The sequence below is a fragment of the Mustela nivalis genome (genome assembly GCF_964662115.1).
Source record: "Mustela nivalis genome assembly, chromosome: 7".
In the NCBI taxonomy this organism is placed as follows: Eukaryota; Metazoa; Chordata; class Mammalia; order Carnivora; family Mustelidae; genus Mustela; species Mustela nivalis.
In genome coordinates this window covers 86386051-86530229 of record NC_139026.1, presented here as the reverse complement: position 1 = coordinate 86530229, position 144179 = coordinate 86386051, and the positions used below count along the sequence as shown (strand labels likewise).

The 144179-nt window shown below is 38.2% G+C and overlaps 4 protein-coding genes across 6 annotated transcripts; 2 read left to right on the top strand and 2 right to left on the bottom strand.

Moving 5' to 3' along the window:
* Positions 1–11764: 11764 nt before the first annotated feature.
* LOC309869667 (olfactory receptor 8S1-like) lies at positions 11765–15368 on the bottom strand. Its single transcript, XM_082741102.1, has 3 exons — positions 15136–15368; positions 14417–14460; positions 11765–13396 (listed from the first exon to the last, which is right to left on the bottom strand). The coding sequence occupies exon 3, from the start codon at positions 13378–13380 to the stop codon at positions 12448–12450; it is 933 nt and encodes a 310-aa protein (XP_082597228.1). The 5' UTR covers positions 13381–13396; positions 14417–14460; positions 15136–15368; the 3' UTR covers positions 11765–12447.
* Positions 15369–17021: 1653 nt separating this feature from the next.
* On the top strand, positions 17022–17506 carry LOC309869670 (ubiquinol-cytochrome c reductase complex assembly factor 2). Its single transcript, XM_082741104.1, has one exon. It carries the CDS (start codon positions 17048–17050, stop codon positions 17456–17458), a length of 411 nt encoding a protein of 136 aa, XP_082597230.1. The 5' UTR covers positions 17022–17047; the 3' UTR covers positions 17459–17506.
* A 31178-nt stretch (positions 17507–48684) lies between these two features.
* Positions 48685–93936, bottom strand: LOC309870371 (uncharacterized protein C12orf54). Of its 3 annotated transcripts, none has more exons than XM_082742497.1 (9): positions 93854–93936; positions 93158–93270; positions 87281–87311; positions 86756–86794; positions 70288–70320; positions 68031–68055; positions 66349–66397; positions 49994–50164; positions 48685–48895 (listed from the first exon to the last, which is right to left on the bottom strand). In XM_082742497.1, the coding sequence occupies exons 2-8, from the start codon at positions 93211–93213 to the stop codon at positions 50071–50073; spliced, it is 327 nt and encodes a 108-aa protein (XP_082598623.1). In that variant the 5' UTR covers positions 93214–93270; positions 93854–93936; the 3' UTR covers positions 48685–48895; positions 49994–50070. The 3 variants fall into 3 exon arrangements, with proteins under 3 accessions (XP_082598623.1, XP_082598625.1, XP_082598624.1); XM_082742499.1 differs by having other exon boundaries at positions 49994–50161; XM_082742498.1 differs by having other exon boundaries at positions 93742–93930.
* A 20253-nt stretch (positions 93937–114189) lies between these two features.
* On the top strand, positions 114190–115107 carry LOC309869657 (olfactory receptor 8S1-like; the record flags this gene model as incomplete). Its single annotated transcript, XM_082741092.1, has 1 exon — positions 114190–115107. The coding sequence occupies one exon, from the start codon at positions 114190–114192 to the stop codon at positions 115105–115107; it is 918 nt and encodes a 305-aa protein (XP_082597218.1).
* Between the last annotated feature and the right edge of the window lie 29072 nt (positions 115108–144179).

The window sequence follows — 144179 nt, the reverse complement described above, 5'->3', positions numbered from 1 at the left end:
CATAAAAGAGAACCTGAGCTGCCGAAGAGTTAAATATCACCTAACAGTATGACAAAATAAATAGAAATAAATAAGTTTGAGTAAATAAAGTTAAATAAGAAACTATTGAAATAGATAACATTTTGGAGATTTGGAATAAAGTAAAAATTCTCCCTGGCATAGTGAAATTGACCTAGAGATCAATACAAGAAAGAGAAATAGAAAAGTTTCCAAATATATTTCTAAATGTGCACAGGTTAAAAGAGACACTGCAAAAGAAATTCGAAAATATTCTGAATTGAAAGAAAATGAAAACAATTTATCAAAATTTGTGAGATGTAGCTACAACAGTGATAAAAGGGACAAGAAATATTTTAATGTATCTATTAGGAAAAAAAAAGATTGGAATTCAATTTTCTAAGCTTGCACCTCAAGAAGCTTGGAAAAAGCCAGCAAATTATACACAGAGAAAGTGGAAAGAGGAAAATAATCAAGAGTGGTAAACATAAAATAGAAAGCAGATATACAATGGAGAAAATAAGCAAAGCCAAAGTTGATTTCTTGAGATTAATATAAATGATAAACTTGCAGCCCTGACTCCTCCCAAATTAGTGATACCTGAAATGAAAAGGAAGAATTACTACAATCTTATAGGCATTAAAAAGTTGTCAGAAGGATATTATGCACAAATTTACCAAATGCTCTTGAAAATATCAGTAGCAAACACTTACATTAAATATACAAATTCCTTGAGAAACACAACCTAACAATTCTAACATAAGAGGAAATATAAGATTTGATTACTCCAATATCCATTAAATGAATTAAACATGTAATTACAAAATTTTACATAAAGCAAACTCCAGCCTACATGGCTTAATTGGTGAAGAAATGTTACCAATTTTACACACAAATTCATTTAGAGAATAAAGATAGTGGGAGGAATTCTCAACTTGATTCGTGAAGTCAGTAATAACTCTGATACTAAAATCTGACAAGAACTTGAAAATAGTCCAAATAATTATCATGAACATGGGTGAAAAAAATCACAAACAAAATATGGCCAAACAATTTATTTTCTTTATTTTAAAAAGGATTTTATTTATTTGACAGAGAGAGAGAGCACAAGTAGGCTGAGGAGGAGATGCAGGGAAAGGCATAAGCAGACTCCCTACTGAGCAGGGAGCCTGACATGGGGTTCCATTCCAGGATTCCAGGATCATGATCTGAGCTGAAGGCAGATGCTTAACCGACTGAGCCACCCAGGTGCCCAAGTCAAAAAATTTATTTAAAAAAAAATGTCATAATGAAAAGGGTTTCATTTTGGCAATGTGAAATTCATCGCTATTATAACAATAACAGCAAGAACAACCACAAAAACACAAAACAGAAAATAACAAGTGTTGGTGAGGATGTGGAGAAACTGAAATCCTTGCTTGTTGCTGATATGAATCTAAAATTGTGTAGCCACTGGGAAGACAGTATGATGGTTCCTCAAAAAATTAAACACAGAATTATCATGTGGTCCAGCAATTCCACCTGAGTGTATACCCAAAAGGATTAAAAACAAAGACTCAACCAATATTTGTACACAACTATTCAAAGCAGCATTATTATTCACAATAGACCAAAAGTTGGCAACAACACAAACCCAACCAAAACAAATAGATGAATGGAAACCAAAACATGAAATGAAAAATTATTCAGATAAAAGTTTGTTCAGACTTAAAAAGGAAGGGAATGCTGATATATGCTACAACATGGACAAACTTTGATGATATTATGTTAGGTAAACCAAACCAGACACAATTATTATGTGATTTCACTTACATAAGGTACCTAGAGTAATCAAATTCATAGAAACAGAAAGTAGAATGGTGATTTCTAGGGACTAGGGGAAGGAGAAATGAGAGTTAGTGTTTAGTAAGTACTGAGTTTCAGTTTGGGAAGATGAAAATGTTCTGAAGATGGATGATACTCTCAATATTGTAGCCTCAACTGGTGAAATTCCAGATTGCAAATGGAACAAATCATTCTCAAAGAACATTCTTGGCAATTATGAAATTTTGGACAGTGAAAATCTGGCTGAAGGTGAGAGGGCTGACAGAGAGCTGAGTTCACCAGGACAGTTGCTATGGTCCAAAGATAGCTGACAGACTCAGAGAAAACCATCCTTACAACATAAAAATAACCTCAGTTAGAGCAAGACTCCAAACTAGACCTTATCAAAACTCACCCACAATATTCCAGTCTTTGCAGAAGACCTTATTTTGGAAATGTCATTTTTTCTAGAGCTTTATTCCTTTCCTAAATACTATAAATAATAAAGGTACTTCTATGGAAAGTTAAAAAATCATACTTGCAAATACTGATAAAAAATTAAAATAGCTAAAAATAAATTTCCATAAGATAACAAAAACTGTATCTATTCATTACAAACCAACTTTATCAAATAAGTATTACTCTAGAGATGGAAGAGATGACTGCATTGGGAAATAAATTAACACATATAATGTTAATTGGCTTAAACAGAAAATTTACATAATAACACATAAATAAAAATATTCAATAAAATTTCAAAACCATTTCTGACACTATGTCTATGTATAAAAAACTAGAGGGTTACTTTCTCCATAGGACTTCCAAAGACCTTTCTCAACCACCATGATGTGCTTTATGTTCCAGTTATAAGCCACCAAAATACAGGTGAGATAGCTTTGTCTCAGAGAAATCAAAACTTCTTCTGAGGAGAGGTGTTCCACACCTCTTTGATTACATAGTCCAAAACAAGCTGCATGACCTGCTCAAGAACAGAAACCAAGATAACAGAAACTAGGTGCTGCAGGCCACCAATCTGTACATTTTCTATAAACAATGCTGACAAACTGACCCAGGGTTTCCCCTAGTATGTTTTGAACTTAGCACAGATGGGATTAAGGAGGGTGATAAACACAGGATAATGTATGGAAGTGTTGAACTACTATACTGTACACCTGAAACTACTGTAACATGCTATGTTAACTAACTAGAATTAAAATAAAAACGTAAAAAAGGAAACATAAGCTGAAAAAATAACTTAGCCCAGAAATACACCAATCACACATTAATATATTCCTTTCAGCTTTGGCTAAGGGTCAGCACTTTTGCCCCATCCCTGGAAAAAAGACAGGGTTGTAACATTCTAGCCAGAATTAACTTTGGACTTATGCACTGTGTATTATTAAAATATTTGAAAATTCTCTTATACTTGAGGTAATTTACATTTGTGGTTGGTAGGTGGTATGAGTCATTACTGACAGCTCACCATTTATGAACACCCTCTCTAAATGTTGATGATTTCTATATCATAAGTCCTGCCTTCCCAAATTGTAATATAAAAACTACATTATCTAACCTCCTTTGAAATGAGGGTGGAAGATTCCATCAACACTTTGACTCAGAAATGAAGATGATGGAAAATGACTGGCTACAAGGCATTACTTTTCTAGCAGAGATAGTGTGTCAGAAATACTTGATCCCCCAAAGAGTCAGTCCTTTGGATAATTTCACTCCTTGAGTGGGGAGAGAATGTGTGTGACTTTTGGAAGATGATGAAGGTAAGGGATGCTATTTCCTTGATTAGATAATGTTATAAAGTGAAGTAAAGGGTTTTTGCAGAGGTAATTAAGGTCCAAAATCACTTGATTTTGAATTAATCAAAAGGAGGATTATCTTGGGAGAGTCTGACTTCATCAGCCATTAAAAAAGGACTTGTTCGAGGTAAAAAAAAAAAAAAAAAAGGACTTGATACTTTTGTGCAGAGAGATGCTCTCTCACTAGCATTTAGGAAGTAAAATGCCGTGTCTAGAGGGCCTTTACATGGCCATGCAGCGTGGAAATGCAGGTGATTCAAGAGTTGAGGGCAGCCAAAAGGAGCTGAGGGTGGCTACCAGTGACTAAGAATCCAGGGCCCTCCATTGTAAAGTTGCAAGGAGATGAGTTCTCCCCAAAACTTGAGTGTACTTGCAAGAGGACTCTTATCTAGTAGAACCTATAGATGGAAAGGCAGTATGGTCAACAGCACAAGTGTAATGGAGGACTGACTCAGTTGTGACCTCACTCTTGACCCACAGAAACTGAGATTGTATAATTGTGATATGATAAATGTATATTGTGTTAAGCAGATAAATTTGTGGTAGTATGTCTTACTGCAAGAGAAAACTAAATATGTGTTGGCAGGAGAGGCAAAATTCTGGAGATGGTAGTGCGGATGGCATCTTTAAAAAATTTTTAAAAATTATTTTGGGGAGCTTGGGTGGTTCAGTCAGTTGGGCATCTGGTTTTGGCTCAGGTCATGATCCTGGGGTCCTGGGATTGAGCCCCGCATTGGGCTCTCTGCTCAGTGGGAAACCTGCTTCTCCCTCTCCCACTCTCTGCTTGTGTTCCCTGCTTGTGTTCCCTCTCTTGCTATGTTTCTCTGTCAAATAAATAAAAAAAATCTTTAAAATTTTAAAAATTAGTTAACTATTTATATTTAAGTTCAATTAGCTTAATAGTAGGTCATTATTTTCAGATGTAGAGCTCAGCAATTCATCAGTTGCATGAAGTAGCCAGTACTCATCACTTCATGTGCCCCTCTTTTTTTTCTTTTTTATTAATTCAATTTTATTAAACAATAATACACTGAGATTTCAGGAGACAAGGTGGCAGGGAAGTAGGAGGAGGTGCCCTTTCAACCTGTACCCTAAAGTGAGCTGATTACCTTCCAAAGAACTCCGATCACTCATGAAATCAGCACGAGATCAGAATTATACACGTCTGGATCTCTACTGGAGCAGAAGACACCAGTGGGCAGGTAAAGCGGAGTGGGAAAGTCGGACTGATATTGGAAAATAAACAAAAGGGGGAGGGAGCCACCATAGATGAACCATTGGAAAGTAATATCCCAATATGAGAGTGCCCTGCTTCTGGGGATCATCATTAACTCGGGAGTCTGGTAGAAAGCACTCAAAAAGAGCAAAGGATCACCTGGGAGCGGGAGAGTCATGGGAATTGGGCTTTAGGGACTGGGGGCTTAAGTCCCCAGACCCAGGGCAGCCACCCTTGGCACAGAGCCAGAGAGAGTGCTGCGGAGAAACCAAGTCTTGGTCCCCAAGCCACCAGCACGCCTGAGAGCCTGTGGGGCATGGAAGCCTAACCAGCCAACAGAAGCACAACCTTTTTGCAGTCCCCACATGAGTGCCCTGCCATGCTATCAGAGTCCAAGTTGCACCCCGCATCCTCCCCTGAGAGAGGTGCACACAGGCACCAGCCTGGTGCTCTCAACTTGGAAAGACCAGGCACTCTCAGCCCCCTGCCAGGGCCAGCCGGGGGAGGGGGGAGGATCTCAGTGTGGGATCACCACTTGGAACTTCTCTGGCAGTCTGGAGCTGCCCATACAGCCGCCTCTGCCATGGTTTTGGTACAAGCAAAAAATACTGCGTCCCCAGGGACCGCGACTGGGAACCTGCTTCGCCAGCAGCCAAGGGGGGATTTATTTGGGCTTTGCAGCCAGACTGAGGCTTCTCTCTGAGAGGGAGGTCAGGGTGCAGTTTACTTTCCTCTAAACCTACAAAAACCATCAAAAGCGGTCAAGGTGAGAGAGAAGAACAAAAGTGAACAAACATAAAAACCTCCAGAGAACAAAAGCCTGAAAAAATCAGTTTCCCCAGAGCCCACCCCCTTGAGGGGGGCGGGAGGACTTAACTCAGAGAACATCATTGACTGAAAACCCACATGGCAGGCCCCTCCCCCAGAAAACCAACCAGGAAAGGAAAAAAAAAAAAAACCCACAAAAATCAAGAGAACAACCACCACTACTTCATAGGACAACTTTTAATTCGTTCCTACTATTCTGGCTCACTTTTTTTATATGGATAATTTTTTAATCTATTTACCATCACAGTGAGCTGTCCAGTACATCAAATTCCATAATAACCTTCTGACCTGAACTTTTTGATACATAAACCTGTGTTTTCCTTTAGCATTTCTATTTTTTAAATTTTAGTTTAGTTTAGTCTAGTTTATTCCTTTTTTAAATTTTTATTTTCTAATATTCATATAGAGTTAAACTTTGAGGTAATCCCCTTCCCCCACAATGCTACCCCTATAGGTAAACCAATTTTTAATCCCACTTTATCTTAGGGTAGTTGAGTCCTTTAACAATGATATCAAGATACATCCAGGAAGAATCAAAACCACCTTCCTCGCCCACACTGAGAATTTATAACCACACTCCCATCTTTTTCTTCCACCAGTGTTTGTGTTTTTGTGTTTGTCCTGATAGTATATAAATCTTACACTTGGGGTTCTTTTTGACGAGGTTCTTCCTTTATTTGCATATATATATAATTTTTTTCTCTTGGCATATACTTTTATCAGTCTTTCTGTTTGTCTGTTTTTGTTTGTATAGTTCATAAATCTTACCTTGGGGCCCATTCGGGCTGAACCTTCTCTTTTATCTTCCCTTTCTTTCCTGTCTCTCTCTCTTTTTTCTTTTTTCTCTCATTTGGGTGGGGAACCCTGATTGCTCAGAAGCGTTCCAGGGTGCACCTTGACTGCACCACGGTCGATATATCCAGCTACATCTGTTCAGCCATCTCTCACCAAAATGACTAGGAAGAGGAATGCCCAACAGAAGAAAAATACAGAGGATGGGCCTTCTGCAACAGAGCTAACGGCTATCAACATAGACAATATGTCGGAAAGAGAATTCAGGCTAACAATTATCCAGGCAATAGCTAGGTTGGAGAAAGCCATGAATGACCAAACAGAATTGATTAGGGCTGAACTGAAAGCGACCAGAGATCATGTTTTCAATGTTAGGGAAGAGCTGAAAGCTACCAGGGATGAGCTTCACAATGCTCTCAGTGAGTTCCAATCTAATCTAAATTCTCTCAAAGCTAAGGTAACTGAGACAGAAGATAGAATTAGTGATCCGGAGGACAAACAGATAGAAAGGATCAGGAGGAAACCTGAAACAAACAGCTTAGAAGCCACGAAAACAGAATCAGGGAAATAAATGATGCCATGAAACGTTCCAACATCAGAATTATTGGAATCCCTGAAGGGGAGGAGAAAGAAAGAAGTCTAGAAGATATAGTGGAACAAGTTCTTCATGAAAATCTTCCCAATCTCACGAATGGAACCAGCGTTCATGTACTATAGGCCGAACAGTCTCCACCCAAGATTATAGATTCCAGAAAAACATTAAGGTACCTGATAGTCAAATTGAGGAAACATAATTGTAGATATAATCTCTTGAAAGCTGCTAGAACAAAGAGGCTCCTTACTTACAGAGGAAGGCCCAGCAGAATAACATCAGACCTGTCCACAGAGACCTGGCAAGCCAGAAAGGGCTGGCAAGATATATTCAGGGCACGAAATGAGAAGAACATGCAGCCAAGAATACTTTATCCAGCAAGACTGACATTCAAAATGGACGGAGAGATAAAGAGTTTCCAAGACCGGCAAGGCTTAAAAGACTATGCAACCACCAAGCTGACACTGCAAGAAATATTAAGAGGGGTTCTATAAAAGAGGAAAAAATCCCTAGAATATCATTGAGCAGAAATATATAGACAATCTACAGAAAGAAAAACTTCAAAGGTAACACGATGTAAATAAAAACGTATCTATCAATAATCACTCTCAATGTGAATGGCCTAAATGCGCCCATAAAATGGCACAGGGTTGCAGATTGGATAAAACGACAGGACCTATCCATATGTTGTCTACAAGAGACCCATTTTGAACCTAAAGATATGCCCAGACTGAAGGTGAAGGGATGGAGAAGCATCTTTCATGTCAATGGGCCTCAAAAGAAGGCCAGGGTAGTGATTCTTATATCAGACAAATTAGATTTTAAACTAAAGACTGTAGTCAGAGATGCAGAAGGAAACTACATCATTCGTAAAGGGACTATCCACCAAGATGATCTAACAATTGCAAATATCTATGCCCCCAGCCAATTACATAAGAAAACTGTTAATCAAGAAAAAGAGTCATATTGATATGAATACACTAATCGTAGGAGAGCTTAACATGCCTCTCTCAGAAATAGACAGATCATTGAAGCAGAAAATCAATAAAGAAACAAGAGCATTGAATGACACATTGGACCAGATAGACCTCATAGATATATACAGAACATTCCACCCTAAAACAACAGAATACTCATTCTTCTCAAGTGCACATGGAACCTTCTCCAGAATAGACCACATACTGGGTCACAAATCAGGACTCAGATTATTCCCTGAGATTATTCCCTGCATATTCTCAGATCACAATGCTTTGAAACTGGAGCTCAATCTCAAGGAAAAGTTTGGAAGGAACTCAAACACCTGGAAGCTAAAGACCACCTTGCTTAAGAATGCTTGGATCAACCAGGAGATCAAAGAAGAACTGAAACAATTCATGGAAACCAATGAGAATGAAGACACTTCGGTCCAAAACCTATGGCATACAGCAAAGGCGGTCCAAAGGGGGAAATACATAGCCATCCAAGCCTCCCTCAAAAAAATTGAAAAATCCAGAGCACACCAGCTGTCTCTATGCCTTAAAGAACTGGAGAATCAACAACAAATCAAACCAATTCCACACATAAGAAGGGAAATCATCAAGATTAGAGCTGAGATCAATGAGGTAGAAACGAGAGATACAGTACACGTATCAATGAAACTAGAAGCTGGTTTTTTGAAAGAATCAATAAGATCGATAAACCATTGGCCATGCTAATCCAAAAGAAAAGAGAGAAAGCCCAAATTCATAAAATTATGAATGAAAAGGGAGAGATCACAACTAACACCAAGGAAGTAGAAACAATCATTAGAAGTTATTACCAACAGTTGTATGCCAATAAGCTAAGCAACCTAGATGAAATGGATGCATTCCTGGAAACTATAAACTCCCAAAAGTGAACCACGAAGAAATTGACAACCTCAATAGACTGGTATCTCGTAACGAGATTGAAGCAGTGATCAAAAACCTCCCAAAAAACAAGAGCCGGGGATTTGACAGATTCCCTGGGGAATTCTACCAAACGTTCAAAGAAGAAATAACACCTGTTCTCCTGAAGCTGTTTCAAAAAATTGAAGCAGAAGGAAAATTTCCAGACTCTTTCTATGAAGCCAGTATTACCTGGACCCTACCAAAAAGGAGAATTCAGACCAATTTCACTGATGAATATGGATGCTAAGGTTCTCAACATGATCCTAGCAAAGAGGATCCAACAGCACATTAAAAAGATTATCCACCATGACCAGGTGGGATTCGTCCCTGGGCTACAAGGATGGTTCAACATTCGCAAATCAATCAATGTGGTACAACAAATTAATAAGAGAAGAGAGAAGAACCACATGGTCCTCTCAATTGATGCAGAAAAAGCATTTGACAAAATCCAGCATCTGTTCCTGATTAAAACGCTTCAGGGGTTCCAGGTGGTGGGTATTATAGAGGGCACATTGCATGGAGCACTGGGTGTGGTAAAAAAATAATGATACTGTTATGCTGAAAATAAATGAATGAAAAAAATAAAATGCTTCAAGGTTAGGGACAGAGGGAACACTCCTGAACTTCAAAAAATTTATCTATTTAGAGACCCACAGCAAATATCATCCTCAATGGGAAAAAGCTTGCAGCCTTCCTGTTGAGATCAGGAATGCGACAAGGATGCCCACTCTCACCACTCTTGTTCAGCATAGTATTAGAAGTCCTAGCAACAGCAATCAGACAACAAAGAGAAATAAAAGGTATCCAAATTGTCAATGAAGAAGTCAAACTCTCTCTCTTCACAGATAACATGATTCTTTATATGGAAAACCCAAAAGACTCCACCCCCAAATTACTAGAACTCATGCAGCAATTCAGCAACGTGGCAGGATACAAAGTCAATGTACAGAAATCAGTGGCTTTCTTATACACTAGCAATGAAGATACAGAAAGGGAAATTAGAGAATCGATTCCATTTACTATAGCACCAAGAACCATAAGATACCTGGGAATAAACCTAACCAAAGAGGCAAAGGATCTGTACTCAAGGAACTACAGAGCACTCATGAAAGAAATTGAAGAAGACACAAAAAGATGGAAGACCATTCCATGCTCTTGGATCGGAATAATAAACATTGTTAAAATGTCTATACTGCCTAGAGCAATCTATACTTTTAATGCCATTCCGATAAAAATTCCACCGGTATTCAAAGAGCTGGAGCAAATAATCCAAAAATTTGTATGGAATCAGAAGAGACCCTGAATCGCTAAGGAAATGTTGAAAAACAAAAACAAAAAAAAAACTGGGGGCATCACGTTACCTGATTTCAAGCTTTACTACAAACCTGTGATCACCAAGAAAGCATGGTACTGGCATATAAATAGACACATAGATCAGTGGAACAGAGAGAGAACCCAGATATGGACCCTCAGCTCTATGGGCAAATAATCTTCAACAAAACAGGAAAAAATATACAATGGAAAAAAGACAGTCTCTTCAATCAATGGTGCTGGGAAAACTGGGCAGCTATATGTAGAAGAATGAAAATCGACCATTCTCTTACACCGTACACAAAGATAAACTCAAAATGGATAAAAGACCTCAACGTGAGAAAGGAATCCATCAGAATCCTAGAGGAGAACATAGGCAGTAACCTCTTCGATATCAGCCACAGCAACTTCTTTCAAGATATATCACCAAAGGCAAAGGAAACAAAAGCCAAAATAAACTTCTAGGAATTCATCAAGATCAAAAGCTTCTGCACAGCAAAGAAAGAGTTAACAAAACAAAGAGCCAACTCACGGAATGGGAGCAGATATTTGCAAATGACAGTAGAAACAAAAGGTTGATATCCAGGATCTATAAAGAACCCCTCAAACTCAACACACACAAAATAGACAATCATATCAAAAAATGGGCAGAAGACATGAACAGACACTTCTCCAATGAAGAAATACAAATGGCTATCAGACACATAAAAAAATGTTCATTATCACTAGCCATCAGGGAGATTCAAATTAAAACCACATTGAGATACTACCTTACACCAGTTAGAATGGCCAGAATTAGCAAGACAGGAAACAACATGTGTTGGAGGGGATGTGGGGAGAAGGGAACCCTCCTACACTGTTGATGGGAATGCAAGTTGGTGTAGCCTCTTTGGAGAACAGTGTGGAGATTCCTCAAGAAATTAAAAATAGAACTTCCCTATGACCCTGCCATTGCACTCCTGGGTATTTACCCCAAAGATACAGATGTCATGAAAAGAAGGGCTATCTGTACCCCAATGTTTATAGCAGAAATGGCCATGGTCACCAAACTGTGGAAAGAACCAAGATGCCCTTCAATGGACGAATGGATAAGGAAGATGTGGTCCATATACACTATGGAGTATTATGCCTCCATCAGAAAGGATGAATACCCAACTTTTGTAGCAACATGGATGGGACTGGAAGAGATTATGCTGAGTGAAGTAAGTCAAGCAGAGAGGGTCAATTATCATATGGTTTCACTTATTTGTGGAGCATAACAAATAGCATGGAGGCCATGGAAAGTTAGAGAGGAGAAGGGAGTTGGGGGAAATAGGAAGGGGAGGTGAACCATGAGAGACTATGGACTCTGAAAAACAATCTGAAGGGTTTGAAGTGGTGGGGGGGTGGGAGGTTGGGGGAACCAGGTGGTGGGTACTATAGAGGGCATGGATTGCATCGAGCACTGGGTGTGTTGAAAAAATAAAGAATACTGTTATGCTGAAAATAAATAAAAAATAATATTTGCTTTCTTTGTTAATTTATATGTATTTTATTTTGTTTTTAGTTATTGTTATGATCAGAACATGTATTCACACATATATCCAAGAAATTATACATATATGAATGAGCATATGTAAGGATTCCATAGAAAGATTACAGAAAGAAACAACAGGCTTTCGGAAGCTTGTTGAATCTGTACTGACCCAATATATGAACTCACTTTCTTCAGCATCTTCAGTTCCTTTTGCCTATATCCAAGGACCACTCAGTTGAAGTTTGTTATTCTCCTTCCACTTAGCTGAAGTCTGTTACTACCTTTAAACACCCACTCAGAATCTTCACTTAAGAGTAAAGTATGGCTTTCATTGTCTTTTCCTAAACTAAATTACTAATAATAACTGAACATATACATATTTTACTAATAAGAAGATCAAAGTAAATATTTAGGGAGTACATGAGAATGATGAATCAACACTTTAATGACCACATTTTCTGAATTGAGACACTTATTTAACCCATGTTTCCTTCTATTTAGACCAAAGTAGCAACTTTCTAATACCTCTATGTTCTTTCTTTTGCACTGCTTGCTTATCTCATAACATCTGACATAATATAGACCTAGAAAGTTTTTATTAAAGTCAACTTACACACTGTGTGGCTAGTATCATATTATCCTGATTTTCTATTATCCTCTAGCTTCTCTTTTTTTCACCTGGAACATGGCAAATAAGTTCCCAGTGTCCTCACAGCTGCCTTCACCTCCTTGTTCTTGAGGCTGTAGATGAGAGGATTCAGCATGGGGGTAATCACACTATATTGCACAGAGAAGATCAGCTCTAGGGGGGATCCTGAGGTTGGCATGAGATAGCGGAGAAACCCTGAGCAATAAAAGAAGATCACTGTCGTAAGGTGAGAGGAGCAGGTAGAGAAGGCCTTCTTTCTACCTGAGGTGGAGCTGATTCTCAGGATGGTAGAGACAATGCAGGCATAGGATAAGATGATTGGAAATAAGGTCCCAAACCCATGAAGTAGGGTGGAGCAGAACAGCACTATGAGGTTGGTGGAGATATCAGAGCAAGACAGGGGAAAGAGGGAGGGTACCTCACAGCTGTAGTGGCTGATGATATGGCTCTCACAGAAGTCCATGTTGGTAGCTAGGAGGATGTTGATAAGTGCGTTACTAAGCCCCAAGCCCCATGAGCCCAACACAAGTTGCACACAAAGCTCTTTCCTCATCATCTGTCCATAGAGCAGAGGGTGGCAGATGGCAGCGTAGCGGTCATAGGCCATCACTGAGAGAAGAAAGCCCTCAGTCCCTGCAGTGATAAACACAAAGAAACTTTGAGCCAGGCAACTCCTTACTGAGATGGTTTTTATCTCTGATAGGAGGTCTCTCAGCATCCTGGGCACAGTAACAGAAGATAAGCAAAGATCTAGGAAAGAGAGGTGACTGAGGAAAAAATACATGGGTGTGTGGAGGTGAGAGTCAGCTCTGATCACCAGCAGCATCATCAGGTTCCCCAAGATGGTCAGGAGGTAAATGTTCAGGAACAGCACAAAGAGAAGAGTCTGGACCTGGGGGTTTGTAGACAGCCCAAGAAGGAGGAATTCAGTGATGGTACTGTGGTTCCCCAAGGCCATTTATGAAGGCTGTTTCCTAAAAATTACATGAAAAATCATGGCAGTGAAGTTTCTTCCATCCTCCAGTCAGGTTTTACCTGGCATTGATTCACTCTTATTATCACTATTAATCAGCAAATAAATATTTGACTTCTACACTAGGCCACTAGTTTTATGTCACTCACTTTAAAGGTAATGGGGAAAAGGCATGGTCTCTTTTGTTAAAGGTCCCACTTCAGTGAGATATGTATGTAAAGACAGGCAATTAGAAACCATGGGGATGGTGCAATGGCAGTTCTAAAGATCAGTTTTGGAAGATTCAGTAATGAGTTAATACTGAGGTATATGGACCAAGATTTTAAGAAAATGAAACTTCCTCTAAGGAGACGTGTAAATTGAGAGAAAATTATGCTCAAAGGTCAAGAATTAAGGAAACTCAATAGTTCTTCATAGCTCTACCCTAGAGTATGAGTGAGCAGCATAGGTAGTCACAGTTAAGCATCAGCCCAGTTCATCCCACCTCTGCTGCTAATTAACTGTGAGACTTTGTACAAATGACTTAGTTGTTCTGGACCTCAGTTTTCCTGTCTGTAAAGTGAGGTCATAACAGTACCAATCTTATGCAGTTTTTGCAAGTATAAATATGATATATGTAAAGTATTTGGAAAAATATCTACACAGAAAGCTCATCTATTTTTTTTTTTTTTTTTTTTTTTACCAGTGTCATTACCATGGGCTAAAACTGTAGGCTGAAGTCAGATAGTAAATCACTCTTAGATGATGTGGCACTATCAGGAATTAAGTTTTTGCTGCAACAATCACTGAACTTGTTGTTTCCTAAAGGCCTAAAGGAGGTGTAAGAGATCACTAAGGTAGCTTAACATTGACATTTTGAAATCATTTTGGTATGGTTCCCTTCCAAAGCTTAATTATTTTACAATCTCAAGGGCAATTTCACTCAGAAGGGGAGGGTATTGTGACTGTTTTCAAAAAGAAGAGCTGCGGTACATGAGACAGGAAGTATTAGGGACTCTGGATGTATGGTACTTGAACTTACATTATTTTCTGGGATAGTTGCATATCTCAGTTGGGCAGAGAATGCTGGAAAAAGAAGGAAACAAAGTATGTGAATGAAAATCATGCCAGCGCCCAAAAGAAGAGCTAGGAAAGGAGACCCTCTGCAGAACAACACACTCTGAACAATTCTCCTAGACAGGATAGGACAGGGAGAGTGTAAGAGAAGAAGATTGGGAACTTATCTTCTCAGTTCTGTGACAGCTTGTGCTTGACAGGGCTCCAATGTTGTTGAAATCATCAGTTGCTTCTGACTCCTGCCTCAAAGGAAGTAGATCTCACCTTTCTTTGCTCAGTCTCGAAGGGCTGCTTATAACATTCAGTCCTATATATACTACAGTTGTGTGCCTCTCTAATCTTGATTCTTAAATACTTTCTCAGTGTCTAAGTTCCACGTCCCATTCTCATGCCCAGATATTGTTCCACTTTTTTCTAAGACTCTGTATCTGGTTTTTAACATCACGGAGTATAGTTAAACAATGTTATCTATGGCCTAGGGCCTAGAGCCTATCTTTTAAGCAACTTTCAGGTTTCTCCATGGTGTCCCAGCCTGATTCCTGGTTTTGGATAACTGTGGCTGATAATGTAAGGTCTAGCCCAGAATTATTTACCCATAAGGGTGACTCCTGAGTCCTTACTTATCAATTGCTTCATCCACGATCCCAGAAGCAAAGCCCGTCCTAGAACCTAAATTCTGATTACCTATAAATTCTTGTCTGATGCCCAAGAAGGCTATAGGAGTGTGATTTTAAATCCAGTTTCAAAGAAGATAAATGCAGCAGAAAATGTAGTTGCTACACCCTCAAACATGGTTAAATTCATAAAATCTTATTGATAACTAGATGTATTACTAGATCCTGAACTAAAAATATCAGATAGTCATAGGACAATTGCTTCTTTCAAATGATCTCAAATGCCTTCATCCTGGTGCCTCTTCACCTGTATTTCTACGTGTTCCTTTATAACATGTCTCAGCCACTCAGTCAATTATCTGGTCTAATTAATCCTCAGAACAGCTATGTTTTGACACCCTGAGCGATAAATTCCTGGCTGAGAAGCTCAGGGGAATGACAACTCTGGTATTCCCAGTACTCACAATGTGAAGTCAGTTTTGTAGTTGAAAACTTTATCATCTGTATTCAAGAATGTAAGCAAGTTTATTTGCAAATAACATATCTGATAAAGATTTAGTATCCAAAATATATAAAGAACTTATCAAAGTCAACACCCAAAAAACAAATAATCAAGAAATGGACAGAAGACATGAATAGACATTTTTCCAAAGAAGACATACAGGTAACTTACAGAAAAGATGCTCAACATCACTTATAATTAGGGAAATACAAATTCAAACCATGATGAGATACAACTCCGTCAGAATGGCTAACATTAACGACATAAGAAACAACAGGTGTTGGCAAGGATTTGGAGAAAGGGGAACCCTCTTGCATTGTTGGTGGGAATGCAAACTGGTGTAACTACTTTGGTGAGGTTCTTCAAAACTTAAAAATAGAACTACTCTATAATTCAGCAATTACACTACTAGGTTTTTGTTTTTGTTTTTTTTTCTCAAAGGATACAAAAGTATAGATTCAAAGAGGTACATGAACCCTGGTATTTAGCAGCATTATCAACAATACCTAGCCTTTGGAGAGAGCACAAATGTCCATTGACTGATGAATGGATAAAGATGATGTTGGGGCACTTGTGTGATTCTGTTGGTTAAGCATCTGACTCTTGGTCCTGGCTCAGGTCTTCATCTTATGGTCATGGCTTTGAGCCCTGCATTGGGTCCATGCCCAGAGTGGAGCCTACTTCCAAAAAAAAGAAGATCTTTTTTTAGCCATCAAAAAAGAAATTATTATATATTATTGAAAGTATTACACTAAGTGAAATAAGTCAGTGAGAGAAAGATAAATATATGATTTCACTTATATGTGGAATTTAAGATAGAAAACATATGAACATATGGGAAGGGGGAAAAGAAAAAATGGAGATACTAATACAAACCATAAGAAACTCTTAAGGACAGAGAGCAAAGTGAGGGTTGATGGAGGGAGGTGAGTGGGGGGATGGGATGGTTGGGTGATGGATATTAAAGAGGGCACCTGCTGTGATGAGCACTGGGTATTGTTTTTAAGTGATGAATCACTGAATTGTACTCCAGGAGCCAATATTGCACCATATGTTCACCAAGTAAAATTTAAATAAAAAAAGAAAAAATAGTTCCTCGAGTTCAGATCGTTTACCTCTTTGGTTAGGTTTATTCCCAGGTATCTTATGGTTCTTGGTGCTATAGTAAATGGAATCGATTCTCTAATTTCCCTTTCTGTATTTTCATTGTTAGTGTATAAGAAAGCCACTGATTTCTGTACATTGACTTCGTATCCTGCCACGTTGCTGAATTGCTGTATGAGTTCTAGTAGTTTGGGGGTGGAGTCTTTTGGGTTTTCCATATAAAGAATCATGTTATCTGTGAAGAGAGAGAGTTTGACTTCTTCATTGACAATTTGGATACCTTTTATTTCTCTTTGTTGTCTGATTGCTGTTGCTAGGACTTCTAATACTATGCTGAACAAGAGTGGTGAGAGTGGGGGGACAAACGGGGCCCAAAATGGCGGCCAGCCGCTACCGGCGTTTCCTTAAGCTCTGTGAGGAATGGCCAGTGGACGAGACCAAACGGGGCCGGGACTTGGGCGCTTACCTGCGGCAGCGGGTAGCACAGGCCTTTCGGGAGGGAGAGAACACCCAGATTGCAGAGCCTGAGGCCTGTGATCAGATGTATGAGAGCCTAGCACGACTTCATTCAAACTATTACAAACACAAGTACCCTCGGCCCAGAGACACAAGCTTCAGTGGCCTCTCTGTGGAAGAGTACAAGCTGATCCTGTCCACAGACACCTTGGAAGAGTTTAAGGAAATGAATAAAGGCATGTGGAAGAAACTGCAGGAGAAGTTTGCCCCCAGGAATCCCGAGGAGAAGCAGAAGGCCTGGGCTCGGCCCTTATCTCGCCCGCGCACCTAAGTGTGGAGTCTTGTACATTGTCATCATAAATAAAACTGCCCTAATTTCCCCATCAAAAAAAAAAAAAAAAAAAAAGAGTGGTCAGAGTGGGCATCCTTGTCGCGTTCCTGATCTCAACAGGAAGGCTGCAAGCTTTTTCCCATTGAGGATGATATTTGCTGTGGGTCTTTAAATAGATAAATTTTTTGAAATTCAGGAATGTTCCCTCTATCCCTATCCTTTGAAGTGTTTTAATCAGGAATGGATGCTGGATTTTGTCAAATGCTTTTTCTGCATCAATTGAGAGGACCACGTGGTTCTTCTCTCTTCTCTTATTAATTTGTTGTATCACATTGATTGATTTGCGAATGTTGAACCATCCTGGTAGCCCAGGGATAAATCCCACCTGGCCATGGTAGATAATCCTTTTAATGTGCTGTTGGATCCTGTTTGCTAGTATCTTGTTGAGAATCCATATTCATCAGTGAAATTGGTCTGAAATTCTCCTTTTTGGTAGGGTCTTTGCCTGATTTGGGGATCAAGGTAATGCTGGCTTCATAGAAAGAGTCTGGAAATTTTCCTTCTGCTTCAATTTTTTGAAACAGCTTCAGGAGAACAGGTGTTATTTCTTCTTTGAACGTTTGGTAGAATTCCCCAGGGAATCTGTCAAATCCCCGGCTCTTGTTTTTTGGGAGGTTTTTGATCACTGCTTCAATCTCGTTACGAGATACCAGTCTATTGAGGTTGTCAATTTCTTCGTGGTTCACTTTTGGGAGTTTATAGTTTCCAGGAATGCATCCATTTCATCTAGGTTGCTTAGCTTATTGGCATACAACTGTTGGTAATAACTTCTAATGATTGTTTCTACTTCCTTGGTGTTAGTTGTGATCTCTCCCTTTTCATTCATAATTTTATGAATTTGGGCTTTCTCTCTTTTCTTTTGGATTAGCATGGCCAATGGTTTATCGATCTTATTGATTCTTTCAAAAAACCAGCTTCTAGTTTCATTGATACGTGTACTGTATCTCTCGTTTCTACCTCATTGATCTCAGCTCTAATCTTTTTTTTTTTTTTTTTTTTTTTTAAAGATTTTTATTTATTTATTTGTCAGACAGAGATTACAAATAGGCAGAGAGGCAGGCAGAGAGAGAGGAGGAAGCAGGCTCCCTGCTGAGCAGAGACCCCGATGTGGGGCTCGATCCCAGGACTCTGAGATCATGACCTGAGCCGAAGGCAGAGGCTTTAACCCACTGAGCCACCCAGGCGCCCCTCTCAGCTCTAATCTTGATGATTTCCCTTCTTATGTGTGGAATTGGTTTGATTTGTTGTTGATTCTCCAGTTCTTTAAGGCATAGAGACAGCTGGTGTGCTCTGGATTTTTCAATTTTTTTGAGGGAGGCTTGGATGGCTATGTATTTCCCCCTTTGGACCGCCTTTGCTGTATGCCATAGGTTTTGGACCGAAGTGTCTTCATTCTCATTGGTTTCCATGAATTGTTTCAGTTCTTCTTTGATCTCCTGGTTGATCCAAGCATTCTTAAGCAAGGTGGTCTTTAGCTTCCAGGTGTTTGAGTTCCTTCCAAACTTTTCCTTGAGATTGAGCTCCAGTTTCAAAGCATTGTGATCTGAGAATATGCAGGGAATAATCTCAGGGAATAATCTGAGTCCTGATTTGTGACCCAGTATGTGGTCTATTCTGGAGAAGGTTCCATGTGCACTTGAGAAGAATGAGTATTCTGTTGTTTTAGGGTGGAATGTTCTGTATATATCTATGAGGTCTATCTGGTCCAATGTGTCATTCAATGCTCTTGTTTCTTTATTGATTTTCTGCTTCAATGATCTGTCTATTTCTGAGAGAGGCATGTTAAGCTCTCCTACGATTAGTGTATTCATATCAATATGACTCTTTTTCTTGATTAACAGTTTTCTTATGTAATTGGCTGGGGGCATAGATATTTGCAATTGTTAGATCATCTTGGTGGATAGTCCCTTTACGAATGATGTAGTTTCCTTCTGCATCTCTGACTACAGTCTTTAGTTTAAAATCTAATTTGTCTGATATAAGAATCACTACCCTGGCCTTCTTTTGAGGCCCATTGACATGAAAGATGCTTCTCCATCCCTTCACCTTCAGTCTGGGCATATCTTTAGGTTCAAAATGGGTCTCTTGTAGACAACATATGGATAGGTCCTGTCGTTTTATCCAATCTGCAACCCTGTGCCATTTTATGGGCGCATTTAGGCCATTCACATTGAGAGTGATTATTGATAGATACGTTTTTATTTACATCGTGTTACCTTTGAAGTTTTTCTTTCTGTAGATTGTCTATATATTTCTGCTCAATGATATTCTAGGGATTTTTTCCTCTTTTATAGAACCCCTCTTAATATTTCTTGCAGTGTCAGCTTGGTGGTTGCATAGTCTTTTAAGCCTTGCCGGTCTTGGAAACTCTTTATCTCTCCGTCCATTTTGAATGTCAGTCTTGCTGGATAAAGTATTCTTGGCTGCATGTTCTTCTCATTTCGTGCCCTGAATATATCTTGCCAGCCCTTTCTGGCTTGCCAGGTCTCTGTGGACAGGTCTGATGTTATTCTGCTGGGCCTTCCTCTGTAAGTAAGGAGCCTCTTTGTTCTAGCAGCTTTCAAGAGATTATATCTACAATTATGTTTCCTCAATTTGACTATCAGGTACCTTAATGTTTTTCTGGAATCTATAATCTTGGGTGGAGACTGTTCGGCCTATAGTACATGAACGCTGGTTCCATTCGTGAGATTGGGAAGATTTTCATGAAGAACTTGTTCCACTATATCTTCTAGACTTCTTTCTTTCTCCTCCCCTTCAGGGATTCCAATAATTCTGATGTTGGAACGTTTCATGGCATCATTTATTTCCCTGATTCTGTTTTCGTGGCTTCTAAGCTGTTTGTTTCAGGTTTCCTCCTGATCCTTTCTATCTGTTTGTCCTCCGGATCACTAATTCTATCTTCTGTCTCAGTTACCTTAGCTTTGAGAGAATTTAGATTAGATTGGAACTCACTGAGAGCATTGTGAAGCTCATCCCTGGTAGCTTTCAGCTCTTCCCTAACATTGAAAACATGATCTCTGGTCGCTTTCAGTTCAGCCCTAATCAATTCTGTTTGGTCATTCATGGCTTTCTCCAACCTAGCTATTGCCTGGATAATTGTTAGCCTGAATTCTCTTTCCGACATATTGTCTATGTTGATAGCCGTTAGCTCTGTTGCAGAAGGCCCATCCTCTGTATTTTTCTTCTGTTGGGCATTCCTCTTCCTAGTCATTTTGGTGAGAGATGGCTGAACAGATGTAGCTGGATATATCGACCGTGGTGCAGTCAAGGTGCACCCTGGAACGCTTCTGAGCAATCAGGGTTCCCCACCCAAATGAGAGAAAAAAGAAAAAAGAGAGAGAGACAGGAAAGAAAGGGAAGATAAAAGAGAAGGTTCAGCCCGAATGGGCCCCAAGGTAAGATTTATGAACTATACAAACAAAAACAGACAAACAGAAAGACTGATAAAAGTATATGCCAAGAGAAAAAAATTATATATATATGCAAATAAAGGAAGAACCTCGTCAAAAAGAACCCCAAGTGTAAGATTTATATACTATCAGGACAAACACAAAAACACAAACACTGGTGGAAGAAAAAGATGGGAGTGTGGTTATAAATTCTCAGTGTGGGCGAGGAAGGTGGTTTTGATTCTTCCTGGATGTATCTTGATATCATTGTTAAAGGACTCAACTACCCTAAGATAAAGTGGGATTAAAAATTGGTTTACCTATAGGGGTAGCATTGTGGGGGAAGGGGATTACCTCAAAGTTTAACTCTATATGAATATTAGAAAATAAAAATTTAAAAAAGGAATAAACTAGACTAAACTAAACTAAAATTTAAAAAATAGAAATGCTAAAGGAAAACACAGGTTTATGTATCAAAAAGTTCAGGTCAGAAGGTTATTATGGAATTTGATGTACTGGACAGCTCACTGTGATGGTAAATAGATTAAAAAATTATCCATATAAAAAAAGTGAGCCAGAATAGTGGGAACGAATTAAAAGTTGTCCTATGAAGTAGTGGTGGTTGTTCTCTTGATTTTTGTGGTTTTTTTTTTTTTTCCTTTCCTGGTTGGTTTTCTGGGGGAGGGGCCTGCCATGTGGGTTTTCAGTCAATGATGTTCTCTGAGTTAAGTCCTCCCGCCCCCCTCAAGGGGGTGGGCTCTGGGGAAACTGATTTTTTCAGGCTTTTGTTCTCTGGAGGTTTTTATGTTTGTTCACTTTTGTTCTTCTCTCTCACCTTGACCGCTTTTGATGGTTTTTGTAGGTTTAGAGGAAAGTAAACTGCACCCTGACCTCCCTCTCAGAGAGAAGCCTCAGTCTGGCTGCAAAGCCCAAATAAATCCCCCCTTGGCTGCTGGCGAAGCAGGTTCCCAGTCGCGGTCCCTGGGGACGCAGTATTTTTTGCTTGTACCAAAACCATGGCAGAGGCGGCTGTATGGGCAGCTCCAGACTGCCAGAGAAGTTCCAAGTGGTGATCCCACACTGAGATCCTCCCCCCTCCCCCGGCTGGCCCTGGCAGGGGGCTGAGAGTGCCTGGTCTTTCCAGGTTGAGAGCACCAGGAGGGCGTGGGGCGCGACTTGGACTCTGATAACATGGCAGGGCACTCATTGGGGACTGCAAATTGGTTCTGCTTCTGTTGGCTGGTGAGGCTCCCAGCCCCTCACGGGAGCCAGGCCCCGCTCGCTCTCAGGCGTGCTGCTGGCACGGGGACCAAGACCTGGTTTCTCCGTAGCACTGTCTCTGACTCTGCGCCAGGGGTGGCTGTCCTGGGTCTGGGGACTTAAGCCCCTGTCCCTAATACCCCGATTCCCACGATTTTCTCCCAGTGATCCTTTGTTATTTTTGAGTGCTTTCTACCAGACTCCCGAGTTAATGCTGGTCCCCAGATGCAGGGCACTCTCGTATTGGGATATTACTTTCCAATGGGTTTCCTATGGTGGCTCCCTCTTCCTTTTGTTTATCTTCTGATATCAGTCTGACTTTCCCACTCTGCTTTACCTGCTCACTGGTCTCTTCTGCTCCAGTAGAGATCCAGACGTGCATAATTCTGATCTCAGGATGATATCATGGGTGATCGGAGTTCTTTAGACGGTAATCAGCCCACTTTAGGGTACAGGTTGAAAGGGCGCCTCCTCCTACTTCCCCGCATCTTGGCCTCTGAACCTCAGCCATTATTAAGAAAGAGTATGGGTATTGATCAAAGACCAGGGCACCCAGGCAGCTAGGACAAAAGGACAGAGGAACGAATTAGTTTAGGACAATGGTTCTCAAAATTTGTTGAAATCAGAATCACTCAGAAATCTTTAAAAAGGCCCAATACCCAGGCTGAACCCCAAACCAATTAAATCAGATCTGAAGTAGGGCTTGGGCTTGATCATTGTTAAAGCTCTCCAAAGGATACCAGTGTGCAGGAGCCTCGGTAACCAGTGGTTTGGGGCCCTGGTGAGAGATTAGAAACCCATGATGAATCAGTTCCAGCTCTTTCCTGAGATCCAGGGGCATTTCTATCCCTTGATTCTGTAAATTATCTGTGTATCTTTGTAATAAATTCCTTCCTTTTGGCTGAAATTAATACTTGCAATCAATAGCCTTTTTTAAGAAAGAAAAAATAAAGAGTGAATGTGTCTTCTAATTCTCTCTATAATATTCCTATATGGCTTATGAAAAACATTGCACAGCTGACTGTTGACTACTGAATTTTTTTTTAAAGATTTTATTTATTTATTTGACAGACAGAGATCACATGTAGGCAGAGAAGCAGGCAGAGAGAGAGGAATGCAGGCTCCCTGCTGAACAGAGAGCCCAATGCGGGGCTCAATCCCAGGACCCCAGGATCATAACCCGAGCCAAAGGCAGAGGCTTTAACCCACTGAGCCACCCAGGTGCCCCTTTGACTACTGAATTTTAAAAGAACTTCCATCAATAGCCTTTGCTATGCCAGACATGAGGAAAACATTTCTTTTTTTTTTAACTTATTTTTTATTGTGTTATGTTAGTCACCATACAGCACATCATTAGTTTTTGATGTAGTATTCCATGACTCATTTTTTGTGTATAACACCCAGTGCTCCATACAATCCATGCTCTCCTTAATTCCCATCACCAGGATCACCCATCTCCCCAGCTCCTTCCTTTGTAAAACTCTCAGTTTGTTTCCCAGTGTCCATAGTCTGTTATGGCTCATCTCCCACTCTGATTTCTTCCCCTTCATTTTCCCCTTCCTTCTCCTAATGTCCTCCATGCTATTCCTTATGTTCCACAAATAAGTGAAACAATATAATTGACTTTCTCTGCTTATTTCATTTAGAATAATCTTCTCTAGTACCATCCATGTTGATGCAAAAGTTGGGTATTCATCCTTTCTGAGGGCTAATATTCTATTGTGTATATGGACCACATCTTCTTTATCCACTTGTCTGTTGAAGGGCATCTTGGCTCTTTCCACATTTTGGCTATTGTGGACATTGCTGCTATGAACACTGTGGTGCATATAGCATTTCTTTTCACTCTGTATCTTTGGGGTAAATACTCAATAGTACAATTGCTGGGTCATAGGGTAGCTCTATTTTTTTTTTTTTAAGATTTTACTTATTTATTTGACAGACAGAGACCACAAGCAAGCAGAGAGGCAGGCAGAGAGAGAGGAGGAAGCAGGCTCCCTGCTGAGCAGAAAGCCCGATGTGGGGCTCTATCCCAGGACGCTGGGATCATGACCAGAGCCGAAGGCAGAGGCTTTAACCCACTGAGCCACCCAGGCGCCCCAGGGTAGCTGTTTTTAATTTTTTGAGGAACCTCCACACTGTTTTCCAAAGTGGCTGCATAAATTTGCATTCCCTCTAACAGTGTAAAAGGATTACCCTTTCCCCACATCCTCCCCAACATTTGTTGTTTCTTGACTTGTCTATTTTTGCCATTCTAACTGGTATAAGGTGGTATCTTAATGTGATTTTAAATTTTATTTATTTATTTATTTTTATTTCTTTTCAGAGTAATAGAATTCATTGTTTTTGCACCACACCCAGTGCTCCAGGAAAACATTTCAAGAATTAAGCAGGTTAAAGGTGACTGGTTTGCTAAAGGTGACTTGGCTTTTGTATTCCATTTTGGAAAGCAGGTCAAGTTCAGTTCATCTTCATGTAAGATGGACTCCATCATGTAATTATTGCCCTCCTGTATGGGTACCTAAATTCTCTGGCTTACTGGCACAACATGATAGGATGAGGTTTAGATATGACCACTTTCAAAATCACTTGATTCATTACATTGGTATTTCCTCTTTGGAAGAGGAAGTCAAGAGCATTTTTATGGTTGATTAAGGGCTAAGGCCAATCAGTCAAATATTGAGGAATATCCCAAGTTGAGACCTCTAGGGACATTTCACAAATAGTAAAGAACAAATTATTATCCCTTCTGGGTCCCACTAATGAGAAAAGAACACAAGGTCTTGTGGAGCAATACAGATTCTGGTAGACACACATACTGAATTTGGGTATCCTCTCTACTCTAATATAGAGTGACTAGGAAAAAAACCACTTAATTCAGATGAGCTGGAACAAAGGACATCTTTGAGGATATGCAAAGGGTAAGAGTACAAACTGCACCTCTGGGACTTCATAAACTTAAAGAACCAATGGTTTTATATGTGTATACTACTAAAACTCAGCCTGGAGTTATTAGCAAAAGTCCAGTTCTGACACCAAATGGCAGCTACTTGTATTCTGATTTAGAAACCTATGTTATGACTAAGTACAAACCATTTGAGACACAATTACTAGTACACCTTGGAAACAGACTATATGGCTGAAGGACAATTACCAAGATATATATTTTGATATACGTGATGTCAAAAAATATATTCAAAGAAAGGAAGAGCTGTACAGCAAAGTTGTTTAGTAAAATGTAAATGTTATACTTAGGAATATGGTGAAATGGAGTAAGTGCATCATATTCATGAGAAGGTAGTCTCTCTCAACCTCTAGGATCAATGATAGAACACTTTCTCCTGTTAGTGAGTAGTAGGAATTTTAGGACTCTCTTCTCACTAAAGTGTAATAGGCTGCTTGCTCCACTAGTGGGAGCTTCTGTACTGAAAAAGGACACTTCATAGGGAAGTCTGCAGCTATTTGCCCAGCAGACAGTAAACCCCTACTTGAAAAGGCAAAGACACAGACTTTTTAAACGATATTTAGTCCCCTAATCCATGAGCACAGAATGTCTTTCCATTTCTTTGTGTAGTCTTCAATTTCTTTCATCAGTGTTTTATAGTTTTCAGAGTATAGGTCTTTTACCTCTTCGGTTAAGTCTGTTCCTGGGTACTTCATTGTTTTTGGTGCACTTGTAAATGGAATTGTTTTCTTAATTTGTTAATTTCTCTTTCTGCTGCTACATTATTATCATATGAGAAAGCAACAGATTTCTGTATGTCGATATTGTATCTTGTGAATTTATTGAATTCATTTATCAATTCTATTTCTTGGTGGGGTCTGGGGTTTTCTATATATAGTATCATGTCATCTGCAAATAGCACAAGTTTTACTTCTTCTTTACCAGTTTGGATGCCTTTTATTTCTTTTTGTTGTCTGATTGCTGTGGCTAGACCTTCAGAGTTATGCTGAATATATGAATACAAGTGGTGAGAGTGGACATCCCCTACAATCCAATAACTGCACTACCGGGTATTTACCCCCCAAATACAAATACACTAATTCAAATAGATACAGGCACCCTTATATTTATTGCAGCATTATTTATAATAGCCAAACCGTGGAAGCAGCCCAAGTGTCCATTGACAGATTAATGGACAAAGAAGATGTGATATATATATCACATATATAAATACACACATGTATATATATGCATATATATGTGTAAATGTATATATACTGGAGATTTTATATATATGTATATGAGAATATTATTTAACCACAAAGATTTCAAAGAATGACATCTTGCCATTTGCAACAACATGGATGGAGCTAGAGAGTATAAAGTTAAGCAAACTAAGTCAGTCAGAGAAAGACAACATATGATTTTACTCATATGTGGAATTTAAGAAACAAAACAAATGAGCAAAGGAAAAAAGAGACAAACCAAGAATCAAACTTTTTTTGAAAGATTTATTTATTTATTTGAGAGAGAGAGAGAACAAACATAGGGGGGGATGAGGGGCAGAGGGAGAGGGAGAGAATCTCCAGAAGACACCCTCTGGATGAGGAGCCTGATGTGGGGCTTGGTCCCAGGACCCTGAGATCATGACTTGAGCTGAAGTCAAGAGTTGGGTGCTTAACTGACAGAGCCACTAAGATATCCCAAGGATCAGACTCTTAACTCTAGAGAAGAAACTGATGGTTACCAGGAGGGAGGTGGGTGAGGAGATGGTTGAAATAGGTGAAGGGGATTAAGAGTAAACTTATCATGATGAGCACTGAGCAATGCACAGAACTGTTGAATCACTATATTGCACACCTGAAACTAATATAATGCTGTATGTTAACTATACTGGGATTAAATTAAAAAAAAAAAAAAGGCACAGCTAATTTTATTTATTTATTTATTTATCACAAATTCTTAGTCCAGAGCCAAAGGCCCAGGTATAGTTGATAAATGTTTTAATGAATGAATAACTAAAGACTACTGTATGTGAAGAACACAACTGTGGAAGTCCTGTGGAATTTTATTATTTTTTTTAAAAAGGTTCATTTATTTACTTTAGAGAGAGAGCAAGAGTGAGTGGGGGTGGGGAGGGGCAGAGGGAGAGAGAGAAACCCAAGGAGACTCCCCACTGAGCATGGAGCCCCAACAGGGCTCAATCTTATGACCCTGAGATCACAACCTGAATCCAAACTAACTTGGACACTTAACTGACGGCCCCACCCAGGTGTGCTGGTCTGTGGAATTTTAGAAAAAAAATTAAAGTAGATCATATGGATGCTCACTAAAAGAATCCAATTACTGTCTCAGAGGAGAATCAGAATGCCAAGATGATGCCTTGGTCCACTGTCTTTAGGTAGCCACTTGGATACATGAAATGAGCAGGCATGGTAGTGTCTAAGCCATACAACAATGAATTTACAAAAACATATCCCACTGTCATCCATTAGTCATTAATGTGGAAGTTACAAATGTAACTTCCTGAATGTTAACAGGAGAAAAACTACCTGAAATTGGCTTTGGGAAAATTCCCAAGAACAAAGATTGGCCCAAAGCTGACAGGTGACTGACACAGGGCCACTGCTAATGCCTCTGAAGGATTCAAAAGGATTTTAACAGAAATGACACTTACACTTGCTCTTTCAGAGAAACAGCTGCTGAAACACCATCAAGGTCCTTAGAAATAGGCATTTTATGTAAATTTGGAGTCATAACCAATATCTCATCATTGGATTAAGGAACACATTTCAAAACACTTTACAAAAATGGGTCAAAGAACCCTTAAAACCTATGGGGCAGTGACCTAATTGAACAATTAGAATAGGAAATATAAATGTTAAAGACATTAAAGACACAGTAAGATCATGAAGGGCTTCCTAGCTCAATTGGGTCAATGTATGCCTCACAAGAAAATGAAGAGTGGTAAATGTGGAACCTCCTCTTTTCTTTTTAATATTTTATTTTTTTATTTGACAGAGAGTGAGCAAGAGAGAGCAGGAGCAAGGGGAAAGGCAGAGGCAGAAGAAGAAGCAGACTCCTTGCAGAGCAGAAAGCATGACTGGTCCTCAATCCTGGGACTCAAGAATCATGACCTGAGCTGAAGGCAGATGCTTAATTGACTGAGCCACTGAGGTGTCCCAATGTGGAACCCTTTTGAAGAGATTTCTGGACATTGGAGGTTTTTGTTGAGGTAGTGCTTCTTATTATCAGCTCTGGTATCCAAGGCCTGGAATTACATTCCCATGTTTGAGCTAAAGGAAATGCAGTTTCTCAAAATACTGTTTCTACTCTTTTGAATTAGACTGTATTTATTTCTAAGGCAACTCTGGGTTGAATATTGACCTTGCCTTATGCAGCCAAACTAGAACTGATTATACGTGCCACCCTATGCTAATCTCATGATGATTTACCTCCCTAACATCTCTTTGTGGGAATGGACAAAGGAGAGGTGCTGGCAAGGTTCCTACTGGCATTTTATAAGCTTTCTTTTTTATCATTTATAAGACACAACATTTCCCATCCTTTTATTGTCAACCTTTCTGTATTTGGTATTCTAGGTAAAATTATTTTAAGTAGCATTTAGTTAATAAACTCTTAGTCAAAGAATTTAGTCTATTTAAATTTAACATAACTGCTGATGTAGTTGGATTTAACTTTCCACATCTGTCACATCATTTAATTTCCCACAAATGTCACATCTGCTCTATATTCCTTTTTCTCTCCTTTCTTGCCTCTTTTTGAATTAACCTTTTTTTTTTAAATCACTTCATTCTTTCATTTCTATTAGGAGGCAATCTTTTACTCTTATTTTAGCTATTATCCTGGATATTACCACATGTATCCTATAAATTAGTACTTTTACCACTTCCTGGGAGATGTAAGGATTTTAGCATAGTTTTTTTAAAAATTTATTTTCAGCATAACAGTATCATTTTTTCACCACACCCAGTGCTCCATGCAATCCGTGCCCTCTATAATACCCACCACCTGGTTTTTAACACTTTTCCCCCTTCTCCAACTTTTTGTGCTGTTATTGACCTGTATTTTGATTATATATACGTGTGTATATACATGTATATCCTCAAGACATTATTGTTACTATACAGATCAATAATCACTAAACTTACATGATGGATATTAAGGAGGGCGCATGATGTGATGAGCACTGTGTGTTATATGCAACTAATGAATCATTGACCACTACATCAAAAACTAATGATGTACTCTATGTTGGCTAATTGAACTTAATAATAAAAAAGGTAAAAATAAAAAAAAAAACTTACATGTTCAAACTTTCCATTGCTCTTAATTCGTCCCTCTATTTCAATGTTACCATTTAGGAATACATTCCATCTATGTAAGGAAATCCTTTCAGTATTTCTGTTGTAAAAGTATACTGGTGTTAAATATACTTAACACCATTAAATATACTTAACACCACATAAATATACTTAGCTGTTTATCTGAAAATATTTCCCTTTCAATTTTTTTTTTTTTTGAAAAGGCAGACTTTTAGTAACTTTTTATTACCGGGTTAAGTCATGAAGTTACAAAGTAATTAGAAATTTCTGAAAGAGTATTATTGTTTTTTTTTTTTTAAAGCCTCATTCATAACATACCTAATGTCTAGTATTTCATTGGTATACCACTGTTCAAAAGGTCCTGGCCAAAAAAAGTCTCAAGCAAAACACTCAATCCAGTGTTTTAAGCAGCACATTGTTAATTAAGCTTGTGTGAACTTGAGGCCTCTAAAAGAAAAGGAACATGGAATCAGGTAGGGCCGGACACATTGGCAATGCTTAAGCTGTCAGCGAGACTGCAGACAGCAAGATCAAATAGTTTTTTTCTGGGATACTCTATTTGAATTATTATTCAATTACTCAGCATAATACATTTTTAAAGAAATAAAATTAAAATGATAAGGAGGTTACTGCTTTATTTGGACTACATGTCATAATTATATTTAGCAAATTCAGATGGTCACAATAAAAATAACCTACACCATCTGTAGTTATGAAGATAATGATTATCCATCTGGCTTTTTATCTTTGCTGGACAATAATACAGAACTGATGAGCTATGAATAATACTATTTTATGTCATAAAATATGAGATTTTTTTCATTTATGTTTAAAAGCACTTACTGCTTGATTCAAGGTTAGGCTTGTTAAATGATTAAAGGCAATTTTATTATAGCAACATGTACTTCTATCATTTAAAAAAAATAAAATGCATATAAGAAACAGCTTTTGTTTTTGTTTTCAGCCTGTGAAATTGAGTTATTTTGCTGATGTGAAAAAATAGTAACTAATTTTAGAACACTACCTTCTGAAAATGCCAGACACCCATTTCTTAAATGCATCAGATTTATAGTATGTTTCATCTCAGATTTGGCGAGAGCAAAATTATGCAAATGACTGACTGCTCAGCTGAAACAAAAGGCAATTAACATGTTGGGAACAGCCAATGGAGCAAGGGAGCACAGAGCTAGAAGAAAAGACTTTTTATTTAAAGGCAAAATATCCCCAAGTGGCCCTCCGGTACATGCAATTTCTACTCTCACACTCACCGATGTTTATGTGATCTCCCCCTTAATTTCTTTCTTCTTAAAGGGCTGATTGGACAGACTTATTGAGAATGATGTCCATTAAAGAAAAATCTTTCTGTGGTTAAATTTAACTTGTGTTAAGTTTGCGGAAGTTACAGGTAAAGGGGATAGTGAAGAAGTCAGCTATGATCCATTTATTTAAAGGTCAATCCAGCTTCAGTGTACACTTCGAAGACCTTCTCAGTGATGCTTACATAGGCAGCTGTTCTCAGGTTCAAAATCTAGGCTATACTTTGTGGCTATGTGTGTGATTTGCCTGGCAGAAAACTCCAAATGTAAGCTAAGCCAGAAAGCACATTGTCTTTCTTGGATATTCTGTTTTGGAACCCTGCTGTGGATACAATGGGAAAAGTTCAATGGTTTTCTCTAAATTTTCTTTCTAAACTATCTTGTACAGACATGAGAACATGGAAGTTAGAATCACTTTCATACTTGAAGGTCAAACAGCCATAGGTGACATGATTTATATTCTTTAGCCACTCAAAGTAAGATATTGTCACTCCTTCAGAATTCAAGTATAGAACAGGAATAGCCATAATGCTCCTCTTCAGAAAAACCTTATCAGCTTCTGGAGTTGTTGGTTCATTGGCAGTTTCAGCAATGATCTTGGCTTTGACTCTGAGTGCACAGGATTTGGTCACCTGCTTTTCATTGGCAATAGGGATGAGTATGCTAGTTTGCTTGTAAGATGCTTCTTTCCTGGGGCTTTGCCTTGGAGAAATTCAGGACTGATCCATTTTGCAATCTGAGTTCCATATGCTCCCAACAGATTCAGCAATACCAACACATTTAGCAAAATTACAATACAAATATAGACCACAAGATTGCCAAATCCATAAAAAACAAATATTTTTAAATAACAAATTTTAAAAAACAAAATTTTCTCCAAACCCTGGTGTCATTCCTAAAATGCTCATGAAAGAGACTTCATTAAGAAGTTTCAATCCCAGGCAAAACACTATAGCCAGTAGCAGAGAGATGTGGGTAGATGCAACCCAGACTGATGGATTTACCAGGATGGCAGGGATGTACATTATTTTACATGCTCTGTGGTGCTGGCATATGTGTCAGCAATCTAGGACATCGCTTGCTTGCAATGTGCCCATGTCTAGGGAAGTCACATCAATGCCAAGACCAAAAAACAAAACAAAACAAAACAAAAACAAAAAACCAAACAACTCTTTTTCATGAGTTCCTTGGTGAAACCCCTTTGATCTTTTCCAATTCATTACTAGTAATGTAATTGTTACTTGTTATTAACTATTATTAACTATTAACTATAGTTAATATAATAATAGTTATATATATATAGTTATATATATAATAGTTAATATAACTATTAACTATTATTAACTATTATTAATAACATTACTTGTTATTAACACCAGCATTAGCCACCCCCACCCCTAAATGGCACATCAGGCACAGCACATTTAGATGTCACAAGGGAAGCCAAAACTTTTACTTACTTTACATTCACATCTTTGCTGTAACAGGAGCGTGCAGTGCTGGCTGTGCTGGGCCCCATAATCCTGGGTGACCTCCCTGGCGCTGTTGTCCTGTAGGATGGGGACTATTAGGCTCAGCAAGCGGTTGCAGGGCTTGAGGATATGCAGGATGCCACGGACCCGGTTCTGCTGCTGCTCCTCGATCTCGCCGGATGATCTGGACTTGTGCCACCAGCTTGCCCTCCAGAATGCTGGCCTTGTAGTTGAAGAAGCTTTCTACCACTTTGAAGAAGTAGCAGGGGCTGTCCCTCCAGCCTGTTGCCGCCATTTCAGCAGCAGTGGCATTTCGTCCAGGTGGCGCCCACTCTTGGAGGCCCTGAGGAGGGCTGCCTTTTAAACTTCAAGACTTCCCAACAGTCTTCTCCCCTCGCGCCACCCGCCGCCCCACTAGCAACAGTTGGGGGCGCCGCGCATGGCTGCCTAGGACCGCCTGGCAGGACCGGCATCCCCTGCGCGCATGCGCACGGACCTCGCTTCTGCGGGAGCAGCAGGGCATATGATGCTAGGCGGGGGTGGAGCGCTCCGCTCTCTCGGCTTTTGAGGTACGTTCGCTTTCTACCGTACATTTTGAGGGCTAGAACTCTCGTCTGTATTTATTTACTTTTATCGTTTCCAGAATATCTTCCCATTGCCTTAAGGTTTCCGTCACGTCTGTTGGGAAGTTTTCAATCTACTGGTTGTTCTTTCAAAGGCAGTGTTGTGCCTTCTTTCCCAGGCTGAAAAATGGAGGCCCTTGACCCAAGGCCCTTTCTTGTCTCATCCTTGGGTGGTTCCTGAATGATGAGGGTGTCTGTATGCTAAAGGAATTCAGCCGGCACCAGCACGCCGAAAGGGAGGTGGAGGTGGACCTGAGGCTCTGTGGGGAGGGAATTCGAGGCCCCAGATGTTTGGAGCCTGAATTACAGAGTGTGCTGGCTGCGGGGGCTTGAATCAGCCAGACGGCAGGGTCCTCACCCTGTCGAAAGTGAAAGGTGGGAAGGAAGCTGAACACGAACCCTCAAAGCACAAGTCCAGGGCAGGACCACAGTTGCCTGTGCTTAAGGGTGGTGCTGTTAAAAGGTATTTGTCTTTTGTCTCTGTCTGTTTTTACATTTTTCTCTTTGTCTTTGGTTTTCAGTAGTTTATTATGAAGTGGTGAGCTGTGGTTTCTTTTGTATTTATTCTGCTGGAGGTTCATAGTTATTAAGCAACTTTTCATCTTCAAACCCACCATTATGCTTTGTGATGCAAAGGTTTTGGGAGGTATATTTGGCAACCAACTTCTTTTAGGTTCTGGCACTGAAGGGAAACTACTTGCTGTTTCTGTTAGCACCCCAGCAATAGCTGGGATTCCACTTTCCAGTTTTCTCTCAGCACTCACAAAACTAGTTCCCCTATTCCCTCTTAGACATGGCATCAGCAAGAAAGTTCCCCTTCTGGGATCCACAAAGTCCCTTCTCTGAACTCCTGAGATAGCAACGCAGATGCACATTGTGCCTTTTCAGGGATCCGAGTCCCCACTCTTAGAGAATCTCCTGCAGGCTTCTAGTGGCTGGCCGTCCAAATTCATCTCCTTGTACCCCTAGCCCTAAGGATGGTAGCTACTTCTTGTAATTACTACTTCTGTGTCACCATAATGTCCTCTTTCTGCTTTTCGAAATTTAAAAAAAAAAAATTTTATTTAAATTCAATTTAGTTAACATAGTGTGGTATTAGTTTCAGAGGTGATTCATCAGTTGCATTCAACTCCCAGGGCTCCTTATATCAAGTGCCCTCTGTAATGACCATCACCCAGTTACCTAATAATCTACCCACCTCCCCTCCAGAAACCCTGTTTGATCCCTATAGTTATGAGTTTATTATGGTTTACCTCCTTCTCTGTTTTTATCTCATTTTATTTTTCATTCCCTTCCCCTATGTTCATCTGTTTTGTTTCTTAAATTACATAAATGAATGAAATCGTTTGGTGTCTTTCTCTGACTGACTTATTTCTGTTAGCATCATATCCTTGGGTTCCATCCATGTGGTTGCAAATGGCAAGATTTCATTCTTTTTGGTGCTCAGTAATATTCTATTGTATATATGTATACCATGTCTTCTTTATCCATTCATCTGTTGATGGACACCTGGGCTCTTTCCATATTGACTGTTGTGGACATTGGGGTGCATGTGTCCCTTTGAATCACTATGTTTGCATCTTTTGGATAAATACCTAGTACTGTAATTACTGGGTCAAAGGGTAGTTCTAGTTTTAAGTTTTTGAAAAGCCTCCATACTATTTTCCAGAGTAACTGCACCACTTTGCATTCCCACCAACATTGTAAGAGGGCTTCCCTTTCTTCACATCTTTGCCAACATCTGCTGTTTCCTGCATTGTTAATTTTAGCCATTCTGACTGGTGTGAGATGGTATCTCATTGTGGTTTTGATTTGTATTTCCCTGATGCTGAGTGATGTGGAGCATTTTTTCATATATGTCTTTATTTATTTATTTATTTTTTAAAAAATGATTTTATTTATTTATCAGAGAGAGAACGGGGAAGAGAGCAAGCACAGGCAGACAGAGTGGCAGGCAGAGGCAGAGGGAGAAGCAGGCTCCCCGCCGAGCAAGGAGCCCGATGTGGGACTCGATCCCAGGACGCTGGGATCATGACCTGAGCCGAAGGCAGCTGCCCAACCAACTGAGCCACCCAGGCGTCCCTCATATATGTCTTTATTGGAAAAATGTCTCTTCATGTCTTCTGCCCATTTCTCAACTAGATTTTTTTTTAAATTTTGGGAGTGTTGAGTTTGATAAATTCTTTATAGATCTTGGTTGCTAGCCTTCTATCTGAGAAGACATTTGCAAATATCTTCTCCCATTCTTTCAGTTGTCTTTTAGTTTTGTTGACTGTTTCCTGTGCAAAAGCTTTTTATCTTGATGAAGTCCCAATAGTTCATTTTTGCTTTTGTTTTCCTTGCCTTTTGAAACGTGACTTGCAAGAAGTTGCTGTGGCTGAGGTCAAAGAAATTGCTGCCTGTGTTCTCCTCTAGGATTCTGATGGATTCCTGTTTCACATTTAGGTCTTTCATCATCCATTTTGAGTTTATTTTGTTGTATGGTGTAAGAAAGTGGTCCAGTTTCATTATTCTGCACAGGGCTGTCCAATTTTCCCAACACCATTTGCTGAAGAGACTGTTTTCCATTGGATATTCTTTTCTGCTTTGTTGATGATTAATTGACCATACAGTTATGGGTTCATTTCTAGGTTTTCCTTTCTGTTCCGTTGAACTATGTATCTATTTTTGTACCAGTAACATGCTGCCTTGATTACAGCTTTGTAATACAGCTTGATGTCTGGAATTATGATGCCTCTAGCTTTGGTTTTCTTTTTCAACATTACATTGGCTATTCAGGGTCTTTTTTGACCTGAATACAAATTTTGGGATTGCTTTTTGAATTTTTCAATTTGTGTTTAACTATGTTTTCATAAATTATACTGCTCTGTCCCATTCTGTCCTTTCTTTCTGTGACTCTAAACGTATGTTAGATCTTACCATTTCCCACAATATTTTAATGATTTTATGCTGTATTTCCCATTTTTTGTTCTTGTATTTTTGTGAGAACATTTTCTATTGACCCCATTCTAGTTTATTAATTCTTCTGTACCTAATGTATTTAATTTTGGTTATTTTTCAATTTTGATTCTATTTTATAGACTCCAGTCTATAAAATATAATAGAATCAATTTTGATTCTATTTTATAGAATCCAGTTCTCTAGAGAAATTCTTCATTTTGCCATCTATTTACTTGAACACATTAATCAAAGTCATTTTGAAATGTATGTCTAAAGAGATCACAAGTATTGCCAAGGATGTGGGGAAAAGGAAATCCTTGTTCACTGTTGGTGGAAATGTAAATAAGTACATCCATTATAGAAAACAGTATGGGGAGTCAATAAAAAATTAAAAATAGACTTGACATACCCAGCAGTCCCACTTCTGGGTGTGTATTAAAAGGAATAAAATCATTACCTTGAAGAGATATGTGTACCCACATGTTCATTGCAGCCTTATTCACATAACTAATACATGGAAACAATCTAAATGTCTATCAACAAATGCGTGGATATATATATACACACAATGGAATAGTATTTAGCCATAAAAAGAAGGAAATCCTGCCATTTGTGACAACATGGATGACCCCTGAGGGTATTATGCTAAGTGGAACCAGACAGAAAACAAATACTCTATGATCTCACTTATGTGTAGAATCTAGAAAAGCCAAACTCATAGAAACAGAGAGTAGATTAGTGGTTGCCAGAGGCTAGGGGTTGGGGAAAATGAAGAGATCTTGGTCAAAGTGTACAAATTTCTAATTATAAGTGAATAGTTCTGGGGAGCCAATGTACAGTATGCTAACTATATTTAGTAACAGTGTATTATATACATTAAATTTGCTAAGACAGTAGACCATTAATGTTCTTATCACATATACAAAATGGTAACTATTTGAGGTGATGTATATGTTAACTAGTCTTCTTGTGATAATTATTTCACAAGATATACATATATCCAAATCATCTTGTACACGTAAACTCACAATTATCACAGTTATTACATAGTTCAATTATATCTTAATAAAGCTAGAGAAAGGCAAATGTTTGTTGAATAAATGCATGAATGAATTGATGTGAGAAAAAGTCAAAATAAAATGCATATTTAATAACTTCAATATGTAGATAACCCATGACTATGTTTCTGTGGTCTTTTTTGGGTCAGTTGACATTTTTGTTATTTTATTTATTAATCTGTTTATTTATTTACTTATGTTAGTCACTGTAAAATGCATCATTAGTTTGCATTGTTCCTAGATTCATTGTTTATGTACAACACCCAGAGCTCCATGCAATACGTGCACTCCTTAATATCCACCACCAGGCTTACCTGTTCCTCCACTCCCCTCCCCTCTGCAACACTCACTTTATTTCTTGGAGTCCACAGTCTCTCATGGTTTGTCTCCCCCTCTGATTTCCCCCAAATTGACATTTTTAGATATAATTGAGATTTTGGCTGGTGTTATCTCATTCTAGAAAAGAATGACTTTTGCTTTGTGTAGGCAGAGGCAAATCATCATTTTTTTTTTAAAAAATTTTTTCAATTTATTTATTTTCAGAAAAACAGTATTCAATATTTTTTCACCACACCCAGTGCTTCATGCAATCTGTGCCCTCTATAATACCCACCACCTGGTACCCCAACCTCTCACACCCCGCCACTTCAAACCCCTCAGATTGTTTTTCAGAGTTCATAGTCTCTCATGATTCACCTCCCCTTCCAATTTACCCCGACTCCCTTCTCCTCTCTAACACCCCTTGTCCTCCATGATATTTGTAATGCTCCACAAATAAGTGAAACCATATGATAATTGACTCTCTCTGCTTGACTTATTTCACTCAGCATAATCTCTTCCAGTCCCATCCATGTTGCCACAAAAGTTGGGTATTCATCCTTTCTGATGGAGGCATAATACTCCATAGTGTATATGGACCACATCTTCCTTATCCATTCATCCGTTGAAGGGCGTCTTGGTTCTTTCCATAGTTTGGCGACCGTGGCCATTGCTGCTATAAACATTGGGGTACAGATGGCCCTTCTTTTCACTACATCTGTATCTTTGGGGTAAATACCCAGGAGTGCAATTGCAGGGTCAGAATCCTAGAGGAGAACATAGGAAGCAATCTCTTCGATATCAGCCACAGCAACTTCTTTCAAGATATCTCTCCAAAGGCAAAGGAAACAAAAGCGAAAATAAACTTTTGGGACTTCATCAAAATCAAAAGCTTCTGCACAGCAAAGGAAACAGTCAAAAAAACAAAGAGGCAACCCACGGAATGGGAGAAGATATTTGCAAATGACAGTACAGACAAAAGGTGGATATCCAGGATCTATAATGAACTCCTCAAACTCAACACACACGAAACAGGCAAACATATCAAAAAATGGGAAGAAGATATGAACAAATACTTCTCCAATCAAGATATACAAATGGCTATCAGACACATGAAAAAATGTTCATCATCATTAGCCCTCAGGGAGATTGAGATTAAAACCACATTGAGATACCACCTTACACCAGTTAGAATGGCCAAAATTAACAAAACAGGAAACAACATGTGTTGGAGGGAGAAAGGGGAACCCTCTTCCACTGTTGGTGGGAATGCAATTTGGTGCAGCCTCTTTGGAGAACAGGGTGGAGATTCCTCAAGAAATTAAAAATAGAACTTCCCTATGACCCTGCAATTGCAGAGGCAAATCATCTTAATGTAATCTAGGATTGAACTGTTTCAAACTTGTGTTTCTTTTGTTGTGATGGTCTATTTCTTGTTCAGTATTATTTGTAGAGTGTAGGGCTTCCATACCTCTAACTAGAGAAGTTATTACTAGTTACCTTTTTTTGACAGACCCTGAGCTCCAATTTTGAACTACAGATCTGGTTGGCTTCTTAGTCTCATAGGAACTACTTTTTGCTCATCTAATATTCTTGTCATGTGCTACTTAGGAAATGGCAAATATCTCATGGAAAAAATTGATGCAGAATGTTAGTCTCACCTTAAAAGCATTTTGCTTCTTCTGGGGATCTTGGCCCAACAAGTTCTGGCTGCCTTGGTAGTCCTGAATTTCAAGTTTTGTGCCAAATAGACAAAGGCTTTGAGGATAACATAGAATAATACAGAATACCAAACTCTTTTCAGTGCACTTTTCTTCCCTCTGAGGTCTTGGTCTCTGACTGTTGACAACCTTGTTAGACATTCCAGCACTTTGAAACAGATGTTTTAGCATTATCTTTTTCTAGTTCTCAAAAGAAATGTTGATTAGGTACAAGCCAATCCTACATGATCAGAAGTGAGATGTCCATATTCTTTATGACTAAGAAAAAGTGATATTTCTAGAATTATGGCCTAACTTTGAGAACAAAGCTTGTAATTTCCAAAATACCTTAGTGTGGGCTGTCTTAAATATTTATCTATCATTTGGCTTTTTTTTTTTTTTAAGATTTTATTTATCTTTTTGACAGAGAGAGGGAAAGACAGTAGAGAGGAACACAAGCAGGTAGAGCGGAAGAGGGAAAAACAGGCTTACTGCTGAGAAGGGAACCTGATGTGAAGCTGGATCCCAGGACTCTGGGATCATGACCCAAGCCAAAGGCAGACACTTAACAACTGAGCCACCCAGGCATCCCTCATTTGGCTCTTGAAAATCTTTCTCTGGATGTTCTACCTTCATCTCAATGATATTTAGGCATTGTTATTTTATTTTTTAATTTTATTTCTTTTTAAAAATTTATTTATTTTCAGCATAACAGTATTCATTACTTTTTCACCACACCCAGTGCTCCATGCAATCCGTGCCATCTCTAATACCCACCACCTGGTACCCCAACCTCTCACACCCCGCCACTTCAAACCCCTCAGATTGTTTTTCAGAGTTCATAGTCTCTCATGATTCACCTCCCTTTCCAATTTACCCCGACTCCCTTCTCCTCTCTAACACCCCTTGTCCTCCATGATATTTGTAATGCTCCACAAATAAGTGAAACCATATGATAATTGACTCTCTCTGCTTGACTTATTTCACTCAGCATAATCTCTTCCAGTCCCGTCCACGTTGCTACAAAAGTTGGGTATTCATCCTCTGTAATGGAGGCATAGTACTCCATAGTGTATATGGACCACATCTTCCTTATCCATTCGTCCGTTGAAGGGCATCTTGGCTCTTTCCACAGTTTGGCGACTGTGGCCATTGCTACTATAAACATTGGGGTACAAATGGCCCTTCTTTTTACGACATCTGTATCTTTGGGGTAAATACCCAGGAGTGCAATGGCAGGGTCATAGGGAAGTTCTATTTTTAATTTCTTGAGGAATCTCCACACTGTTCTCCAAAGAGGCTGCATCAACTTGCATTCCCACCAACAGTGGAAAAGGGTTCCCCTTTCTCCACATCCCCTCCAACACATGTTGTTTCCTGTCTTGTTAATTTTGGCCATTCTAACTGGTGTAAGGTGGTATCTCAATGTGGTTTTAATTTGAATCTCCCTGATGGCTAGTGATGATGAACATTTTTTCATGTGTCTGATAGACATTTGCATGTCTTCATTGGAGAAGTGTCTGTTCATATCTTCTTCCCATTTTTTGATATGATTGTCTGTTTTGTGTGTCTTGAGTTTGAGGAGTTCATTATAGATCCTGGATATCCACCTTTTGTCTGTACTGTCATTTGCAAATATCTTCTCCGATTCCATGGGTTGCCTCTTTGTTTTGTTGACTGTTTCCTTTGATGTGCAGAAGCTTTTGATTTTGATGAAGTCCCAAAAGTTTATTTTCACTTTTGTTTCCTTTGCCTTTGAAGACATCTTGAAAGAAGTTGCCGTGGCTGATATCGAAGAGATTACTGCCTATGTTCTCCTCTAGGATTCTGATGGATTCCTGTCTCACACTGAGGTGTTTTATCCATTTCGAGTTTATCTTTGTGTATGGTGTAAGAGAAAGGTTGAATTTCATTTTTCTGCATGTGGCTGTCCAATTTTCCAAACACCATTTATTGAAGAGACTGTCTTTTTTCCATTGGACATTCCTTCCTGCTTTGTCAAAAATTAGTTGACCATAGAGTTGAGGGTCTATTTCTGGGCTCTCTATTCTGTTCCATTGATCTGTATGTCTGTTTTTGTGTCAGTACCATGCTGTCTTGATGATGACAGCTTTGTAGTAGAGCTTGAAGTCCGGAATTGTGATGCCACCAACGTTGGCTTTCTTTTTCAATATTCCTTTGGCTATTCAAGGTCTTTTCTGGTTCCATATACATTTTAGGATTATTTGTTCTATTTCTTTGAAAAAAAAAATGGCTGGGATTTTGATAGGGATTGCATTAAATGTGTAGATTGCTTTAGGTAGCATAGACATTTTCACAATATTTATTCTTCCAATCCAGGAGCGTGGAACATTTTTCCATTTCTTTGTGTCTTCCTCAATTTCTTTCATTAGTACTTTATAGTTTTCTTGAGTATAAATTTTTTGCCTCTTTGGTTTGGTTAATTCCTAGGTATCTTATGGTTTTGGATGCAATTGTAAATGGGATTGACTCCTTAATTTCTCTTTCTTCTGTCTTGTTGTTGGTGTAGAGAAATGCAACTGATTTCTGTGCATTGATTTTATATCCTGACACTTTACTGAATTCCTGTACAAGTTCTAGCAGTTTTGGAGTGGAGTCTTTTGGGTTTTCCACATATAGTATCATATCATCTGTGAAGAGTGATAGTTTGACTTCTTCTTTGCCAATTTGGATGCCTTTAATTTCTTTGTGTTGTCTGATTGCTGAGGCTAGAATTTCTAGTACTATGTTTAATAGCATTGGTGATAATGGACATCCCTGCCATGTTCCTGACCTTAGTGGAAAAGCTCTTAGTTTTTTCCATTGAGAATATATTTGTGGTGGGTTTTTCATAGATGGCTTTGATAATATTGAGGTATGTGCCTTCTATCCCTACACTTTGAAGAGTTTTGATCAATAAGGGATGCTGTACTTTGTCAAATGCTTTTTCAGCATCTATTGAGAGTATCATATGGTTCTTGTTCTTTCTTTTATTAATGTGTTGTTTCACATTGATTGATTTATGGATGTTGAACCATCCTTGCAGCCCTGGAATAAATCCAACTTGGTCGTGGTGAATAACCCTTTTAAACCACTGTTGAGGAGGAGGAGTCAAGATGGCGGAGAAGTAGCAAGCTGAGACTGCTTCAGCTAGCCGGAGATCAGCTAGATAGCTTATCTAAAGATTGCAAACACCTGAAAATCCATCGGCAGATCGAAGAGAAGAAGAACAGCAATTCTGGAAACAGAAAAACAACCACTTTCTGAAAGGTAGGACCGGCGGAGAAGTGAATCCAAAGCGACGGGAAGATAGACCCCAGGGGGAGGGGCCGGCTCCCGGCAAGCGGCGGAGCAACCGCGCACAAAATCAGGACTTTTAAAAGTCTGTTCCGCTGAGGGACATCGCTCCAGAGGCTAAACCGGGGCGAAGCCCACGCGGGGTCAGCGTGGCCTCAGGTCCCGCAGGGTCACAGAAGGATCGGGGGTGTCTGAGTGTCGCAGAGCTTGCGGGTATTGGAACGGGAAAGCCGGCTACAGAGACAGAGCCGACAGTAAGCCCGTAGCTCGGTGTTACCTTGAACCAATCGCAGGCTCGGTGAGCTCGGAGCGCGGCCGGAGGTCAGGCAGACGGGAGTGACTGGGCGCTGTTCTCTGAGGGCGCACTGAGGAGTGGGGCCCCGGGCTCTCGGCTCCTCCAGGCTGGAGACCAGGAGGCCGCCATTTGTATTCCCGTCCTCCGGAACTCTATGGAAAGCGCTCAGGGAACAAAAGCTCCTGAAAGCAAACCCGAGCGGATTACTCACCCCGGCCCCCGGGTAAGGGAGGTGTAATTCCGCCTGGGGCAAAGACACTTGAGAATCACTACAACAGGCCCCTCCCCCAGAAGATCAACAAGAAATCCACCCGAGACCAAGTTCACCTACCAAGGAGTGCGGTTTCAATACCAAGGAGAGCAGCAGAATTCCAGAGGAGGAGAAAGCCAAGCACGGAACTCATGGCTTTTTTCCTGTGATTTTTTTTAGTCTTGCAGTTAATTTAATTTTTTCTTTTTCATTTTTTTTTTTTTTTTCTTCTCGCCTTCGGGTAAAACTTTTTTTTTTTAACTGTTACCTTTTTCTTTTTTAACGATTTTTTACTAGTTTATCTAATATATATATTTTTTCTTTTTTACATTTTTTCTCAGGTGTTTTCTTTTTAAACCACTGTTGAGTCCTATTGGCTAGTATTTTGGTGAGGATTTTCGCATCTGTGTTCATCAAGGATATTGGTCTGTAGTTCTCTTTTTTGATGGGATCCATGTCTGGTTTGGGGATAAAGGTTATGCTGCCTCATAAAATGAGTTTGGAAATTTTCCTTCCATTTATGTTTTTTGGAACAGTTTCAGGAGAATAGGAATTAATTCCTCTTTAAACGTTTGGTAGAATTCCCCTGGAAAGCTTTCTGGCCCCGGGCTTTGTTTGTTTGGAGATTTTGAATGACTGTTTCAATCTCCTTACTGGTTATGGGTGGTTCAGGTTTTCTATTTCTTCCTGGTTCAGTTGTGGTGGTTTATATGTCTCTAGGAATCCATCCATTTCTTCCAGATTGTCAAATTTTTTTTCATAGAGTTGCTCATAGTATATTTTTGTAATTGTTTGTATTTCTTTGCTTTTAGATGTGATCTCTCCTCTTTCATTCATGATTTTATTTATTTGGGTCCTTTCTCTTTTCTTTTTGATAAGTCTGGCCAGGGGTTTATCAATCTCAATAATTCTTTTAAAGAACCAGCTCCTAGTTTCGTTGATTTGTTCTATTGCTTTTTTGGTTTCTATTTCATTGATTTCTGCTCTGATCTTTATGATTTCTCTTCTCTTGCTGGGTTTAGGCTTTCTTTCTTGTTCTTTCTCCAGATCCTTTAGGTGTAGGGTTAGGTTGTGTACCTGAGACCTTTCTTGTTTCTTGAGAAAGTCTTGTACCGCTATATATTTTCCTCTCAGGACTGCCTTTGCTGTGTCCCACAGATTTTGAGCCATTGTGTTTTCATTATCATTTGTTTCCATGGGTTTTTTCAATTCTTCTTTAATTTCCTGGTTGACCCATTTATTCTTAAGGAGGATGCTGTTTAGTCTCCATGTATTTGGGTTCTTTCCAAATTTCCTCTTGTGATTGAGCTCTAGCTTCAGAACATTGTGGTCTGAAAATATGCAGGGAATGATCCCAATCTTTTGATACTGGTTGAGACCTGATTTAGGACCTAGGATGTGATCTATTCTGGAGTATGTTCCATGCACACCAGAGAAGAATGTGTATTTCTTTCACTTTGGGATGAAATGTTCTAAATATATCTGTGATGTCCATCTGGTTCAGTGTGTCATTTAAGGCCGTTATTTCCTTGTTGATCTTTTGCTTGGATGATCTGTCCATTTCAGGGAGCGGAGTGTTAAAGTCCCCAACTATTATTGTATTACTGTCGATGTGTTTCTTTGATTTTGTTATTGTTTTATATACTTGGCTGCTCCCACAATAGGGGCATAGACATTTAAAATTGTTAGATCTTCTTGTTGGACAGACCCTTTGAGTATGATATAGTGTCCTTCCTCATCTCTTATTACAGTCTTTGCTTAAAATCTAATTGATCTGCTATAAGGATTACCACCCCTGCTTTCTTCTCATGTCCCTTAGCATGGTAAATTGTTTTCCAACCCCTCTCTTTAAATCTGGAGGTGTCTTTGAGTCTAAAATGAGTTTCTTGTAGGCAACATATTGATAGGTTTTGTTTTTTTAATCCATTCTGATACCCTGTGTCTTTTGATTGGGGCATTTAGCCCATTAACATTCAGGGTAACTATTGAGAGATATGAATTTAGTGCCATTGTATTGCCTGTAAGGTGACTGTTACTGTACCTTGTCTCTGTTCCTTTCTGATCTACTACTTTTAGGGTCTCTCTTTGCTTAGAGGACCCCTTTCAATATTTCCTGTAGAGCTGGTTTGGTGTTTGCAAATTTTTTCAGTTTTTGTTTGTCCCGGAAGCTTTTTATCTCTCCTATTTTCAATGATAGCCTAGCTGGATATAGAATTCTTGGCTGCATGTTTTTCTTGTTTAGTGCTCTGAATATATCATGCCAGTTCTTTCTGGCCTGCCAGGTCTCTGTGGATACATCTGCTGCCAATCTAATATTTTTACCATTGTATGTTACAGACTTCTTTTCCTGGGCTGCTTTCAGGATTTTCTTTGTCACTAAGACTTGTAAATTTTACTGTTAGGTGACGGGGTGTGGTCCTATTCTTGTTGCTTTTGAGGAGGGTTCTCTGAACCTCCTGGATTTTGATGCTTGTTCCCTTTGCCATATTAGGGAAACTCTCTCCAGTAATTCTCTCCAATATACCTTCTGCTCCCCTCTCTTTCTTCTTCTGGAATCCCAATTATTCTAGTGTTGTTTTGTCTTATGGTGTCACTTATCTCTCAAATTCTCCCCTCGTGGTCCAGTAGCTGTTTGTCCCTCTTTTGCCCAGCTTCTTTATTCTCTGTCATTTGGTCTTCTATATCACTAATTCTTTCTTCTGCCTCATTTATCCTAGCATTAAGAGCCTTCATTTTTGATTGCACCTTATTAATAGCTTTTTTGATTTCAACTTTGTTAGATTTTAGTTCTTTTATTTCTCCAGAAAGGGCTTTTATATCTCCTGAGAAGGTTTCTCTAATATCTTTCATGCCTTTTTCGATCCCGGCTAGAACCTTGAGAATCTTCATTCTGAACTCTAGATCTGACATATTACCAATGTCTGTATTGATTAGGTCCCTAGCCTTCGATACTGTCTCTTTTTCTCTTTTTTTTGTGGTGAATTTTTCTGCCTTGTCATTTTGTCCAGATAAGAGTATATGAAGGAGCCAGTAAAATACCAAAAGAGTGGCAAAGACCCCAGGAAAATATGCCTTAACCAAATCAGAAGAGACCCCAAATCTTGGGGGGGCAAGATAGGGGATAAGAGAGGTTAATAAAAAAAAAAAACAATTAAAAAAGAAAACAAATAAAGAAAAAATATAAAAAAGAAAAAATATATATATATACTAATAGACTAGTTTAAAAACGTTACAAAAGAAAAGGGTAAAAGTTAAAAAAAAATTTAGCAGAAGAAGAAAAAAAAAGATTGAAAAAAAATTAACTGCAAGACTAAAAAGACTAAGAAATCATGGGGAGAAAGCCATGAGTTTTGTGCTTTGCTTTCTCCTCCTCTGGAATTCTGCTGCTTTCCTTGGTATTGAACCTGCCCTCCTTGGTAGGTGAACTTGGTCCTGGCTGGATTTCTTGTTCATCTTCTGGGGGAGTGGCCTGTTGTAGTGATTCTCAAGTGTCTTTGCTCCAGGTGGAATTGCACTGCCCTTACCAGAGGCCGGGCTGAGTAATCCACTCGGGTTTGCTTTCAGGAGCTTTTGTTCCCTGAATGCTTTCCATAGAGTTCCAGAGGACAGGAATGAAAATGGCAGCCTCCCAGTCTCCGCCCAGAGGAGCCGAGCGCTCGGGGCTCCACTCCTCAGTGTGCCCTCAGAGAATAGCGCCCAATTACTCCCGTCTCCCTGGCCTCCGGCCGCACTCCAAGCTCACCGAGCCTGTGACCCATTCAAGGTAACCCCGAGCTGAGAGCTCACTCCTGGACTCTGTCTCTGTAGCTGGCTTCCTTGTTCTAATACCTGTAAGCTCTGTGACACTCATACACCCCCTATCCTTCTGTGACCCTGTGGGACCAGGGGCCATGCTGACCCCGCGTGGGTTTCACCCTCCTTTAGCCTCTGGAGTGATGTCCCTCAGCGGAAGAGACTTTTAAAAGTCCTGATTTTGTGCTTCATTGCTCCACCACTTGCTGGGAGCCGGCCCCTCCCTCCGCGGTCTATCTTCCCGTCTCTTTGGATTCACTTCTCCGCCAGTCCTTTCAGAAAGTGGTTGATTTTCTGTTTCTAGAATTGCTGTTCTTCTTCTCTTCGATCTCCCGTTGGATTTGTAGGTGTTTGCAATCTTTAGATAAGCTATCTAGCTGATCTCCTGCTACCTGATGTAGTGTCAGCCTGCTACTTCTCCACCATCTTGACTCCTCCCTTACTGTTGATTTTTAAAGAGTTCTTTGTTTTGGTTTATCTGATGAATATTTGTATTTTCTTCCAATCCACTTGTCTTATTTTCTTGACTTTGAGAAGTAAAACTTTGAAGGTAACTCAATCAATACCTTTTTTATTTTTTGGAACTCTTGCCAATTCTAGATGTATTTTGCTATCTGTCAACCGCTATACATTTCTTACTGGAATTTTATATTTAACTGTTTTTGGAACTGGCAAAACCACTGAAATTAAAAAAAAAAGATTTATTTATTTAAAATAAAGCAAGAATTGGGGAAGGGTACAGAGGGAGAGGGAGAGAAATTCTCAAGCAGACTCCTCACAGAGCACAGAGGCTGATATGGTCCTCAATCTCAGGACCCTGAGATCATGACTTCAGCTGAAATCAAGAGTTGATGTTTAACTGATTGAGTCACCCAGGTGCCTCCACTGAAAGTGTTTTTAATACTGTTGGATTAACATGAAAATGGAAAGCATCCTTGTGTAGTTTTGTTTTCAGTACAACCCCAAAATTATGTGGTCATTTTATCATGTAGAAAAAACTGCATTACTTTTGTAAAGTCTTTTTTTTTTAAGATTTTATTTATTTATTTGACAGAGAGAGAGAGAGATGTCACAAGTAGGCAGAGAGGCAGGCGGAGAGAGGGGGAAGAAGGCTCCCTGCCGAGCAGAGAACCCGATGTGGGACTCTATTCCAAGACTCTGAGATCATGACCCCAGCTGAAGGCAGAGACTTTTTTTTTTTAAAGGTTTTTTCTTTTTCCTTTTTTTTTTTTTCTTTTAGATAGAGATCTCAAGTAGGCAGAGAGGCAGGCAGAGAAAGAGGGGAGACATGCTCCTTGCCGAGCAGAGAGTCCGATGTGGGGCTCGATCCCAGGACTCCGAGATCATGACCTGAGCTGAAGGCAGAGGCTTAACCCACTGAGCCACCCAGGTGCCCCTGAAGGCAGAGACTTTAACCCACTGAGCCACCCAGGTGCCCACTTTTGTAAAGTCTTAATTAAAAAATCAAAATTTGTGGGGTACTTGGCTGGCTGGCTTGGTAGAGCATGCAACTCATGATCTTGGGGTTCTAACTTCAAGCCCCATGTTGGGTGTAGATCTTACTTTAAAAAAATCAAATTTTAACAAATACCAAGTCAACATCAAACAAGGTAATGGATTTTTGAAAAACATATTTTGTTGCTATAATGAATTCTCATTATTATTTTATTGGTGTTATGATTAATTTTCACTCCTGGGGTTAAATTCTGTGTTGTATAGTTTTTAGTATGTTATGTTCAGTTGATTATATTTTGTCTAGAAAAGAAAGAATTAAAAGCTCTACTTTCCCTGTCATGTAATATATACATTTTTATGTTCAAAGGTCACCATCTTTGATAGAATCCTAAATATTTCTTCCTTGTAGGAAATATTTTTGGATGAGGTGGCTATTTCACAGTCTGCAGAATAGCTGTATGTTGGACTTGTAGACTGAGAACATTTAGATCACAGGATAATAAAAATGAAAGAAGCCTTCAGTATTTTCCAGTTACACCTCATTATTTACAGGGAAGGAGACTGAGGCCCACAATGCAGAGTAACTTAGACAAAATCAGAATGGGTTTGTGACTTTATAACCATATCTTTTCCTAATCTGTTGTTTTATGAACCAAACTTGAACATCCAATCACTATATTCCACTACCCAGTGAGAATCAGTAAAGTAAATGTCTTTTATATCACATTTATTTTTATCAGTTGTTTGTTTGCTGGTTTCTTAGCTTGGCAGTTGTGATGTGCTTGTGTATCATTCGATTTCCAAGTTCCCAGGTGCAGTTACAGATCCTGGCATCTCTGCCATGAATATCACTTTTTCTTCTGGGCAGTGGTGATGTCTGCCTAATAACTTCTCCTTTACAGGCAACCAAAGTTGTGCCCTAGATGTCATAGTCACATGAATGAAAATGAAAGAAATTTGGTTCAGTAGGCAGGTGGCACTGCCATCATGACCCTATCCCCGGATATCCAACATTGAGTAAGGGAGGAGATATGCTGGTTGTATACCTTCTTTCTATGTAGTGTTCACTCTGGTATCCTACATTGCTTCCTATGTTGTACTGAGAGAAAGGAAGCTCCCTGCCTTAAATTCTGAACCAAATTAAATTTTGAATGATGACAGAGGTTTTGTAAGTATATCTATTCTTTAAGAAAGCTGTAACTTTTTGCCAAAATATTGGAACATTTTGTGAATTTTGCTAATATATGGGGAATAAATATGGGATAAAGTATTTGAAAGGGGGCTGGTCAAGAAAGTACACAGTTACTGTACTTAGACACATGCAGATGAGCCTGCTTTTCTTCATCACCCAGCACTCAGACTGTCTTGAAAGGAATTCCCAGTAAGTCCTAGGTCAGGCCAAATAGAGAGTGTGGCTAACTTAGTATATGCCACAGGTGAGCATCTGAGACAGACTTCTTTATATGATATTAGGTGTCAGATGAAACTAGAGAGTAGGGAACTTTGTCATATTCAAATGTCACTCAAGCAGTGCCTTTGAGCCCTCAATGGCAGCACACTCAAGTACTTTATTAATGAAAATCTTGACAATAGAGTCTATTATGGACCTACTGTGGTTTAACTCTTGAGTCTGAATTAAGCCCCCAAAGTAATTAAAGTGTCCAGAGCACTTTCTAGAAGGGAATAATGGGCCTGACATTTCTTAGTATGGTTTTAAAATTTCCTACATTTCCATCTCTTTATCCTATACTTGTCTCTCCATGTTTTTCCCTATATAGGAACCATCCACACCTGATAAATTCTGACTCTTTGTATTGATCAAAGAGAATAAGAAACTGTGGCTTGATCCTGCCCTCAGCCTTCCACTCTCTTACTCCTTGTCCAATGTATTAGAGCACACCTGCTCAGTTTAGTGCTGCTCTGCCATGTTAGAGTGAGGACTCATTAGGCCTGGTTTTCTGTCTGTAGAGGAATGGGAAGAATGGAGTTAATGGGAAAGGCCATATTGGTAAAATACCTGGCAGAAGCAGAAGAGGCCTTCCTTTCTTGATTGTAGGGCTAGGGTCCAGGGTAGCAAGCTGATTGATCAGAGAACTATCTTCTTAAGTTGTGGGGGTGGATCCTCGATGGCTGTTCTCCAGTGCTTCTCAAATTTAGGGCCATCCCAGAATCTGGAGGTCCAACACTTCTGTACCAAATAAGAGAAGGTTGTGAATATATGACGAAGAAAGATCCCATCCTCCCCACCCTCTCTTCCCTGGCCTCCACTGTCCTTAAGGATTTATTATCACATTCCACCAAGAATAGGCATCTCTAGCTTTGGAACTTGAAAATCTCTGGTGATTATGTGGCCCACAGGAAATAGCCTTTTCTGGGTCTTAGGAAAGGGAGTGACATAGTTTATCAGAGCTTGTGTCTTCAACAGGAAAGTCAGGACAATTACTCATGCTTGCCTCAGAGGAATATTAAAATTAAGTAAAATGTTAGTTCGAATATGTGTTTTTAAAGATTTATTTATTTGAGAGAGAGCGAGAGGGTGAGAAAGAGAGAGGTGGTGTATGGGGAGGGGCAGAGGAAGAGGGAGAGAAGCAGACTCCACTAAGCACAGAGCTGGGCAGAGAGCTTAATACCATGACCCTGAGATCATGACCTGAGCTGAAATCAAAAGTTGGATACCCAACCAACTGAGTCACCCTGAATATGGTTTTGACAAAACTAAAGTGCTCCTCATATGTAATCCAATCCAGTCTTTATCCAGTCCAGTCGATAGCCAGCTGTCTGAAATTTGGCTATTTTGGGCTCTTTCTGTAATTTGGCTATTGTTGATAAAGCTGCTATAAACACCAGGAGCATGTGCCACTTTGAATCAGTATTTTTATATCCTTTGGGTAATATCTACCAGTGCAGTTGCTGGATTGTAGGGTAGTTCTATTTTTAGCTTTTTAAGGAACCTTCTCCTTTTTTCCAGAGTGGCTGCACCAGTTTGCATCCCCACCAACAATGTAAGAGGTTTCCTCTTTCTCTGCGTCCTTGCCAACACCTGTTGCTACTTGTGTTGTTGATTTTAGCCATTCTGATAGTTGTGAGTTGGTATCTCATTGTAGTTTAAAAAAAATTTTTTTTAAATTTATAGTCAATTTAGTATCTGGACTCTCTAGTCTGTTCCACTGGTCTATATGTCTGTTTTTATGCCAGTACCATGCTTTCTTGGTGATCACAGCTTTGTAGTACAGCTTGAAATTAGGTAATGTCATGTCCCCAGTTTTATTTTTGTTTTTCAACATTTCCTTAGCGATTCAGGGTCTCTTCTGATTCCATACAAATTTTTGGATTATTTGCTCCAACTCTTTGAAGAATACTGGTGGAATTTTGATCGGAATAGCATTAAAAGTATAGATTGCTCTAGGCAGTACAGACATTTTCATAATGTTCATTCTTCTGATCCAAGAGCATGGAATGGTCTTCCATCTTTTTGTGTCTTCTTCAGTTTCTTTCATGAGTGTTCTGTAGTTCCTTGAGTACAGATCCTTTACCTCTTTGGTTAGGTTTATTCCCAGGTATCTTATGGTTCTTGGTGCTATAGTATATGGAATCGATTCTCTAATTTCTTTTTCTGTATTTTCATTATTAGTGTATAAGAAAGCCACTGATTTCTGCACATTGACTTTGTATCCTGGCATGTTGCTGAATTGTTGTATGAGTTCTAGTATCTTGGGGGTGGAGTCTTTTGGGTTTTCCATATAAAGAATCATGTCATCTGCAAAGAGAGAGAGTTTTACTTCTTCATTACCAATTTGGATACCTTTTATTTCTCTTTGTTGTCTGATTGCTGTTTCTAGGACTTCTAATACCATGTTCATCATCACTAGCCATCAGGGAGATTCAAATTAAAGCCACATTGAGATAACCTTACACCAGTTAGAATGGCAAAAATTAGCAAGACAGACAACATGTGTTGGAGGGGATGTGGAGAAAGGGGAACCCTTTTCCACTGTTGGTGGGAATGCAAGTTGATGCAGCCTCTTTGGAGAACAGTGTGGCGATTCCTTAAGAAATTAAAAACTGAACTTCCCTATGACCCTGCCATTGCACTCCTGAGTATTTACCCCAAAGATACAGATGTCGTAAGAAGAAGGGCCATTTGTACCCCAATGTTTATAGCAGCAATGGCCACGGTCGCCAAACTGTGGAAAGAACCAAGATGCCCTTCAATGGATGAATGGATAAGGAAGATGTGGTCCATATACACTATGGAGTATTATGCCTCCATCAGAAAGGACGAATACCCAACTTTTGTAGCAACATGGATGAGACTGGAAGAGATTATGCTGAGTGAAATAAGTCAAGCAGAGAGAGTCAATTATCACATGGTTTCACTTATTTGTGGAGCATAACAAATAGCATGGAGGACATGGGGAGTTAGAGAGAAGAAGGGAATTGGAGGAAATAGGAAGGGGAGGTGAACCATGAGAGACTATGGACTCTGAAAAACAATCTGAGGGGTTTGAAGTGGCGGGAGAGTGGGAGGTTGGGGTACCAGGTGGTGGGTATTATAGAGGGCATGGATTGCATGGAGCACTGGGTGTGGTGAAAAAATAATATTGTTATGCTGAAAATAAATAAAAAAAGAAAATCAATTTAATTAACATATACGGTATTATTAGTTTCAGAGGTAGAATTTAATGATTCTTCTGTGGCATACAACACCCAGTGCTCATTACTTCAAATGCCCACCTTAATGCCCATCACCCTGTTATCCCATCCCCTACTCACCTTCCCTCTAGTAACCCTCAGTTTGTTTCTGATAGTTAAGTGTCTCATAGTTTGCCTCCCTCTCTGCTTTCATCTTGTTTTATTTTTTCCTTCCTTTCCCCTGTTTATCTGTTTTGTTTCTTAAATTCCACATGAGTTAAATCATATGGTATTTATCTTTCTCTGACTAACTTATTTCACTTAACTAACTTATTTCACATACCTTCTAGTATACCTTTCACTTAACTAACTTATTTCATATACCTTCTAGTGCTGTCCACATGGTTGCAAATAACAATATTTCATTCTTTTGGTGGCTGAGTAATAATCTATTATATTTATGTATACCACATCTTTATTCATTCATCTAGTGAAAGACATCTGAGCTCTTTCCATATTTTGCGTATTGTAGATATGGCTACTATAAACATTGAGGTTCATTTGACCCTTTGATTCATTTTTTTTTCCTTTGGATAAATACTGAGTACTGCAACTGCTGGGTGTTAGATAGCTCTATTTTTTAACTTTTTGAGATACCACCATACTTTTTTCCAGAGTAGCTGAACCAGTTTGCATTCTCACTAACAGTGTAAGAGGATCTCCCTTTCTCCACATCCTTGCCAACATCTGTTGTTTTTGAGTTGTTAACTTTAGAGCTTTTCCCCTAAGGTTAAGAACACATCAGGGATGTCCACTCTCACCACTGGTGTTCAATATAGTACTGGAAGTCCTAGTCTCAGCAATCAGACAACAAAAAGAGATAAAAGACATCCAGGTAGGCCGAGTAAAAGTAAAATTTTCACTCTTTGTGGACTACATGATATTCTATATAGAAAACCTAAAAGACTCCACCCCAAAATTGCTAGAACTGATATGGGAATTTAGCAAAGTCTCAGGCTATAAAATCAATACACAGAAGTCAGTTGCATTTCTATACACTAACAATGAGGCAGAACAAAGAAAATTAAAGAAGCGATCCCATTAACAGTTGCAACAAAAATCCTAAGATACCTAGGAATAAACCTAACCAAAGAGGTAAAGGGTCTGTACTCATCAAAGTTTTGATTTGTATTTCCCTGATGATGAGTGATGTTGAGCATCTTTTTTCATGTGTCTGTTAGGCATCTGTATGTCTTCTTTGAAGAAATGTCTGTTCATGTCTTCTGCCCATTTTTAAATTGGACTATTTGGTTTTGGGATATTGAGTTGTGTATGTCCTGTATATATTTTAGATAGTAACCCTTTTTCAGATATGTCATTTGCAGATATCTTCTCTCATTCTGTAAATTCCCTTTTAGTTTTATTGTTTCCTTTTTGTGCAGAGACTTTTAATATTTATTTATTTAATCTTATGTTAGTCACCATAAAATACATTATTAGTTGTTGATGCAGTGAAATTTTTTTTAATGTACTGTTTTTCGATTTTTAAAAAAAAATTCTTTTCAGCATAACAGTATTCATTGTTTTTGCACCATACCCAATGCTCCATGCGATACGTGCCCTCCTTATTACCCACCACCTGGCTCCCCCAACCTCCCACCCCTCCGCCCCTTCAAAACCCTCAGGTTGTTTTTCAAAGTCCATAGTCTCTCATGATTCACCTCCCCTTCCAATTTACCCCAATGTTTATTGCAGTGAAACTTTTTATTTTGATGTAGTCATGATAGTTTATTTTTGCTTTTATTTTCCTTGCCTCAGGAGACATATCTAGAAAAATGTTGCTATGACCAATGTCAGAGAAGTTAGTGCCTTTGCTCTCTTCAAGGATTTTTGTGGTTTTAGGTCTCACATTTAGATATTTACTCCATTTTTGGGGGGGCAAGCAGAAGGAGAGGGGGAGAGAGAATCTTAAGCAGGCTCCTTAGCATGGAGCCTGAAGTGGGCCCAATCTCACAACACTGAGATCATGACCTAAGCTGAAATAAAGAGTTGGGTGCTTAACTGACTGAGCCATCCACATGCCCTATATGTCTTTAATTCATTTTCAGTTTATTTTTGTGTATGCTGACAGAAAGTGGTCTGTTTCATTCCTTTACATATAGCTGTCCAGTTTTCCCAACACCATTTGTTAAAGAGACCGTCTTTTTCCCATTGTATATTCATTCCTCCTTTGTTGAAGATTAATTGCTCATATAGTTGTGGGTTTATTTCCAGGTTTTCTATTCTATTTACCTATGTGTCTATTTTTGTTCCAGTACCATACTGTTTTGATTACTACAGCTTTGTAATTTAACTTGAAGTCTGGAATTATTATGCTCCCAGCATTGATTTTCTTTTTCAAGGTTGCTTTGGCTATTTGGGGTCTTTTGTGGTTCCACAAATATTAGGATTGTTTGTTCTAGTTCTGTGAAAAATGCTGTTGGCAGTTTTAAAAAATTTTTTAATTTTTTAAAATTTCATTTCAGTGTTCCAGAATTCATTGTTTATGCACCACACCCAGTGCTCCATGCAGTACATGCCCTCCATAATAGCCACTGCCAGGCTCACCCAACCCCCTATCCTCCTCCCCTCCAAAACCCTGTTTGTTTTCCAGAGTCCACAGTCTCTCATGGTTTGTCTCCCCCTCCAATTTCCCCCAATTCACTTTTCCTTTCTCTCTCCTAATGTCTTCCATGTTTATTCCTTATGCTCCACAAGTAAGTGAAACCATATGATAATTGACTTTCACTGCTTGAATTTTTTCACTCAGCATAATCTCTTCCAGTCCCATCCATGTTGATGCAAAAATTGAGTATTCATCCTTACTGATGGAGGCATAATATTCCATTGTATATATGGACCATATATTTTTTATCCATTCATCTGTTGAAGAGCATCTTGCCTCTTTGCACAGTTTGGTGATTGTGGCCATTGATGCTTGGAACATTTGGGTACATTTGGCCCTTCTTTTCACTACATCTATATCTTTGGGGTAAATACCCAGGAGTGCAATTGAAGGGTCATAGGGTAGCTCTATTTTTAATTTCTTGAGGAATCTCCACACTGTTCTCCAAAGTGGCTGCACCAACTTGCATTCCCACCAACAGTTTAAGAGGGTTCCCCTTTTCTCCACATCGTCTCCAGCACATGTTGTTTACTGTCTTGATCATTTTGGCCATTCTAACCGATATAAGGTGGTTTTGATTTGAATCTCCCTGATAGCTAGTGTGATGAAGATTTTTTCATGTGTCTGTTAGCCATTTGTATGTCTTCTTTGGAGAAGTGGCTGTTCATATCTTCTGCCCATTTTTTGACATGATTATTTGTTTTTTGTGTGTTGAGTTTGAGGAGTTCTTTATAGATCTTTATAGATCTTTCAGCCCTTTGTCTGTAGTGTCATTTGCGAATATCTTCTTCCATTCCATGGGTTGCCTCTTTGTTTTGTACACTGATTCCTTTGCTCTGCAGAAGCTTTGATCTTGACGAAGTCCCAAAAGTTCATTTTTGCTTTTGTTTCCTTTGCCTTTGGAGACATATCTTGAAAGAAGTCGCTGTGGCCAATGTTAAATACATTACTGTCTATGTTGTCCTTTAGGATTCTGATGGATTCCTGCCTCTTGTTGAGGTCTTTTATCCATTTCTAGTTTATCTTTGTGTATGGTGTAAGAGAATGGTCGAGTTTCATTCTTCTACACATAGCTGTCCAATTTTCCCAGCACCATTTATTGAAGAGACTGTCTTTTTTCCACTGAATATTTTTTCTGCTTTGTTGAAGATTATTTGACAATAGAGTTGAAGGTCCATATATGGGCTCTCTACTCTGTTCCACTGGTCTATATATCTGTTTTTGTGTCAGTACCATGCTGTCCTGGTGATCACAGCTTTGTAATAGCTTCAGTCCAAAACCTATGGGATACAGCAAAAGTGGTCTTAAGGGGGAAATACATAGCCATCCAAGCCACCCTCAAAAAAACTGAAAAGTCCAGATTACATCAGCTGTCTTTACACCTTAAAGAACTGGATAATCAACAACAAATTAAGCCAACCCCACACAAAAGAAGGGAAATAATCAAGATCAGAGCAGAGATCAGTGAGATACAAACTAGAGATATAGTAGAATGCATCAACAAAACTAGAAGCTGCTTTTTTGAAAGAATCAATAAGATCAATAAACCATTGGCTAAACTAATCCAAAAGATAAGAGAGAGGACCCAAATTAATAAAATTGTGGATGAAAAGGGAGAGATCATGACTAACACCAAGGAAATAAAATCAATAATCAGAAATTGTCAACAGTTATATGCCAATAAGTTAAGCAACCTAGATGAAATTGATGCATTCCTAGAAACCTATAAGCTTCCAAAACTGAATCAGGAAGAAATTGACAACCTGAATAGACCAATACCTAGTAGTGAGATTGAAGCAGTGATCAAAAACCTCCCAAAAAACAAGAGCCCAGGAACTGACAAATTCCCTGGGGAATTCTACTAAACTTTTCAAAGAAGAAATAATACCTATTCTTTGGAGACTGTTTCAAAAAATTGAAGAAGAAGGAAAACTTGCAGACTTTTATTAGGAAACCAGCATTACCCTGATCCCCAAACCAGGCAAAGACCCCACCAAAAAGGATAATTTCAGACCAATATCCCTGATTAATATGGGTGCTAAGATTCTCAACAAGATCCTAGCTAATAGGATCCAAGAGTACATTAAAAAGATTATCTACCATGACCAGGTGGGATTTATCCATGGGATGCAAGGGTGGTTCAACATTTGCAAATCAATCAATATGACAGAACAAATCAATAATAGAAGGGAGAAGAACCACATGGTCTTCTCAATTGATGCAGAAAAAGCATTTGACAAGATACAACATCTGTTTCTGATTAAAACGCTTCAAAATATAGGGATAGAGGAAACATTCCTCAACTTCATAAAATCTATGAAAAACCCACAGCTAATCTTATCCTGTATGGGGAAAAGCTGACAGCCTTCCCTTTGAGATCAGTAACACGACAAGGATGCCCATTTTCACCACTCTTGTTCAATATAGTATTAGAAGTCCTAGCAACAGCAATCAGACAACAAAGAGAAATAAAATGTATTCAAATTGGCAATGAAGAAGTCATACTCTTTCTCTTCACAGATGACATGATTCTTTATATGGAAAACCCAAAAGACTCCACCCCCAAACTACTATAACTCATACAGCAATTCAGTAATGTGGCAGGATACAAAGTCAATGTACAGAAATCAGTTGTTTTCTTATATACTAACAATGAAAATACAAAAAGGGAAATTAGAGAATCGATTTCATTTACTATAGCACCAAGAACCATAAGATACTTGGGATTAAACCTAACCAAAGAGGCAAAGGATCTGTACTCAAAGAACTACAGAACGCTCGTGAAAGAAATTGAAGAAGACACAAAAATATGGAAGACTATTCCATGATCATGGATTGGAAGAATAAACATTGTTAAAGTGTCTATATAACCTAGAGCACTCTATACTTTCAATGCCATTCCGATCAAAATTCCACTCGCATTTTTCAAAGAGCTGGAGCAAACAATCCTAAATTATGTATAGGCCAAGAAGAGACACCGAATTGCTAAGGAAATGTTAAAAAAAAAAAAAACTGGGGGGGGGGGGCATCACGTTGCCTGGTTTCAAGCTGCTGGCGTTTTGATAGGCATTGCATTAAATGTGTAGATTAAATGTGTAGAATTTTAACAATATCCTTTCTTCTAACCCGTGAGCATGGAATGTCTTTTTGTTTCTGTGTCATCTTGAATTTCATCAGTGTTTTATTGTTTTCAGAGTGCAGGATTTTCACCTCTTTGGTTAAGTTTATTTCCTAGATATTTTATTGTTTTTGGTGTAGTTGTAAAGGGGATTGTTTTCTTAATTTCTCTTTCTGCTGCTTCATTTTTAGTGTATAGGAATGCAACATATTTTTTGTACATTGATTTTATGTCCTGAGACTTTACTGAATTCATGTATCAGTTCTACTATATTTTGGTGGAGTCTTTATGTTTTTTTCTATATAGTATCGTGTCATCTGCAAATAGTGATAATTCTAATTCTTCTGTAGCAATCTGGATGTCTTTTATTTTTTTATGTTTAATTGCTGTGGCTAGGACATCTAGTACTATGTTGAATAGAAGTGGTAAAAATGGATATTTTCATTTTGTTCCGATCTTATGGGAAAAGCTCTCAGTTTTAACCACCATTGGGTATTACATTACTGTGGGTTTTTCATATAAAGACTTTATTATGTTGAGGTATGTTCCCTCTAGACCTGCTTTGCAGAAGGTTTTTATCATGAGTGAATGTTATCCTTCATCAAATGCTTTTTCTGCATCTGTTGGATTGATAATATGTTTTTTAATCCTTCCTTATGATGTGACAAATCACATTGATTGTTTTGTGAAAGGACCAACCTTGCATCCTGGGAATAAATCCCATTGGATCATGGTGTATGATTTTTTTTTTTTTTTTTTTGGTGCATGTTGGATCAGTTTGCTAATATTTTATTGAAGATTTTTGCATCTATATTCACAAGGGATGTTTGCCTGTATTTTCTTTTTTTGTGTGTGGTGTTTTCATCTGGTTTCAGTATCAGGGTGATACCTGCCTCTTGGAATGATTTTGGAAGTTTTCCTTACTCTCCTATTTTTTGGAATAGTTGAAGAATAGTTGAAGACCTCTTCTTTGAGTATTTGATAGAATTTGCCTGTGAAGCCGTCTGTTCCTAGAATTTTGTTTTAGGGGAGTTTTTGGATTACTGATTCAGTGTTGTTGCTGGTAATTGGTCTGTTCATACTTTTTATTTTGTTCTGCTTTAGTTTTGGCAGGTTATGTGTTTCTAGGAGTTTATCCATTTCTTCTTGTCCATTTTGTTGGTGTATAGGTTTCCATAATATTCTTTTACAATTGTTTGTATTTCTGTGGTATTTGTTATTTTTTCTCCTCTTTCATTAGTGATTTTGTTTATTTGGGTCCTCTTTTTTTGAGGAGCCTGGCTAGAGAGCTATCAATTTTGTTGATCTTTTCAAAGAATCAGCTCCTGGTTTCATTGATCTGTTCTATTGTATTTGTTTGTTTTTTGTTTCTATCTTATTTATTTGTCCTCTAATCTTTATTATTTCTTTTTATATGCTAGCTTTAGGTTTTCTTTGTTGTTCTTGCTCTAACTTCTTTAGGTGTAAGTTTTGGTTGTTTATTTGAGATTTTCTTGCTTCTTGAGTTAGGCCTGTGTTACTATGAACATCCCTTCTAGAACTGCTTTTGCTTCATCCCAGAGGTTTTGGACTGTTGTGTTTTCATTTTCATCTATTTCCTTGTATTTTTGGATTTCTTCTTTGATTTCTTGGTTTACCCATTCATTGTTTGGTAGTATGTTGTTTAACGTCCATGTTTTTAGGGTTTTTCGGATTTTTTCTTGTGATTGATTTTAGTTTCATAGCATTGTGGTCAGAAAAGATGCATGGTAAGACTTTAATCTTTTTGAATTTGTTGAGGCTTGTTTTGTGGCCTAATTTGTGATGTATGTTCTGGAGACTGTTCCTTGTGTACTTGAAAAGAATGCGTATCCTGCTGTTTTTGAATGGAATGTTCTGAATATGTCTGTTAAATACATCTGGTCCAGTGTGTTATCAGAACCACTGTGTTCTTGCTGATGTTCTGTTTGGATGATCTGTCCATCAATGTAAGTGGGGAGTTAGAGTCCCCTACTATCATTGTATTGTTATTATTTCCTTTATCTTTGTTATTAACTGTTTTATGTATTTGAGAGCACTCATGTTGGGTTTAAATATTTACAACTGTTGTATCTTCTTGTTGGATTGTTCTCTTATTATATAGTGTCCTTCTCTGTCTCTTGTTGCAGTCTTTGTTTTAATTATTTTTTATTTTTTCTTATTTTTCCATTAAGTTGCCCCCTTTAAAAATTTTTTTTTAAAATATTTATTTTCAGCATAACAGTATTTATTATTTTTGCACCACACCCAGTGCTCCATGCAATCCATGCCCTCTCTAATACCCACCACCTGATTCCCCCCAAAGATACAGATGTAGTAAAAAGAAGGGCCATCTGTACCCCAATGTTTATAGCAGCAATGGCCATGGTTGCCAAACTGTGGAAAGAACCAAGATGCCCTTCAATGGATGAATGGATAAGTTGCCCCTTTTTATTTTATTTTATTTACTTTTCCTCTGATGTAGGACTTTATTTATTTATTTATTTATTTATTTATTTATTTATTTATTCATTCATTTATTATTATGTTCAGTTAGCCAGCATATAGTATAGTACATCATTAGTTTTTGATGTAGTGTTCAGTTATTTTTTAGTTGCATATAACACCCATGCTCATCACAACACGCACCCTCCTTAATACCCATCACCCTCCTCCCTTCTGTAACTCTCAGTTTCCAAGAGTCCAGAGTCTCTCATGGTTTGTTTGTCTCTCTTACTTTTTCCCATTCAGTTTTCTGTCCTTTCCCCTGTGGTCCTTTGCACTATTCATGTATTCTACATATGAGTGAAACCAACACCCAAAAAATAAATAACCTAGTCAAGAAATGGGCAGAAGACATGAACAGACAGTTTTCCAGAGAAGACATACAAATGGCTAACATACACACGAAAAAATGTTCATCCTCATTAGCCATCAGGGAAATACAAATCAAAACCACATGGAGATACCACCTTACACCAGTTAGAATGGCAAAAATCAATAAAACAGGAAAAAAAAAAGTATTGGGGAGCATGTGGAGAAAGGGATTCCCCTTACATTGTTGGTGGGAAGATAGTATTTATTTTAAAGTCTAGTTTCTCTGATGTAAATGTTGCTACCTAGGCTTTCTTTTCACTTCCATTTGCATGATAAATGTTTCTCCATCCCCTTACTTTTAATCTGCAGGTGTCTTTGATCTGAAATGAATCTCTTGTGGGCACATGATTTTTTTTTTTTTTTAAATCTACTCTGTCTTTGTATGTCTTTTCATTGGAGCATGTAGTCCATTTACTTTCAATGTAATTATTGATAGATATGTATTTGTTGCCATTTTGTTACTTATTTTGTGGTTGTCTCTATAGATATACTCTGATCCTTCTCTTGTTTTCTTTCTTTCTTTCTTTCTTTCTTTCTTTCTTTCTTTCTTTCTTTCTTTCCTTCCTTCTTTCTTTCTTTCTTTTACTTTTTTTTTTTTTTTTTTTTTTTGGCTTTCTGTAGTGATATACTTGGACTTCTTTCTCTTTATTCCTTGCATATATATTACTGGTTTTTGATTTGTGGTTACCATTAGATTTTTGTATAACATCTTTTGCATGTAGAAATCTATATTAAGTTGATGGTTGCTTAAGTTTGAACCCATTCTCCCAGGGTCCTGGGATTGAGCATCACAGGGGATCCCTGCTCAGTGGAGAGCTTGCTTCTCTCTCTGCTTCTGCCTCTCCCCCTGCTTGGGTTTTCTTGTTCTCTCTCAAATAAATAAATAAATAATAATTAAGTAAAATATTTTAAAAGGAAGTTTGAACCCATTCTTTATGTCCCTCGCCCACCATATCTTAGGTATATTGTGTCATATTTTACATTCTTTTATTTTATGCATCCCTTGACTGATTTTTACAGAAGTACTTATTTCACTGCTTTTGTGTTTTTAATTTTTATTCTAATTTTTAAATTAATTTCTTTTCAGTGTAACAGAATTCATTGTTTATGCACCACACACAGTGCTCCATGCAATATGTGCCCTCCTTAATACCCACCACCTGGCTCCCCCAACCTCCCACCCCCCACCCCTTCAAAACCCTCAGGTTGTTTTTCAGAGTCCATAGTCTCTCATGGTTAATCTCCCCTTCCAATTTCCCTCATCTCCCTTCTCCTCTCCATCTCCCTTTGTCCTCCTTGTAATTTGTTATGTTCCACAAATAAGTGAAACCATATGGTAATTGACTTTCTCCCCTTGACTTATTTCACTCAGCATAATCTCTTCCAGTCCCGTCCATGTTGATACAAAAGTTGGGGTTTCATCCTTTCTGATGGAGGCGTAATACTCCATAATGTATATGGACCACATCTTCCTTATCCATTCGTCTGCTGAAGGGCATCTTGGTTCTTTCCACAGTTTGGTGACCGTGGCCATTGCTGCTATAATCATCGGGGTACAGATGACCCTTTTTTTCACTACATCTGTATCTTTGGGGTAAATACCCAGTAGTGCAATGGCAGGGTCATAGGGAAGTTCTATTTTTAATTTCTTGAGGAATCTCCACACTGTTCTCCAAAGTGGCTGCACCAACTTGCATTCCCATCAAGAGTGTAGGAGGGTTCCCCTTTCTCCACATTCTCTCCAACACACGTTGTTTCCTGTGTTGCTGATTTTGGCCATTCTAACTGGTGTAAGATGGTATCTCAATGTGGTTTTAATTTGAATCTCCCTGATGTCTAGTGATGATGAACATTTTTTCATGTGTCTGATAGCCATTTGTATGTCATCAATGGAGAAGTGTCTGTTCATGTCGTCTGCCCATTTTTTGACATGATTATCTGTTTTGTGTGTGTTGAGTTTGAAAAGTTCTTTATAGATCCTGGATATCAACCTTTTGTCTGTACTGTCATTTGCAAATATCTTCTCCCATTCCGTGGGTTGCCTCTTTGTTTTGTTGACTGTTTCCTTTGCTGTGCAGAAGCTTTTGATCTTTATAAAGTCCCAAAAGTTCATTTTCGCTTTTGTTTCCTTTACCTTTGGCGATATATCTTGAAAGAAGTTGCCGTGGCTGATATCGAAGAGGTTACTGTCTATGTTTTCCTCTAGGGTTCTGATGGATTCCTGTCTTACGTTGAGGTCTTTTAACCATTTTGAGTTTTTCTTTGTGTACGGTGTAAGAGAATGTAAGACACCTGGGTAAAGGTGTCTTTACCTTTACAGATACCTGTAAAGGTATATTTTTATCTTTACAAAGAGGTAAATGATCTATACTTGAGGAACTACAGAACACTTATGAAAGAAATTGAAGAAGACACAAAAAGATGGAAGACCATTCCATGCTCTTGGATCAGAGGAATAAACATTGTTAAAATGCCTATACTGCCTAGAGCAATCTATACTTTTAATGCCATTCTGAGCAAAATTCCACCGGTATTTTTCAAAGATCTGGAGCAAATAATCCAGAAATTTGTATGGAATCAGAAGAGACCCCAAATTGCTAAGGAAATGTTGAAAAACAAAAATAAAACTGGGGGCATCTCGTTATTTGATTTCAAGCTGTACTACAAAGCTGTGATCACCAAAATAGCATGGTACTGGCATAAAAACAGACACATAGACCAGTGGAACAGAGTAGAGAGCCCAGATATGGACCCTCAACTCTATGGTCAAATAATCTTCGACAAAACAGGAAAAAATACATAGTGGAAAAAGGATAGTCTCTTCAATAAATGGTGCTGGGAAAATGGGACAGCTATATGTAGAAGAATGAAACTCAACCATTCTCTTACTTTTTGCCATTTTAATTACCATTTGTCTTGGTGTGGATCTCTTTGGATTGAATGTTTCAGGGAGTCTCTGTGCTTCTGGGGTCTAGATATCTGTTTCCTTTCCCAGGTTAGGGAAGTTTTCAGCTGCTCTTTCTTCAAAACATTTCTACCCTTTTTTCTCCCTTCTTTTTCTGAGCTCCCTATAATCTGAATGTTATTATGCTTGATGGAGTCACTGATTTCTCTAAGACTACTCTCAATTTGCATAATTTTCTTTCCTCTCTTTTGCTTAGTTAGGTTAATTTTCACTCTTCTGTCTTACAGGTCATGAATTTGTGTCTCAGCTCCATCTAGTCTGCTGTTTAATCTGCCAAGTGTATTTTAAATTTCATTTATTGTCTTCTTGATCTCTCATTGGTTCTTTTTAAAAAAAATCTTTGCTAAGAGTCTCATTGATGTCCTTCACTCTTTTTTCAAATCCAGTGAGTATCTTTATGATCATTACCCTATTTTTTTTTTTAATCAGGCATATAACTTACATCTGTTTAGATCTCTTGCTGTGGTTTGGTCCTCTTCTTTCATTTTGGACTTGTTTCTTTCCTTTTGTCTAACTCCTTGTGTCTGTTCCTATGTTAGGAACGTCAGCTACTTCTCCTGCTCTTAATGATAATAGCTCTATGAAGAAGAGGACCTGAGTATCCTGTAATGCAGTGTCCCATTTCCCCAGGGCTTGGAATTTCAGGGAACATCTCCTATGTGTGTTGCATATGCTCTGCTGTTGAGTCTTGTCCTCTTTTTCCTTCAGTCTACTTATCTATTGCGGGCAGTGTCTGGTTCCCAGAAGAGTCGGCGGGGGGCATGTTTTAACATGTCTGGTGATCTGCTTGTGAAATGAGACATGCCCTGTCAATGGAACTGAGGCCCCTCAAAGTGCACAGATTGGGAGATGTGTTGCACTGGCCTGGGGAAGGGGTCCTGGAGTGATGGGATTAATGGTAGTGTGACTCAGAAATTAGATCTGCTGAAGCTTGGGGTTAAGGAGGCTTGGTGCAAGCAAGTTAGGTAATCAGTATTGACACCAGTGTACTGGTTCCCACAGGTGGCTGTTTGTGCAGGGGAGGTGGGGGAGAGAAACAGAGCCTAATAACTCCTTTGTTTCTGAAGGGGGTTTCCATGTGATCTCTGTCTCTGTGGGCCATGATCTGAGATGAAAAATTGCTCTCCCTCCCTTCTGCCCTGGCATTTTTCACACTGACGGTTCTATACTATATCTGTACAGACTGTTTGCCATGCTCTCCCTTTAAGAACTCAGCTTCCTAACATCCTCTGGGCGCTCCCAGAGCCTAGAAGGCTGATTTTTAAAATTTCAGGTTTTAAGTCCTGCTGCTTTTGAGAACTCAAGAAATTCTGCCCCTCTTGCTTTCAAAGGCAAATGTTATGGGATTCATCCTCCCCATTCCTGGCTCCCTCGTGGTTTTTGCCCTCTGTGCAACACCAGCTCCCTCCCCACCTTGACAGTTATGGTTTGTGTCACCCCAAACTCTGTCTTAACCCTTCATATCTTCTTTGATGTGGCCTCTTCTCTACTTTTAGTTGTGGAGTTTGTCTTGCCAGTCTTCAGATTTATTTTCTGGGTTATTTATGCTAATGTGAGTGTAATATAGTTGAATTCATTGAACAAAGTGAGCTTAGGGTTCTCCTACTCTGCCATCTTCCCAGCCAACCAATCCTAGTGTGTGTGTGTGTGTGTGTGTGTGTGTGTGTATTTTTTAAAGAAATCATCTCCCAATGATGGGACCCTGTACTTTCAAATTTTTATTAATTTCATTCTTCAAAGTCCTTCTAATTTTTTATTCCTTTTTCATGAATTTTTTTTCCTTATCTGACATTCTTTCTGTGTTCCCTTATTCCCTCAACTGAAGATTCTGATACGAATCTCCCCATATCTATTATGGTGAGGTCCAGGACTGATCCTGAGATTACAGGTTTCTCTGAAGGGGCTGAGGATGGAGGAAGAAGCCCTGGTTCTGTAGTTCACCATTAGTTGAGAATGGTGCAGGGGGGTTGTCACCTCCTGCCCTTTTAGGAAAGTTGTATATTGGAAGTACAGGCTTCTGAAAGCTCAAGGCTCAGAGTCAGCTATATTCCAAGCCATTATATCCATATCTTGGTAGTTGCCATCTCCTTTGGGGATTATCATAAGAGAGATACTTACCCAGTCCAGGATGTAGATGACCTGGGTGTCATGGAGCAGTTGCTCATCCCTGAGGTGGACACATGAAAGAGTCTGTTAAAGGGGTCTAGAAATGTTTCCTTGAGAGCCCTGAGCCCTGCTCACATCCTTACTTAGGACTATAGCTAAAGAAGGAGAAGTTAGAACTTAAACTAAACTGAAAACTTACAGGCCTGTCAGAGAGGCAGTTGCAGAATGTGGCACCAGACATCTGATCACTTGCAAAGCATAGTGAATTATGGCCATCAGATCTGTTTAATCATAGCTGGGCATTAGGAGTTAGCAAAATGTCTCAGTCCCAGGGCACTGCCACTGGGGCCCAGGTCCTTGATTTCTCACTTCCTGTATCCTTTTTTGTTTGGAATATAGACACAATGAGGCTTGAATTCTCATCCTATTCTGAATGCCACCAACCTTCCCCCCCGCCCCACCATTTTAGGAAGCAGAAAGCTAGTAGCAGCAACAGTTGGGATTGTAAGTCAACATTTTTATATTCTAGGTCATCAGATGGTTATTCTGAAAGCCCTGCAGTGATTTCCTTGAAATTCAGCCATTCTTAGATAAATGAGAATATCCTTCAAGCTGAGGTAAGTTTGGCTCTTTTGGCCTATTGACCCTTAGGGATCAGCAGCCAAGAAAATATCCTCTGTATCTCATGATGGAGGCTACCTGGTAATAATTCTTTACATTCTGATGAATGGAGGTGATTAATCAGGCTTGGAGAAAGATTTAGAGGGTTTTTTTTTTTTCTAGACTGGCTGTATTTAAAGATCCAAGAACTTTTGGCCTCTTATGAGCTCTCTTTTGGGGAGAGGCTAGAAAAGCATGGGTAGTTTTAATTCCTGGAGAGATCACTAGGTTTGTTAGATTCCTCTTTTGAGGAATCCTCCTCCCTCTGATTCCTCTGATTCCTTCCTTGGCTCAGTTATTTATATCCTCAATACTGGTGAATGAATCAGCAGTTTTGGAATCACACTGTAACCTGTTAGAAATATAGAATCTCAGGTCCATGCTAGACCTACTGAATCAGAATCTACTTTTTAACAAGGTATACAGGTGATTTGTATACTTACACAAAATAATGAAGTTTGAAAAGCCCTGTTTTATAAATTCCTTCTTCGGTGGATGAAAGAAGGCGCTCCAGATATGACTTTTATGCTGTAATTTTGGCTTCTGGGTGTTTTGAACATTTTCCTTGAACACTGGAATTTGCATCTGGGCATTTGAGAACTATAGCTTGACCACTCTGAATAAGCATTCTGTTCTGACTGCCCCACGGTTTAGTCCCTATGCCAGCCCTGCTAAACCCATAAAGGAGAACGGGGAAGCTGCTAACCTCTATGCTTGTTGTCTCTCCTCTACTGAAAAGGGCCATGTCTTACTGAGGGCTGAGAGTATCCTTAGGTCCTCGGCATGCATCCCATGGGAGGAACCTGTCCAGGTAATTGGGATGGACAAAGGAGAGACTAGCAGTGCTCATGGGAGTTCAGGGAGAGCCAGTGTTTATTTGGCTGAAGGTGGCGGGGGGGGATGGGTGGGGGGGAGAAAAGAGTACCTCAGCTCCAGCTTTTAGCTAAATGGATGATGAGTCTTTGGGTTAAACTCCTCCTTTTTCCCTCCCACCACTCTAGGCTTAATCAAACCTTGGAATACTGTTCTTTTACCTCGAATCCGAGCATCTTCCTGCAGCTGAAAAATAATGAGAATTCAGAGAGAGAGTCAGAGACTTAGAGGCTAGTCTCCTCTGAAAATTTGGTATAACAGCTGTACACTTGGTCAAATGTAGTGATGTCTATGTGGGAAATTATGGGCTTTTAGAGGATGGAATTAAATTCTAAGTTTCCTGAAACCAGAACTTTTTTGTGTGAGTCCTTCATACCAGACCACTTAACATAATACCCTGCTATAGAGTATCTGCTCAATAAATGTTTATTGAATAATAAATAAATAGGATGAGATGTGGCCTTTTTAGGGGTGGGAGACACACAATTCATATGGTCATAATTGCTCATTTAGTGGTCTCTCCTCTTTTATTTTTTTCTGGCCTTTCTGCTCTCCCTTTTCTGGCCCCTTTACTCTCTCTGCATCTCCAGTGGTTCTCCGAGGAGAACCTTTTAATATCTCTGAAAGACCTTAAAAAAATCCTTCGTACCCATCCTAGAGTAAACAGCTGGTGATGATATACCCTTTGGGACCCCAGAGCAAACAGGAGTCTGGTAGATTATCTCTCTGTGTAATAGTGCTCTAGGCATGGGTCCTAATCTTTGTCTAATCAAAAAGAAAGTACATTCTATCTCTCCCTGATATCTTTTGCTTGACATTATTTCCTCAGTATTTAAGTACAAAAATCGTTCTTAATAAGTCTGTGACTAGGGTGTCTGTTTTGGCTGTACCAGCCTGGAGGATCCTTGAGGGCAGGGATTTCTCTGGTGGACCCCATGAAGAAGCAAAAGAAGAGAGCTTCAGCATAGAGGGTATCAGATGACTTTTAACTTCATATATAGGTCCTGAGAGGATGGAAATAAACACACACAAGTCCTGCTTATAGAGAGGCTTCCTCCTTTTACTCACTGAAATGCTATCTGGAGGAGATACAGTCCTCAGGGAACTAAAGTTCTAAGTAGGGTGGAGGCACTCTGACCCTAAGGCTTGTGTAAAAATATCAAATTTCTGACCTCTAACCAGTACCCCCTTTTACTTGCAGCCAGATGGAGGCAAAGACTGCTTTAATTTTCCTTAGAGTAAGTCCCAGACATAGCAACAGAATACAAAGACATAGCTTCTTGGGACTATAGAATAGTTTCAGTTCTAAGGCCAAAAGTGGTTCAGATAGTGAATTAGAGGAAATTTATTTTCAGTGCCTTCTCAGTTAATTTATACATCACCTCTTGCCAACTAGGAAGAGAGAACTATTTCTAAGAGTTTTAAAATATAATTTTAATGAAACTGTGTCTTTAGTCAGAAAAACAAAAGTTAAGACATCTGTCTAAAAGTTTCCCATTTACTTTGTTTTTTATAATATTAGTACTTAAGCTATGTGTTTACTTATATAAATAGTCACTGATAAGAAGTTATGTAGAGAGTGCTTATTGTTCTCCACTGTACCAGGCAGAAAAAAAAAAAGGTGGGAAGGTGGGAGAGCAGGCTTGGTGGGACTCAGATATATCAAGACCTTGAGCAAGCTAATATAATAGCCCAGTGTCTGGGACAGGCCAATAATATAGTGCATGTTTGACCATATTTTAAAAATATTGATCAGTGTATAGAAAAAGACTGAAATCTGCATAGAGGAAGAGCGGAGGAGGAAGAATGTTTTTATTTAGCAAAGACATTTACTCTGTTCTCTAATTTGCACTTTCCTACAGTTAGTAGATGTACTTGCCCATTAAGGAAATCTACCATATTAGTTGGGGACTCCTTCTAACTCAGTCACTTATCAGTGTTTTGTATAACTGCACAGAGTATTCTTGCTGAGAGAAGTTCTGGTAGATAGAATTTCCTCTGTTATCATATTTCCACAAGGGGGTTGTTAAACGTCTTCTTCTCGGGCACCTGGGTGGCTCAGTGGGTTAAGCCACTGCCTTCGGCTCAGGTCATGATCGAGTCCCGCATCGGGCTCTCTGCTCAGCAGGGAGCCTGCTTCCTCCTCTCTCTCTCTGCCTGCCTCTCTGCCTACTTGTAATCTCTCTCTGTCAAATAAATAAATAAATCTTAAAAAAAAAACAAAAAAACAAACACCTCTTCTTCTCTTAGATTCCTGAACTGACAAGTCAGTGCTACTCTATAAAGGGAGAAATCACTAGATAAAGGAATGAAACTAAAACCTTGATCAGGGTCAACATCACATTAGGGTATAGTAAAAATGGAAGCAAGGGAAAGTGATATGACCAAGGATTTTAGAGAATTGAATTTTAATCTCACCTCCTTTTGTATATCCCTAAAGGCCATTAACACCTGAAAAGAAGACACAAAAATTATGAAAAATTAATGTTCTAGGCTTTATTACAGAGGAATTTTATATATAGAATCTTCCAGCTATTAGGCTATAGGGTGTGAATGCCAAGATGACTATGGCTTCCTAGATTTAACAATATATCCTACTTCTACTCTACATATATTTCTGGGCTACGATTTCTCCATATGGTAAATGGGTGAAATGCAGGAAGTTATTTAAAGAAGACTGAGTTATGAAAGGAATATAAATTAAACCCACTACTACATTGGTTTAATTGGTCCTTATTCTGAAGCTAAGCATAGCTGTTAAAATCAACACATATTTGTGTTTAAATTCTAATACATAGGAGGACAACACCAAATATTGGTGAGGATACAGAACAGCTAGAACTCATACAATATTGGAAGGTATATAGAATTGTATGAACATTTTGGGAAAAGCTCTGGCAGTTTTTATAAAACTAAATATATAACTTCACTTACACCAAGCTATGGATGGATATAAGGACTGTTGGAAATCTGAGTTGCCTCATTTTGGGGAAAGGATGAGGACTTTGAGATAGATAGTTGTATCTTGTTTGGTGGAAGCAAACAAGATACTCAGGAGTTTCAACATGTGTCTATGGATGCATATGGAAGCTGAATAGTCGATGGGGTGGACTATGCCAGTTATCGGTATACTGCCTGTGTTCACTCTTTGTTGTATCACATTCATCCTTTTTAATATCACAGGTATCCAGTTATATACTGGTTCCCAACAGGATGGTTTTCTGTTGCTTACATAAGCAACTCATCTTTAGCTAATACAATAGTTGTGAAAATATTAAAGAGTTGTCCTATTCATGTTATTTTATATATATATATATATATTTCTTTTTTTAAACATATATTTTTATCCCCAGGGGTACAGGTCTGTGAATCGCCAGGTTTACACACTTCACAGCACTCACCAAAGCACATACCCTCCCCAATGTCCATAACCCCACCCCCCTTCTCCCAACCCCTCTTCCCCCAGCAACCCTATTTGTTTTGTGAGACCAAGAGTCACTTATGGTTTGTCTCCCTCCCAATCCCATCTTGTTTCATTGATTCTTCTCATACCCACTTAAGCCCCCATATTGCATCACCACTTCCTCATATCTGGGAGATCATATGATAGTTGTCTTTCTCTGCTTGACTTATTTCACTAAGCATGATACGCTCTAGTTCCAACCATGTTGTCGCAAATGGCATGATTTCATTTCTTTTGAAATGGCTGCATAGTATTCCATTGTGTATATATACCACCTTTTCTTTATCCATTCATCTGTTGATGGACATCTAGGTTCTTTCCATAATTTGGCTATTGTGGACATTGCTGCTATAAATATTCAGGTGAACATGCCTCTTTGGATCACTACATTTGTATCTTTAGGGTAAATACCCAATAGTGCAATTGCTGGGTCATAGGGCAGTTCTATTTTCAACATTTTGAGGAACCTCCATGCTGTTTTCCAGAGTGGTTGGACCAGCTTGCATTCCCACCAACAGTGTAGGAGGGTTCCCCTTTCTCCATATCCTCACCAGCAGCTGTCATTTCCTGACTTGTTGATTTTAGCCATTCTGACTGGTGTGAGGTGATATCTCATTGTGGTTTTGATTTGTATTTCCCTGATGCCGAGTGATATGGAGCGCTTTTTCATGTGTCTGTTGGACATCTGGATGTCTTCTTTGCAGAAATGTCTGTTCATGTCCTCTGCCCATTTCTTGATTGGGTTATTTGATCTTTGGGTGTTGAGTTTGCTAAGTTCTTTATAGACTTTGGACACTAGTCCTTTATCTGATATGTCATTTGCAAATATCTTCTCCTATTCTGTTAGTTGTCTTTTGATTTTGTTAACTGTTTCCTTTGCTGTGCAAAAGCTTTTGGTCTTGATGAAATCCCAATAGTTCATTTTGCCCTTGCTTCCCTTGCCTTTGCCGATGTCCCTAGGAAGATGTTGCTGCGGCTGAGGTTGAAGAGGTTGCTGCCTGTGTTCTCCTCAAGGATTTTGATGGATTCCTTTCTCACATTGAGGTCCTTCATCCATTTTGAGTCTATTTTTGTGTGTGGTGTAAGGAAATGGTCCAATTTCATTTTTCTGCATGTGGCTGTCCAATTTTCCCAACACCATTTATTGAAGAGGCTGTCTATTTTCCATTGGACACTCCTTCCTGCTTTGTCAAAGATTAGTTGACCATAGAGTTGAGGGTCTATTTCTGGCTCTCTATTCTGTTCCATTGATCTATGTGTCTGTTTTTGTGCCAGTACCATGCTATCTTGATGATGAAAGCTTTGTAAAAGAGCTTGAAGTCTGGAATTGTGATGCCACCAACTTTGGCTTTCTTTTTCAATATTCCTTTGGCTATTCGAGGTCTTTTCTGGTTCCATATAAATTTTAGGATTATTTGTTCCATTTCTTTGAAAAAGATGGATGGTACTTTGATAGGAATTGCATTAAATGTGTAGATTGCTTTAGGTAGCATAGACATTTTCACAATATTTGTTCTTCCAATCCATGAGCATGGAACATTTTTCCATTTCTTTGTGTCTTCCTCAATTTCTTTAATGAGTACTTTATAGTTTTCTGAGTATAGATTCTGTGCCTCTTTGGTTAGGTTTATTCCTAGGTATCTTATGGTTTTGGGTGCAATTGTAAATGGGATTGACTCCTTAATTTCTCTTTCTTCTGTCTTGTTGTTGGTGTAGAGAAATTCAACTGATTTCTGTGCATTGATTTTATATCCTGACACTTTACTGAATTCCTGTACAAGTTCTAGCAGTTTGGAGTGGAGTCTTTTGGGTTTTCCACATATAGTATCATATCATCTGCAAAGAGTGATAGTTTGACTTCTTCTTTGCCGATTTGGATGCCTTTAATTTCCTTTTGTTGTCTGATTGCTGAGGCTAGGACTTCTAGTACTATGTTGAATAGCAGTGGTGATAATGGACATCCCTGTCTTGTTCCTGACCTTAGCAGAAAAGCTTTCAGTTTATTTCTTTCAGAATAATATTTGCAGTGGGTTTTTCATAAATGGCTTTGATAATATTGAGGTATGTGCCCTCTATGCCTACACTTTGAAGAGTTTTGATCAGGAAGGGATGCTGTACTTTGTCAAATGGTTTTTCAGCACCTATTGAGTATCATATGGTTCTTGTTCTTTTTTTATTGATGCGTTGTATCACATTGATTGATTTGCGGATGTTGAACCAACCTTGCAGCCCTGGAGTAAATCCCACTTGGTCGTGGTGAATAATCTTTTTAATGTACTGTTGAATCCTATTGGCTAGTATTTTGGTGAGGATTTTCGCATCTGTGTTCATCAAGGATATTGGTCTATAGCTCTCTTTTCTGATTGGATCCTTGTTTGGTTTTGGGAGCAAAGTGATGCTGGCCTCATAAAATGAGTTTGGAAGTTTTCCTTCCATTTATATTTTTTGGAACAGTTTGAGGAGAATAGGAATTAGTTCTTCTTTAAATGTTTGGTAGAATTCCCCCGGGAAGCCGTCTGGCCCTGGGCTTTTTTTTTGTTTGGAGATTTTTAATGACTGTTTCATTACTGGTTATGGATCTGCTCAGGCTTTCTATTTCTTCCTGGTTCAGTTGTGGTAATTTTATATGTTTTTAGGAATGCATCCATTTCTTCCAGATTGTCAAATTTGTTGGTGTAGAGTTGCTCATAGTATGTTCTTATAATTGTATTTCTTTGGTGTTAGTTGTGATCTCTCCTCTTTCATTCATGATTTTATTTATTTGGGTCCTTTCTCTTTTCTTCTTGATAAGTCTGGCCAGGGGTTTATCAATTTTATTAATTCTTTCCAAGAACCAGCTCCTAGTTTCGTTGATTTGTTCTATTTTTTTTTTTTTTTTTTGGTTTCTATTTCATTGATTTCTGCTCTGATCTTTATGATTTCTCTTCTCCTGCTGGGCTTAGGGTTTCTTTCTTGTTCTTTCTCCAGCTCCTTTAGGTGTATGGTTAGGTTGTGTACCTGAGACCTTTCTTGTTTCTTGAGAAAGGCTTGTACCGCTATATATTTTCCTCTCAGGACTGCCTTTGTTGTGTCCCACAGATTTTGAATCATTGTGTTTTCATTATCATTTGTTTCCATGATTTTTTTCAATTCTTCTTTAATTTCCCGGTTGACCCATTCATTCTTTAGAAGAATGCTGTTTAGTCTCCATGTATTTGGGTTCTTTCCAAACTTCCTTTTGTGGTTGAGTTCTAGCTTCAGAGCATTATGGTCTGAAAATGTGCAGGGAATGATCCCAATCTTTTGATACTGGTTGAGTCCTGATTTAGGACCGAGGATGTGATCTATTCTGGAGAATGTTCCATGTGCTCTAGAGAAGAATGTGTATTCTGTTGCTTTGGGATGAATTATTCTGAATATATCTGTGATGTCCATCTGGTCCAGTGTGTCACTTAAGGCCTTTATTTCCTTGTTGATCTTTTGCTTGGATGATCTGTCCATTTCAGTGAGGGGAGTGTTAAAGTCCCCTAGTATTATTTATTATTGTTGATGTGTTTCTTTGATTTTGTTATTAATTGGTTTATATAGTTGGCTGCTCCCACATTGGGGGACATAGACTTTTAAAATTGTTAGATTTTCTTGTTGGACAGACCCTTTGAGTATGATATAGTGTCCTTCCTCATATCTTATTATAGTCTTTGGCTTAAAATCTAATTGATCTGATATAAGGATGGCCACTCCTGCTTTCTTCTGATGTCCATTAGCATGGTAAATTTTTTTCCACCCCCTCACTTTAAATCTGGAGGTGTCTTTAGGCTTAAAATGTGTTTCTTGGAGGCAACATATAGATGGGTTTTGTTTATCCATTCTGATACCCTGTGTCTTTTGATTGGGGCATTTAGCCCATTAACATTCAGGGTAACTATTGAGAGATATGAATTTAGTGACATTGTATTGCCTGTAAGGTGACTGTTACAGTATATTGTGTCTGTTCCTTTCTGATCTACTACTTTTAGGGTCTCTCTTTGTTTATAGGACCCCTTTCAATATTTCCTGTAGAGCTGGTTCGGTGTTTGCCAATTCTTTCAGTTTTTGTCCTGGAAGCTTTTAATCTCTCCTATTTTCAATGATAGCCTAGCTGGATATAGTATTCTTGGCTGCATGTTTTTCTCATTTAGTGCTCTGAAAATATCATGCCAGCTCTTTCTGGCCTGCCAGTACTCTGTGGATATGTCTGCTGCCAATCTAATATTTTTACCATTGTATGTTACAGACTTCTTTTCCTGGGCTGCTTTCAGGATTTTCTCTTTGTCACTAAGGCTCGTAAATTTTACTATTAGTTGACGGGGTGTGGGCTTATTTTTATTGATTTTGAGGGGCGTTCTCTGAACCTCCTGAATTTTGATGCTTGTTCCCTTTGCCATATTGGGGAAATTCTCTACAATATTCTCTCCAATATACCTTCTGCTCCCCTCTCTCTTTCTTCTTCTTCTGGAATCCCAATTATTCTAATGTTTTTTCATCTTATGGTGTCACTTATCTCTCGAATTCTCCGCTCATGGTCCAGTAGCTGTTTGTCCCTCTTTTGCTCAGCTTCTTTATTCTCTGTCATTTGGTCTTTTATATTGCTAATTCTTTCTTCTGCCTCATTTATCCTAGCAGTGAGAGTCTCCATTTTTGATTGCACCTCATTAATAGCTTTCTGATTTCAACTTGGTTAGATTTTAGTTCTTTTATTTCTCCAGAAAGGGCTTTTATATCTCCCGAGAGGGTTTCTCTAATATCTTCCATGCCTTTTTTGAGCCCGGCTAGAACCTTGAGAATTGTCATTCTGAACTCTAGATCTGACATATTACCAATGTCTGTATTGATTAGATCCCTAGCTTTTGGTACTCCCTCTTGTTCTTTTTTTTTTTTTTTTGTGGTGAATTTTTCTGCCTTGTCATTTTGTCCAGATAAGAGTATATGAAGGAGCAAGTAAAATACTAAAAGGGTGGCAACAACCCCAGGAAAATATGCTTTAACCAAATCAGAAGAGATCCCAAATCGTGAGGAGGGAGAAAGGGGATAAAAAGAGGTTCAGAAAGAAAGAAAGAAAAAAAAAAAAAAGGAAAGAAAGAAAAGATTTAAAAAGAGAATATGTGTATCATTTATTCTTCTCGTACCCACTTAAGCACCCATGTTGCATCACCACTTCCTCATATCAGGGAGATCATATGATAGTTGTCTTTCTCTGCTTGACTTATTTCGCAAGATGGGATTGGGAGGGAAACAAACCATAAGTGACTCTTAATCTCACAAAACAAACTGAGGGTTGCTGGGGGGAGGGGGTTTGGGAGAATGGAGTGGGATTATGGACATTGGGGAGGGTATGTGCTTTGGTGAGTGCTGTGAAGTGTGTAAACCTGGTGATTCACAGACCTGTACCCCTGGGGATAAAAATATATGTTTATAAAAAATAAAAAATTATATAAAAAAAAAAGAAAAAAAAGAGAAAATGTGTAAAGAAAAGTATAAAAAAGAAAAATATATATATATTAAACTAGTTAAAAAACATTAAAAAAGAAAAGGGTAAAAGTTAAAAATATTTTTAGCAGAAGAGGAGAAAAAAATGAAACAAAAAAAATTAAATTAACTGCAAGACTAAAGAATCATAGGGAGAAAGCCATGAGTTCCGTGCTTTGCTTTCTCCTCCTCTGGAATTCTGCTGCTCTCCTTGGTATTGAAACTGCACTCCTTGGTATGTGACTTTGGTCGTTGCTGGATTTCTTGTTGATCTTCTGGGGGAGTGGCCTGTTGTATTGATTCTCAAGTGTCTTTGCCCCAGGTGGAATTCCACCACCCTTACCAGGGGCCGGGCTGACTAATCTGCTCGGGTTTGTTTTCAGAAGCTTTTGTTCCCTGAGCGCTTTCCGTAGAGTTCTGGAGGACAGTAATAAAAATGTCGGCCTCCTGGTCTCCAGCCCGGAGGAGCTGAGAGCCCGGTGCTCCACTCCTCAGTGCGCCCTCAGAGAACAGCGCCTCTGGCAACAACCCCAGGGTCTACCCCAGTAACTCCCGTCAGCCTGACCTCCGGCTGCACTCCGAGCTCACCGAGCCTGCAACTGTGGTTCAAGGTACCCCCAAGCTGTGAGCTCACTGTCAGCTCTGTCTCTGTAGCCGGCTTCCCCGTTCTAATACCTGTAAGCTCTGCGACACTCAGACACCCCCAATCCTTCTGTGACCCTGCGGGACCTGAGGCCATGCTGACCCCGCGTGGGCTTCACCCCGGTTTAGCCTCTGGAGCAATGTGCCTCGGCGGAACAGACTTTTAAAAGTCCTGATTTTGTGGTCCGTTGCTCCACCGCTCGCTGGGAGCCAGCCCCTGCCCCCAGGGTCTATCTTCCCATCGCTTTGGATTCACTTCTCCAGCAGTCCTACCTTCAGAAAGAGGTTGTTTTTCTATTTCTAGAATTGCTGTTCTTTTTCTCTTCAATCTGCTGATGGATTTGTAGGTGTTTGCAATCTTTAGATAAGCCATCTAGCTGATCTCCTGCTAGCTGAAGTAGTCTCAGCTTGCTGCTTCTCCGCCATCTTGACTCCTCCCTGGTCTCTCTTTTCTGTTCCACCTATTTATGTGTCTGTTTTTGGGCCAGTACCATATGTCTTGATGATTACAGCTTTATAATACAGCTTGAAATCAGGCAACATGATGCCCCCAGCTTTGTTTTTCATTTTCATCATTTCCTTGGCAATTCAGGGGTCATACAAATTATAAAATTGTTTATTCCAGCACTTTGAAAAGCGTCAATGGTATTTTGATCTGGATTGCTCTAGGTAGCATGGACATTTTAACAATTTTTATTCTTCTGATCCTTGAGCATAGAATGCTTTTCCATCTTTTTGTGTCTTCTTCAATTTCTTTCATAAGTGTTATGTAGTTTCTAGTGTATATCCTTTACCTCTTTTGTTAGATTTATTCCAAGGTGTCTTAGGGTTTTTGGTGCTATTGTAAATGGAATCAATTCTCTAATTTCTCTTTCTGTAGTCCCATTTTTAGTGTATAGGAAAGCAGCTGATTTCTGTGCATTGATTTTGTATCCTGCCACATTATTGAATTGCTGTATGAGTTCTAGTAATTTGGGGGTGAAGTCTTTTGGGTTTTCCACAAAAAGTATCATGTCATCTGTAAAGAGAGAGAATTTGACTTCTTCTTTGCCATTTTGAATACATTTTATTTCTTTTTGTTGTCTGATTGCTGTTGCTAGGTCTTTTGAACAATAGTGGTGCGGTTGGGTATCCTTGTCATGTTGCTGATCTTAGGGGAAAGGCTCTCAGCTTTTTCCCATTGAGAATGATATTCACTGTCGGCTTTTCGTAGACGGTTTTTATGAAGTTGAAGAATGTTACCCCCATCCCTACACTCTGAAGAGTTTTAATTGGGAAAGGATGCTGCATTTTGTCAAATGCTTTCTCTGCATCAATTCAGAGGCCCATACTGTTCTTGTCTCTTCTCTTATTAATGTGTTTTATCACACTGATTGATTTGTGAATGTTGAGCCCCCCTTGCATCCCAGGGATAAATCCCACCTAGTTGTGAGAATAATATTTTTAATGTACTGCTGGATCCTATTAGCTGTTGAGAATTTTGGCATCTATATTAATCAGGGGTATTGGTCTGAAATTCTTTTTTGATGGGGTCTTTGCCTGGTTTTAGGATCAAGGTCATTCTGCTTTCATAGAGTCTGGAAGTTTTCCGAAACAGCTTCAGGAGAATAGGTAGTATTTCTTATTCTTTGAATGTCTGGTAGAATTCCCTGGGGACTCCATCAGATTGTAGATTCTTGTTTTTTAGGAGGTTTTTGATCACTGCTTCAATCTCGTTACTGGTTATTAGTCTATTTAGGTGGTCAGTTTCTTCCTGTTTCAGTCTTAGTAGTTTATAGTTTTCTAGGAAGGCATCCATTTCTTCCAGGTTGCTTAATTTATTGGCATATAGTTGTTGATAATTTCTAATTATTTTTTTCTATGTCCTTGGTGTTAGTCATGATCTTTCTCCTTTCATTCATAATTTTATTAATTTGGGTCCTTTCTCTTTTCTTTTGGAAAAGTCTGGCCAGTGGTTTATTGACGTTATTAATTCTTTCAAAGAACTAGCTTCTAGTTTCCTTGATGTGTTCTTCTGCATTTCTGGTTTCTAATTCATTGATCTCTGCTCTAATTATAATTATTTCTCTTATTATGCATGGCTTTGTTGTTCTTTCTCCAGTTACTTAAGGTGTAAAGTTAATTTGTGTATTCAGGATTTTTGTATTTATTTGAGTGAGGCTTGGATGGCTACATTCCCCATAGGTTTTGGACCAGCATGTTTTTGTTCTCATTGGTTTCCATGAATTAAGTTCTTCTTTCATTTCCTGGTTGACCCAGACTTTCTTGAGCAGGATGGTCTTTAGTTTCCAAGTGTTTAAATTTCTTCCAAATATTTTCTTGTGATTGAGTTCCACTTTCAAAGCATTATGATCTGAGAATATTCAGGGAATAATCTCTGTCTTTTGGTATCAGCTGAGACATGATTTGTGACCCAGTATGTAGTCTCTTCTGTAGAAAGCTCCATGTGCACTCAAGAGGAATGAGTATTCTGTTGTGTTAGGATGGAATTTCTGTATATATCTATGAGGTACATATGGTCCAATGTGCCATTCAAAGCACCTGTTTCTTTGTTGATTTTCTGCTTGGATGATATGTCTATTGCTGAGAGTGGAGTGTTGAGGTCTCTTACTATTAATGTATTATCAGTATGTCTATTTTGGTTAACAGTTGGCTTATGTAGTTGGCTGCTCCCATGTTGGGGGCATAGATATTTATAGTAGTTTGATCCTCTTATTGGATAGACTCTTTAAAAATGATATAGTATCATTATGTATCTCTAACTACAGTCTTTAACTTAAAATTTAATTTGTCTGAAATGAGAATTGATACCTCAGCTTTCTTTTGCAGTGTATTCGCATGAAAAGTGCTTCTCCATCCCTTCACTTTAAGCCTGAATGTATCTTTAGGTTCAAAGTGAATCTCTTGTAGACAGCATATGGATGGGCCCTGTCTTTTTATTCAGTCTGCAACCCTGTGCTGCTTTATGGGAGCATTTAGGCCATTCATGTTGAGAGTCACTATTTAAAGATAAGACTTTATTGTCATCATGTTGCCTATGAAGTCCTTGTTTCTATAGATTGTCTCTGTAAATTTCTGATCTATATCACTCTTGGAGTCTTTCTTCTTTTATAGAACCCCCCCCCCCTTAATATTTCTTTCAGGGCCAGCTTGGTGGTCATATAGTCTTTCAGTTTATGCTGGTTTTTGAAGCTCTTTTCTCTCTATCCATTCTGAGTGACAGCCTTGCTGTATAAAGTATCCTTGACTGCATGTTCTTCTCATTTAGTACCCTATGTCTTTCCAGCCCTTGTCAGGTCTCTGTGCACAGGTTTGATGCAATTCTGATGTTCCTCCTTCTGTATGTAAGAAATTTCTTACCCTTCACTGCTTTCCAGATTGTTTCCTTGGATCTAAGATTTGCAAACTGTTCTATTATATGTCATGGCATCAGTCTGTTCTCATTGATCTTGGGAGGGCTTATCTCTGCCTCTTGGACACGAATGCTTAGTTCATTCCCCAGATTAGGGAAGTTCTCAACTACAGATTTGCTCAAATATATCTTCTAGACCTCTCTCTCTCTCCAGCCCCTCAGGGATCCCAATAATTCTGATATTGGAATGCTTCGTTGAGTGACTAATCTAGCTCAGTTTGATTCCTTGGTTTTAATTTGTTTTTCCCATGCTGCCTTGGTTTCCTTCTTTTCCATTATCTTATCCTCTAGCTCACTAATTTGTTCTTCTGCTTCGTTTACCCTGGCAGTCAGAGTATCCAGTTTAGACTGCATTTCGTTCATAGCCTTTTAAAGTTCAGCCTGATTAGATCTTGTTTCTGCCCTTAGAGATTCTATATTGTCGATAATAATCTTCTCAATTCTAGATATTGCCTTGATAATTGTTACTCTGAAGTCTATTTCTGATATCTTGGTTATATCCATACCAATTAGTTCTGTGGCAGAGACCATATTCTCTGATTCTTTCCCTTGTTAGGGGTTCCTCTTCTTAGTCATTCTGTTGAGGGGTAGTTGAAGGAATATATAGAGTCCAAATTATTGACCACAACCCAAGCAAGATGTACCTGTTTTATAGAGACCTTAAGGTTGTCAGCCTCTTGTTCTTCCAGCCTGTCTTCTAGGGGAGCGGCCTGTTGTGCTGTTATTCAGGCAACTCTGTTTGGGCAGGGTTGCCCTGCCCCCTGTGGGGGGGGGGATGGTCTCAGTGAAAAACAGTTTTTTGGGGCTTTTGTTGTCTGGCGGCTTTCCCTGGTGGCTTTCCACGTCTCTTCCGAGAGTCAAAGCAGAAGTGACTATATCCAAACCTCTATCTCAGAATAGAGAGATTGCCTTCTGTTCTTCACTGAGCTCTCCAGGCCACACTGTCTCCGTTTCTGACTGTGCTGCCAAAAACTGCAGTGTCCTAGGTTGTACACCCCACAGCAGCACTCCCAGCCCTTGCTTCTGGGGCTGAGCATATTTCTGCCCTTTGTGCTTCTAAAACCACAAGCTGACCCCCCCTCCTTTTGCTCACAACCCCCATAGCTGCAGGTTTCAGTGTGGGGGGCTGCCCTAAAGTCCTTTCCTTGCTGCTACTGGTCTGCAAGTCTGTGCATGGTCCTCAGGATGGGAAGCTTTTGCCTTCCCAGAGCAAAATCATGAAGGCTCCCTCCCACTACCATTTATCTTCTGATATCTGCCAGCAGAATCATGGCTCCCTTCTTCATACCTTGAGACCAGCTTCTGGAGATACTCTCTTTGTAGAGATCCAGATATATCTTCTTACATCTCAGACTGATTCATGGGTGTTTAGAATGGTCTGGTAGATATACAGCTCAATTCAGGGGACTGGTTGAAATAGGATCCCTTGTTCCTCTGCCATCTTATCCTTCTTCCCTCTAAAGAATTCTTCTCTACCCATTTTAATTAAGAAGATTACTTTCTTCTGTAAAACTTATAGGAAGAGTAATTGAAAAACCACAATGAATAAAAAAGTTGATCACATTATTCATTTCATATAATATTGTTCAGTGGGAGCTTGCAGGAGAGGCTGTGGAGACTTTTACTTGTTTCAACAGAAAATCCAGAGTGATTAATTTAATAGTCTTTTCTTGCTTGGCTCTGTAGGGAAACTTATGTTATAGGTTCAGAGGGATCAACCCCCTATCTAAGAGTTTAAGTGTACATGAAACTGAATTGTTAAGATTGGGAAGTTGAAGTAGTTGATATTTTTGGGAAGTCATCAGAAACTCCAAATAATGTCTGTAGTTTATGAACATTCACAACAGCTTGCTATGGCTACCTATTGACATAGCTTCTCCACTGACATAGCATTCAAATGTAAAGTAAAGTCTGGCATTTTCATGTTTGAGAATTTGCCACCTTATTATTTTTGTATAGCCGGGAAACCAAGGACATTTTGTGAAAATGGAAAGGACATCAGTTTTTATATAATGAAAATAAGCTACTCTCAAATTCATTAAATTTAAATCTGTTTCAAAGTCCAGGCTGAATAATGTAGATTCTCAGACTTACTGCTTATGGCATTGCTCTAGTTAGACAACTGAAAGCAACAAATTTACATTGGTGACTTAAAGGACCTTTTTAAAAATTTTCAACTCATAGTTGTCGGATTCTAAAACACACTCGTAATTGGACTCAACAATTTAATTTATTATCAAACATTTGATTTAATGAAGAAGGCTGTTTTTGGCTGGAATCTTTAATTAAAAATCAAAAGCTTCTGCACAGCAAAGGAAACAGTCAACAAAACAGGCAACCCACGGAATGGGAGAAGATATTTGCAAATGATAGTACAGACAAAAGGTTGGTATCCAGGCTCTATAAAGAACTTCTCAAACTCAACACACACAAAACAGATAATCATATCAAAAAATGGGCAGAAGATATGAGCAGACACTTCTCCAATGAAGACATACAAATGGCTATCAGACACATGAAAAAAATGTTCATCATCACTAGCCATCAGGGAGATTCAAATTAAAACCACATTGGGATACCACCTTACACCAGTTAGAATGGCCAAAATTAGCAAGACAGGAAACAACATGTGTTGGAGGGGATGTGGAGAAAGGGGAACCCTCTTATACTGTTGGTGGGAATGTAAGATGGTGCAGCCACTTTGGAGAACAGTGTGGAGATTCCTCAAGAAATTAAAAATAGAGCTTCCCTATGACCCTGCCATTGCACTCCTGAGTATTTACCCAAAAGATACAGATGTAGTGAGAAGAAGGGCCATCTGTACCCCACTGTTTATAGCAGCAATGGCCACGGTCGCCAAACTGTGGAAAGAACCAAGATGCCCTTAGCAGATGAATGGATAAGGAAAATGTGGTCCATATACACTATGGAGTATTATGCCTCCATCAGAAAGGATGAATACTCAACTTCTGTAGCAACATGGCCAGGACTGGAAGTGATTATGCTGAGTGAAATAAGTCAAGCAGAGAGTGTCAATTATCATATGGTTTCACTTATTTGTGGAGCATAACAAATAGCATGGAGGACAAGGGGAGATGGAGAGGAGAAGGGAGTTGAGGAAATTGGAAGGGGAGTTGAACCATGAGAGACTATGGACTCTGAAAAACAATCTGAGGGTTTTGAAGGGGTAGGGGGTGGGAGGTTGGGGGAACCAGGTGGTGGGTATTGGAGAGGACATAAATTGCATAGAGCACTGGGTGTGGTGCAAAAACAATGAATTCTGTTACACTGAAAATAAATTGAAATAAATAAATTAATTAAAAATTAAATAAATTTAAATGATTTAATCTCATGTCACTGAAGTGAGATTCAGTTATTTTTTTTCTAACCACAAAAATGGCAATTATTCTTCACATCCAAAGTACAGAATCATATTCTTTTGCTTCTCAACACTTTAGAATTCTTCAATGAAAAGCAGGTTTGCATCTCTCAAATCTAATAAGTTTGAAGAATAGGAAAGCACCAGGCATAGTTTTCTACTTGTTAGCCATTATTCTCAGTTAAACTACTGTCAATCAATTTGGGAATGTCTAGGACATTTCAAAACATTAAAAATTTTTTACTAGCAACCTCTGATCCCATGGAATGAATCTGGCATTTGTACTCCTCCAGAATCTTTGTTAAAATACTTTAAAGAAATTCACAACAGAGAAATGCCTTAATAATAAAACAATTTCCTATTATGAATAATTCAAAGCAGAATGCTGTCCAAAATATTGAAGTTATGTTGAAAATGTATCTGAATGACAGTCCAATTTTGATGTCTTTCAGTGTCTTGATATAGACCTGCCAGCCATAGCCAATGGGAGGGAGGAAACTATCCTCCTCTGTGCTAATGACAAAAATCCCAATCACCTTCCAGATAAGACCTTTAGAAACAATGGGGCCACTTAACATGTTACTCTGTGAAACTCACTAGTAATTATATGAAAATTAATCATTTTTAATGGACTTAATTTTGCACTTAAATAGATAAAACTAAACACCTATACTCTTCAGGTTGAGTCATTTATTTTTTGAGAGGTTTATTTTTAAGCAAATTCATTTTTGGAGGGGCCAAATGTTTCAGAAAATTATTTTTATGAAATGGGACTTAAGGGTCACAGTGAAGTATTTGTTACACAATTTGAGTAGCTCTAAAGGTAAAATAAATTTCTTTTGGATAAGAAATGGAATTAAGATCTTTAATTTTCATAACAAAATTGTAACTTTGTCTTCTTCTATTCCAAGACTTAAAATATATGTATTTCTCAAGTGGGTATGAATTTCTTGTTAGTGGAAGAGATTTATTATTTTATTATTTATTTATTTATATTGTGTTATGTTAGTCACCATACAGCTCATCATTAGTTTTTTGATGTAGTGTTCCATGATTTATAGTTCTTATTAAAAGGCTGGCAGAGAGGATAAGGGACAAGATGGTGGGAAGTAAGAGGAGGTGCCTTTTCAAAGGCAAAGGAAACAAAAGCGAAAATAAACTTTTGGGACTTCATCAAAATCAAAAGCTTCTGCACAGCAAAGGAAACAGTCAAAAAAACAAAGAGGCAACCCACGGAATGGGAGAAGATATTTGCAAATGATAGTACAGACAAAAGGTTGATATCCAGGATCTATAATGAACTCCTCAAACTCTACACACACAAAACAGGCAATCATATAAAAAAAAAATGGGCAGAAGATATGAACAGAGACTTCTCCAATGAAGACATACAAATGGCTATCAGACACATGAAAAAATGTTCATCATCACTAGCCATCAGGGAGATTCAAATTAAAACCACATTGAGATACCATCTTACACCAGTTAGAATGGCCAAAATTAGCAAGACAGGAAACAACATGTGTTGGAGGGGATGTGGAGAAAGGGGAGCCCTCTTCCACTGTTGGTGGGAATGCAGGTTGGTGCAGCCTCTTTGGAGAACAGTGTGGAGATTCCTCAAGAAATTAAAAATAGAACTTCCCTATGATCCTGCCATTGCATTCCTGGGTATTTACCCCAAAGATACAGATGTAGTGAGAAGAAGGGCCATCTGTACCCCAATGTTTATAGCAGCAATGGCCACGGTCGCCAAAGTGTGGAAAGAACCAAGATGCCCTTCAACAGACGAATGGATAAGGAAAATGTGGTCCATATACACTATGGAGTATTATGCCTCCATCAGAAAAGATGAATACCCAACTTTTGTAGCAACATGGACAGGACTGGAAGAGATTATGCTGAGTGAAATAAGTCAAGCAGAGAGTGTCAATTATCATATGGTTTCACTTATTTGTGGAGCATAACAAATAGCATGGAGGACATGGGGAGTTAGAGAGGAGAAGGAAGTTTGGGGAAATTGGAAGGGGAGGTGAATCATGAGAGACTATGGACTCTGAAAAACAATCTGAGGGGTTTGAAATGGCAGGGGTTGGGAGGTTGGGGTACCAGGTGGTAGGTATTATAGAGGGCACGGATTGCATGGAGCACTGGGTGTGATGAAAAAATAATGAATACTGTTATGCCGAAAAGAAATAAATTTAATTAAAAAATAACAAAATAAAATAAAATAAAAACATTAAAAAAAGGCTCGTGGAGAAAACATATTTGAGAGGGATTATCTAAATGGACAGGTGAATATCTAGAAAGTGCCAACGTGCACAAAGATGAGTTTCTAAGGATTTGGGACTAGGTGAATAATAGAACAAGACAGGGGAGAGCATAGGAATCCTTCACTATCAATCAGCAATTACTCAAGGGGAAAGGAAGAAGTTTGCTCCTTTCTTAAGTCCTCTCTCCCTTCTCCCACTTCTTACCATGCTGTCAAAGATGACCCCTTCATACTCACTTGGTCCCACAGGGCTTCAGTGATTATTAGCTGTATTTCCTGTTGAAATAAGAGACACATTTTTGGATCATTACTCTAACTCTCCCAGAATTTGAATAGATATATCATGAAACTGATGCAATATAGGATATTTTTTTTGAATGGAGATGGACACTCAAGTCACCCTATTTTTCAGACAGTCCAAAGTCTTCTTTAGCCCTACTGAGTCCTTTTTAGGCTGTATATCTTGTCATCTCTTGACCTAGCTGGTGGGTGACAGAGATGCATATTTTACCCTTATGAATACCCACATAGGCTGCCTTCCCCTGGAGTTATCTAGTATAGTAGTAGCATTGAAAATATTACCTAGTCTTGGTAGACTGTGATCCACCAGTTGTAGTTCAGATCCCTGAACTACAGTGCCCAAGTCCTCCAAGATATGGTCCTTAATAGGCAGCTTTCTGCCTTCTGAGTGCAGTCCCTTCTCCATTTTCCTCAGAAACCAGGAGCCCCAAAGCAAACTGTCTATTTGGAATTCTTACCCACCTTTGGTCTCATTGTGTCATCAGCGGATTTTCTGGAAGGAAAGAATGACATAAATCTGATGAGGCACTGGGTAGGTGATTGTCAGCAAGATGGCAGAAAAGGAGATTCCAAGTCCTCATACCCCCCACACAAACATTAATCTTGATAACCATCATGGATGGGAATACCTGTGTGGCAAACCAGGAGTCCAGTGAAAAGATTCTAGCACCTCACTGGAGCAAAATATCCATAAATAGATGCATTGAAGAGGGTAAGAAAAACAGCTTCACTTTACTTATGTCACCCCTCCCCAAGGGCAGTGTAAGTCAGTGCCAGGAGAGATCATCTCAGCCTGTGATTTTTCCCAGGGGGAAAGTGAAAGTGGAATGAGCACCCTGTTTCCCCAGCCTTGTGAGACATTGCCCAAGAAGCCAACTTCTGTTTCAACCCACCCAGGTCACTGAGGTGATCAGCATAGCTAAATATTTTGGGGGATATGGGGAAAAAGAGAGGGAGTGGGCATTCACAGAAGCCACCATGTGGATCTCAAAAACCAGCTACAGATCCTACTAGGTGGTTTGTGGACTCTACCAAGAGACCCATCCATGAACACTATGGGACTCCTTACCTGCACGTACCCCTAACCCCTCAACTGGGTGACAAATGCCCCTAACGCTCTGTATATATCTTGAAGTGATGCATACAAGCTTCTGCAGATGGCAGGTGCAAGCATCTGCACAGTGTGTAGATATCTGCAGCTAGCTCAATTATGTAAGAATGAGAGAAGGCATATAATTTTAAATGCTCCAGGGCACCATCTTGGAGAAAATAAACAGGAGGCTCTCAGTACCCAGACTGACTTTAAGGGATCAAGAGAAGACACAAAACCTAAATGCTCCTGAAGAGGGAACAAGAACATAGGGGTGAGTATCTCCATAAAAAAGGCCTGAGAAGCCCCCCACATTTTTAGCTGGGCTGATTGGAGAAGGTCTTTCACTCTCAAAGCTAGTCAGTAAAGATTAACAGTGGGGACCACTTCTTCAAATTCAAAGATAACGATGGAAGAATTCAGGGAACACGAAGAATCAAGGAAATAAATTTCCAGTGGTGGGCCCCAAAGAAATGGAAATCTAGGAATTACCTGGAAAATGATTCAAAATAATCATATTAAGGAAGCTCAGTGAGCTACAAGAAGGCACAGACAACTAGTGGAAATCAGGAAAGCAATACATAAACAAAAAGAAAAGTTTAAGAAAGAGATGATAAGCATAAAAAAAAGAATCCAGCAATTTCTGGAGCTGAAGAATACAGTGGTTTTACTAAAGAATTCAATAAAGAGCTTCAACAGCAGGCTCAAGCATAAGAGAGAATCGTTGAGTTTGAAGACAGATAATTTGAAATTTAAATTCAAACAGAGGAACAAAAAGAAAAAAACAATTCAAAAGAGTGAAGAAAACCAATACAAAAGAGTGAAAAAAAACAATTCAAAAGAGTGAAGAAGTAACTTATGCGACACCATCAAATGACACAATATAGACATTTGAGACCCTCAGAAGAAACAAGGAAAGAGAAAAAGACAGAGAACTTATATAATAAAATAATGCCAGAAAAATTCCTAAATCCAAGAAACGAAATAAACATCCTGATTCAAGATGCTCAAAAATTTCAAAGAGGCTGAAATTGAGAGGTCTTCACTGAGACATTATATTCGAATTGTCTAAAGGCAAAGGCAAAGAGAATTTGGAAAGCAGCAAGGAAAAATGAAATGCTACATACAAGGCTACTTCCAAAAGACAATAAGCTGCCTTCTCAGCAGACACCTTGCATGCCAGGAGGGAGTAGGATGAAGTAGCCAAAGTATTAAAAGAAAAAATCTGCTAACAAAGAATATTTTACCTGGCAAAATTATCCTTCAGAAATGAATGAAAGGTAGACTTTCACAGACAGATAAAAGCTAAGCAAGTTCATCACCACTAGACTTGGTGTACAATACATGCTAAAGGGATTTCATCAAGTTGAAATCAAAGAATGTGAAATAGCAGAATGAAAATATAGAAGTGTAACTTTTCTGGGAAAAAGTAAGTATATAGTCTAATTCAGAATATTTCAGTACTGTAATGGTGGTGCTTCAATCATTTTTAATGCCAGTATAAAAGTTAAAACCCAATAGTACTAAAAGTAACTGTAGCTACAATAATTTTTTAATGGATGCACATTACAAAAAGATGTATATATCGAGGCATCTGGCTGGCTCAGTTGGTAGAACATGTGACTCTTGGTCTTGGGCATCATAATCGCTGATTTCAAGCTATATTACAAAGGTATAGTTATCAAACTGTCATATAAACAGAAACATAAACCAGTGTAATATAGTAGAGAGACAAGAAAATAATACACATATGTACAGTAAACCAATCTTTGACTAGGGAACTAAGGATACAAAATGGAAAAGAGATGTTTTGTTTTTTTGTTTCAAAAAACTGTGTTGAGGAAACAGGATATCCACATGCAAAAGAATGAAATTGAACTTTTATAACATGCATAAAAATCAAACCAGCATTGATTAAAGACTTAAAGACCTCAAATTGTAAAACCCCTAGAAGAAAACAAAGGGAAAAGCTCCTTGACATTATTTTTAGCAATGTTGTTTTGGATATGGCACCATAATTCCAGGCAACAAAAACAAAAATAAACAAGTGGGACTATATCAAACTAATAACTTTCTGCACAACAACAACAAAAATCAAGAAAGTGAAAAGACAACCTCTGAAATGAGAGAAAATACTTGCAAACCGTACATTTGATAAGGGGCTAATATCCAAAATATGTAAGGAACTCATATAACTCCATATCAAAAAAGCAAGTAACCCATTTGAAAAATGGGCAAAGGACCTGAATAGACATTGTTTCAAAGAAGACATACAAATAGCCAACAAGCACATGAAAAGTGCTCAACTTCATTGACCATCAGGGAAATGCAAATCAAAACCATAATGAGAATGGTCATACATGTTAGAATTATTATCAAAAAGACAAATAACAAGTGTTGGTAAGGTTGTAGAGAAAAGGGAACACCTGAGATGGGCACTTGTTGATCACTTAGATCAACAGTTGTTGAGGGGAATGTAAATTAGTACAGCTGCAATGGAAAACATTATGGAGGTTCCTCAAAAAATTAAACAGAGCCGCCATATGAGCTAGCAATTCTACTTCTCAATATTTATCCAAAGAAAATGAAAACACTAACTTGAAAAGATATATGCACTTCCATGTTCACTGTAGCATTATTTACAGTAGTCAAGATATGGAAACAACCTAAGTGTCCATCAAGGGATGAATGGGTAATAAAAACGTGATCTATATTTATATAGATATCTATAACTATATAACTCTATACAATGGAATACTATTCAGTCAAAAAAGAAGGAAATATGGCATTTGTGACATGGATAGAACTTGAGGACATTATGATACATGAAATAAGTCAGAAAAAGACAGATACCAACTAATGAATCATTGAACAGTACATCAAAAACTAATGATGCACTATATGTTGCCTAATTGAACTTAATTTAAAAAAAAGACATATCATATGATCTCATTAATCTGTGAAATCTCTCCCACCCACAAAAAAACCCCCCAAAACTGAATTCATAGAAATAGAGAACAGATTGGTGACTACCAGAGTGGGGGAAGATGGTGGGTGAAATGGGTTAAGGGGCCAAAAGGTACAAAGCTCCAGTTATAAAATAAGTTGTGGGGATATAATGTACAGCATAGTGACTATGGTTAATAATACTGGTACTGCATATTTGAAAGTTACTGAGAGAGTAGATCCTAAAATTTCTCATCACAAGGAAAAACGTAACTCTGTGTAGTGACATATTAATTAGACATATTGTGGCAGTTGTTTCATAGTATATAAAATATCAAATCATTTTGTTGTACACATGAAACCAATATAATGTTGTGTTGATTATATCTCAATTTTGAAAAAACATATCAAGTGTTGGTGAAGATATAGACAAAGGGGAACCTTGGTATACTGTTGGTGGGAATGTAAATTGGTACAGAAATTATGGTTAACAGTATTAAAAATTTTTAAATGGAATTACCATGTGAGCCAGCAGTTCCACTATTGGGTATATATACATGAGAACTGAAATTATTATATTTTAATGGATACCTATACTCCTGTGTTCATTGCAGCATTATTTATAGTAGCTAAGATATGGAAACAACATATTGTTTATGATAGATGAGTGATTAAAAAATGTAGCATAGTGGGGGGAGGGGGTTTGGGAGAAGGGGGTGGGATTATGGACATTGGGGAGGGTATGTGATTTGGTGAGTGCTGTGAAGTGTGTAAACCTGGTGATTCACAGACCTGTACCCCTGGGGATAAAAATATATGTTTATAAAAAATAAAAAATTAAAAAAAAAAAAGAAGAAACTCTGACAAAAAAAAATGTAGCATATACATACAATCAAATATTGTTTTGCCTTGAAAAACAAGGAAATTCTGTCATTTATGACAACACTGGTGGACCTGGAGGACATTATGCTAAGGGAAATAAGCCAGACTGAGAAAGGCAAGTTTTATGTGATCTATATTATACGTGGAATCTAAAATTGTTAAACTCATAGAAACAGTGGGTAGATGGTTGTTATCTGGGGCCTGGGTGAGAGGGAAATGAAGAAATGTTGGTTTAGGGGTACAAAGTTTCATAATGCAAGATGAGTAAATTCCGGAGATCACTAATGTTTGGCATATTTCCTATAGATAACAATACTATACTGTATATTTGAGGGTAGTTTGGGATTGGATTGTATGAAAGCCTTTGCAACTGTAAAGTTCGTTTTAAATATTACTTAATTACTATTACTAATTATATATTATATATTATACTATTTACTATACTGCTATATATTACATATTATTACTAATAATATGTTAATAAATATTAACATTATAACCACATAATTATATAATTATAATATTATGTTAATATTAATATAATAACTATTATATAATAGTTATCACTATTTTTCAGTGTCTTGCTTACTGCCACTGACAAAACAACTATTTGTCAGCAGAGAAATCAGGTCTCTGTTGTTTATGTGCTTTCTTCATATATTTCTCATTGACTCCATTATCTATTCATTATTTTCCCCTTATAGTCCTGCATCTGTCTGCAAGAGACTTCATACTCTTAGAACAGGTTTCCATCTTCCTGCAAGTTTCAGGCTGCTCAGTTTCTCACTGGTTCTCAAGACTTGAGGTCTATTTAACTATTCTGAGCAATTTAATCAAAGATAGGCAGCTTAGAAACCTTGAAGACACTTTGATTCTCTTCCTGAACTCCTACAAACTCTTATCTTGAAACATCTGCATACTTCAAAAGCTCAAGCCAAGTCCTAATTCCTTTCTGGAGCTTTCTTGAGCTATAAGCTCACTGCAGGCCTCCTTCCTTTCAACTTTATGGATAACATTGCCTGGCTGTCATACTCAATTTCATGGGGGTAGATTCTGGCCCTCCTCTCCACCCTAGTCCAAGGGAAGCATAGTTTTGGAAGGCTGGCCTTGATTTACACTATAGAGGAGGTAAGGACTTCCAGCAAAAGTTTATCCTAAGATAAATAAATATCTGTAGGTTGTATACCCACCTAACTCCTACAGGTATTTCAGATTGATGCCCACCCTCCAAAGTGAAAAAACAAAGGTCTAATATTCCTTCCATTGAGGAGGTGGGGAAGAGGGAGGACACACAAAAGTTCCCACCCTCCTCTATCAGGAAATAGGTACAGCCAGAAGGGTGATGGGAGAGAGTTGACCCTAGTTTGTGTCCCATACAGCATATATAAAGACTTCTGAAGTTCATCATTAGCTCCATTTACCTATTCTGCTGCGTAGAGGTCCTTTGTTCTTGATCTTGGGAGATATGCTGTGCCATTTGTCCTTGAACAGAAACCAGAAACTCTGGAGCTGAAGATGGAAATAGCTCTAGGCCCTGGGAAGGCACAAATGATAGGGGGAAGAAGACAGGTTTATAGTGAGAAGAGAAGTGTTTATTTACTAGAGAATACCAGGACAGAGGTCTCCACAGTTCCCTAAGCATCTGTGTTTTGAATTGGTCAATGTGTGTGTGTGTGTGTGTGTGTGTGTGTGTGTGTATAAAGAAAGATAAGGGTGAGAGTAAGGAAGTATAGAAGTATAGCCCCATGTAAGTCTCTATCCTTTTTTTCATAAAAACAGAAATTCCAATGAGAAAGTAGGCGAAGAAAGAGAAACAATGTAAAAAATAATAGCTGAAAAAAAAATAGCTGGCTGAGATTGGGGCTCCCCCACAGTCAGAATCTTCATGGTCAACTAAGGGTACCACTATAGGTTAGAAGTCTATCAGCTCTAGCCTTCAAGTGCTTTGAGGGAAACCTCATAGTTGAGTGTCAAAAAGACATGGGGCTGAGAAGCTAAAACTGACCTAGACAAGAGTTAAACCTTCCTCTGAAAATTTGCCTCCCAGCTTCGCCCTCCCATCCTTCCCCAGCTCTAAACCCAAGTCAGAACTAGGCCAGTTATGCCCAGAAAGTTACCCAGCTGGGCTTCCCAAGTTGTAATTAACCCCACCCTTTTTCCCCTAGAATTTCTCCTCTTTGAGCCCCATCTCACAACAACCCCATCTCATCTGCTCTCATCTACCTTGCTCTTATCAACTCTCTGTGACTTCAGCTGTGACATCATAGATCTGAGACAGTGGGCTCTCCCCTCCCACCCTCAGCCCAGGCTCCATTTAGTCCAAATGATGATAAAATAATGAGATAATATTTTGAAATTTGAGTTTTGTAAGATTTTTGTGCTGCTTCATTGCCTTCCACTCATTGTATTAAACATCCAGTGCTTCTGAGAGACGGTAGGAATGGGCTGAGAGGAATCCACCTTTAACTTTGAATTTCAAAACAAGGTCTGAAAAATTTGGCTTTCAGTTTCCTTTTTTTTTTTTTTAAAGATTTTATTTATTTATTTGACAGAGAGAGATCACAAGTAGGAAGAGGAGCAGGCAGAATGAGAGGGGGAAGCAGGATTCTTGCTGAACAGAGAGTCCAATGTGGGGCTCGATCCCAGGACCCTGGGATCATGACATGAGCCAAAGGTAGAGGCTTTAACCCACTGAGCCATACAGGCACCCCTGGCTTTCAGTTTCTTAAAAAAAAAAAAAAACTTTTTAAAATTCCAGTATACTTATATACAGTATTGTATTAGTTTCAGGTGTACTATATAGTGATTCAGCAATTCTGTACATTACTCAGTGCTCATCCAGGTAAGTGTACTCTTAAACTTCTTCATCTATTTCAACCTTTCCCCTCCACTTCCCCTCAGACAACTACTAGTTTGTTCTCTATGTTTAAGACATTTTTTTTGCCTCTTTTTTCTTTGTTCATTTGTTTTATTTCTTGAATTTCACATATGAGTGAAATCATATGGTGTTTGTCCTTGTCTGACTTACTTCACTTAGCATAATACCATCTGGATGCATCCATGTTGTTATTAATGGCAAGATTTCATTCTTTTTATTGCTAAGTAATATTCCATTGTTTATATATACACCACCTCTTCTTTATCCATTCTTCTATTGATGGACACTTAGGTTGCTTCCATATCTTTGCTATTATAAATAACGCTGCAATAAACATGTGGATACATGTATCACTAAGTTACTGTTTTCATTTGGAATCCTTGTATACCTTGTGCCCTCAGGCAGCTCCACTGGGAGGCAACAGCTGGAAGCTTGTGCTTGGTTTTTCCTGGATTTTGCCACATTATGTTTTTCCCTTTGCTGATTTTTATATTTATCCTAACCTAACAGTAATAAACTGTAACCATAATTAGGACAGCTTCCAAGTCCTGTGAGTCTTTCTGGTAAGTCATCAAGCCTGAAGGTACTCTTGGGATTCCCAGCATAATGTCCCAAATCTCAGCAGCTTAAAACGGAAAGGTTTGTTTTTTGTTCACATTACATGTCCTTTCTTGGTGTGGGGGGGTTTATGAGAAAGGCTATGCTCTGTATCATCATCACTTGGGTCATCAGGCTAAGGGAGTTTCTTCTTCATGCTTTAGCAATTTCTAGGAATACAAAAACATGATGAATCATGCCCGTTTTAAAAAACGCTTTCCTTAAACTGACACATAACTTCCACTCATACTTCATTGGCCCAGATAAGACATAGAGGCACTCTTAGCTTTGAGCTAGGTAGTTTAGAGCAGTTCTCTCCCATCATGGGATCAGACAGAGAACTGGAGTATCAGTGAATAGCATTGCTAATTACCTCAGCATCTATAAGCTCTGAAAGTCCTAGCTTGAGACATGTTCCATTTAGAACAGGATCTATTATGCAGAGAGAAAAATTACAAGTATAAGGAAACTGGAGAAGTACAGTTTCATAACATTCAAGGGACTACAGAAATCAAAGAAGATTGGAGGGGTTTGGGATGGGAAGTTGGGTGAGCCTGGTGGTGGGTATTATGGAGGGCATGTGTTGCATGGAGCACTGGGTGTGGTGCATAAACAATGAATTCTGGTACACTGAAAAGAAATTTTAAAAAATTTAAAAAATAAATAAATGAAAATTAAAAGAAAATCAAAGAAGAAAGAGGCAGTTCAGATTTGTCAAGAATAAGATTTTGGTGCCTAAACAATGTGCAGCTCCTGAAGAGGAGGATAGATGGAAGCCAGCTTACAGGAAAAGTGGAGTTTAAGAAAAGAATTGATGAATAGGAAGTAATGTCAGTATACCTGGACATGCTGTTGAAAAGCAAAGCAGTAGAAATAAGAGAAAAGATTTGATAAGTTCTACTAAATTGCTCAATATCTTTGTTTGAAAACCTAAGTAAAAGATTTACATGTTTTGGTGAAGAAAAAAGTACATGTCTGTTCATCCATGCTGAAACATTTCAGTCTACTTTCTAAAATGAGAAGAGAGGTATCACCAGGTATGGGTTTTCTAAAAAAAAAGCAATGAGGGGGTGCCTGGGTGGCTCAGTGGGTTAAAGCCTCTGCCTTCAACTCAGGCCGTGATCCTGGGGTCCTGGGATTGAGCCCCGCATTGGGCTCTCTGCTTGGCAGGGAGCCTACTTCCTCTTCTCTCTCTGCCTGCTTCTCTGCCTACTTGTGATCTCGGTCTGTCAAATAAATAAACAAATAAATAAAAATCTTTAAAAAATATATAGACTATAAAAAACAATGAGGAATCTTTGTGGAAAGGATGTATCAGAGATAAAACAATAATGAAGAGAGATCAGTAAGTTGATATAAACATTATTTAGTTGATTTTGTGAATGTTTATTAAACACCTGCTATGTCTTGAGCACTAGGATGGAAATAGAGCAAAATAGATGGAGGAGATGAGGAGATGGTTCCAGTCCTTGAATGGCCCTTTTGTAGTTAAGCAGTAATATTTGGGTGAACTATGCAGTAATTGACAATGTTAATCAGAAGGAGGTCAACAGAGTGGTCACTGTTACAATAACAAAGCAATAGAAAGGATGTGTGAAGGATGTGTGAACAGTTATGGAAAGGAGGAGTCTATTCTGTCCAAACATCCCAATAATAAAATGCCATGGATGTTAAATTATTTGAGTTATGTGTTTTAAATGTTTATAGTTCAGGATTTTAACTGGTGTAATCCCTCTCCTATAGCAGTCAATTAATATTTTCTAAATCCAGCTAGCTTCTGAACAATTCCAGTGAGTGAGGCTGAAGACAATTTATGCTTGCAATTGGCTATGGTAGATCAAGCTGGAGCTCACTAGGAAAGCCTCAAGGGTATCCCCCCTCCTTTTTGCATTTCTGATACTTTTGTTGAGAAGCAGCAGAAGACAAAGTGGGCATCTGGCCAGTTTCTTCAGAAGTCTTTAAATGAGGGAGGCTAAGATTGTTGCCCAAGCAGTTTTTCTTGAGGTTGGACACTAGGGACCTTCTTCCACAAATTTTCCTCAGCTAAGTTTCCTATGATCTGTCAGAGGAGGCAGAAGCTGCTGGAGCCTGAAGAGACCAGTGTAGTTTGCAGTAACAAGACCCCGAGATACCTGGCAGAATCTTACTTCCCATTCTTGCCCTGTGGCTAATAATGCTCAATGGGATCACAGTTGCTTCTCCCCAGGATAATATTTTAATGTCATTGTGGTTGTAGAGAAAGCCAAACAAAAAGAAGAGTGAAAGCCAGAGAAGGCAGCTGACTGGAGAGGCTCATAGGCTTCTGGGCATTGAGGCCTACTTACCCAACCCACTGGAGAGAAGTCAGATGAGCCAAGGGCCTTTCAGAATAATTGTCCCTGCCTGAAGCTCTGGAGGCTCAATTTCCTCTAGTTCTCAGACCAGAGGCATCATTACTGGCCTGCAGAGCTTAACAAGTCAAATTCTTGAGCTCCACCCCTGGATCTACTGAATCAGAAGCTCTTGTGGGCTTGGCAGCAATGTGTTTTAACACAATTCAGATGGACTGCGAAGTTTGGTAACCACTGATATAGTTGGGTTTTTTTTATTTGTTTGTTTTGATTTTTTTTTTTTTTTTTTTTTGGTAGGTTTACCAAACGTGCAGTGGGAGGAGGTGAGCTATCTATACACTATTAGGTCCAGGCAAAAACTGCATTTTTTTTTTTGGTATTTATTTTGTACTGATCTTATGGCTTATTCATCTTTGAGTTCTAGAATGAGACCCTGATTTTCACCTCTCACAGGTTGGTCAGATTCCATTTAATTCTATACTCTTTGGAATGTCCACTATTTGCTGAGGACATGTTAGAGACCACATGAAACAGAAGGTTAACATTAACCTTAATGTGCGATTTAAGAACTACAAACAAAATACCTAGAAACCACCAAGAAGGGAAAGATTTTAATAGTGGGCTCAAATCTGAATTTTCAGGATAGCATTAAAGATTCTTTGCAGACTGATTGCCATAATCACAATAAAGTATATTCCTTGATTCAAAGATGCACATTTTTTATATTTTAGTGTTTCTGAAATTTGAATGCATCTTACAGTTGATTGTATATTTAACATGGTTTATTCTGCTTAAAAAAATTAGCAATTAATAGATGGTTTACCTTTTTCTCTTTCAGCAAATGACAATTTAGAGGCAAATATATTAATAACCCAACATATAATGTGCTACCTGTTATGTGCATGTCTCATTTAATTCTCACAACCAAGCTCTGATAGCACACAATTGTCAAATCCATTTTCTAAGCAAGGAAACAGGTGAATGAGAAGTAGACTGCCCAGAGTTACAAGGCAGGTGAAGAGCAGAGCTGGGAATTGAGTTTAGCTGTTTTAATTCTAGAGTCCATCCTTTTAATCTAAAATACTACATGTTCACATCTCTCTCCCTTACTAAACTGTTCCTTCTGCCTGGAAGATTTTTTTCTCTTCTGTTTCTAAAACTTGGTAATCTAGACAAAGCAAAGCCAATAGTGTCTTTCCTTCTCAGAACTCCCATAGAAGTCTTGTCACACTGTTATAGTATAAATCACTATGTTGTATTATAGCTGTTAATACATATTTCTTTCACACAGTGTAAGTGTCTTAAAGGAAGGGACTCTTACTCATCTTTATAAACCTAGAGGACCTGGACAACAAGCCTTATTGGCTGAACTGATTAGATAAGTGTGTTCCTCCTACTTGACTGAGATATAAAGGTTTACAGACTTGGAATATCATTTATTGAGTACAAATTGCTGACATAGTATGAGCTAAGATCTTTACATTATTTATAAATGTTTTGAGAAGAAATAAGATGATGTAAAATATTTAAAATAGCCTGTGGCCCATGGTAAAGACTCAATCATGTTATTATTTTTATTATTACCATTTTTAACTGCAAAACTCACTAAACTGAGTTGCAAAAAACTCACTGAAATAGTTACTATGATTGTCAAATAATTATTTAGTTTACTTATATATATAACTATATATATAATTTATAAATTTATAAAATTTATAAATATTATTTATATATGAATTACAAGTTATAAATATATTTATATATAGATATATGAGTAATTTGTTTATAGATACATTATTTGTATATACAAAATTATTTATAAATTACATATAAATATATATTTCATAATTTTACATAATACATGAAAGAGAAATGCCTGTACTATAGACTTGATTTCAGTGTGTGTTAGTTTTTCTGTATGGTCATGCTCTGGTGCATGCTATTCTGGAACCTCTCAACTCCAGGTTTTCTTATTACTTGAGTCTTTTTCGACCTCTCTGTCCCCATTCCTGGGAGACCTGAAAGAAAAACCTGGATAGCTTTTTCTAGTTATGTCTCTGTTCAGAATTGCTATTCTTCTCATGTTTCTCTGGGATCTTCAACAATTGTATCTCTACTCCAAGCCATGGCTTCTGTGACATTGCTGTGAAGACTCTGATTTGAAAACAAACAAGCAGAAACTTCCAATAATCATAACTTGTCATTCTGGAATTTTGTCACAAGGAGGCAGTGGTATCTTAATCATTAGGTCTGAACCAGCTAGTTTATTTACTCATGCCTCCACAGATCTCTAACCTTGAGCTTTGCATATTTCATTTACAAATAAATGTAAACCTGTTGCAGTAGTTACTCAGATACCATTTTAAAAGTATATTTGGAATCAATGCTAAAAAGGAAAAATTTAGATATTAAAAAGGAAGTCAAGGGGTGCCTGTGTGGCTCAGTGGGGTTAAAGCTTCTGCCTTTGGCGCAGGTCGCGATCCCAGGGTCCTGGGATCAAGTCCCACATCAGGCTCTCTGCTCAGCGGGGAGCCTGATTCCTCCTCTCTCTGCCTGCCTCTCTGCCTACTTGTGATCTCTGTCTGTCAAATAAATAAATAAAATCTTAAAAAAAAAAAAAAACGAAGTCAAGGTGTAATTTTGTATTTTTTCTCTTAACTCTTAGCTTTTCCTAAATCACTCTAATTTTAGATTGAATTAAAAGAAGAATAAAAGAGGAAAAGGGATAGGGAGAGAAAAAGAATTCCACAGGTTTTATTCTCAGCCATCAGATTTGCTCAGCCAAATTCCACATGTCTTACACCTTCTTAATGTGCCTCGAGTTGGTGATCATCTCATCTTGTTTCTATCTCAGGTAAAAATGGCTATGCCACCTGTAGGATCTGATTAATTTAATTAAAGGAATCATCTTAATTTTGTTTCCTGTAACTTAGAACTACTGCTTTATTTCTCAACAGTAACAGGAGTTGCCTGACCTCATAATGCCATTATGCTTCAGGGTTACAGGACCCTCGTTCCAATTTATCTAAAATCAAAATAAGGCATTTCTCTTGTCAGTTCAATGGAGGAATGAAGTATCACCTTCATTTTTTTCTCCCGAAGGAAATGAGTTCCCTAGAGCAAATGAGTTACAAATGTGTGTGTGTGTGTAGATGCACAGATAGATGAAGAGAAGGAGAGAGATGGATAAAGAGGTATATGATATTTCACTTATATGTTTCATGTATAATGGTGTGTGTGTTTGAAACAGGCAACACGAAGGGTTTCTTAGATCTAAATAAACTTTAATCCTGGTCTTCACTACCTTTAAATCTCCAGTTGCAAAGTTTGGGCAAATTACTTAATTTATTTGAAACTTGGAATATGAATATGAATATATTTAGAATGAATAATTTCTTCTCCATTCCTCTAGTTTTAAAGTGGTTGGATTTACCATAAATGCAATAGTTTTCTGATTCAAACTTTAAAAAATACTTTACTTAAATCTACTATTTGAGCTTTCTACCTGTGGATGCCACCAAGTAACCATCGTTAAAGTCTCCCCTCCTGCCATGATCATGTCTCAGTCAGAGTCTCCCAAAGGGCCTGAATAGCTGCAGAAGCTCTTTATTGGAGGCTTGAGCTTTGAAACAACCGATGAGAATCTGAGGAGCCATTTTGAGCAATGGGGAACACTTACGGACTGTGTGTTAATGGGAGATCCAAACACCAAGCGGTCCAGAGGCTTTGGGTTTGTTCACATATGCCACTGTGGGGGAGGTGGATGCAGCCATGAATGCAAGGCCACACAAGGTGGATTGAAGAGTTTGAGAACCAAAGAGGGCTATGTCAAAATTCTCAAAGATCTGGTGCCCACTTAACTGTGCGAAGGATTTTAGTTGGGGTGCCTGGGTGTCTCAGTGGATTAAAGCCTTTGCCTTTGGCTCTGGTCATGATCTCAGGGTCCTGGAATTGAGTCCCGCATTGGGTTCTCCACTCAGTGGGAAGCCTGCTTTCCCCTCTCTGTCTCAACCTACCTCTCTGACTACTTGTGATCTCTGTCTGTCAAATAAATAAATAATTAAAAAAAGATTTTTGTTGGTGGCATTAAAGAAGACATTGAAGAACATCTAAGACATTATTTTGAACAGACATTATTTCGAAGTAATTGAGATTATGACTGACTGAGGCAGTGACAAAAAGAGAGGCTTTGCTTTTGATACACTTGACCATGACTCTGTAGACAAGACTGTCATTCAAAAATACCACACTGCGAATGGCCACAACTGTGAAGTAAGGAAAGCACTATCTAAGCAAAGAGATGGCTAGTGCTTCATCCAGCCAAAGAGGTTGAAGTTGTTCTGGAAACTTTGGTGGTGGTCATGGAGGTGGTTTTGGTGGGAATGACAACTTTGGTCATGGAGGGAACTTTAGTGGTCTAGGTGGCTGGTGGCACTCGAGGTGGTGGTGGATATGGTGGCAGTGGGGAAGGCTTTAATGGATTTGGTAATGATGGTGGTTATGGAGGAGGGCCCTGGTTACTCTGGAGGAAGCAGAGGTTATGGAAGTGGTGGACAGGGTTATGGAAACCAGGGCAGTAGCTATGGTGGGAGCGGCAGCTATAACATAGCTATAATAACATAGGAGGTGGAGGCAGCTATGGCAGTGGTAGTGGAAGCAGCTTTGGAGGTGATGGAAGCAATAATGATTTGGCAGTTACAACAATCCTCAAATTTTGGACGCATGAAAGGGGGAAATTTTGGAGGCAGAAGCTCTGGCTCCTGTGGTGGTGGAGGCCAATACTTTGCCAAATCATGAAACCAAGGTGGCTATGGTGGTTCCGGCAGCAGCAGTGGTGGCAGGGCCTAGCTGCGACAAAGAAGACATATTTTAGACAATATTCATGTGTATGGGCAAAAAACTTAAGGACTGTATTTGTGACTAACTGTATAACAGGCTATTTTCATTTCTGTTCTGTGGAAAGTATAAAGTTCTGTTCTGTGGAAAGTATAAAGCATTCCAACAAAGGGTTTTAATGTAGATTTTTTTTTTTTTACACCCATGCTATTCATTGCTAAATGTAATAGTCTTATCATGATGCTGAATAAATGTGTCTTTAAAAAAATAAATCTACTAATTGAAATTTTAAGTGGAAAAATACCATGCTATCTCCACAGATGCAAAAATATATCCAATAAAATTCAGCACTTATCATTTATAAAGATGTTTGCAAACTGGGGTTAGTAGGGAACTTTCTTAACAGTTCATAGCATCTATCAAACTGAAGGAGGGAATAAAAATAGTTGTATAAAGAGGAATCATGGGGAGATAGAGAGGAGAAGGGAGCTGGGGGAAATTGGAAGGGGAGGTGAACCATGAGAGACTAGGACTCTGAAAAACAATCTGAGGGTTTTGAAGGGGCTGGGGGTGGGAGGTCGGGGTACCAAGTGGTAGGTATTATAGAGGGCATGGATTGCATGGAGCACTGGGTGTGGTGCAAAAATAATGAATACTGTTATGCTGAAAATAAATAAAAAATTTTAAAAAAAATTTAAAAAGGAATCTAGTCACGAGTGGGAAAGTAGGTAAAAATATTCTTATATATTTACCAAAAAAAGATGCACACAATGAAATATCTAAGTTATTAATCTCTAGCAAAGAGCAGGGTAAGGTTATTATTGAGAATTCTGGAATTTACATCAAAGACATACAAAATTAGGAAGAAAGAAGCTTGCCACATTGGTGGACACTATTGCTTACCTATTTCATGGTTATTTTACCTTTTACTTACAAACAACTCTAATTTTAGTCAGATACCCAACACCAGAGGATGATTTATTATTGTCTAAATCATTTAGGAAATTCCACTTACCTTGGCTGGATGCTCAGTTTCCTAGTCTTCCTTGCAACTAAGGGTAGCCCTGTGATACAGAATTAGCCAGTGAGTCTAAAGGGAACTTTTTGGTGGAATAGTCTTTGCTCTTCTCTCAATTTGGACATGATGTCTGAGAACGTGATGCTAAAAGCTACAGAAGTTGTGATGAGACTGTGAGGGAAAGGGAAAAAAAAATGACAGTCACATTTAACCAGTAATCTGACTTATCATGGAAATGCAGAACCAAACCCAACATCTCATGCCCTCTCTCAGAGTTCTTGAGTATCATTAAACATTCTTATGGTTTAAACGATGGCTATTTAGGTTACCTTTTACTTTCATCCAAATGCATTCTAACTGATGTACAATGCAAAGATAGAGGAAGTAATCAGGAAGAAAAATAAGCTAAAAAATCCTTAAATTTTTTGCATATGGTTCTGTTCAATGTAATTAGAACATTCATTTATTTATAAAAATTAGGGAACAAAGAGCAAATGATAAAAATTGGGGTTTGAGGAAAAGGTAGAAGAGTAAAGTAAACCAAAGGAGGACTAAAGAAATCAGCGTTATAAAATATGTAAATTAGCAATACCAAATAATAAATAAAACAGGCATGGACTAAAAATTATCAGGGACTTTCACTTCTGGTAATAATTAGATAGGTTGAACTAACATCGCCAAAGCAAAAAAACTGAAGAACATATTTTTAAAATTTTTATTATTTTTCTTTTTATTTGGGTGTAGTTGATACCTTGGTTCAGGCATACAAATTAGTGATTTGACAAGTTTATACATTATGCTATGTTTGGTACAAGTATAGCTACCATTTGTTCAGTATCATTGACTGTATTCCTTATGCTGTGCCTTTTATTGCTGTCACATACTCATTCCATAACTGGAAACCTGTATCTCCTCCCCCTTTCTCCTTCAACCATTTTGCCTGACCCATGGCACCTCTTCCCTCTGACAACCATTAGTTTGTTGTCTGTGTTTATAGGTCTGATTCTGCTTTTTGTTTGTTTATTCATTTTGGTGAGTGCTGTGAATTGTGTAAGACTGATGAATCACAGATCTGTACTCCTGAAAGAAATAATATATTATATGTTAATTAAAAAATAAAAAATATTCACTCCCCCCCCCCAAATTTGGGTGCTCGCTTCAGCAGCACATATACTAAAAATTGGAACCAAAAAAAATTTAGGTATCTGTCTTTCTTAGTCTGACTTACTTCACTTAGTATAATACTCTGTAGGTCCATCCATATTGTCTAAAATGGCATGATCTCATCCTTTTTTTATGGCTGTGTGTGTATATATATATATATATATATATATATACCCCCCTCATACACACACATGTGTATATATATATACATACACACATGTATAAATGTATGCATACCACATCTGTCTTACCCATTTTTCTATTGATGGACACTTAGGTTGCTTCCATATCTTGCATGTTGTAAAAATAAACATAGGGGCACAAATATCTTTTTGAATTAATGTTTTTGTTTTCTTCAGTAGTAGAATTATTGGATCCTATGGTATTTCTATTTTTAATCTTTTGAGGAACCTCCATGCTACTTTTCACGGTAGCTGTACCAACTTACATTCCCACCAGCAGTGCAAAAGTGTTCCTTTCTCTTCAGATCCTCGCCAATACTTGTTATTTCTTGTGTTTTTAATTTTAGCCACTCTGACAGGTGTAAGGTTGTATCTCATTATGGTTTTGATTTGCATTTCCCAACCCCTCACCCTCCTCCCCCCCAAAACCCTCAGTTTGTTTCTCAGAGTCCACAGTCTTTCGTGGATCATTTCCCCCTCCAATTTCCCCCAACTCACTTCTCCTCTCCAATTCCCAGTGTTCTCCATGTTATTCCTTATGCTCCACAAGTAAGTGAAACCATATAATAATTGGCTCTCTCTGCTTGACTTATTTCACTCAGCATAATCTCTAGTCCTGTCCATGTTGATACAAAAGTTGGGTATTTATCCTTTCTGAAGGAGACATAATACTCCATTGTATGTATGGACCACATCTTCTTTATCCATTTGTCTGTTGAAGGGTATCTTGGTTCTTTCCACAGTTTGGCAACTGTGGCCATTGCTGCTATGAACATTGGGGTACGGATGGCCCTTCTTTTCACTACATCTGTATCTTTGGGGTAAATACCCAGTAGTGCCATTGCAGGGTCATAGGGAAGTTCTATTTTTAATTTCTTAAGGAACCCCCACACTGTTTTCTAAAGTAGCTGCACTAATTTGCATTCCCATCCAACAGTAGAAGAGGGCTCCCCTTTCTCCACATCTTCTCCAGCACTTGTTGTTTCCTGTCTTGTTCATTTTGGCCATTCTAACTGGTGTAAGGTGGTATCTCAATATGGTTTGGATTTGAATCTCCCTGATGGCTACCAATCAAAATTCCACCGGCATTTTTCAAAGAGCTGGAACAAGCAATCCTAAAATTTGTATGGAACCAGAAGAGACCCCAAATTGTTAAGGAAATGTTGAAAAAGAAAGACAAAACTGGAGGCATCATGTTGCCTGATTTCAAGCTTTACTACAAAGCTGTCATCACCAAGACAACATGGTACTGGCATAAAAACAGACACATAGACCAGTGGAATAGAGTAGAGAGCCCAGATATGGACCTGCACCTCTATGGTCAACTAATCTTCGACAAAGCAGGAAAAAATATCCAGTGGAAAAAAGACAGTCTCTGCAATAAATGGTGCTGGGAAAATTGGACAGCTATATACAGGGGAATGAAACTTGACCATTCTCTTACACCATACACAAAGATAAACTCGAAATGGACAAAAGACCTCAACGTGAGTCAGGAATCTATCAAAATACTAGAGGAGAACATAGGCAATAACCTCTTTGACATTGGTCACAGCAGCTTCTTTTAAGACATGTCTCCAAAGGCAATGGAAACTAAAGCGAAAACGACCTTTTGGGACTTCATCAAGATCAAAAGCTTCTGCACAAAAAAGGAAACAGTTAACAAAACAAAGAGGCAACACATGGAATGGGAGAAGATAATCACAACTGACACTGCAGACAAAGGGTTGATATCAAAGATCTATAAAGAACTCCTCAAACTCAACACACACAAAACAATCATGTCAAAAAATGGGCAGAGGACATGAACAGACACTTCTTCAAAGAAGACATACAAATGGTTAACAGACACATGAAAAAATGTACATTTGTTTTTGATGTACTCTTTCAAGATTCATTGTTTGCATATAACACCCAGTGAACCATGGAATACATGCCCTCCTTAATGCCCATCACTGGGCCAACCTATCCCTCTGTGCCCCCCGAAAACCCTGTTTGTTTCTCGGAGTCCACAGTTTCTCATGTTTCATCTCTCCCCTCCAAATTCTGCCCCCCCTCATTTTTCCTTTCCTTCTAACGTCCTCCATGCTATTCCTTATGTTCCACAAATAAGTGAAACCATATGATAATTGACTCTTTCTGCTTGACTTATTTCACTTCGCATAATCTCCTCTAGTCCCACCCATGTTGATGCAAAAACTGGGTATTCATCCTTTGTCTGTTGAAGGGCATCTTGGCTCTTTCCACAGTTTAGCTATTGTGGACATTGCTGCTATGAACACTGGGGTAGACATGGCCCTTCTTTTCACTACATCTGTATCTTTGGGGTAAATGCCCAGTGGTGCAATTGCTGGGTCATAGGATAGTTCGATTTTTAACTTTTTGAGGAACCTTCGCACTATTCTAAAGTGGGTGCACCAACTTGCATTCCCACCGACAGTGTAAAAAGTTTCCCCTTTCTCCACAGCCTATCCAACATCTGTTGTTTCTTGTCAATTTTTGCCATTCTAACTGGTGTAGAGTGGCATCTCAATGTGGTTTTGAATTTCCCTGATGGCTAATAATGATGAACATTTTTTCATGTGTCTATTAGACACTTGTATGTCGTCTTTGGAGAAGTGTCTGTTCATGTCTTCAGCCCATTTTTTGACTTGATGATTTGTTTTTTAGGTGTTGAGTTTGAGGAGTTCTTAAGAGATCTTGGATACCAGCCCTTTGCCTGTAGTGTCATTTGCAAATATCTTCTCCCATTCCATGGGTTGCCTCTTTGTTTTGTTGGCTGTTTTCCTTTGCTGTGCAGAAGCTTCTATATTAAGTCCCAAAAGTTCATTCTCACTTTTGTTTCCCTTGCCTTTGGAGGCTTGTCTTGAAAGAAGTTGCTGTGGTCGATGTTGGAGAGGTTTCCACCTGTGTTCTCCTCTAGGATTTTGGTGGATTTCTGTCTCACACTGAGGTCTTTCGTCCATTTAGTTTATCTTTGTGTATGGTGTAAGAGAATGGTCAAGTTTCACTCTTCTGTATATAGCTGTCCAATTTTTCCAGCACCATTTATTTCCATTTATTTCTTTTTTTTTCCATTGGATACTTTATCCTGCTTTGTCAAAGATTAGTTGACCATAGAGTTGAGGGTCCATATCTGGGCTCTCTTCTGTTCCATTGATCTATGTGTCTGTTTTTGTGCCAGTATCATGCTGTTTTGGTGATCATGGCTTTATAATATAGCTTAAAATTGGGCAATGTGATGAGCGTATTTTTAATATGTGCTTTGAAACTATTTTAAAACTAAGAAAGTGGTGAAGAATTTTGGAACCATCATCCCAAAGAAAGGAAAATCTAGAAAAATTAGCTCAGCATTTGGGGGTCTGTTATTCCCATAAGGGCATTTTGAAGAGGTGGTTGAGAATGTGAAAAGTTATTCTGACAGTTTCCTGAAGTAAGTGGGGAAAATGGAATTCAGGGACAACCAAGGGGGTGTGTTGGAGCCTTAAAGGACAGTACCCTGAAATAAAAGTGGATTGAAAGCAGACCAACTTCATAAGGGTTGAAGCCTAACTTCATCTCAGCCCCTGGAATTATATGAGAATGATCCATTACTGCAAATGCCCATGGCTGTCTGACAGAAGCTAGTGGAATTTTTCTCTAGAGGAAGAGAATACAAGCCAGAGCCATAAATTGCTTCTCTAATTTTCATAATAACATCCTGTTCTCAATAGAAAAAAATTAAACAAAATGGAGAGACAAAAACTAGAGAGAGTAGAAACACATCCAGACATATAACTTAAAATAAATGAACTTAAAATATTTATGGAGATTAAAGATAAGATTGAGAACTTTGGCATAATATTTCTGGAAGATATAAAAAATCTAAATGGAAGTTCTAGAAGGCTCAGTGGCTGAAACTAAGATTTTAATGGGTAAGTTTGAAGGAGATCTGTCAGTATTGAGTATACTAATGATTTATAAGGTAGGTAAGAAGAAAATATATTCAGTATGGCACAGACAGAATAAAGAAAAAAGAGAGTATGCAATACATAATGCATAGAATGAGAAGGATAAGATACATGTATATGGAGCTACAGAGAAGAGAGAGAGAATGAGGTAATATATGAGAAAATAGGGCAATGTGTAAGATAATGGAAAAAAATGTTCCTAACTGGGGTGCCTGAGTGGCTCAGTGGGTTAAAGTCTCTGCCTTTGGCTCAGGTCATGATCCCAGGGTCCTGGGATTGAGCCCTGCATCTGGCTCTCTGCTCAGCAGGGAGCCTGCTTCCTCCTCTCTGCCTGTCTCTCTGCCTGCTTGTGATCTCTGTCTGTCAAATAAATAAATAAAATCTTTAAAAAAAAGGAAGTGTTCCAAACTGAAAAAGTATATCAACTACAAATGCTAGAAGTTCTATAAATAAATCCCAAGTATGATAAATAATAAGAAAGTCACACTTCGTCACATCATAATAAAATTACTAAAAATCAAAAAAGAAAAACATTAAAAGCAGTGAGAGAGAGAGAGGAAAAAAAAAGACAGGGGCACCTGGGTGGCTCAGTGGGTTAAAGCCTCTGCCTTTGGCTCTGGTCGTGGTCTCAGGGTCCTGGGATCGAGCCCCGCATTGGGCTCTCTGCTCGGCGGGGAGCCTGCTTCCCACTCTCTCTGCCTGCCTCTCTGTCTGCTTGTGATCTCTGTCTGTCAAATAAATAAATAAAATCCTAAAAAAAAAAGAAATAAAAGACAAATTAATTCCAGAGAATTACAGTTAGATTAACAATTGACTTCTCAAGAAAAGCATTAGACTAACGAAGATAGAAAACACTGAGGTAATATCTTCAAAGTACTGAATAAAAAAATAACTTCCACATTAGGAGTCTGTGTCCAGTAAAACATCATTTAAGAAAGAAGGTGAGGAACCCCTGGGTCACTCAGTTTGTAGATATCTGCCTTTGGCTCAGGTCATGATCCCAGGGTCCTGCTCAGCGGGAAGCCTGCTTTTCCCTCTGCTACCCTCTCCCCCTTCTTATGTGTGCGCTCTCTCTCTCTGACAAATAAGGAAATAAAATCTTTTTTTAAAAAAGAATGAAGGTGAAAAAACACATCACTAGCAGTAAATGAAAAATTACATTCTTCTAGGAGAAAGAAAATTCTCACAGGTGGAAAATTTTATTTTCTTCTGATTCACTAATATCTCTCTTCAGCTTTGTCTAATTTGTTAAACTCATCCATTGAGATCTTAGCTATTGAACTGTTCAATTCTAGAAAAAATCGAGCAAAAAAATTCAAATATGTAGGTAAATTTAAATTACCATTGACCATGTAGTAGTAGCAGTAGTAGTAGTAATGATGTCATATATAATAATTCTGTATTGAGTACATGTAATAAATACATGACCTTAAGGAAGAGGATCTAAAGGTGAGCTGTAAATCACTTAACTTTAATGGGAGTTCCCAGTGGGATCACTCAGTAACCATTTTTAGGTAATGAGTCCAAAGTAAGCTTCAGGCTGAACTTTCCAGGAATCAGGACAGACCCACAATGTCCCCTGGGCTCTCAGGTTGTCATAATCTGCCATCTCATTGGCCACCTTAACCCACAGTCACTTCTGAATGGCTAGACCTGAGCCACCTTTGTTAGCATGGTGCTTTCAGCAATATATTAACAGTCATACAGAGGGAAATATGCAGAAATGATGGTATAATTGTGCTAGGAGAAATATGAAAGAAGTTGCTTTATTACTTGTTAGGAATTTGAAGTTTTCAAGTTTTCCTTTGTCATTTTTCAGAGTCATTAAGGGATAAGTGTAAAAATGCTGTCAAAGTTTAGAAGAGTTTTCTGAAATCTTTATTTGCAGAGGCTTTTGAGGATGGAGCTTATGTATTTCTCTTTATGCACAAAAAATCTTTTAAATAGAAAAAGCTATACCAGTTCACATGATTGAACAATTGTGGCACATTTTCTCTCTTGAACATTTCTCCTGAGCTCCACAGTATATGTACCAATCCAGAAAAACAGGATGTATTCTGCACCAGGAAAACCCAGAAATATGGTAATATTTTTCTCATGTTTTCTGATGGGTTTCTCTATTTCTGTGCTCCCTGTGTAGAATCCTTTCTGACTCAATTCCTGCCACTTGTTATTCCCTCATCTGATACTCCCTTTCCCTTTCAGTTATCTCATCTCTTCTCTGTTCCCCTGGACTGGACGTCATGGCCTCCCTGTTTCACTCTGATATGGCATTCATTTCTGTGACCTGAAATGTTTTGATCTGCTCCTCAAAATCAGCTCTTTTCCTCCTTTAGGGAAAATTAAACACTTACATTGGGCATGAAGAAAAGAGAATCTAATGATTCTTTAGCATTCAGCATTCTTAAGTCATGACAACTTTTCAAGATAATTATATTTAGCTTCATTTTACATATGAGACAACTAAGACAAGATCTTTTCTATAGGTTGTTATATTTATTGTTTCTGGTGCTGAAACACACCACATTATACCAGAAACCTGGAAGTTCATGGAAGCTAGTCTCTGAGAGCTGTCTGTAAAAGGTGAGAGGGGGATAGGACATCAACAATAGACTTGGGGTACCCTGTGATTCACAAATAACCGTCTTCTGAAGTACTCCAAATGCACAGTGTCCAGAAGCTAATTACGTCTTTAATTATAGGTATTCTCTACAATTATGTACCCTGAGGTATGTGGAAGTTCAGAACAGGGCATGAAACACTGCATTGAGGCAAACATTTCTAGTTGAGAGAATTGTTCAGACCATTAATACATCTGTTTTCATGCAAGCCCCAAGTGTCCAAATTCCTTATTGGTTCCTAATCAGATTTGTACCTTGTGGATAGTAAAGCCCTAGACTATTCTTCTCCTGAGTTTCATTCGTTTATTTACTCATTCACTCATTCATGTATTCATTTTTATTTCTAAATAATACTTTTTGAGGAATTCCTTTGGGCCAGTTATAATGCTATATACTCTGGTGTGTCTCATCTTTTTTTTTCTTTCTTTTTTTTTTTAATAAGTGAGGTTTAGTTTAATAATTAATATAACTGCTAGCTCAGTTACAACTCAAAAGCAAGCTACATAAAAAGAAATTAGCTTCATAAACATACTCAAAAACTGCGAGTAGATTTTGTTTTTTCATACTCATTGCAACAAAGCTTCATGGCAGAACTCTTGGACTTTTATGAATTTACTAAACATAAAAAAGTGTTCTCAAAGACAGGAGTAAAGACCCTACACACACTTTTATGGTATTAATACTTCTGTGTGACATAATATATAGGTGATTAAAAAATATTTTTCAAAGCCAACTTAAAACATTTTATGTTAAATTTACCATTTGATGACTAACTTTCATTAAAAGGCTTGGCGATTATCTAATCAGCCTTACTCAAAAGTTTGTGTGTCTCATCTTTTTTTTTAAATTTTATTAATTTATTTGACAGACAGAGATCACAAGTAGGCAGAGAGGCAGGCAGGGAGAGAGGAGGAAGTGGGCTCCCCTATGAGCAGAGAGACCTATGCAGGGCTCCATCCCAGGACCTTGAGATCATGACCTGAGCCGAAGGCAGAGGCTTTAACTCACTGAGCCACGTAGGCGCCCTGTGTATCCCATCTTAAAAGGAGCTCCTCTTAGGCAGCTTTTCTTTGGATATTATCTCGTTGCTAACTCCACCACATTGTGATAACTGAAAAATAGTAGTAATATTTTCAGAGCTTTTTCCATTCTAAATTTGGACTCACAGCCTGAATAACCAAAGCATTGAGAATAATGAAATTGCAGCACCAGGTAAAAATAGAAGTGACTTTATTTACTTATGTGATTCCTCAAATAACTCTAATACAGTAAATCTATACCTTTGAAGAAGTATGGCCCCTGATAGAGTACAATTTCCAGGTTTGTCTTTCATGAAAATGTCTTTTAGTCTTTAAGTCGAAGAGAGAAAATTTCCCCAAAGTTTAAGGAATTTCTAGTGCTAGTAAGTTGGGTCCCACTTGGAGATGAGCAACAGCTCTTTTTGGTGCCCTCCAAAATTATAATGGGTGGTTCTCTGCCTACATTTCATGGTTTGATTCCTTGCTTTTCCAATATCTTCTGCCAGTGATGTAATTAATATTCTCAGGGTGAATCCAGGTTACTATAGCTATAGCTATAGTGGTGAGCAAAAGAACAAAGTATTAGCATGGAAAATGCAATCCCTACATGACTGGAAGTATTTAAGTTTTCAGAAACCACACACACAATTTAGCCTTCTGTTTCCTCTTTTAGAAATCAAGGGAGAGGGCTGTATCCAACAGAAATTTTCAAACTCTACCTTAACACCAAATTCTCACACTTGTCTCCAAATTTTCACACAAATATTCAAACTTGTCTTGTGGATTCCTGGATTTGAAAAAGTTTTTCTTTAATTCTGTGCTAGTTATTGCTCAGCTAGGTGAGAAGGACAGGTAATGTGGATTTCCTTCCTAAGAACAGCTTTAATTCTGGGTGTTTTTTGGATCAATAATGGGAGAAAAATCATAAGTCCTTTGAGAAGTTGACTGTGCCCATCTTGCAGTATGAACCCAAGAGATAGAGGAGGACATGAAGGAACAAGATGGTATAATCAGTGGTGTTGAAGAGTTATTCTGAGTCTATGGTTATAAATGGGTTTTCAGCCCAAAGTAGGAGGGGGGGAAAAAGGCTAAGCTTTGGAAAGTTAGTAGGTGGTCTGTATTTGCAAATGGCATAAGGGCACAGACAAGAGCTGAATCTGAATAGATGACACAAACTGGGGATAGAGATTATGACCAGCATATGTTCCTATATTGGTCAGCAGTTTCTTTTGATGGGTTATGTAACATCTGGGATATCTCTCTGCTGCATTCTTTCTAACTCATTCTCTTTCTCCTCACTCTGCAAATGTCCAGCCACTACTCCTCTTCAGTTTGCTTTAATGACCCCATTTAAATAAAAGCCATTACACGGAACTGCTTCCTTCCCAACATCACATCCTTGCAGTTTGATGGATGAAATAAACTTGCTCCCACCTAAGGGCATGCTCTGCTTCTGCGTTGCAACCCAGATGCTCTCGGAGATACTATTTCTGCAATTTTTTCTCATTCTTCCTGCAGTTTCTTCCTCTCTGCTGGATTATTTCGAGAGTTTGCAAAATATCTTCCAGTTGCTTTTATAATAAAACAACAACAACAAAATAAACTCTTAAGACATTAAAGAAAGAATAATAAAAGTGGAAAAGGAGTTGATACAGGGTTGGAATCTTATAGAAATATTATTGCAGATTTTAGGAAATCTAGAGACTTAGGGAAGTTTATCATTTCAGAACTTAAAGTTTTGAGTAGGCATGAAACTTTGTGAATAGAGAAGAATATTGGAACCTTTGAATATTTGTTAGGCATAAGAAGAGGCTTTATTTGATTTATTTCTTACATTCCAAAGAAAATATTGAAGGCAATGAGAAACCACAGTGTTGTTTCTGAGTTCATCCTCCTTGGGCTGTCTGCTGACTCCCAGATCCAGGCTCTGCTCTTTGTGCTGTTCCTTGTTGTTTACCTCCTGACTCTGATGGGGAACCTGCTGCTGCTGCTGGTGATCAGGGCTGATTCTCACCTCCACACCCCCATGTACTTCTTCCTGGGACAGTTGTCCTTCCTGGATCTCTGCCACTCCTCTGTCAGTGTGCCCAAGCTGTTGGAGAACCTTCTGTCTGAGAAGAAAACCATCTCAGTAAAGGGCTGCCTGGCTCAGGTCTTCTTTGTGTTTGCCACTGGAGGCACTGAATCCTGCCTGCTTGCTGTCATGGCCTATGACCGCTATGTTGCCATCAGCTCCCCTCTGCTGTACAGCCAGATGATGAATAGACAGCTGTGTATAGGGCTGGTGTGGGGCTCATGGAGCTTGGCTTTTCTGGATGCTCTTATCAATATCCTTGTAGCTCTCAATTTAGACTTCTGTGAGGCTCAAAATATACACCACTTCAGCTGTGAGCTGCCATCTCTCTACCCTTTATCTTGCTCTGACGTGTCTGCAAGTTTTACTGCCCTGCTCTGCTCCAGCCTCCTGCATTTCTTTGGAAACTTCCTCCTGATATTTTTCTCCTATGTTCGCATTTTATCCACCATCCTGAGCATTAGCTCTGCTACAGGCAGAAGCAAGGCCTTCTCCACCTGCTCCTCCCACCTCACTGCGGTGATCTTCTTTTATGGCTCAGGGTTACTCCGCTATCTCATGCCAAACTCAGGATCCACTCAAGAGTTAATCTTCTCCTTGCAGTATAGCGTGATCACTCCTATGCTGAATCCTCTCATCTACAGCCTGAAGAACAGAGAGGTGAAGGCAGCTGTGAGAAGAATCTTAAGAAAATGTGTCTAGTGTTATAATTAATAGACTACAGAATCAAAATGATGAGGGGAGAAACTGCATAGAACTGCAATATGTAGTACCTGAATATTAAGGAGAATTTTCTGATATCAGGATCTGCAACATACCTTATATCTTTTCTTTAAAATGGTTAATAAAAGGTGGAGTTATTTCCCTGGTATGATAGTAGTTCTGTCCTATTCAGAGGAAAATGGATGGATGAACCTCTTGTCTTACAATTTTTCTTATAAAACTATTTAGTGTACTACAGACAATATGGTAGACTATGTTATTGCTTGCTTGTTATCTTTACCATTTCTCCAGTAACTAAATTCCATGTGTTCAGTATAGTTTCAGAGAGACTGTTAATCATGGTGTCCCCAAATCCTCTTTCCTCCCCCACTCATTATTCACTCTTTGTCCTGGCAAGTGGCTGGTATAGGAATGAGCATATGGTCAGTGTCAGACCATCCACTCCCTTAGGAATTTTAATTTTCAGAATAGATTTAGAGAGGCAAAGGTAATTCTTTCTGTTTGTAGCACTCTGATAGCCTATCCCAATGCCCCTGCTTATTAGATCACTACTGTTATCCTAGATTCTATACTTTCAAGGAAGACTGATAAACATGATTAAACCTATATCTTTTCTTAAAGATTTTATTTATTTGAGAGAGAGAGAGAGCGTGAGAGAGAGAGTGTCAGAATGAGATAGAGAACACTAAATGGGATTAGAGGCAGAGGAGGAGGGAGAAGCAGACCTCTCACTGAGCAGCGAACCTGATGTGGGGCTTGAGTCCAGAACCCTGGGATCATGACCTGAGCTGAAGGCAGACTCTTAACTGGATTGAGCCATCCATGTGCCCCGATAAACATGAATTATATTAAGAGCATGTGATTAGGTATTTACATCATGTCAGGCACTGTTCCAATAATTTTAAATACATTATCCCATTTAAATGTCACAACAAATGCTATAGGTAAATACTTTAGTGTCCTTGTTTCAGAGAAGTGGAAGTAGACTCAGAGAGGTAAGTGGTGGGGGTGGAATTTGGAACCAAGTATCTTATCCTAAAGCCTGTTTTCTTTACCACCTTGACACACTGACTGTTCCTTTGGTGCTGTGGGCTACCGCAGACCTAGTTCATGAATTTCTCTTTTAACTCTTTACCATTGTTGTTTTGTTTTAGTTCACTTAAGTAAGTCAGAATTAGATTCTGTCATTTGCAAGGAAAAGACCTAAAAGATATATATTGGTACTGCAATTAAATTGTAGGTATAGACATCCAAAGACAACCAGTAACTATTGACCTAATGGTCAAACATTTCCATTTGTGAGAGAGAGATACTGTTAGACAGGTAGCTCTGCCACTCAGCCCTAATAATGCTACAGAAATGGTGGAATGTGAGAAGGTAAATGCTGTGCAGTGCGTATAACAAACTATAGAAAGAAATCAACAGAATTTCAGCAAAAGCCCATTAGATCATGAAATGCAATTGGAGAATTACTGAGAAGGAGATTTGGGAGATTAAAATTATCATGGTCAAAAATTAATTATTATTTATTTCTGAAATTACCTTTTAGTTGTATTTTTTTAAAATTTTTTATTTTTTTTTATATACATAAATTTTTATCCCCAGGGGTACAGGTCTGTGAATCACCAGGTTTACACACTTCACAGCACTCACCAAAGCACATACCCTCCCCAATGTCCATAATCCCACCCCCTTCTCCCAAACCCCCTCCCCCCAGCAACCCTCAGTTTGTTTTGTGAGATTCAGAGTCACTTATAGTTGTTTTTTTTTTTAATTTATTTTTTATTTATTTTCAGCATAACAGTATTCATTATTTTTTCACCACACCCAGTGCTCCATGCAATCCGTGCCCTCTCTAATACCCACCACCTGGTTCTCTCAACCTCCCCCCCCCCCCCCCCGCCACTTCAAACCCCTCAGATTGTTTTTCAGAGTCCTAGTCTCTCATGGTTCACCTCCCCTTCCAATTTCCCCCAACTCCCTTCTCCTCTCTAACTCCCCATGTCCTCCATGCTATTTGTTATGCTCCACAAATAAGTGAAACCATATGATAATTGACTCTCTCTGCTTGACTTACTTCACTCAGCATAATCTCTTCCAGTCCCATTAGTTGTTGTTGTTTTTTTTTAAATATATCCAACTGCTTTTTAAAAATCTTTTTTAAAAAAGATTTTATTTATTTATTTGACAGAGAGATCACAAGTAGGCAGAGAGGCAGGTGGAGGGTGGGGAGGTGTGGGAAGCAGGCTCCCTGCTGAGCAGAGAGCCTGATATGGGGCTTGGCTTGATAGCAGGACCCCCCACTGAGCCACCCAGGCGCCCTTACCTTTTAGTTTTTACTTACTTTACTTACTTACCCTTCATTTTGCACTCCACAGTAGTAGAGAATATAAACTCAAAGAGATCAAGGGCCTTATTCTGGCAGTCCTTGATACTTTTTCCAGAATATAAAATAGTTTCAAACATGCATGTTGCACAATAGCTGTATTTTGATTGCATAAATTTTGGGCAAAGAAACTGGGAAAATATATGGGATGAATTTCCACCAGTGGGATTCCATTGCCAAAACAGTTTGAAATAATTATAAGTAAGATAGTCTACCATGTGAATGCCAATCTTTACCTTCCGGGTGATCCTAGTTCCATGAATTTTCTAATAGCGTGGCCATGGTTGGGTATGGTGGTTATGCAAAGGTTCAGTAACATTTTCATTCACAAAAGCTATTCTACTGTTGCCATTGGTGAAATTCATTTTGATAAAGGTCACACACAAATTTTGTAAGATATATTATTAAATAGCTTTTATTTTTTGTTTCTATTATGAATTAAAAATTCAATTATATTTACTACTTGGTTATTTCTAGTACATAGGAATGTTGTGATATTTCGTATACTGAGCTTGTATCTGTTGACTTTGTTGAACTATCTTCCTCGTTATAATGGCTTGTTTATAGATACTATTGGATTTTAAAATTACATTTTAATTATTTCCTCTTAAATAAAAGCAAATAATTTTGTTTCTTTACTATTTTCTATTTCTAATTTTTATATCTTATTATTATTTTAGCTTTTGGAATGATTTTCTCTTTAAAAATTTTTTTGTTAGATTTATTTTATTTTATTTATTTATTTATTTTTTTTTTTTTTAGAGGGTTGCAATTAAAGATGAAGTTTTATTATTTTATTTTTGGCAGCTTAACAATTGAACTGCAAAACACACTGATCCCCTATTTTCAGATTTATAATAAAAAAATAAAAACAATGCAAATGAGATCATAGATATTTGTTTCTGGGCAATGAAAATATTTCTGTATCATTTATATAGAATGCCTATTTACAAAGCATTTACTTTACTACAGTTACATGTATAAAAATCATTGCTCATAATAATGTCTTATATGTTAAATTGAATTATTAATTTTAAAAGTAGGAAACACTTTTAAAAAATTTATTGAAAGTAGCCCAATTCCTTCATAGCCAAGTTTAGATAGTATTTACATAAACAATATCGTTTTCTCTCTAAATATACATAATATTTTCTCCTCAACTGTTGGGTGGGTTACAATAATTGAAATTTTCTTATTTTCTGTCTTTTTAAAAATTTCTTTTATTGTGTTATGTTAGTCACCATACAGTACATCATTAGTTTTTGATGTAGTGTTGCATGATTCATTGTTTGCATGTAATTGGTGATGGGTATTAAGGAAGGCATGGATTTCATGAGGAACTGGGTGTTATTTTTATTATTTTCAAATTAAAAATGTTTTACTTGAGTATAGTTGACACACAATGTTATATTAACTTCAGGTGTACAGCACAGTGATTCAACTTCTTTATGTGTTACACTATGCTCACCATAAGTTTAGTTGCCATCTATCACTGTACAACACTATTATAATACCCTTGACATATTTCTGATGCTGTGCCTTTTATTCCCATGACTTACTCCTTCCATAACTGGAAACCCATATCTTCCTTTCCCTTTCACCCATTTTTGCCCATCCCATAACACCATCTCTCCTATGGCAACCACCAGTTTCTTCTCCATATTTATAGGTCTGATTCTGCTTTTCATTTGTTTGTGTTTTTTTCTTTTTTTCCTTTTTCTTTTCCTTTTTTAGATTCCACACATGAGTAAATCTGGTATTTGTTTTTCTCAGTCTGACCAGTTTCACTTAGCATAATACCTTCTGGTTCCATCCATGTTGTCCCAAATGCCATGATTTCATCCTTTTTATGCTGTGTAACATTCCTCTCTCTATATGGCTATATACATATGTATATATTGACATACACACACACATACAAACACACCATATGTTCTTTATCCATTCATCTATTGATGGACACTTAGGTTCCTTCCATATCTTGACTATTATAAATTATGTTGCAATAAACACAGGGATACATATGTCTTTTTTTTAAATTAATTTTTTATTTTTATAAACATATATTTTATCCCCAGGGGGTACAGGTCTGTGAATCACCAGGTTTACATACTTCACAGCACTCACCAAAGCACATACCCTCCCCAATGTCCATAATCCCACTACATATGTCTTTTTTAAATTGAAATTCAATTAGCCAAGTATAATACATCATTAGATTTTGATAATATTTGAGGATTTATTAGTTGTGTATAACACCCAGTGTTCATCATATCACCCAGTTACCCCATCCCCCCATCAAGTATTCCAGAGTCAAGAGTCTCATCTGGTTTGTCTCCCTCTCTGATTTCTTCCTATTCAGTTTTCCCTCCCTTCCCCTATTGTCCTCTGCACTATTCCTTACGTTCCATATATGAGTGAAACCATATGATAATTGTCTTTCTCTGATTGACTTATTTCACTTAGCATACTACCCTCCAGTTCCATCCATGTAGATGTAAATGCTAGATTTATATACCTTTTTGAACTAGTGTTTTCACTTTTGAGGGGTAGATACCCAGTAGTGGAATTATTGGATAATATGGTATTCCTATTTTTAATTTTTTCCCTGTTTTCAACAGTGGATGTACCAGTTTACATTCCTACCAACAGTATACAAGAGTTTTTCTCCACATCCTTGCCAATACTTGTTATTTATTGTGCTTTTATTTTAGCCATTCTGACAGGTGTAAAGTGGTTATCTCATTGTGGTTTTGATTTGCATTTCCCTGATAATGACTTATTTTGAGCATCTTTTCATGTGTCTGTTGCCATCTGTATGTCCTCTTTAGAAAAATTTCCTCTGCCTACTTTTTGTTTTTGCTTTTTTTGGTGCTGAGCTGTACATGTATTTCACTTTTAAAGTTAATTCAGTGGCCAGATTTCTTGTACAAATATCTTTTTATTGGAATCAGTGAGAAAGCTTAAGTTTCAACATTAAAAATAATCTTTGTTCTGTTTTTAATCAGTACCTTTAATTTAAGAATTCTCTCTTAATTATATTTTGCTAAGAATTGGTGTAAAATTTTATCAGATGCTTTTCTGTTTCCATTGAGGACCAGGACTCTTTTCTTCCATTTAATAATATATAGTGTCTGTCACATAGAGCATGCAATAAATACATACTGAATAAAAAATAAATTCATTGAAATAGTCATATGGTTTTATTTTTTATTTTTCTAAGTTTTTATTTAAATTCCAGTTGCTTAATGTCAGTATAATATTAGTTTCAGGTGTAAAATTTAATGATTCAGCAATTAAAACAATACTCATTGCTCCTGACAACAAGTGTATTCCTTGATCCCCATCAACTATTTCATCTGTCTCCCCACCCTCACCCCTCTGGTAACCATCAATTTGTTCTCTATAGTTAAAAGTCTGTTTCTTGGTTGGCCTCTCTCTCTGTATTTTCTTTTCCCTTTGCTCTTGTTTTTTTTTTTGTTTCTTAAATTCCATATATAAGTGAAATCATATAATATTTGTCTTTTTCTGGCTGACTTATTTTGCTTAGCATTATACTCTCTAGTTCCAGCTATGTTCTTGCAAATGGCAAGATATCTTTTTTTTATGGCTGAATAATATTCCATCGTGTGTATATACCACATCTTCTTTATCCATTCATCTGTTAATGGACATTTGGGCCACTTCCATAGTTTGGCTATTATAAATAGTGCTGCAGTAAATATAGCAATGCATGTATCCCTTTGAATTAGGGTTTTTGTATTTTTTGAGTTAATACCCAGTAGTGTGATTACTGGATTATAGGGGATGTCCAGTCTTACCACTTATATTTGCATAGTGCTGAAAGTCCTAGTCACAGTAATCAGGCAACAAAAAGAAAAAAGAGGGCATCCAAATTGGCAAGGGAGAAGTTAACCTTTTACTATTTGCAGAAGACATAGTTCACTATATAGAAAATTCAAAAGACTCCACCAAAAAAATTGCTTGAAATGATACACAAATTCACTAAAGTCACAGGATAAAAAAAATCAGTGTACAGAATACTGTTGCATTCCTATACACCAATAATGAAACAGCAGAAAGAGACATCAAGGAATCAATCTCATTTACCATTGTGCCAAAACCCATAGGATATCTAGGAAAAAACCTAACCAAAGAGGTAAAAGATCTGTACTCTGAAAACTATAAAACACTGATGAAAGAAATTGAAGATGATATAAAAAAATGGAAGGACATTCCATGCTCATGGATTAGAAAAACAAATATTGTAAAAATGTTTATACTGCCGAAAGTAATCTACGCATTTAATGCAATCTCTATCAAAATATCACTGGCATTTTTGACAGAGCTAGAACAAAGAATCCTAAATTTTATTTTATTTATATTTTTTTAAATACTAAATTGTATAAGTAGGTGTTCTGGTGTTGAAGAATCTTTGCATTGATATCACCCTATTTAGGTGGAGTAGTAAAGACTGAATTAGCTTTTTCCAATATTTAACTTAGGAATTTCCCATTTATGTTCATAAATGAGATAGTATAATATTTTTCTTACACTTACCTGGTCTTGTCTTTTCAGCAGCATTATTGAGATTATGTTTCACACATCACAAGGTCACCTATTCAAAGCATACAATTCAGGTCACAGTAGTGGGGTATGGATCAAGTCCCATACCTCATCCTGGGCACCTGGGCACCCTCAGGGAAGGGCTGCTGCCAGATTGGGCACTGCTGCTGACCTGGACACACTCAAGCCTGTGTGGTGAGGAGCAAGGCTCTTCTGAAGAGCTGCAGTAGTAGGCGGCAGCTGAGTCACTGGTGGGCAGGTGCTACCCACAGATGAAGTGAATCTGCCATGGAACTTTGGACCCTTGCCTAAGCCCCAGTGGAACCTTCATAGAGCCAGCCCAGGTATGACTGACATCAGGAAAAAACCCCTGTAGGCTTTTGAGCAGAACCCACCTTGGAGGGAGACTCCAAGCATACTGCAAAGTATAGTTGCCTACATTTGCTTCTGTGAGGGGCAGTATTGTCCTCCCGCTCCAAATCCAGGTCCTGATCTTTACACAATGGAAGACAAAGGATTTGGGCGATAGTGAATTGGACTCAATTTTTTTAAATAGGCAAATTCCTGCCACTACAAAATTCCCTTTGATTTAGGGTACTTAATTGCCACCTTTCGGCTTGAGAGTTTCTAAAAGGCAGTTCTGGTCTCAAGCATATGTGTATGTGCCTATAGTTCTGAGGTTCAGCCAATGCTGGACATGGAACAGTCAGTGGCAGCAGGGCTGTGTTTTATTTATTTTTATTTATTAATTAATTTATTATTGTCTCTCTCACTCTTTCTTTTTAAGTTATGTTATGTTAGTCACCATACAGTACATCATTACTTTTTGATGTAGTGTTCCAAGACTCATTGTTTATGTATAATACCCAGTGCTCCATGCTATACATGCCCTCCTTAATATCCACTACCAGGCTGACCCATTCCCCGAACCCTCTCCCCTCTAAAACCCTCAGATTGTTTCTTGGAGTCCATAGTCTATCATGGTTGTGTTTTAAATGGTCTTCTGCATATGGTGGAATCTTGCATATTTTTAGAATTTTGTAAAGCCATTTTATAATAAATGAGAATCTCTGGTAGGAGAAAACAAACAAACAAAACCAAGCATACAATTGAGTGGTCTCTAGCACATTCACAGAGTTATGCAGTCCTTAATACAACCCAATCTTCAAATATTTTCATCACTTCAAATAAATTCAATACCCATGTGCAGTTACTCTCCATTCTCTCTCCCCAGCTCCTGCCATAGGCAGTCACTAATCTACTTTTTGCCTATATTAATTTGTCTATTCTAGAAATCTGATATTGGCATCGTTAGTATGCTTGCTTTCATCTATGTGTTTTCTTTTCTTTTTAAAGATTTTATTTATTTTTTTGAGAGAGAGAGAGAGACACAGTGAGAGAGGGAACACAAACAGGGGAGTGGGAGAGGGAGAAGCAGGCTTCCCACTGAGCAGGGATGTGGGGCTCCAACCCAGGACCCTGGGATCATGACTTGAGCCAAAGGCAGACGCTTAACCAACTAAGCCACCCAGGTGCCCCTCATCTTTGTATTTTCTCTTTTTAAATTTAAATTCCATTAGCCAACATATAGTACATCATTAGTTTTTGATGTAATCTTCAGTAATTCACTACTTGCATATAACATTCTTGCATTTTCTTAATATATTTGCATAAAAAAGGAACTATCACTTCCTTGAAGGCTTTATGAAATTTGCCTTTTAAAATTGTGAGGAATTCTTGTCTTTTTGTTGTTATTAGGGAAGGAAATTTTTTTTTAATTTTTTTTTAAAGATCTTATTTATTTATTTGACAGAGAGAGATCACAAGTAGACAGAGAGGCAGGGAGAGAGAGGGGGAAGCAGGCTCCCTGCTGAGCAGACAGCCCAATGTGGGGCTCAATCTTAGGACCCTGAGATCATGACCTGAGTCAAAGGAAGAGGCTTAACCCACTGAGCCACCCAGGTGCCCCGGGAAGGAAAATTTTGAATACCAATTTAATTCCTTTAATAATTAGTGATATATTTGGGTTTCATATTTATTCATGAATCAATTTTAGTGATTTGTAATTTTTTTCTATTTCCATTTGATTTTTAAAATTTCATTGGCATTTTGATACTTATAATATTCTAATATTTTTGCAAGCTTTTTCAGCATTCATTTATTTTGAGAATAAAAATATTTCAAACATACAGCAAAGTTGAAATAATTTTACAGTGAATATCTACAGAACCACATCTAAATTTTACTATTAAATCAACAATAATACAATAATAGTAGGGGACTTTAACACTCCCCTCACTGAAATGGACAGATCATCCAAGCAAAAGATCAACAAGGAAATAGAAGCCTTAAACAACACACTGGACCAGATGGACATCACAGATATATTCAGAACATTTCATCCCAAAGCAACAGAATACACATTCTTCTCTAGTGCACATGGAACATTCTCCAGAATAGATCACATCCTCGGTCCTAAATCAGGACTCAACCGGTATCAAAAGATTGGGATCATTCCCTGCATATTTTCAGACCATAATGCTCTGAAGCTAGAACTCAACCACAAGCGGAAGTTTGGAAAGAACCCAAATACATGGAGACTAAACAGCATCCTTCTAAAGAATGAATGGGTCAACCGGGAAATTAAAGAAGAATTGAAAAAAATTATGGAAACAAATGATAATGAAAATACAACGGTTCAAAATCTGTGGGACACAACAAAGGCAGTCCTGAGAGGAAAATATATAGCAGTACAAGCCTTTCTCAAGAAACAAGAAAGGTCTCAGGTACACAACCTAACCTTACACCTAAAGGAGCTGGAGAAAGAACAAGAAAGAAACCCTAAGCCCAGCAAGAGAAGAGAAATCATAAAGATCAGAGCAGAAATCAATGAAATAGAAACCAAAAAAACAATAGAACAAATCAACGAAACTAGGAGCTGGTTCTTTGAAAGAATTAATAAAATTGATAAACCCCTGGCCAGACTTATCAAAAAGAAAAAAGGACCCAAATAAATAAAATCATGAATGAAAGAGGAGAGATCACAACTAACACCAAAGAAATACAAACTATTATAAGAACATACTATGAGCAACTCTATGCCAATAAATTTGACAATCTGGAAGAAATGGATGCATTCCTAGAAACATATAAACTACCACAACTGAACCACGAAGAAATAGAAAGCCTGAACAGACCCATAACCAGTAAGGAGATTGAAACAGTCATTAAAAATCTCCAAACAAAAAAAAGCCCAGGGCCAGACGGCTTCCCGGGGGAATTCTACTAAACATTTAAAGAAGAACTAATTCCTATTCTCCTGAAACTGTTCCAAAAAATAGAAATGGAAGGAAAACTTCCAAACTCATTTTATGAGGCCAGCATCACCTTGATCCTAAATTTTACTATTAACTTTTTAGTATATATGCCTTATCATCTACTGATCCATCTATCCATTCATCAACCCACCTTTTTAAAAAAACTTTATTTTATTTTTTCAGCGTTCCAAGATTCATTGTTTATGCACCACTCCCAGTGCTCCATGCAATATGTGCCCTCCTTAATACCCACCCAGACTCACCTAATCCCTCAAACCCCCTCCCCTCCAAAAACCTCTGTTTCTCAGAGTCTACAGTCTCTCAAGGTTCATTTCCCCCTCTGATTTCCCCTAATTCACTTTTCTTTTACTTCTTCTAATATCCTCTGTGTTATTCCTTATGCCCCACAAGTGAGTGAAACCATATGATAATTGACTCTTTCTGCTTGGTTTATTTCACTCAGCATAATATCCTCCAGTCTCATTCATGTTGTACAAAAGTTGGGTATTCATCCTTTCTGATGGAAGCATAATATTCCATTGTATATATGGACCATATCTTCTTTATCCATCCATCTGTCGAAGGGCATCTTGGCTCTTTCCACAGTTTGACAAGTGTGACCATTGCTGCTAGGAACACTGGGGTACATATGGCCCTCCTTTCACTACATTTGTATCTTTGGGGTAAATACCCAGTAGTGCAATTGAAGGGTCATAGGGTAGCTTTATATTTAATTTCTTAAGGAATCTCCACACTGTTTTCCAAAGTGGCTGCACTAACTTGCATTCCCAATAACAGTTTAAGAAGAGGGTTCCCCTTTCTCCACATCCTCTCCAGCACATGTTGTTTACTGACTTGTTAATTTTGGCCATTCTAACTGATATAAGGTGGTATCTCAATGTGTTTTGGATTTGAGTCTTCCTGATGGCTAATGATGATGAAGATTTTTTCATGGGTCTGTTAGCCATTTGTATGTCTTCATTGGAGAATTGTCTGTTCATGTCTTTTGCCCATTTTTTTAAATTAATTTTTTATTTTTTATAAACATATATTTTTATCCCCAGGGGTACAGGTCTGTGAATCACCAGGTTTACACACTTCACAGCACTCACCAAAGCACATACCCTCCCCAATGTCCATAATCCCACCCCCTTCTCCCAAACCCCCTCCCCCCAGCAACCCTCTGTTTTGTGAGATTAAGAGTCACTTATGGGATTGGGAGGGAGACAAACCATAAGTGACTCTTTTGCCCATTTTTTGACATGATTATATGTTGTTTTGAGGGTTGAGTTTGAGGAGTTCTTTATAGATCTTGGATACCTGCCTTTTGTCTGTAATGTTATTTGCAAATATCTTCTCCCATTCTGTGGGTTGCCTCTTTGTTTTGTTGACTGTTTCCTTTGCCATGCAGAAGCTTTTCAATCCACCTTTTAAAAGCACATTTAAAAAAATTACATTTGTACACATCACCCTAATTAGTAAATACTTCAGCATGTATATCATTAACTAGAGTTCAAAATTTGACTACACCTTCTCTTTTTCTTTTGAGGTTAAATATACATGCTGAAATGTTAAGAGTGTTATTTTATGAATTTTGATATATGCAAACTGCTGCATAACTCAAAGCCTATTGAGATATAAAGCATTACTCAAATTACCCACACCCAAGCAGAGTACTTCATATCATTTCCAGTCAATTATTTTTCCACACTCATTAACCACTGAACTGCTTTTTCCACTATAGATTAATCTTGCCTTTTACAAAACATCATATAAACAGAATCATATACTGTGTGAAAGTATTTGTCTTTCTCTCTCTGACTTATTTCAGTTAGCATAATACCCTCAGGGTACATACATGCCCTTGCCTAAGGAAACATGTCTAGTAAGATGTTGCTACAGCTGAGATCAAAGAGATTGCTGCCTGTTTCTCTTCTAGGATTTTGATTGTTTCCTGTCTCACATTTAGTCTTTAATCCATTTTTTTTACAGTTTTTTTTTATTAATTTTTTATTTTTTATAAACATATATTTTTATCCCCAGGGGTACAGGTCTGTGACTCACCAGGTTTACACACTTCACAGCACTCACCAAATCACATACCCTCCCCAATGTCCATAATCCCACCCCCTTCTCCCAAACCCCCTCCCCCCAGCAACCCTCAGTTTGTTTTGTGAGATTAAGAGTCACTTTAATCCATTTTGAATTTACTTTTGTGTATGGTAAAGAAAGTGATCCAGTTTCATTCTTTTGCATTTTGCTGTCCAGTTTTCCCAACACCATTTGTTGAAGAGAATGTCTTTTTTCCATTGGATACTCTTTCCTGCCATGTTGAAAATTTGTTGACCATAGAGTTGTAGGTCCATTTCTGGGTTTTCTATTCTGTTCCATTGATCTATGGGTTTTTATTGTAGTCTTGATGACTGTAGCTTTGTAATATAGCTTGAAATCCAAAATGTGGTGCCTCCAGCTTTTCTTTTCTTTTTCAAGATTGCTTTGGCTATTTGGGGTCTTTTGCAGTTCCATACAAATTTTAGGATTGTTTGTTCTATCTCTGTGAAAAATGCTGTTGGCTTTTTTTTTTTTTAAATCAGGATTGTACTAAATATATAAGTTGCTTTGGGTAGCACAGACATTTTAACAATATGTTTTCTTCCATCCCGTGAGCACGGAGTATTTTTCCATATATTTGTGTCCTGTTCAATTTGTTTTATGTTTTCTATAGTTTTCAGAGTACAAATCTTTAACCTCTTTGGTTAGGTTTGTTCTTTGGTATCTCACGGTGTTGGGTGCAATTGTAATTGGGATCAATTCCTTGATTTCTCTTTTTGCTGCTTCATTATTAGTATATAGATATACAACAGACTTCTGTACATTGATTTTGTGTCCTGAAATTTCACTGAATTCATGTATCAGTTCTAGCAATTGTTTGGTGAGGTCTTTTGGGTTTTCTATGAAGAGTATCATGTCATCTGCAAGTTGTGAAAGTTTGATTTTTTGCTTGCCAATTTGGATGCCATTTATTTTATTTTATTATTTCATTTCATTCATTTCATTTCAATTATTTTTGTTCTGATTGCTCTGGCTAGGACTTACAGTATTCTGTTTTAAAAGCTTTTCTGAGGCATAATTTGTTTATAATAACTGTATAATTTGATAAACTTTGACATATATATATGTGTATTTGTGACCACAATACAAATATTTCCTTATGCTGCTTTGTTATCCTTCCCTCTCACCCCTGGCCAAAATTCCAATAATCTACAAATTCTGTTATTTCTGGATCACCTTCAAATGATTGATTTTTTTTTTTTTTTTTTTTACTCATTATGGGTTGCACTTTACTTTCTCTTTACATGCCTAAGAGTTTTTTTTTTATTGTGATATTATGATATCAGACAATTTTACCATGCCACATGCTTGGTATTTTTTTTTTAAGATTTTATTTATTTATTTGACAGAGAGAGATCACAAGTAGGCAGAGAGGAAGGCAGAGAGAGAGGAGGAAGCAGGCTCCCCGCTGAGCAGAGAGCCCGATGCGGGACTCGATCCCAGGACCCTGAGATCATGACCTGAGCCGAAGGCAGCGGCTTAACCCACTGAGCCACCCAGGCGCCCATGCTTGGTATTTTTTTGAATTCCAAAAAGCATTACTGAACTTCATTCTGGGAACAGTTAGGTTACTTTCAGCTCTTTTTAGATAAAACCAGAATGGTATTTAATCAAGTATTTTGTTGTTGTTTAATCACGTTTTAATTTTCCTTACCATTGAGACAATACCCTACTGAGTACTCTTAACTGATTGGGGAAGAAATCACAAAGGACCAGTGAAGGCAATTGCCAGATAGATAAGTGCATAGAGGAGTAGAGAAGGGAGGTGGGGTACAAAACAAACTAACAAAACCCAAACTGAAATCAGTCTGCGACAGAAATATGTTGCATTTCTATACATTAATAATGAAACAAGCAGAAAGAGAAATTAAGAAAACAATCCCATTTGCAATTGTACCAAAATTAATAGAATACCTAGGAATAAACTTAACCAAAGTTCTGTACTCTGAAAACTATAAAAACTGATGAAACAAACTGAAGGTGACACAAAGAAATGAAAAGACATTCCATGCTCAGGGGTTGGAAGAATTATATTGTTAAAATGTTTGTACTACCAGAAACCTTCTACAGATTTAAAGCAATATCTACCAAGATACCAAAAGAATTTTTCACAGAACTAGAGAAAACAATCCTAAAATTTGTATGAAACCACAAAAGACTCTGAATAGCCAAAGCAACCTTGAGAAAGAAAAACAAAACTGGAGGTATCACAATTCAGACTTTAAGTTAGATTACAAAGCTATAGTAATCAAACCAGTATGGTACTGGCACAAAAGGAGGCACACAGATCAATGGAACAGAATAAAGAATCTGGACATAAACCCACAATTATATGGTCAATTAAACTTTCATAAAGGAGGAAATAATGAGCAATGGGAAAAAGACAGTCTCTTCAATAAATGGTGTTGGAAAAATTCGACAGCTACATACAAAAGAAAGAAACTGGACAATTTCTTGTACCATACACAAAAATAAATTCAAAATGGATTAAAGACCTACATGTGAGACCTGAAACTGTAAATATTCTTGAAGAGAGCACAGGCATCAATTACTTTTACATTGGCTGTAGCAACATCTTTGTAAATTTGTCTCTTGAAATAAGGCAAGTAAAAGTGAGAATAAACTATTGGGACTACATCAAAATAAAAAGGTTTTGCACAGCAAAGGATACAATCAACACAACTAAAGGACAAGCTATTGAATGGGAGAAGATATTTGCAAATGACATATCAGATAAGGAGCTAGTATTCAAAATACATAAAGAATTTATTAAATTCAACACCCCATATGCAATAATCCAATTGAAAATGGGCATAAACAGCCATTTCTCCAAGGAAGACATACAAATGGTCAACAGACACATGAAAAAAACGCTCGACATCACTTGGCATCAGAGAAATACAAATCAAAACCACAATAAGATAACACCTCACACTCATCAGAATGGCTAAAATTAACAAGTCAGGAAACAACAAATATTGGCAAGGATGGGCAGAAAGGGGAACCATCTTGCACTGTTGGTGGGAATGGAAGCTGGTACAGCCACTCTGGAAAGCAGTATGGAGGTTCCTCAAGAAGTTAAAAATAGAGCTATCCTACAACTCAGCAATTAGGTATTTACCCCAAATATACAAATATGATGATCTGATACACACATGCACAATGGAGTATTAGTCATCAGAAAGGATGAATATTCACCATTTACATCCACATGGATGCAATGGGAGGGTATTATGCTAAGCAAAATAAATCAATCAGAGAAAGGCAATTAGTATATGGTTTCATTCTTATGTGGAATATAAGAAACAGTGTAGAGTATCATAGGGGAAGGGAGGGAAAACTGAGTGGGAAGTAATCAGAGAGGGAGAAAAACTCTTAACTATAGGAAATGTACTGAGGGTTTCTGGAGGGGAGGTGAGTAGGTGGATGGGGTAATTGAGTGATAGGAATTAAGGAAGACATGTAATGTGATGAGCACTGAGTGTTACATGCAACTGATGGATTATTGAACTCTACATATGAAACTAATGATGTACTATATGATGGCTAATTGAATTTAAACTTAAAAAGCAATAGAATGAAGTGGTGGTGACTGGTGAAGAGAGAAATTCCCATTACAGGCCAGAGATGGAGAGCTGGAAAGCGCACCACTCCTATCCACCCAACAAGAAAATAGCTAGACACACTGTAATAGATTAACAACTGCAACTCCTGAAACCATAAGCAGGTTATAGGGCAGACAGCTAATCTGAAATCTGGAGAGAGACAAATACCTGCATGGGTAACAAGGTTTAACTAGGATAGATACTAAGAAAAGCCATCTAAATTGGTATGAAGAATAAACACAATATTTTTAATGAATTCCTAAAGGCTGAGTGTGGGCTAGTGTGAGAATACAAAACCTCTGTAGGCTGCAGAGAGGTTCACACTCTCCTACAGACTTTTCCCTGAGAAATGTAAAGAAACAAAGAGTACTCTAAAAAAGCCTCCCTGTGGTAGGGGTAGGGGAACAGCAGTTGATGCAAAAACTCCGCCTAGACCCTTCTTTTCTATTTCCATTATGGAACAAAAACCTTAACCTTAATCTGCACAGAGTATATCATCAAAACCTTTGCGGGTAAAATTTCTTTGTACCTTGGGGAATGGAAAAGAAGGAGAAATGTGGAGTACTACCCATGAGAAAAGAAAAGGATTTTGTGCTAGAGAAAATACATACATTACCTAGAGAGGTACAAATATAAGAATTACAGCAGCCTCTTGTGGTTGCCAAAGATGGGAGATTGGGAGGTGGGAGAAATGGGTGTGGGCATCAAAAGATAAAAAGAAAAAAAAAAAAAAAAAGAAGGTAATCTGGGTGGCTCAGGCAGTTAAGTGTCTGACTCTTGACTTCAGCTCAGGCCTTGATCTTAGAGTTGTAAGTCCAAGCCCCACAGTCAGGCCCAGCATGGAACCTACTTAAAAAAAAAAAAAAAAAAAAAAAAAAGAAAGAAAGAAAAGAAAAAAAAAGAAAGAAATTCAATACTAACATCCTTTTTTATTTTAAATTTCTTTTCAGCGTAACAGTATTCATTGTTTTTGCACCACACCCAGTGCTCCATGCAATACATGCCCTCCTTATTACCCACCACCTGGTTCCCCCAACCTCCCGCCCCCCACCCCTTCAAAACCGTGTGGTGAAAAAATAATGAATACTGTTTTTCTGAAAATAAATTGAAAAAATTAAAAACAAAACCCCTCAGGTTGTTTTTCAGAGTCCATAGTCCCTCATAATTCACCTCCCTTTCCAATTTCCCTCAATTCCCTTCTCCTCTCCATCTCCCCTTGTCCTCCATGCTATTTGTTATGCTCCACTAACATCCTTTTTAAAAAGGAAAAAGAAAATTACAGCAGAATTCCCATTAAAACCACGTAACTGAGAAGAGATTAGAGTGAAATCTTTAAAGTGCTGCAAGAAAGAAATTGTCAACAAATAACTGTCTACCCAACAAAGATAACCTTTAAAATTAAAGAATAAACAAAGATTTTCTAGGCAAACACAACATTGAGAGACTACATTGCCAATATATATATTGAAAGTATGACCTACTTTATAAAAAGTTAAGTGAGGTTTCTCAGGTACATGGAATATTATATAAGCTAAGACTTTGGACTAGTATAAAAAATGAAGGGAAGTTAAAGTTTTGTACTATAAAAGTTTTGGACTACAACAAAGAAACAGAAAAAACTGCTGGGCTAAAAAATTGGGGATGGCCACATAGAAAAGCATTGGAAACATTTTACCTGTGTCACCCTATCCCCAAAGCAGCTCAGTTTCAGGAGGGATCTCCTCAGAGGAATTTCATCCCATGGGGAAAAGGAGAACAGGAGGATGCCAGCAAGCCTCCCTGCTGTGGATGTTTGCAGTCTTTGCTACTGAAGATTCCCACAGTACAGGGCTTATCCTCGCTGATGGAGCTGCAGGAAGTCCCCACCACTGCATCTTCTCCCTGGGTCTGGAGATGTTGCTGTGGTGAGACTTGCCATCAGGGACCCCAATCACTGCTGTGCCCCACTTTCTGGGATCAGGATGCTATAGTACCTTGCCATTTATGGGACCAGAAGTGCTGATTCTCTGTGCCCTGCTTCTGGTCCCAGGTCATAGCTTTGTCCTGCCATTACAAAGGCAGCCACTACTTCTTTGAGTTCTACCTCTTGGCTCCCAAATCACTCTTTGACCACCATTACTTGGGCTATGTTGCTGCTGCTCTGAGCTCTCCCCTCAGATCACAGGTTATGGGTTTGACTTTGTCACTACAGGAACCCAGCCACCACTGCTCTGCAATCTACCCTCCTGGGTCCTGACATGCAGCTTTAATGGACTACCACTGGAAACATGCTCCTGTTGTTCTGCAGTTGCCTCCTGGGGCCCAAGTTGAGACTTTGACCCCATCATCCATAGGCTGTGCTGCTACTACACCCTGCTGCCTTGGTCCAAGGCACTGCTAATTCTCAGTCTGATGCTACTACTGCATTTCTTCTTCCTTTCTGATCAATTATGACAAGCTGTAGAGACCCAGAGCCTTGTTCCATGGAAGGTTTGCACACTCTCACACCTTAGGCACCAGTACCAGTGCAACAGCAGGTACATTTGTGCCAGGACACTGTGGCAGTTCTACATGCACCTGATCCTAGCACCCCAAATCTGCTATCACTTTAAGTGCCAGCATGCCAGATCAAGCACCAAGAGTGATCCCTTTGATTAGAACTTTTTCCCATGGGCAAAAGAGGGCAACAAGAAGATCCCAGAAGGTATTCCTCTGAGTAATAGCCATAGCCACCCCTGCCATCCACAGGAACTCTGCAGTCTTGGCCACAAAAGACTTCCACAGTCTGTGCCAGTGTTGACCTCAGATGATGAAGCTGCACAGAGACTATGCTTCCCTGCCCTCCCAGGAACCAAAGACATTGCATCCCACCCAACCAGTGCCATTGCAGTGATCTTCAGCTGAAGATATTCCCAGCGAAGCCAGTCCAAAATGGATGGAAGAGGTGACTACATCCTCAAATATGCAGACATCAATGCAAAGCCATCAGAAACATGAAAAGGCAAGGAAAGGTGACACCACTAAAGGAACACAATAGTTTTCTAGTAAGTAATCCTCCAAAAAATAGAAATCTGTAAATTATCAGAAAAAGAATTCAAAATAATTATTTTAAGGATATTAGTTGAGATTCAAGAGAACACGAATAGAAAATTCAATGACCTCCTGAAAACAATATTTGAAAAAAAAATGGTAAGTTAATAAAGAGGTAGAATCATAGAAGAGAACCAAACAGCAATTCTGGAGCTGAAGAATGCAATGAATGACATGAAAAATGCAATAGAGAGCTTTAACATCAGGCTCAGGCAGAAGTAAGAATCTGTAATCTGGAAAATAGAGCTCTTGATATCCAGTAAGAGGAAAAAAGAAATTACAGTGAAATAAGTCAAGCAGAGAGAGTCAATTATCATATGGTTTCACTTTTTTGTGGAGCATAACAAATAGCATGGAAGACATGGGGAGATGGAGAGGAGAAGGGAGTTGAGGGAAATTGGAAGCGGAGGTGAACCATGAGAGACTATGGACTCTGAAAAACAACCTGAGGGTTTTGAAGGGGCAGGGGTGGGAGGTTGGGGGAGCCAGGTGGTGAGTAATAAGGAGGGCACGTATTGCATGGAGCACTGGGTGTGGTGCAAAAGCAATGAATACTGTTACACTGAAAAGAAATAATAATAAAAAAAAGAGTGTAGAAGCCTATATGAATTATGGGCAACTATCACAAAGGAAAATATTTGCATTATGGGAGTCCTAGAGGAAAAAAGGGAACAAAATCTTATCTGAAGAAATAATGGCTGCAAACTACAAATCTGGGAGCTATGATCAACCAGGTACATAAAGCTCAAAGATCCTCCAAAGAATTGAACCCAAGGAGATCTTGGGTGAGATACATTATGATCAAGTTCTCTAAAATCAAAGACAAAAAGGAAATTTTAAAGGCAGCAATAGAAAAAACACTCAACACATTCAAGGCAATCCCAATAAAACCAAGATTTCTCAGCTGTAACCTTCTACCCAGGAGAGAGTGGAATTATATATTCAAAATATTCAAAGAAAAAAAACTCTCAACAGGAAACTCTTTACTCAGCAAAGTAAGTTGTTCTTCAGAAATGAAAGAGGGATAAAGACTTTCCTACAGAAAAAAAAAAAAAGCTGAGGGAATTTTGTCACTGCTAGACAGGCCTTACAAAAGAATGCTAAAGGGAAATAAAAATTCTGAGATAAAAATGGAAACACAGAATGCCATACCTTATGAAGTGCAGCAAAAGCAGCTCTGTGAGGGAAATTTTTTTTTTGATATCCAATATGATTTTTTAAAATTTTTTATTTTTTATAAACATATATTTTTATCCCCAGGGGTACAGGTCTGTGAATCACCAGGTTTACACACTTCACATCACTCACCAAAGCACATACCCTCCCCAAAGTCCATAATCGCACCCCCTTCTCCCAAACCCCCTCCCCCCAGCAAACCTCAGTTTGTTTTGTGGGATTAAGAGTCACTTATGGTTTGTCTCCCTCCTAATTCCATCTTGTTTCATTGATTCTTCTTCTACCCACTTAAGCCTCCATGTTGCATCACCACTTCCTCATATTAGGGAGATCATATGATAGTTGTCTTTCTCTGCTTGACTTATTTCGCTAAGCATGATACGCTCTAGTTCCATCCATGTTGTCACAAATGGCAAGATTTCATTTCTTTTGATGGCTGCATAGTATTCCATTGTGTATATATACCACATCTTCTTGATCCATTCATCTGTGGATGGACATCTAGGTTCTTTCCATAGTTTGGCTATTGTGGACATTGCTGCTATAAACATTCAGGTGCACGTGCCCCTTTGGATCACTACGTTTGTATCTTTAGGATAAATACCCAGTAGTGCAGTTGCTGGGTCATAGGGCAGTTCTATTTTCAACATTTTGAGGAACCTCCATGCTGTTTTCCAGAGTGGCTGCACCAGCTTGCATTCCCACCAACAGTGGAGGAGGGTTCCCCTTTCTCCGCATCCTCGCCAGCATCTGTCATTTCAGACATTTCTGCAAAGAAGACATCCAGATGGCCAACAGACACATGAAAAAGTGCTCCATATCACTCGACATCAGGGAAATACAAATCAAAACCACAATGAGATATCACCTCACACTAGTCAGAATGTGAGGGAAATTTTTAAAGCACCTATATTGAGAAAAAAAGAAAGATCTCAAACAACTTAAACTTACCTGTCAAGGAAATAGAAAAGAAAGGACAAAATAAGATCAGAAACAAATGAAATGAAGACTAGGAAGACAATAGAGACAATAAACCAAACTGAGTGTTGGTTTTTTGAAAAGACAAAATTGACAAACTTTTGATAACCTTAAAAGAAAGAACTGGTTCATAAATGAAAAAGGAGACATTACAACTGATATCACAGAATATAAGAATCATGAGAGACTATGTGAATAATTATATGCTAACATATTAGATAATTTAGAAAAAATAGATGAATTTCTAGAAACATATTAGTTACCAGACTGAATTGTGAAGTAATAGAAAATCTGAAAAAGCAATAATGAGAAAAGATTGAATCAGTAATCAAAAATCTCCCAACAAATAAAATTCTGATACCAGATAGCTTTACAGGTGAATTCTGCAAAAGATTTAAAGAATTAATGCAGTTCTTTTCAAACTCTACCAAGAAACTGAAGAGGAAGGAACACTTCCAAATGTATTTTATGAGGACAGCATTACCTTGATACCAAAGCTAGACAAGGACACTTCATGAAAGAACATTATAGGTCCATATCCCTGATAAACATAGATGTAAAAATCCTCAAAAAACACTAGCAAACTGAATTAAGAGCACACTAAGAAGATCATATGTCATCAAGTGGGATTCACCCCTGGTATAAAAAAAATGGTTGAACATCTGCAAATCAATCAATGTGATACACCATAACAACACAATGAAGAATAAAAATCTTCACAATCACTTCAGTAGATGTAGAAAAGAATTTGACAAAATACAACATTCTTTCATTATATACTAAAAAAACTCTCAGTGAATTTGCTATTGAAGGAATGTTTCCCAACATAACAGTGTCCATTTAACCAAGGAGGTGAAAGCCTGAAAGTTGAAAACTATAAGACTTTGATGAATAAATTAAAGAAGACATAAATAAATGGAAAGATATGCTGTGTTGTGTTCTTGAATCAGAAGAATTAATAATGTTAAAACGTCCAAACTATGCAAAGCGATCAGATGCAATGCAATCCTTATCAAAATTCCAATGGTATTTTTCAAAGAAAGAGAAAGAACTATCCTAAAATGTCTGTGGAACCACAAAGGGCCCCAAATAACCAAATCAATCTTTTTTAAAAAATTTATTTTCAGAAAAACAGTATTCATTATTTTTTCACCACACCCAGTGCTCCATGCAATCCATGCCCTCTATAATACCCACCATCTGCTACCCCAACCTCCCACACCCCCGCCACTTCAAACCCCTCAGATTGTTTTTCATAGTCCATAGTTATTTTACTTTTTTTTCAGTGTTCCAAGGTTCATTGTTTATGCACCACACACAGTGCCCCATGTGATACATGCCCTCCTTAATACCCACCATCAGGCTTACCTATCCCCCCACCTCTTTCCCCTCCAAAACAACAGGACATATATGTCCCTTTAGTATTTTTGTATCCTTTGGGTAAATATCCAATAGCACAATTCCTGAATCATATGGTAGTTCTATTTTTCATTTTTTGAGGAACCTCCATACTATTTTCCAGAGTGGTTGCACCAGTTCACATTCCCACCACCATTGTAAGAGGGTTCCCCTTACTCCAAATCCTGGCCAAAACCTGTTGTTTCTAGTGCTGTTGATTTTAGCCATTCTGACAGGTGTGAGGTGATGTCTCATTGTAGTTTCAATTTGTATTTCCCTTATGGAGAGAAAAAAGAAAATGAATTCTTAAATAAGACATCAAAATCACAGGCAGCAAAAGCTAAAATATTTATATAAGGGGGATTATACCAGACTAAAGATATTCTGCATCACAAAAGAAACAATGTATAAAATGAAAAGGAAAATAAAGAATGGGAAAAATATTTTCAAATCACATATTTGTAAAGGGGTTACTATCCAAAATATATAAGGAATTCATACAACTCTATGGCAAAAAAGGAAATAACCCAATTAAAAATGGGCTTAAAATATAGTCCTTTAGTTTTTGTCTTAGAAACTCTTTATCTCTCCTTCTATTCTGAATGAAGGTCTTGCTGAATAAAGTACTCTTGGTTGCATATTTTTCCCATTTAGCACCTTGAATATATCATGCCAGTCCTTTCTGGCATGCCAGGTCTCTGTAGACAGGACTGCTGCTAGCTTTATGTGTCTACCCTTGTAGGTTACCGCTTGTTCTGAACTGCTTTCAGAATTTTCTCTTTATTTTTGTAACTTGCAAAAGTTTCACTATAATATGTCAATGTGTTGACCTACTTTTGTTGATTTTGAGAGGAATTCTTTGTGCCTCTGGGACTAGAAAGCCTGTTTACTTCCCCAGATTGGGAAGTTCTCAGCTATATTTTGTTCAAATAAACCTTCTGCTCCTTGTTCCCACTCTTCTTCTGGGCCTCTGGTTATCTGGATACTGTTTCACTTTATGGAATTGCCGAGTTCCCTAAATCTACATTCATGATCTAATAGTTTTCTTTCACTCTTCCTTTCAGCTTCCTACTTTTCCATATTATCTTCTATATCACTGATTCACTCTTATCATTCAATCATCCTCATTTTTGTGACCTCCATTTGGACTGTACCTCAGTACCAGCATGTTTAATTATAGCCTGACTAGATTTTAGTTCTTTATCTCTACTGCAAGGCTTCTGTAATGTCTTCTATGTTTTTTTTCAAGATTTTAAGCCAAAGACTGCAATAAAAGATGAAGAAGAACACTATACCACAATAAAGAGGTCTATCCAAAAAGAAGATCTAATAATTGTAAATATTTATGCCTCTAATTTGGGAACAGTCAAATATATAAATCATAATAACAAACTTAAAGACTCATTGATAAGAATACAAAATAGTAGATTTTAACACTCCACTTACAGCAATAGACAGATTATCTAAGCAGAAGGTCAACAAGGAAACAAGGGCTTTTAATGACGCACTGGACCAGATGGATTTTACAGACATATTGAGAGCATTTCGTCCTAAGCAGCAGAATACCCATTATTGTCAAGTGCACATGAAACATTCTCCAGAATATATCACATACTGTGTCACAAATCAGGTCTTAACTGGTGCAAAAAGATTGAGATCAAATTATGTATATTTTCAAACTACAGTGCTATGAAAATTGAAGACAACCACAATAAAAATTTTGAAAAGAACTCAAATACATGGAGGCTAAAGAACATCCTACTAAAGAATGAGTGGGTCAAACAGGAAATTAAGGAAAGATTTTTAAAAAACACATGGAAACAAATGAAAATTGAAACATGACTGTTCAAAACCTTTGGGATGCAACAAAGGCAATCTTAAAAGGGAAGTTTATAGCAATACAGGTCTTCCCCAAGAATGAAGAAAAGTTTCAAAAACACAAGGTAACCTTACAACTAATGGAGGTGAAAAAAGAACAGCAAATAAAGTATAAATCAAGCCAGAGAAGGGAAATGATAAAGATTAGAGCAAAAAGCAATAAATAATATAGGGGTTCCTGGGTGGCTCAGTCATTAAGCATTTGCCTTTGGCTCAAGTCATGATCCCAGGGTCCTGGGATTGAGCCCTGCATTGGGCTCCCTGCTTGGCAGGAAGCCTGCTTCTTCCTCTCTCACTCCTCCTTCTTGTGTTCCTTCTCTTGCTGTCTGTCTCCCTGTCAAATAAATAAGAAAATAATGATATAGAAATTTTTAAAAAGACAGTAGAGCAGATCAGTGAAACTAGGAGCTTGTTCTTTGAAAGAATTAACAAGATTGATAAGCCACTAGCCAGACCTATCAAAAAGAAAAGAGAAAGGACCCAAATAAATAAAATCATGAATAAATAAAAGAAGAGGGTTCCTCCTCCTACACTGTTGGTGGGAATGCAAGCTGGTGCAACCACTCTGGAAAACAGCATGGAGGTTTCTCAAAATGTTGAAAATAGAACTACCCTATGACCCAGCCATTGCACTACTGGGTATTTACCCTAAAGATACAAACGTAGTGATCCGAAGGGGCACGTGCACCTGAATGTTTATAGCAGCAATGTCTACAATAGCCAAACTCTGCAAAGAACCTAGATGTCCATCAACAGATGAATGGATAAAGAAGATGTGATATATATACACAATGGAATACTATGCAGCCATCAAAAGAAATGAAATCATGCCATTTGTGACAACATGGATGGAACTAGAGGGTATCATGCTTAGTGAAATAAGTCAAGCAGAGAAAGACAACTATCATATGATCTCCCTGATATGAGGAAGTGGAGATGCAACATGGGGGGTTAAGGGGGTAAGATAAGAATAAATGAAATAAGATGGGATTGGGAGGGATACAAACCATAAGTAACTCTTAATCTCACAAAAGAAACTGAAGGTTGCTGGGGGGAGGGAGGTTAGGAGAAGGGGGGTAGAGTTATGGACATTGGGGAGGGTGAGTGCTTTGAAGTGTGTAAACCTGGTGTTTCATAGACCTGTACACCTGGGGATAAAAATATATTATGTGTTTATAAAAAAAAAATTTAAAAAATAAAAGAGGAGGGTTCCCAATCCATACGGCAGAAATACAATTATAAGAGGCTATTATGAGCAATTATATGCCAACAAATTAGGCAGTCTGGAAGAAATGGATGCGTTCCTAGAGATGTATAAACTACCAAAACTGAAACAGGAATAAATAGAAAATCTGAACAGACCCATAACCTGGAAGGAAATTGAATCAATAATCAAAAATCTCCCAAAAAAACAAAAGTCTAGGGCCAGATGGCCTCCCAGGGAATTCCACCAAACATTTATAGATGAATTATTACCTAAAAAAAATTATTACCTATTCTTCTGAAACTGTTTCAAAAAACAGAAATGGAAAAAAAAACTTCCAAACTCATTCTATGAGGCCAGCACAACTTGATTCCTAAAGACCCCACTATAAGAGGAGAATTACAGACCAATATCCCTGATGAATATGGATACAAAAATTTTCACCAAGATATGAATTAGTAGTATCCAAGAATACATTAAAAGTTATTCACCATGACCAAGTGGGATTTATTTCTGGGCCTCAAGGGTGGTTCAACATTCACAAATCAATCAGTATGATACACCACATTAAAAAAGAAAGGACAAGAACTATATGATCCTCTTAATAGATGCAGGGAAAGTATTTGACAAAATATAACATTGTTTCTTCATAAAAACGCTCTTCTGTGTAGGGATAGAGGGAACATATCTATCTCACTATCATAAAAGCCATGTACAAAAAACCCACAGAAAATATTATCCTCAATGGGGAAAAACTTTCAGTTTTTCTCCTAAGGTCAGGAGCACAACAGGGATGCCCACTTTCCCAACTGTTCTAGCTTCAGCAATCAGACAACAGAAAGAAATAAAAGGCATCCAAATCAACAAAGAGGAAATCAAACTTTCATACTTTGCTGTTGACCTGATACTCTGTGGAAAATTCAAAAGAATCCACCCCAAACTTGCTAGAACTGATGCAGGAATTCAGCAGAGTTGCAAGAAATAAAATCAATGCACAGAAGTCAGTTGCATTTCTATACACAAATGAGTCAGAAGAAAGAGAAATCAGGAACTGATCCCATTTGCAATTGCACAAGATATCTACGGTAAACCTAACCAAAGAGGTAAAGCATATGTATTCAAACTATAGAACAGTTATGAATGAAGTTAAGGAAGACAGAAGGAAATTAAAAAAGTCCCACGCTCATGGATTGGAAGAACAAATATTGTTTAAATGTCTGTGTTATCCAAAGCAATCTATACATTCAATGCAATCCCTGTCAAAATACCATCAACATTTTTCAAAGAAATGGAACAGATACTTCACAAATTTGTATGGAACCACAAAGGACGCTGGATAGCCAAAGGAGTGTTGAAAAAGAAAGCCAAAGCTGGTAGCATCACAATCCAGTACTTTAAGCTATATTCCAAAGCTGTAACCATCAAGACAGTATGGTACTGGCACAAAAACAGACACATATATCAACGGAACAGAATAGAGAACCCAGAAATGGACCCTCAACCCTATGGTCAACTAATCTTTGACAAAGCAGGAAAGAATATCCAATGAAAAAGGACAGTCTCTTCAACAAATGGTGTTGGGAAAATTGGACAGCCACATGCAGAAGAATGAAATGGGACCACCATACACAAAAATAAACTCAAAATGGATAAAATATCTAAAGTGAGACAGGAATTCATAAAAATCCTAGAGGAGAACAAAGACAGCACACTCTTTGATCTTGGCTGTAGCAATTTATTGCTAGACACATCTCCAAAGCCCAGGGAAGCAAAAGCAAAAATGAACCATTGGGGTTTCATCAGGATAAAAAGCTTTTGGATAAAAAGCAAAGGAAACAATTAACAAAACTAAAAGACAACCTTTGGAATGGGAGAAGGTATTCTCAAATGACATATCAGTTATAGGGCTAGTAACCAAAATATATAAAGAATGTATTAAAGTCAGCACCCCCCAAAATAAAAAATGCAGTCAAGAAATGTGCAGAAGACATGAATAGACATTTTTCCAAAGAAGACATACAAATGGCCAACAGACACATAGAAAAATGTTCTACATCACTTGACATCAGGGAAATACAAATCAAAACCACAATGAGATACCACCTCATGCTGTTCAGATTGGCTAAAATGAACAACTCAGGAAAAAACAGATGTTGGCAAGGATGCTGAGAAAGAGGAACCCTCTTACACTGTTGGTGGGAATGTTGGAGGGTATTAAGCTAAGTGAAATAACTCAGTTAGAGAAAGACAAATACCATATGATCTCACTCATATATGGAATTTAAGAAACAAAACAGATCAATATGTAGGAAGGGAAGAAACAATAAAGATAGAGAAGCAAATGATAAGAGACTCTTAACAATAGTAAACACAGAGGGTTGCTAGACAGGAAGTGGGGGATGTATGTTAATTAAATTGGATTTAACTAAAAATTAAAATAAAATAAGAATAACACTACCCTACCATCCAGCAATTACACTATTAGGTATTTAACCAAAGGACACAAAAATACAGATTTTGAAGAGGTTCATGCACCCTGATGTTTATAGCAGCATTATCAACAATAGCCAAACTCTGGAGAGAGTCTACACATCCATTGATTGATGAATGGATAAAGAAGGTGTCTCACACACACACACACACACACACACACACACACACACACACACACACTAGAATGGAATGCAATGCAATGCCATATTATTCAGTCATCAAAAAGAATCTTGCAATGATGTAGATGGAACTAGAGTGTATTATGCTAAGTGAAATATATCAGCTAAAGAAAGAGAAATACCATATGATCTCACGTGTGTGGAATTTAAGAAAGAAAACATGATCGTACAGGAAGGGTAAAAAGAAAAAAGAGAGGGAAGGAAGCCATAAGTAACTTTTAATGCTAGAGAACAAACTGAGTGTTGATGGAGGGAAGTGGGTGGGGGATGGGCTAGATGGATGTTGTGTATTAATACAAGTGTATTAATACAAGTCCTCTTTAAAGAGAACACTTGTGATGGGCACTGGGTGTTGTATGTACAAGTGATTAATCACTGCATTCTACTCCAGAAACCACTATTGCACTATGTATTAACTAACAAAATTAAATTAAAATAAAAGAAATTTAAGGGTCTACAATGGTTAAGACAATCTTAAAGAATAATTCTAACTGGGGCGCCTGGGTGGCTCAGAGGGTTAAGCCTCTGCCTTCGGCTCAGGTCATGATCTCAGGGTCCTGAGATCGAGCCCCACATTGGGCTCTCTGCTCAGCAGGGAGCCTGCTTCCTCCTCTCTCTCTGCCTGCTTGTGATCTCTGTCTGTCAAATAAATAAATAAAATCTTTGAAAAAAAAAAAGAATAATTCTAAC

Coding starts and splice junctions, on each gene's coding strand:
- LOC309869667 (XM_082741102.1), bottom strand. CDS start 13,380: ATGGCCTTGGGGAACCACAGTACCATCACTGAATTCCTCCTTCTTGGG.
- LOC309869670 (XM_082741104.1), top strand. CDS start 17,048: ATGGCGGCCAGCCGCTACCGGCGTTTCCTTAAGCTCTGTGAGGAATGG.
- LOC309870371 (XM_082742497.1), bottom strand. CDS start 93,213: ATGGCACAGCATATCTCCCAAGATCAAGAACAAAGGACCTCTACGCAG. Junction 87,312..93,157: donor ACCTCTACGCAGCAGAATAG/GTAAATGGAGCT, acceptor CTTTCCTTCCAG/AAAATCCGCTGATGACACAA. Junction 70,321..86,755: donor CTGAAGCCCTGTGGGACCAA/GTGAGTATGAAG, acceptor TCTTCTTTTCAG/GTGTTAATGGCCTTTAGGGA.